This window comes from Syngnathus typhle, linkage group LG6 (genome assembly GCF_033458585.1).
Source record: "Syngnathus typhle isolate RoL2023-S1 ecotype Sweden linkage group LG6, RoL_Styp_1.0, whole genome shotgun sequence".
Lineage (NCBI taxonomy): Eukaryota > Metazoa > Chordata > Actinopteri > Syngnathiformes > Syngnathidae > Syngnathus > Syngnathus typhle.
Window position 1 is genome coordinate 12,362,345 of NC_083743.1, and position 103,379 is coordinate 12,465,723.

At 40.9% G+C, this 103,379-nt stretch overlaps 8 protein-coding genes across 19 annotated transcripts; 5 read left to right on the forward strand and 3 right to left on the reverse strand.

Moving 5' to 3' along the window:
* Nucleotides 1–11,129: 11,129 nt before the first annotated feature.
* Nucleotides 11,130–19,061, forward strand: ccnl1a (cyclin L1a). 5 transcript variants are annotated; one of them, XM_061281376.1, is made up of 10 exons: nucleotides 11,133–11,470; nucleotides 11,658–11,732; nucleotides 12,017–12,126; nucleotides 13,640–13,760; nucleotides 13,869–13,933; nucleotides 16,353–16,452; nucleotides 17,026–17,130; nucleotides 17,284–17,537; nucleotides 17,727–17,825; nucleotides 17,904–19,061. In XM_061281376.1, exons 1-10 carry the CDS (start codon nucleotides 11,225–11,227, stop codon nucleotides 18,376–18,378), a joined length of 1,650 nt encoding a protein of 549 aa, XP_061137360.1. In that variant the 5' UTR covers nucleotides 11,133–11,224; the 3' UTR covers nucleotides 18,379–19,061. The 5 variants fall into 5 exon arrangements, 4 of the variants coding, with proteins under 4 accessions (XP_061137363.1, XP_061137361.1, XP_061137364.1 ...); XM_061281379.1 differs by lacking the exons at nucleotides 17,026–17,130; nucleotides 17,284–17,537; nucleotides 17,727–17,825; nucleotides 17,904–19,061 and adding exons at nucleotides 16,669–16,714; nucleotides 16,881–17,016 and having other exon boundaries at nucleotides 11,130–11,470; XR_009714735.1 differs by lacking the exons at nucleotides 17,284–17,537; nucleotides 17,727–17,825; nucleotides 17,904–19,061 and adding an exon at nucleotides 14,299–14,312 and having other exon boundaries at nucleotides 17,026–17,057.
* A 1,405-nt stretch (nucleotides 19,062–20,466) lies between these two features.
* Nucleotides 20,467–60,677, reverse strand: veph1 (ventricular zone expressed PH domain-containing 1). The gene is made up of 15 exons (XM_061281364.1): nucleotides 60,528–60,677; nucleotides 54,995–55,555; nucleotides 54,536–54,754; nucleotides 52,771–52,945; nucleotides 41,797–41,960; nucleotides 40,943–41,152; nucleotides 37,790–38,010; nucleotides 36,066–36,260; nucleotides 35,054–35,430; nucleotides 33,614–33,753; nucleotides 33,267–33,401; nucleotides 30,580–30,697; nucleotides 25,031–25,167; nucleotides 23,237–23,290; nucleotides 20,467–23,173 (listed from the first exon to the last, which is right to left on the reverse strand). Exons 2-15 carry the CDS (start codon nucleotides 55,130–55,132, stop codon nucleotides 22,991–22,993), a joined length of 2,466 nt encoding a protein of 821 aa, XP_061137348.1. The 5' UTR covers nucleotides 55,133–55,555; nucleotides 60,528–60,677; the 3' UTR covers nucleotides 20,467–22,990.
* Nucleotides 46,306–51,040, forward strand: ptx3a (pentraxin 3, long a). The gene is made up of 4 exons (XM_061281382.1): nucleotides 46,306–46,700; nucleotides 48,464–48,623; nucleotides 48,772–49,187; nucleotides 49,317–51,040. The coding sequence occupies exons 1-4, from the start codon at nucleotides 46,562–46,564 to the stop codon at nucleotides 49,982–49,984; spliced, it is 1,383 nt and encodes a 460-aa protein (XP_061137366.1). The 5' UTR covers nucleotides 46,306–46,561; the 3' UTR covers nucleotides 49,985–51,040.
* Nucleotides 60,678–61,294: 617 nt separating the features above from the next.
* LOC133155820 (lysosomal amino acid transporter 1 homolog) lies at nucleotides 61,295–65,935 on the forward strand. Of its 2 annotated transcripts, none has more exons than XM_061281398.1 (8): nucleotides 61,295–61,762; nucleotides 61,839–62,049; nucleotides 62,381–62,510; nucleotides 62,677–62,764; nucleotides 63,016–63,125; nucleotides 64,001–64,102; nucleotides 64,438–64,623; nucleotides 64,831–65,935. In XM_061281398.1, exons 2-8 carry the CDS (start codon nucleotides 61,856–61,858, stop codon nucleotides 64,945–64,947), a joined length of 927 nt encoding a protein of 308 aa, XP_061137382.1. In that variant the 5' UTR covers nucleotides 61,295–61,762; nucleotides 61,839–61,855; the 3' UTR covers nucleotides 64,948–65,935. The 2 variants fall into 2 exon arrangements, with proteins under 2 accessions (XP_061137382.1, XP_061137380.1); XM_061281396.1 differs by having other exon boundaries at nucleotides 61,296–61,762; nucleotides 61,834–62,049.
* Nucleotides 65,936–66,286: 351 nt separating this feature from the next.
* On the forward strand, nucleotides 66,287–78,781 carry golim4a (golgi integral membrane protein 4a). 3 transcript variants are annotated; one of them, XM_061281370.1, is made up of 16 exons: nucleotides 66,287–66,887; nucleotides 73,396–73,470; nucleotides 73,628–73,677; nucleotides 73,881–73,934; nucleotides 74,018–74,168; nucleotides 74,747–74,829; nucleotides 75,030–75,113; nucleotides 75,405–75,587; nucleotides 75,665–75,907; nucleotides 76,140–76,384; nucleotides 76,543–76,616; nucleotides 76,699–76,748; nucleotides 76,925–77,137; nucleotides 77,261–77,329; nucleotides 77,677–77,766; nucleotides 77,955–78,781. In XM_061281370.1, the coding sequence occupies exons 1-16, from the start codon at nucleotides 66,701–66,703 to the stop codon at nucleotides 77,961–77,963; spliced, it is 1,860 nt and encodes a 619-aa protein (XP_061137354.1). In that variant the 5' UTR covers nucleotides 66,287–66,700; the 3' UTR covers nucleotides 77,964–78,781. The 3 variants fall into 3 exon arrangements, with proteins under 3 accessions (XP_061137354.1, XP_061137353.1, XP_061137355.1); XM_061281369.1 differs by having other exon boundaries at nucleotides 77,981–78,781; XM_061281371.1 differs by having other exon boundaries at nucleotides 78,134–78,781.
* A 549-nt stretch (nucleotides 78,782–79,330) lies between these two features.
* LOC133155355 (uncharacterized) lies at nucleotides 79,331–84,084 on the reverse strand. Its single transcript, XM_061280585.1, has 7 exons — nucleotides 84,073–84,084; nucleotides 82,981–83,151; nucleotides 81,094–81,187; nucleotides 80,583–80,707; nucleotides 80,358–80,500; nucleotides 80,073–80,270; nucleotides 79,331–79,806 (listed from the first exon to the last, which is right to left on the reverse strand). The coding sequence occupies exons 1-7, from the start codon at nucleotides 84,082–84,084 to the stop codon at nucleotides 79,689–79,691; spliced, it is 861 nt and encodes a 286-aa protein (XP_061136569.1). The 3' UTR covers nucleotides 79,331–79,688.
* Nucleotides 84,085–84,633: 549 nt separating this feature from the next.
* Nucleotides 84,634–94,752, reverse strand: serpini1 (serpin peptidase inhibitor, clade I (neuroserpin), member 1). 3 transcript variants are annotated; one of them, XM_061281383.1, is made up of 10 exons: nucleotides 94,634–94,752; nucleotides 89,063–89,347; nucleotides 88,500–88,730; nucleotides 88,231–88,425; nucleotides 86,752–86,956; nucleotides 86,407–86,504; nucleotides 85,917–86,003; nucleotides 85,495–85,584; nucleotides 85,345–85,405; nucleotides 84,634–84,794 (listed from the first exon to the last, which is right to left on the reverse strand). In XM_061281383.1, exons 2-10 carry the CDS (start codon nucleotides 89,331–89,333, stop codon nucleotides 84,740–84,742), a joined length of 1,293 nt encoding a protein of 430 aa, XP_061137367.1. In that variant the 5' UTR covers nucleotides 89,334–89,347; nucleotides 94,634–94,752; the 3' UTR covers nucleotides 84,634–84,739. The 3 variants fall into 3 exon arrangements, with proteins under 3 accessions (XP_061137367.1, XP_061137369.1, XP_061137368.1); XM_061281385.1 differs by having other exon boundaries at nucleotides 84,634–84,792; nucleotides 85,339–85,405; XM_061281384.1 differs by having other exon boundaries at nucleotides 84,634–85,405.
* A 723-nt stretch (nucleotides 94,753–95,475) lies between these two features.
* pdcd10a (programmed cell death 10a) lies at nucleotides 95,476–101,487 on the forward strand. 3 transcript variants are annotated; one of them, XM_061281408.1, is made up of 9 exons: nucleotides 95,476–95,710; nucleotides 96,886–96,984; nucleotides 97,461–97,608; nucleotides 97,947–98,000; nucleotides 98,096–98,213; nucleotides 98,640–98,766; nucleotides 100,163–100,241; nucleotides 100,334–100,416; nucleotides 100,787–101,487. In XM_061281408.1, exons 3-9 carry the CDS (start codon nucleotides 97,525–97,527, stop codon nucleotides 100,866–100,868), a joined length of 627 nt encoding a protein of 208 aa, XP_061137392.1. In that variant the 5' UTR covers nucleotides 95,476–95,710; nucleotides 96,886–96,984; nucleotides 97,461–97,524; the 3' UTR covers nucleotides 100,869–101,487. The 3 variants fall into 3 exon arrangements, with proteins under 3 accessions (XP_061137392.1, XP_061137393.1, XP_061137394.1); XM_061281409.1 differs by having other exon boundaries at nucleotides 95,476–95,648; XM_061281410.1 differs by having other exon boundaries at nucleotides 95,476–95,618.
* The last annotated feature ends 1,892 nt before the right edge of the window (nucleotides 101,488–103,379 follow it).

Below are 103,379 nucleotides of genomic sequence, written 5' to 3' on the forward strand. Positions count from 1 at the left end.
CCGCGGCCTAGTAAACAAAACGCCCTCACTCTGCCAGAATTCCTAGCATGGCACAGCATGGTATATTAAATTCTCTAACATGCTAAGCCAGGCTTGACATGAAAATCAAGATTTAGTCCAAGGAATGTGTTGTTGTAAATCACATTATATAATTCCAGCTAAAAATGGAAGCTGGTAAGAGAATTTTGACTCAAATCTTAATTATCTTCCTTGTCTGCATCACGTCTGAACGGCAAGCCTTTGAGATGAGTCACAGGGTGTGAGATGATGTCAGTGGTAATTCTTGTTAATTGTTGATTCATAACCAATTAAAGCTATTCAGATTTGGCCTTTGGAGTTTTGTGGTTAAAGCATGGACATCGTTTTCATTGCAGTCATACCTCTTTGTCTGGCCGCATAACACAAAGATTTAATCAGCATAAAGCAGTAAAAAGGATTGTGCCTCTTGATGAGGTGGCCACCACACACACACACACACACACTACACACTTGCCTGCCCTTAAAAGCAGCCTGTCGTGTGAGCAAATGAGTGCTCCTAGATTTTCCCATCCTTCCTCCCTGTAATCCCCCCAGACCTCCTTCTGAGGGCTGAATTTGCACGATCGCACTCCTCGGGGGTCAAGTACACGCATAGACCCACATGCGAACACAAACACATGCATGCTTGCAGGCTTAATAGTTTGTTTTGTATATTGCTCTTCCTAAGGTCTACTATAAAAAAGAAAAAAAACAGTTGTATCATTCTGTTTTATATCAATTCATGTTATGATGCTAACAAAAATACACAACCATGATGTGCAGCGCTCACTTATGAGGATTTAACAGCAAAGGGCCTGAAGTCTCGGCTGTGATTGTCTTAGTAATGTTGAAAAGAGTTTCTCATTTACAATGCTGACTTGGAAGCAATTTAAGGTTCGGTGCCTATGGAAACTCCAACAGCAGACAGTCAGGGCCAGGAATCGAACCACTCTACCGACTGAGCCACAGCTGCCTGTTATTTATTTTGTTTTTATCAAATGCTGTTTATGGCTGGTTTCACTAATCCAATGTAGCCACCAGAGACCATTTTGCCAATCAAATGGAGCCAGGGCAGTCGCGTGTCTATCTGTGTCTGTTTAAAAATGTTTACATCAGGGGTGTCAAACTAATTCTTGTCGCGGGCTGCATCGTAGTCATAGTTTCCTTCGGAGGGCCATGACGACTGTCAATCCAAATAAGTGTATGAACGTCTTATGTTATATATACACGTAAGTATAGGCTACACAACAAACTGATGACTAACTTTTTTTAAAATCAGAGACTAGTTTTTTTTAAAAGTGAAGACAATTTGCTGTTGTAGTATTGACACTAAGTTGTCTTATACTGCGGGGCAAATTTGGCCCACGAGCCAGAGTTTGACACCTGGTCTATATTTTAGGTCCGCCTGGACTTTGAGAGCGCCAGTAGTGGTTTTCTGTTATGTCTGCCTGGTGAGCCTTGTTGTGTTTTCTCGTGTATTTATATTTTTTTAAAAGTTAATTGAAAGATAAGTGTGCACACCACACCATTAGCTCTCAGACACATCAACATTTTGCATTTTGTGTCATCTATATAGATTCATTGGCTGCTCTTTTGAAAGAATCTTTTTTAACTGCCACTTTCTCCATCTCTCAGCAAGTCTGGAACACATTTAAATGAGCTTAAGGACTCAAAATTGCAACTCTTGCGAGTGCATTCATGCATATATCTTATACACACTTAATATAAGTGTGTGTGCGTGTGTGCGTGCGTGCATGTGTGTGTGTGCAGTGAGTAGGCTGATGTGATTAGCCAGAGCCAGTGGAGTGAATAATATGTCTGCCCCGACTTGGACGCATAGGAATGTTGCGCTTTGTTATGCTATGTTATGAAGTTTTCTACGAGATACACACACATAGTACACACACAATATCCAAATGGAATATAAACCTAATCAAGGCAATTGTATGATTATGACGCTGACATGCATTCACAGCACATGCCGACTTTACGCATCTCAAGTGAATTCAGATGCTCCTACCGTATAGTAAATTTTTCGTTCAGACGGTTATGTGAATCGATCAGATTTAACTTGATCTCCTCCTCATCTGTGACTTTGTTTTTGTTTTTCCCTCAGCTGTTTTGTTTTAAGATTCCACTTGTTTCCAAGACTAGAGTTGGCTTTATTTTCTTATTGTTTTGTGCAAAATTAACTTTCTGAAAAGATCATTGAAAATAGGAGTTGCGGTATGTTTGAAGATGCATGGAGCTACATGTTGTTTGGTCTCATGTGGGTTTCTTAAGGCATTTCGTGTGGATCAGTGATGGTTTGAAAAACAGATGGAAGTCGTATCAAGCGAGGGAATTGGTTATTTACTCCTGGGGCAGTTGCTGTTTGAGCTTGGTTTCAAATGTTGTTCACCGACCTGATGGCGCGTTCGTCCATCACAGCACAAATGACCTCGTAAGGTTTCTCTTAGTTCAGTTGTTATCTATGATTCATCAGTCAATTTTAAGTCAACAATTTACAAGGGACAATCTTTTAAGAGTAAGACATGTAAATTGAGTCATGCAGTTATTTTCAGGAAATTATTGACAGCATTGCCTTCCATTATTTGAACAGAGTAACCGCTTTTCTTTCACTGCCAAAAATGGTTTATACACCCATTATGAGTTAAAATTTAACCCACATCGAGAACGAGAATAAACCCGAGCAAATCTGCGAGTCATGGAACCATAATTAGCGTGCTTCTGCATAAAATAGCAAAGCGTGTGCTGCTCTCACTTGACTTCCAAATGACCTTGATTCGGCTGCACAAACACATTTCACTCTACAGACAGCTCTGTTATCAAATATTTCAAGATGACCAAAGGGAAACTAAACAGAGTTGTCAGATAAATAACATTGGCACAGTCCTATATTTCATCATCTCTAACATCAATAGCACATAAGGTGTATGCCAGGGCGGGCCATTTATTGTGTCAAGTTATTGTTCAATTTGGGATTCCTGACCTACACCCGTAGAACAGGAAGTGGGTACCCTGTTTAAACACACCCAGCAGCTGTGCACACACACACGCACGCACATGCACACACACACTCACAAGAGAGAGAGAGAGGGAGTGTATAAACACACACAGCCCAACTGTGCTGCTCACACGCACATTCTCCCTATAAAGAGGAAGTGTTGTTTTCTCATTTGATGCGACTCACGCGAACGAGCCGCTTTTAAGGGTGTCACAAAACCGCAAGCATAACACACGCATATGCGCGTGCGAATACTCACACGCTAATTTGTCTTTTACTTTCTTATTTGAAACCCACCCCTGCCATTCTTTTTGTCACACTTGCATGCATACTGGAAATGTGCAAACGCAGGTGAACAAATGCATCAAATATCCCCAGCTAAAACGAAAGCTTGGTTGCTTTTGACTCGCTTTTTAAGAAGAGTGCTGTATTCTGACAGAGATAATAATGCTCAATTTAGATTGGCACTGTCAAATGTCACCCAATAAGTATATGAAGATTGTTCCAAAGCATTTTACCAAGGCCAGTCCACTCACTGTTTTCTTTTTATAAGAGACCATAAAAGTTTGGCCTGTGTCCTGCCTTATTTATTTGTTGTTTTTGCTTTTGTGACATCCTGTTTATACTCCCACAAAGCCAAGAGGCACAGTTGTCGCTGTGTCAAAGCTTCTTTATTTTTTGCTACACGCAATGAAAACATCTAAGCAATGTGAATGGCCCTAATGTAACACACACTGCTGGCTTGCCATTCATGTGTGTGGACACACCAATGCCAGCAGTTATGCTTTTATGATTGTGTATTTGACTGCAGCCCTGGAAAGGAAGCTAGGCCAGAATGCACTACATCTGCAGGGAGATGGAGCAGCTTGACAAAGAGGCAGAGCTACAGCTGACAATTCACAAGGGGGAAAAACAAAACAGCTGTTATTTAGACAGGACCAGCAGGACAGCAAACAACTTCAGCGCAAGATTAAATTCAATCAATCAAAATCAATCTCATATCCCTGTAAATGAACGAATCGGAATCTAAAATGATCAGTTATTTTCTCATGTTAATCACCAATTACAACTTCATTTTGAGAGAGGAATCACTGTTATTTTTTTAACACATTTTGCAGTCAAATTACATTAAAACAGACAGTACTCGTGTTGTGTATCCGTTCACAGCTTCACTGATTGGTAATGTCCGCGTGTTGCACATTTCTGCAATAAATGTTCCACTACGTCAATAGAATGCCCACAATAAAGGCACACCGCTATTGTGTTTGCACCGAGGGAGTAACCTAGAAGAATGATCCAGGAAAAGACAGAAGGTTGAGCCACAAACACCCTGAACAGAAAACAAAATGAAACCTTGAACAGTGGAATGAAAGCTAAGAACAATGAAGCGAAACACGTAAAAAAAATTGCTGGCATATATCTGGCTTGTTGTACTACCCTGGCATTCGTTTGAAGTACATCGGAAATACTGTTGTGGGAAATACTGTCGTAAATTATTACACTGAATAGTCTCAACAGAGAAGGATGTCATTCATGAGACAGTCTCACACAAAACAGAATATATACGAGTCATTCTTTCTAGGGGACATTTTGACTCTGTGTATGATTTTGTCAACGCATAACATTCTTTCTATATCCAGCTCAATGAGGAAGAGGGGGAAGTGCGGGCGGTGCAGTTAGAGCTGCAGGAGGAGAAGTGCAAGGACACTTGGGGAGGAGAGGCGATGCATCAGGAGTTACATCTTGCTTTACAAACAGCAGGTGGCACTACAGATGCGTCACGCTCATACAGACTTGCGGCAGATGGCAGTGAGAAACGCCAAACTACTTGATGGGGTGTGTTAGAAAGTCACTTAAAACAGAAACGTTGACTCCGGTTGTCCAAAGTGTAGGCTGAGTGTCTGTAAATTGTCAATCACTCCCCTCCCCCATTGTCATATTACTCGGTCTGGCTGCCCCAAAAGGTCAGTCCGTCTACAGCAGGCGTTGGGAACCTATGGCTCGCAAGCCAGATATGGCACTTTTGGTGACGTTATTAAAAAGAACACATTAGTACACAGAAAAAATCGTTGGTCTTAATTAAAATACAAGCATTTAATTGTATCTAGTCTATCGTTATTTTAAAATGGTATGGCTCTCACGGGAAATTATTTGTATAAAATGGGCTGTGTCTACCAAAAAGGTTCCTGACCCCTGGTCTACAGAGACAATCCCTGACCTTTAACCTCATACTGACATCACTGAAGTCACATGACATGCTTTGGGTGTTCTGTGCGTGTATGATATTAACATCCGTACACGTGAGCTGATTAGGTTGTACGAAAGCGGTTTGACATGTGTTTGTGTGTTGCCACTGGAATGTGTTTTACAGCGTTGGATGAAAAACAGTTTGCGTGTGACTTCTATCCAATAGCCTTGTAATCCTGCTCTCACTGAGATGCCTATAATGATGGCTGTCTCTCCATACAGCTCGACTGGCGTGCACAAGATCACACGCACACAACACATGCATGGCTCCCTACTCAACTCAAGCGGGAAGAAGCCTACGCCCCGCAGCCAAGTGTGCGAAATGACGCATGTGCACCTTTGCAATAACTCCCTGGAATGGTTTAAAGAGTGACACGTGGCTTTTGTGGCACACAAGCTTCACATAGCAACACATGCACATATGTGGAGAATTACAGGCCTATTAAATAAACCACGCAAAGAGAATCAGAGTCATATATACTACCGTATAGTGTTACACCGCATCATTGGGATTCCCCATAAACCCAGGAGCAGATGTTGACGGACAAATCCATATGCTTTATACACACTAACATACACAAACTGACCGATTGACAAGTAAGCCACAGTGTCATGGGTGTATCATGTGAGGTCTGTGATTTATGTGAAAGTTTGTGTTTGGGGGAAAAAAAAAAAAGTAGTTCTGAATCAGTCGGTAAAATTAGTACAACATGACATACAGCAATGAGCACGACTCAAAATGATAGTGTTACCAAAATTATTGACCACTCAATATGTTAACGTGAGGTTGCCATAGCAATAAGACCCTCTTCACCATATTACAAGCCAAAGCTAATGTAAGGTACAATTATAAAGTCCTTGCCTTAAGCATGTGTACAGTACATTGTACTTATTGTCAAGAGCATTCAAAAGTCACGTGTTTGTAATTAAACAAGCTAGTGAGCGAGCAGTGTTCATGGCTATGATCCATACTGAAACACGAGGCATTGCCAGAAAAAACATGTGCCGTAAAACATTTTTATCTCTGACAAGCTGTCACATGATGAGTTTTAGTTTGTAATCACAGTTGATTTAGTGCGAGTGACTCCCACTTTTAAGATGTAAACAAAATGGTGTTTATTCCAACTTCATTCCTTGTTGCCAACCCACTGTAATTGTGGCAAGAGTTGGTTGTATACATAGACGCTTCGCTTGTGACCTTTTCAAAGGTTTCCACAAAATCATGGAGTGTGTTAACAGTATGTTTGACAAATATTTTTAAGTGCTGCACGTTGATGGTGTCTAATGTGCATAGTACATTTTTACAATAACTAGGCCAAAGTCTGTTTTTATCCAGTTAGATAATAACGCTCATTTTGAATTGATCGCAACTGGAAACTCGAGTGTAGTCTTGCTCTTCGGCACCCAGAAAACAAAAACATCCTCTTCTATCATGAATGACACATTTCTCTTACGATGAAGGCATTTCTTTTTTTTTGTGTCATTTGTGTAGTTTCTTACATCAAAACATACTAGGTTAAGTTTTGTCTGCTTCATGCTGACAAAACTTAATATGTATCCAGGTTCAGTTCAAGGTTACAAAGGGTTAGTTTTTGTGTCAGTGTATAATCTTTTGACACAAAAATCTAGATGCAATTTGTTTTTTGAGTTCTATCAAATCGCATCTGATTTCGTTTCTGAATCTTCTGAATCTTTTGGGCAGTGATGGATAACATCACTGCCCATTTTTTGACCCCCGGCACTCTCCATTAAACATTGTGCTGAAAGCACACTGACTTGCCATTTCTAAACCCCTTTCATTAAAACAATGGTGCCATACAGAGAAATCTCAAAAATACCATTGTTTCATGAAGCAACTCTGAATCATCATTTTCCCATCACTAATATTAGCATCCTCAAATGCCTCTTTTATTTTCCAAATGACAAATATTTTCTTTCTTCCTCCCACTGGGTGATCCTGCTCCAGGAAACACCCAGACGAGAATGTCAGGAGAGTGAAATTCTGACTGCTGCCTTGTCTCAAGCTCAGCAGGATCTTCTTGGGCTGCAGACCCTTGCACCTCAACTCTCCATCTGGGTCTACTCCGCCACAAACTGCTGCCCAGGCTGAAAGTGAGCAACACTTTAAGAGGCATCAAGCACAAGGTGCCTTTGGGGAAGGGCGGGTCAGAATGCAGCTCTTCACATTGCGACTGGTTGACATTTTCTTCGTGTTTCGCCCTTTCACTCACACACATCCACAGAAAACATCATTAGGGCTGGAGTGGAGGAGCATGATGTCCCTCACTGTCTATGGGCACAGACAATGTCTGTTGTTGACATAATTCACACTGAGAGACAGGCGTAAAGAAAGTGTGTGCGTCAAGGAACTAATTTCCCTTCTCGAGGGCACACATGGAAACCTTTTGGTTTTCACTCCCTGCAATCCCACTTTTCCACTCCAGCTGGGAGACAATGCATGGACGTACTGTCCCCACAGAGAGAAGGGGCCATCATGATTTTGTCCACTCACTGCCTCCTATGTGTGGTAGTGTATTGATCCACCTGCACCATATTGATGACAGGATGGGGGAGGTTTAGTTCCATTTAAAATGGTTTCAAAAGAAAGCGCAAACTGATGGTTTATAAGGTAGTAAAAAAAATCCAAGTATCAGTTTTTACACATGGAGAGAGCTTTACATTGACCACTCTTGATTTATTATTTTATTTTATTTTTTTACTTTGTACTATTTTGTTTATATTTTCAGGGTAGTCCAGCTCTCCTCCACAATCTAATAGTATGCTGCATCATTTTTGAAAAGCTAATAAGGGCTACTTGAATTTGTTTTGATGCAAAAGTGACAGTCATTAACCTTGTGCATGACTTACACTAGCTGTTGGCTGATAAAATTGTACTCAAGGTTTTACACAGTCACTTCTGAGTTAGTTTTTAAAATTGGGTTTATGTACCTTAATAGTAGATTCTTTATGTCGGCTGGGAATTTATAAAAGAGTGTTCAACTGTTTTAATGGGATTCTGCAGTGGCATAGGAGAGCACAGAGGCTTCTATCTAGAAAAAGAAAAAAACAAATGTTTTATTCTTCAATATGTTTTGAATATATTTGGTTCATCATCCCTCCTGTGCTGTTGTTAAAAGGCACATTATGATCTGTTCTCGCTTAGCACTGAGTGTCTGAGTTGAAATTGCGTAAATTGCTTCTCCTAGCAGAAATATTTTTCTGCACTGCACCAGGCACAGTTTTCAAGCATTTATTAAGATTAGAAAAACGTTTGCTCTTTGATAAAGAAGACTAGCAATTCCTAATCAATCTCATATGGCCTTTTCCTTTTGGAATGGCTTTTTTTTTTGTATAGCCCTTGAACAATGTATTTTGTATATATACACGCCACGTAAAGTTCCTCCTCTATTGCATGCAGTGTGTTTGCAATGCCTTGGCATTAATTTTTCTCAATTTGAAGAAATCCTAAACGTTGAATGTGATCTACTTGGTGTAATTACCATAGCAGGGCAAGCATGCACGTATGTCCCTGGAGAATTTGCGCAAGATGCTTGTAAACACACACACCACAGGGAGTGGTGTGCGTGTGTATGTATAACTAAGCTCTTGTTCGTCACTGGGTATCCCTGAACGCTTTCCTCCTGCGTCGCTATGGTCATGCCGGAATTCTGCCATCCCGTAAGTCCTCCCACACCCTATAATTAAAGTCACCCGGGCAACAGAAGAAAGAATGCCCAGTATTCTTGTTGTCGTGGTAACTGCTTGAGTGCGAGAGCGGGGAGGTGCTGGTCGTAGGTGTTGGTTAATGATGGAGACAATGAGGCCTCAGTCTGCCACCTCATGTGGTGTGCTAATGAAACAGATAAAACGTGTGCGGGTGTGAGTGTGTATTATTCCATGTTTTCTCTGCAGTGAGTGATCAGGGCTTATCTTACAATTGCCTCAAACAGACCGAATATTTTTCACATTACGATGAGGTCCAAATGGTACTTCTATTGAAGCTGCCCACTCTACTGTCTACTGGTTGTTTTAAGAGTACACAGTCACATCACTGTGATTATATTTGGCAACATGCAAATAATAGCTTCAACTAGATGGTGTGATGTTTTATCGAGATTGTTTTGTTTAACGAGAAATGTGCACTGAATGTTTGGATTCAACTCGACATGGGGGAAAAAAAGAATGTAACTGTATTTTCTATAGCATTTCTCCTCAATAGTGCCTTGGGTGGGATAAAACCAAACCCAGTTAGATTTTGGGCGAGGCAGTGCCCGACCCTGGACTGGTCGCCAGTCAATCACTTGGGGATGCATGTAGACATTTATGGACAAGATGGGGTCTATGAATAACCACACGTGGGAAAACTGACCGCAACAACGTAAGCACAAAAGAAATCGAGATTCGAACACACAACTGCGTGCTGACTGCCGAGCCGCGTCTGTCTTCAATGTTGTGAATTCAAAAGCTGCCCAATACACGCAATGTTGGGTCACTGGTTCCCTCTGCTGGCTGTCCAGAAGCACTGCAACGCCTCGGGCCACACATTGTTCAGTACATTTTGTACTGCATTGATCAGCTAAACTCATAATGGTTTAAAACGTTATTAGATAATTAGTCAATACTAGCAATAGTTATGACGAAGATGCAATAATACAGGTATTAAATAACGCATTAAGCATGAAGTTATGAAATTGATGACTATTGTCACGGAGTGGAGGAAAGTAACAGCGGATGGATATACACCAGAGGTGAGAGTAAAAAGTCTGAAACTTCCCGTAACATACGTCATCTGAGCAATTGGGACTTCCGCTTCCCTCAAGTTAGTTTGGTTGTCCGTTAACCTTTTCAAATTGCACAACTTCCAAATAAACATTTAAGGCAAACATTGTCATAGAACTTTTCTCGTGGAAACAAAGTGGAAACAGCAACAAGAAATTTAAAAAAAAAAAAAGAAAAAAGAGAAAATAATATTATAGAAACTAAATAAAGAATTATATTGTGAGGATCTCATACAAGAAGAGCATAAAGGACCATTAAAGAAAGTAGTCTCTGGGCATTTTTGTCAGTCATGTATTTTTATTTTATTTTATATAGCTTGAGATCATTCTTCCGGCTGTTCATGTGGAGTTTTGTTTTGAGGTATTTTGCATATGTGAATAAATTGTTTCACAAGAAATTAAATTGTTAACCAAAAAGTCAATTTTCTTTGACTTTAACTGAACTCCCACTTTAACAGACACCCGGGCAGTTCAAAGGGTGAAGAAGTGATTAGATGGATGGAAGTAATTTAATAATTTCAAAGTAGTTTAAACTGTTTTTTTAATGTTTGAATTGGCAAATAATGTTTAATGATTCATGCATCAATGGGACTAGGACTGAATGTAAGAGTACGGAGAATTCCCACTTTAAAGTCAGGATTCTGAGAAAAATAATCTGAATCCTGTTAACACCCCCCCCCCCCCTGTTAACCCCCCCCCCCCTTTTTTTTTTCTTCTTCACTGGCCCCCTCTTCCGTAGGACTGTAATCACGTAATATTTTATTTTTTGTCGGGAAGGACAGTATGATTTGATTAAAACCCTCCTAATAAATTTATTAAATAATTGATTACTATCAAAGTTGAATGCTTGCCCCACAGAAGTGACCTCATTTCGAAAATAGAACGCCCCACCAATTGTTGTCATTGCCAAACATACAGACTAAAAAACATCACAAATTATTTTTAGAAACTAAACACGTATACATTTACAAATTTTAGTCGCATTGGAAAATCCTTGATTCTATAATTAAAGCAAGCTGCGTTTTATACTAACGTTGCGAAACTACTTTTCGCCTCGGATGTACACCAACGTCTGCGCCCCAGCAGCTTTGTGACGTCACTCTTCTAGTTCGGCACCCTGTTCCGTCCTGTGGCTGCCTGATCACCCCCGCCGAAAACGTTTTTTTTCCCCCGAATGAACATGGCCGCAGGTCCACTTTCTGTGTCTTCAACCACGTCAACAAACAACGATGGCATCCTCATTGGTGATAAAGTTTATTCCGAAGTGTACCTTACGATTGACAACTCGCTCATCCCCGAGGAAAGGCTCTCTCCGACGCCGTCAATGCTTGACGGCCTCGACCTACACACGGAAACCGACCTTCGCATTTTGGGATGTGAGCTGATTCAATCGGCGGGCATTCTTCTCCGTTTACCACAGGTGAATCGCCTCAATTCTTTGGAAAGCCGTGTTATGTTTTGGACTCGCGGTGTCGAAAATAAGTCACGGCCTGTTAGCCGTTAGCCTGCTATGTCGCTGGCGTGGTGGAGTCAAAATGGCGTCGCTCCATTGTGCTATTTGGAAGGAACCCCCTAAAAAAACTTGTATGTATTTATGTTTTTAACAGGTGGCGATGGCAACTGGGCAAGTGCTGTTTCATCGATTCTTTTACTCCAAGTCTTTCGTCAAGCATAGTTTCGAGGTAAGTCGTGTTGTTAGGCTGTCGGGCCGCTGGTGCCGTCTCATGCTAGCGTATCGTTGTTGTAACGTTGGCGGGCGCCATGTTGGACACGTTCAAACGCGGCTTAATCTTTCCTTTGGCTGTTTTCGGATAATTTCCGCAATGCGCTTGAACCAAAATAACTAACTGTTGTTTTAAATCAACAACACTGTTGTGCTGTTTTTACACGTGGTTATTTTCCCGAAGTTATTGTCTGGTTTTCTACCACCCTTTTCTTGCAACCTTGTGCTTCATTTTGTATTTAGATTGTTGCAATGGCTTGTATTAACTTGGCCTCCAAGATTGAAGAAGCACCCAGGCGAATAAGAGACGTTATCAACGTTTTTCATCACTTGAAGCAGATTAGAGTAAAAAAGTAAGTATCAGATTTATTTTACTGTAGGCATCCTGTAAAGATATTTCTGTTCTTGTTGAAGATGTTTCATTGTATTAATTTTGCTGGGTTTTTGTTGTTGTTGTTAAAGTGCCCTTCTGTTTATCGTTGTACTCTTAATCTATGTTTATACTTTGCAGTATTTCACCCTACAAGTGTACATTTGCAGATGTAACACTTAAATTTTGACTACCACTTAAATTTGTGTCTCCCCAAAACTCAAGAGCATCTTATGACTACTGCTTTTGCAGTATGAATGATTAGTTTGAATAAGAAGTGTGTTCTTGGCAGTACTATAAGACCTCGGCATTAACTTGGCTTCTTTTTTCCCTTGCAACCAACTAACAGCGACCAGCTACATTTACCAAACCCTGGGTGATGTGGAATGGTACGTAAGATGAAGCAGTCGGCATGACAACCATGATCCAAGGGGGCCTATCTCCTCGCCCAGGCCCCTTCCTGTGGGAGACGCCCGTGGTCTGCGCCACCTCGGGGCACTGGGATTGGGGATGACAGGCTGGCCCAAGGTCCTTGTCCCCCTGGGCACCTTGAAGACTTCTGTGGTTCAGTCTTAAGCTTTGGGTATCAGTGCGTCAATCTCCAGACTGTTGGGTAATGTAGTTCTCTTTTGACTACTGCCTACCATGCATTTTTTTATGTGCAATTAGCTCAAAATCCCTTTCACTAGCTGTCATTTACGGCTATTCTTGGAATATCACCTTGTTCGTTGCCAAAACGAGCCGATTTCATACAGTTTAGTCACTAACTGATTGCATAAGTCATTGCGAATGTATTAGATTCAGTGCGTCAGCTTCATTGTGATGAGTTTGGTAGTCACATTTTTAGATGTGTAATTGTTGAATTTTAGCACGAGTTCTTTGAATGCCTGTAATTCTCGCATCTCTTTCAGTTCATTAAGTAGCTGAACCTATTTGTTGCAAGTCAATATTATTACTAATAGTTATTATATATTTTTTGCTTTAGTTGGAGTAGAAATACCAGTCTAATTGCGTGGTTACATACATACAGTATACTGTCTTGACTCAGTTTGCTTTTGAAATCACTTAGAAAACATTTCAATAGCTCATTGAATCATTTGTTTTCTACCTAAATAAGCATATGTCTTATGGTCATGCTCGCTCAAAACTTACTATATAACTTAAATGAGGTGATTTTAAGTTGTTAGCTATCAAGAGGACTGCATATTTTTAAGTGTTGTGTGCAACGACCATGGCTGATATTTCAATGCTGTGACAGGCTGTGATAGAGGTTGACAGCGACAGATCCTAAAAGCTTTCAGAACCACAGGAGTCATCAAACCCCAGCAGACTGTCAGGCATGCAGTTAAATAAACAAAACTGCTGAAAGTTGGTTGGAATTGAGAAAAAAAGAAAAGAACCGAGAGTACTTCTAAACAGAAGGGCTTTTTCTTTTGGGTGGGTTTGAGATTCTCAATGGAAGGGGAGGCTTTTATTTTGATTCCATTTCAAACCAGGACTCCAAGTTCATTGATTCTTGATCAGAACTACATAAACACCAAAAATCAAGTCATCAAAGCTGAGCGGCGTATTCTCAAGGAACTGGGCTTCTGTGTGCATGTCAAGCATCCGCACAAGGTGAGGTTACACCCAACACATGATAGCAAAACTTACCAGTCTAGTTTTGCAGGCATTTCCCCATGAGAGCAATTTATAAAATGTGTTTCTCCCCTTTCATCTGTCTAGATAATTGTCATGTACTTGCAAGTCCTGGAGTGTGAAAAGAACCAAACGCTGGTCCAGACCGCCTGGTAAGTTTCATTGTTGTTTTCCACCTCACCTTAAGCTACTTCCTCTCTTGTATCAGAGACAAGTTTCAGCAGACTGACACAGACCTGGGCTAAAGATGAACCGTTGAAACGTTTAAAAGGCCACCTGATTTTGTCCTAGGACATCATTGTAAGCCTATTTTGGTGGAAAGTGCCATTTAGGAATCCTTGATGTTTTTAGGCACATTGAAACCTTTTGCCCAGGTTTACTCCCATTTGCTCCAGTTCACGTATTGCTGCAATTTGTATTATTGCACCCCTGTGACGTCTCACACGTGCTGTAAATTGTTGATGGTGTCAGGGAGCGTGATTTAACTTTGTCCTTTCTCTCTACTCTTTGATTAAAGGGTAGTCCGTGCTGGTAAGTCACATAAAGAACCTCTGAACTCTGCCTCCTCCAACCACATGACCTCAGGAAGCCTCCCCCCTTTGGCTGGCTGCCCCTCTCCGCACAGCCAGTCCCAATGCTGAGACTCGTTGAAGGGGGCGCGGCGCGCTCGCTGGGGCCTTTCCCAACAGCCTACATCGTCTTATTTTCTCTTGGCTCCCCACAAGGATTTGTATTTTTCTTTGTGCCAAGGCTCTTAGGATCACATTGTTACCATATTTTAATTACATTCTAGTTTACTCTTACTGAGTATTGACCAAAGTTAGTTTTTGGAGCAGGTAAAAACTTAATAGTATAGCATGTCATGTTCCAAACTGACGTGTTGTCCAGACATGTCTGTTTTGCAGGCGGATCCAGTTCTCAGGTTTTGCCTTCCGGGACCCTTCTTGCTCTGCACCAGTCATAATTCAACACAGTTAGCATGTTGTTGGCATAGTTTTAATCCTGAGCCATTGAAGTATCTTATGGTTCCTTAATTAGACTGTAACAGCTGAGTGTGCTGAATATCAGCGTCTTCTAGATGAAGGAAAACATGTAGAATGGAGGAGGAACATAGCAAAGATTTTTTTTCTTTCATTTTTGCCTGGCCAATTAATTTTTTGTGAGGGTTGGTTTTCAGGTTTGTTCAGTTGCATTTTACCATTTTGCTCCTCATAGACTACGTTTGGTTTTAATCCTTTTTTGTCTGTCTTCCAATGACATTGATTACTCATGTTTTTGCCCGATATACACCCCATTTTTGAATGTCACCACTTTTCGTTTATCCTTTGAAATATCAAGTGTGCATTTTTTTTTTGGGCACAGCAATTTCATCCAAGACAGCAATCCTCTGATCATAGTCTTGTCTCCAAGTCTGATTTGGATAATGAATTACGATGACAAAGTTTGGCCTCGTAAGCTTGCACACCGCTGGCTTTCCCGGAACTAGCTTCTGTGCATGTTGACCGACTTTAAATGCTTTTGCTTCCTGGTCCCTTCAGATCTAACAATCTGAATGTGGCAACTGTGGCGTCGATACATTTGATACATCTAAAACGTGTGCATGTTCCCATGGCATGTGTCATCACCTCATCTGCTCATGGCAAGGTGTCGTGTAAGGCTGGCAGGTCTTCAGATGGAAATTATGTGACAAACACCACTGCCGTGAACACCCCAGAGAGAAATGGGCAAAGTTAAACATTACAGACCCCAAGTTTAACTTAACTAGCTATTCGGGGATCTTAGCAGCTCGACATTTCAGCTACTGCTATACAGTGGTACAGCAAATTTGAATTTCGAAGTTGTATTTCCGATCAAAATCTCATATGAAATCAGTTATTCCAGAGTTACCACCATTAAAACCTTAGCCAAAGTTACATTATTGTAACAAGTTAAAAGTTGACTGATCTGATTTTGATGTTTTGGCGAAAGTATAAAAAGTCACGGCATATGTTTTAATCACAAGTAACAAGTGTAGCTGCCATGAAAAAATGTAATATGGGTCATCCAAATCTGCAGTGGGCGCTTGTCACTAGTCATAATATCTAAATCAATTATTTTTGTTTGGTAAAGCTTGATGACTTTAGGGAGCCAGTGGAAGCAAAACTCGGAAGTAAAAAGGCATGAAAACAAGCAATCGTGCCAAACATTAACAACACTTATTTGTGATCAGTCGTCCATGGCTGATGGTGGTGGTCTCCAAATATGACACCTCACTACTAATTGACTTAATTTGAGTCTGCTGTAGATGTAGACAAATTAAGGGAAAATTCAGAAATTGACAACAAAAGTCCAGTTCCTTGCTGCAAATCTAGTCCTCGTTGATGCAAAAGTAATGCCCTTAATTTCTAGTATTAAAAGTAAATTTTGCAGGGGCATGTAAACTGGCTTTATTGTTCCCTTTTGCGGTACCACTGCATTCTGCAATAGCTGGATTTATGTCGAGGGAGTCTCCATCTAGAAAAATGACTAACATATAGTGGCTTTGTTTAGAGAAGATGCTATGTTTTTGTTTGCTCTTCTTTGTCTTTAAAGGAATTACATGAATGACAGTTTGAGGACCAACGTCTTTGTAAGGTTCCAGGCAGAGACCATTGCATGTGCCTGCATATTCCTTGCTGCCCGAGCTCTGCAGGTGAGGATAAAAAATATATATATATTGAGGTGCTTTGAAATCGTATGTGGCCCTTCTATGACATGTTATGAGAAAATATTCTTTGCTAATCTGTACTCTTGATTTACCTGTTCGTTCTGCGCAATCTCTACTGCGTTTATGTCAGTGAATGAAAAACCGTACGCATGAGGAAGATAATGTAACCTGATTGATGTCATGTTGGACTGGTTTCTCCAGGCAGTCGAGGCACAAAAGGAAGTTAGACTACTACACACTTTTGCAGGTCTGGCTGATTCTAAAGTACTACACTGTTTGCGTGCAATATACATTTGCAGCTGCCTTAAAATGGTCACTGTGTCCCGGTTACCTTGGGGCTTCTGGTTTGGTCGGTGTGGCATACTCAAGAATCTGCCTTTTGTTTTATTCACTTTATTGACATTTTACCACAGAGCTTAAACAGGGTCCAATCAGCATGGCATCACTCACCTTTTGGTCTTTGTTAGGAGTACAGATAAGCAAAAGTATTTTTCCCCTCATACGCTGGCATGCGGATGGCTTCTGTAGAATTTTGAGGTAGCTCCATTTTCTCCCCAGATCCCCCTGCCCAACAAACCTCAATGGTACATGCTGTTCGGAGCAAGTGACGATGACATTAAAGAGGTCTGCATCACCACCCTTAAACTCTACACAAGGAAGAAGGTAAAACATTTGTCTTGGTTTCATGCATTAACGTACCGATAACGGTACTAGGAAGAAAAGAAAGGTGACGCAATAAAACATTTAGTGGGTCCAAAATCTACTGGTCCTATTCAATGCTCAGTGTGTTGACTGACAGTGTAACTTGTTTCACAGCCCAACTATGAGCAGCTGGACAAAGAGGTGGACCGGAGGAAGGTTTGCTTGGCTGAAGCCAAGTTGAAGGCCAAAGGGTTGAATCCAGATGGCACCCCAGCATTGACCACTCTGGGGAGTTTCTCGCCCTCCTCAAAACCTTGTTCTCCAAATGTGGTCAAAGTGGAAGAGAAGTCCCCCAACAGCCAAACAGTTAAAGCTGTAAAGAAGGAGACAGACAACCGCACACAGATGACAAAAAGCCCACACAATGGGTAAGAAAAGCTGCTGTGACACAATAGTGATTTAACTTGATCAAATTCAAGATGAATGTCTCTACTTAAAACACTTGCTGTTCCTTTCGTTACAAATCTTCTGTGGTGTTTAGATTGGTACATTTGTCATAAATGAATGAAGTTCCCTGAATTCTTTCCTAACCATCTTTTTCACCATCTTCATATCAGGATGCGGAAGGAGGCAAAGATTGGGAGGAATAGTCGGAGTGGCAGCCGTTCGCGATCCAGAACGCGTTCACGTTCCAGATCGCATTCCCCTCGCAGGCAGTAAGTCAACACACACGCGTGTGTCTGCCACGTGTCACGTCTGTTGTGACACTCCATTCCCCTCCCGATTTTTTGCAGTTACAACAGCCGGCGCAGTCGCTCAGGGACGTACAGTTCTCGCTCACGCTCGCGATCCCACAGCCGGAGCCCCTCGCCTCGGAGACACCCCCCCTCGCCCTTCCTCCCCCATCTCAAAGCCAAGGCCGCCCACCATGGCAACAGTGACTCCAAGAGCGGCGGCGGCCGCCACAACGGCGGGGGCCACAAGAGGAAACGCTCGCGTTCTCGGTCCCGCTCCCGCACGCCCCTCAAAGCCGACAGGGAGCGGGATCGAGAGAGGGAAAGAGACCGGGACAGAGATCGCGGCGGGGCCTTCGACGCGACCTCAAAGAAACACAAACACGAGCGCAGTGGCGGACATCGAGGAGACAGGAGAGATGGGGAGAGATCGCGCTCTTACGACAGGGACAGGGAGCGCGAGCGTGGTCACAAAGGCAAACATCACAGCAGCAGTAGCGGCGGACATTCAGGACACGGACGACACAGACGCTGACACTCGCATCGGCAACAAAACTTTTCCAAATTGTAAATAATTTCAGGAGTGTCAAAGCCAGCGTTGACGTTTGGGGTTTCTCAAACGCATCCTTTATTTGACTCAAAAGATGTCTTTGTTTGAATGGAATGTTGATTTTGATACATTTGTGTTGACATGTAGAAAATGGTTCTCATGTCAAATTTGTTCCCAGAAGCCAACATGCTGTGTGTTGAGTCCTTTATTCATGTCACACACCAGCTAACATTTAGCTTCAATGTGGACTTTGTGCGACAACGCCTGACTGGCCAGACAAAATGTCCCACATAGCCCTGCCCTATCAGATTCACATGTACAGTAAGTAGCAAAGCATCTATTTACAGTGTAAAGTTGGAGTGATGTCCATGGGTGGAATGTCAATGCTTTAATTCTTTAAAGCGATCTGCACAGTGGATAGCAAGGATGAAAAATGTCAAATAAAACAATTCAGGAAGGCAAAATGCTGTAGGCAGGTCTTTGTCCCCAAAGTTTACATTTTTTTAATAGTCTCCAAAGAACAGTTTTGCTGTTGACCAGTTCTTCATATTCTTTACATTGTGATTCAATTTAATTTAAACGTTTTGGGCTGTCAACTGGTTACACTGGTTTTAGTCTACACATATTCATGTCCTATTTTTATTCAATAAATGAGCTACAGCACTGAATTGTGTTTGGACTCTTTTTCTCTACTACTGAAAGTCTGAGTGAACATGTCCCGCTACTGCGTGTCATTTTGTCACCTTGGAAAAATGCAGTTATGTAAATACCCGCCAGAGGGCACTGTCGCTACTTGTTTGTAGTGGGGTGTCCAGCTTGTTTCCTAAATGCTCAATTACTGGTTTAAGCAAAAAACAGAAATGTGACAAGGTCTGTTTCTCCTGCATTAGAACCACCTAGATTAAAAAGTGACCACGATTGGATTGCAGTTTCAAATTTATGTTTCAGGTTTGATGTAATGTGAGGGGGACCCTGACCACATTCTTGCATCCTGAGTGCATATTGTGCACTAAAAAAATGCTTCATGCATCATTGATTGCACCATCACAGATTTATTGATGAACTCTGCTGAGAAAAGGCAACGTGCACACAATCCATGATATTTCACAATCCTCAAGATTCAAATCAAAAGAAGAACTGGAAGACAATTTCATTCAGTAGTCTTTAAACACATGATTGAGTCGTTTATACAAAATAAATAGCACATTCTTTGACCTGTTAAAATAACGTGTACTAATTGTATCAAAAAATACATTTGATGTTAAAATGGCTAAGGTGGTTAGGAAGTTTCCCTCACAGCTAGGAAGTTTGGGGGTTTTAATCTCAGAACAGACCTTCCTGTGTGGACTTTTTGCACTTGTTTAGGTTTCTTCTAACATGCATGTTGGGTTAATTCAGTGCTTCTCAAATAGTGGGGCGCGCCCCCGGTGCTATTCCTGGGGGGGCGCGTGTGACCCTGGGGAACAGGCTTTTTTTTGGCAGTACTAGAATAAAGTGTAATTGCGCGTTTACTACAGCAGGGGGCAGTGGCGCTCTCATTGTTACTTCTGTCACGTTTGCGACAGTGCAACATTTTACGACTTACAAGACAAGTTAGGATAGTCACGGTGGGGAGGGGGGGCGCGAATAGTTTTCTTCTTGCTAGGGGGGGGCGTAACAGAAAATAATTGAGAAGCACTGGGTTAAATAAAGGTTAACCTAAAAAAAAAAAAAAAAAAAAAAAAAAAAAAAAGTGAACCCTGAACTTTGAACCCGCGGTGACCCCGCGGTGACCCCGTGGTGACCCCGTGGTGACCCCTGGGTGACCTTTGAACCCTGAACTTTCAACTCTAGTTAAAAATTGAAAATGTGCACATGACCCCGTGAACTTTGAACCGACCTTTGACCCCTGGGTGAACTTTGAACCGTAAACTTTGACCTTTGACCCCTAGCTAATTACGTTTTTTTTTTTTTTTTAAACCGGCATAGCAGAACGATCCATGGTCTTCAGATGCCACGCTGTCGCCATCTCCTGGTCAGCTAGTGAAATGCTTTTGCTGTTTTTTTTCCCTCTCAATTAAAACAAATCAATCAGCCAGTTGGCTTTCTTTATTTAATATCTGATATCAGACAAAACCAAATTGTGAATCAGTCACCTAGGCTATAGCAGAACAAACAATCCATGGTCTTCAGATGCCACGCTGTCGCCATCTCCTGGTCAGCTAGTGAAATGCTTTTGCTGTTTTTTTTCCCTCTCAATTAAAACAAATCAATCAGCCAGTTGGTTTTCTATATTTAATATCTGATATCAGACAAAACCAAATTGTGAATCAGTCACCTAGGCTATAGCAGAACAAACAAGCCATGGTCTTCAGATGCCACGCTGTCGCCATCTCCTGGTCAGCTAGTGAAATGCTTTTGCTGTTTTTTTTCCCTCTCAATTAAAACAAATCAATCAGCCAGTTGGTTTTCTTTATTTAATCTCTGATATCAGACAAAACCAAATTGTGAATCAGTCACCTAGGCCAGTGCTTCTCAAATAGTGGGGCGCAGTTAGTGACAAGTTAGGATAGTCACGGTGGGGAGGGGGGGCGCGAATAGTTTTCTTCTTGCTAGGGGGGGGGCGTAACAGAAAATAATTGAGAAGCACTGGGTTAATTGAACAGTTTGGTGATGGGAAAGTGAAGCTTCAAACTTTCTTTATGAAGCATCCATCCATCCATTTATGAAGCAATTGTATTTAAAAAAGATGGCACTGTTAGGGTAAAGAAAGAAATGGTAAATCAGTGATTTTAGCCCAACATCTGGATTTTGGTCTGTTTTCTTGACCCCCCTCCCCTCCCTGACAAACCTGCTCTATGGAAAATGGATCAATCAGCCTATCTAAAGTGTTCCACAAAGTCATCCTTGAATGAGTTTGGTTGTTGTGGAAAAACTTGATGAAGCCCTTGGGATGAACTACAAGAGAACTTTTCCAACATCAGTGGCATCTGACATTACAAAATGTTTTTCTGAACCAAAAATCACAGTCCATATATTTTTTCATCCCACCTCCCACCCCCACCAACATCTCACTGAACTTAGATTGCATCTAAATGGTGTAACGTTTCTACCAAAATGATGGTACTGACTGAACACTGATTTTGATTCTAGGAGGTGGTGAGGGGAAATGGGGAAATAGAATGCAACATAGGTAATCTGAGCCGATGTTATGTCTGCAGTTAGCTGGGTTCCAGCTGTTGCACTAAGATTTGAAGTGAAGATATTTAAGTGCAGTCGAACCTAAATGGTTGAATGCCCTAAAAGTGATCAAGTTCAATCTATTATGTAGGAGGTCATATTAACTCCACACAAAAAGGCCAGCGGCAAGAGTCGAACCCAGAACCTCAGATATGTGAGACTGACGCGCAAACCACTAGGCGCCTAACCTAAAAAATATAAAACACAGTTGATCGGTTTTATGAAGGTGACAGTTCGAGATGTGTGTTAAGTAAAAAAAAAAACACAAAAAAAAACCTCTCGTGTGCTACAAGACAGGCCTAAAGCTGGAAAATGTGAAGCAGGCACAATCTTAAAACAAGATTTTAACAGGACGTTAAGATCTTTGAAGGAGATTGTTGCAATCAATCAATAGCAACCAAACAGCAATTTTTCTTGCACAGTCACTCAACGATGAGGCAAGAGCGTTGACATCAAGATAGGTTTTGAGACGCCCCAAAATATCCCACTCCAGACAGCAAAGAAAAGCAACTTGACCACTGCACCGACCGACCCTTGTGGGAATTTTCAAAATAGATGAATATTCATGAGAAAGTAATATGAACTGCTCTTTTTGAAACAAATAGAAAGCAGAAGAAAAGAAAATATCAAATGTGTCACTTGCACACCTTGTATTACCTACACATTTAAGGCATATTTTGACATTTGAAATAATTGCTTTGCCTTCCAAGAATATGAAATAAAACTCTAACTATGGGGTTGAGTCCACATCAGGGGTTTGCAAAGTACAAAGTAGTTGGGCCACATACAGTCAGCTCTGCTTTGAATTTGGCTCATCTAGAATCCTGTAATATTTCATCCATTCATTTTGTCGTTTGTCCCTAACATTGGTTAGTTAAATGTAATCATTAATCATCTTATTAAATAATCCGTTAATTGGTTCATTGACAACTATTAAAATGTAAGGAATTTTACATGTAGGGTTCACACACAGACACACACACACACACACACACACACACTTGCACTTATTTTGGTTATTACTACAGGATGCAATATATCAGCTCATTTGGTTTGCTTCGTTCCAATCAAGATCTATTTGGAAATAGAGACATGATTCAAGTTGCTTACCACAGTTGTTCCATTGCTGGTATATTATCACTATCATTTCTAGAATGTAATACTGCATACTTAATGAAAGTGTCAGTTGGCTAGCCCTGTTTCCAAAATGAGTAATCCTGTTTTTTTTTATACTGCGCTTTGCTTACATGAACTATAGATTACCTCTGATGAGTTTGTGCTCTTAAACAACATGAACACATTTCAACATATTGATTAATATGTGTGCGCTCCCATAAAAGCTCAGGTGAGTTGTGAAGCTGAAGGTGGTGCGGTCAGGTCACAGGTAGGTGGTGGCCTCTCTGTTTTCTCGCTCTCTAGCCTGAGCCACGGCCACGTTGATGCACTGCAACCACTCCTCAGCGTGCTTCTCATCCTGGGCCTTCAGTACATACGTCTTATTGTCTGTGAAGATCTCAAAAGCTCGGGGTAGACCCCGATCCCGCCGCTTCTTGGCCACCGCCTGACAAACAAATGAGAACCGGATTGACGCGTGCCCTGATTTAACAGAAGAGCTGAGGTTTACCTTGACGCTTTGTACTTTGCTCAGTTCGATCGGAATGTCATCCAGCTCATCCTTCTGCAGGGAGTGGGAGTAAAAGAAAAAAAGTCTTTGTGTGTCACTGACAATGGCATGTTGGTCATTTCCTCCTAACGCTGATGCATCACCGACTGCTTCCAGTATGTTTAACCGCACACCAAATGATTTTACAGATTGAATGTTGAAATTTGTTGTTTTCCAGAGGCTCTGGGCTCTAAACACAATGTTACAAATGGTTGTCTGTAATTGTTGAGGGTGAGGCAGGGATATTGCGCACTGACTTTACTCGGCGGTAACCACATAACTAGAGAATGTGTTTGATGATTCGTGCTGTTGTTGCCACACTGGTGGTCTTGTTGCTGTTTACCAAAGGGTGCACTCATGTACCCATTTATTATTGACTTCATGGAACATACAGTACAGTGAATCATCAACAATTACTCATTGGCCACATCATTAGGTACATCAACTCAAGCAAAGTGGCCCCCATTAAGCTTCAATTATGCAAAATTGGTGGATTTTTAGATACACAAATGTCTTGAATGGTTAAAATGACATAATGACATAAAATGACGAGGGATATAATTTTGTCTGCTTTTGAAAGTAAATAAAATGTCAGAAGTGGGGTTTATATTTTCTGAGGTGAGCATGTTTCTTGCTGTAAAAATAAATCCTGACATTTAAAAAAAAAAAAAAAAAGTAACCAACGAGACCCCCCTGAGCCACTGTGGACCTTACTGTTGAGAGATGCCGATGGAAATGAAGCATCGTAAAATAACATTTTGTGGAATCTTATTCTCCGTGTGGGAATAGGTTTCTCAACATACCAGCAAGTGCTGACAACAAGAACAAAGACTGAAAACCTTTTCCCTTTTATGGCTGCTGAAAAACCAAGATGGTGTTGCTGATTTGGAATAAAAACAAAACAGCTTCACTCTTGGATATTTTTAGAAAATTCCGCTATGGGACAGAAATCCAAACTCAGCGTGAGGAACAAAGACATTCCCTCTCAACTAGGATAATAAATTGTGTTCTATTTAATTAATCTTAAAACACACAGGTATAATTAGTAAACAGAATGGGACAATGAAAAAGTAAAACAGTCAAGAACAGGCTGAAGGAACTTGCTCCTGGTGGTTTTCCATGCAAAATGATTACTTAAAACGTGACCTGTCCGATTTGGTAGTGATGGCAAAACAAAGCTTCAAATAAGCTTCATGAACCAGTTGTTGTATTTTTTGTTTCTGTTCAACATTGGGCTGAAAGCACAGTGACTTACCATTTCATAAATTAGTTTCTTTAACCAACAGTGCCACCTGGATGAGTACAAAATAAAATACACCAAGTGGTTTTAGAAACAAATTTGAAGCTTCATTTTCAAAGCACTGTTGAAATTCAGCTGACAATCCAGTAAGGCTCTGTACTAAATAAATCATGAGATTAAAAGGACGTTTGAGTTGCTTGGATACTTATTTTCCTTCCGATAAAAACTATTCTGGCTCTTTGCTACTTGGTCACGGTGATATCTGCTTGCAGTTACACTGGATGTGAGTGACTCATATTGTGTTGCATCATTGCCCATTGGCTGCTGAAGTTCCCCCAGGAGCGAGTCCCAAGGCCAAGATGTGCTACAGTTGACTTCAGCAGCTTCCCCATGGGGATCGCTAAGCTGATCACAAACTGAAATTTCCACTCTTGCATAAAGTTTGGCCATGAATAGATTGAGAACACAGAAGAGTGTGTGTTTGCATGCCCGTGTCATTTTCATCATGAGCGTACCGATTTGCCTCTCCGGAAGAGGAGCTGGTTCCCTGCCAAAGTGAAGTAGCGAGTCTTCCAGCGCTTGATAAACCTCCAGCGGACCTGCTTCTCCTTCAGCTTTCCTTCAATGAGAGGCTGACCTTCCTGGTTCACACCTGTGGAAGACACACAAAAAAAATGAGCATAATATAGTCATGACACCACGGTTGTTTGCTTTTTATTAGGATTTTTTTTCGCATTGTCAAAGAGCATGAAAAGAGAAGCATCATATACACAATTAAATACTACCGTAAACTATACTTGTAAGTAAGTGATGTGTTAATGATGAAGTAAAAATTTGTGGAAAAAAAACATATATAAGTCGCTCCTGAGTATAAGTCACCCCCACCCAAACTATGAAAAAAAACGCGATTTATAGTCCGAAAATTACGGTACATTCAAAGCTAAAGAAGTAAAAGCGATTTTCTTGAGAGCTTGTTTTCAATAGGGTCACACCTTTGTGCCCCCTGGACTCCCCCTCACCTTGGGTTGATACTCAGCATGAGACTTTGCCCTTGTTTGACTCTACTATTTATTTGAATTGGATTGTCGTATTGTTATTCTCTCAATTTTTTTCACAAGACTAATTGTTTCTTTTTATATGTTCACATTTTATTTACTTACAACACTGTGTTGAGGTGTTTTTTTTATGATGAGCTCTATAAATAAAGAAACCCAAATTGCATAAAATTGCATAAAAACAAGCAACAATTTACACTGATGAAGGATTTACTGTCTCCAATTAAACTAATGAGCGTGTTTTGGGGATGTGGGAGGAAGCCAGTGTACGCCGAGAAGATCCACACCCAAACCTAAGGAGGACATGCAGACCCCAAAGAAGAAGGCTGGAGCTGAAATTTAAACAGCAAACCTCAGAGCTCTGAGGCAGACTTATTAATCACTTCCTCTTCTTTTTCTCCTCAGGTTTTGAACTGCATCAATATTGTCTAGGGATTGGACATGCAACAAATTTGGGGCTCAGTGGTGCTTATGTGACAGAAAGTTTCTTTGTTCACATGGACGTGGCAAAATATACTAGATGACAATCATTCTTCCTGGCAGGCCCCTAGACAAGAACACCGTTTTGTATGACAGGACATGCTGCAACACTGCTTCGTCCGAGAAATATTCCAAGTTCTTGTGCACAGAAATAAACATGTCTGACGCATAAATCTTTGGTGCAGTGTCTATCTCTTGCTTTGAAGGAGACACCTGGAAAATGGTCCCAGGATTAGTTGTGAGCCTCAGGCCAGGACTACAGTTCACATCCTCTTGTATATGACACACTGACATCAAATGACGAGACGAAAAAGACAGGTTATCTTGAGTCACAAATGATGTGCGTTCAGTTCATCAGGTTATCTTATCACCATCAGTCAAATCCGGCAGGTCAGCAAATGAATCACTTCCAAAGGTGTCTAAATCAATCGGCAGGTAAGCAAGCTCATTTCCCTGCTGGCTCTGTTGGGTAGAAGCACTTAAAGCCAAACTATGGCCAGGTTTCTACTTTCTGGGCCTGAATTTGACATTTGTGATCACTTCACTATTGTAATTCATTACTAAAAACACATTTAACATGATAATATGATGTATATGTATGTGGTCACTATGTACCGTTATGTCATTATGTAAGTTTAGGGAGTTGATCATTATAAATTCTACTTTTACGATAAAAACCTACATATATGAAAAAAATGGTGAAAACAGAACTATAAAAAATGACAGTGATGACATTTTTTACTGTACTGTTCTTTCAATGTTAAAGCTGCTAAGATACACAAGAGACCTTGCCTGATTATATAACCTGCGGTGCAGCCTTAAATCTTGTCCATGACATGCAAAGGTCTCATTTTAACTCTGTCATGCTGTCATAAATTGCGTTGACTTAAGTTGTCACATCTATCCATCCATCTATCCATCCATCCATCTGTCATCCACCCATCCATCCTCTAGACTGGTAAGCCTGTTCAGGGTCACAGGGAGCGAGAGCCGAGCCCTTCTGACTTCATGAAAGGCAAAGAAAAATGAATGATTTCACTAACGTATCAGTTTTACAGTAGGGCTGTAGGGGGGAAAAAAAGGTAAGCATCAACACATTGTCATAATTGTCGTCGGAATGTAAAAAGTTGTGTGGTGGATAAAATTTGACAGCGAATCGGTATTTTCGACGGGCATGTGTAACTAATAATAAAGGCGTGACGAAAGTAGCCGACCCGAAGTAGCCTGCTGCAGTAAATTTAGCAGAATTTTGGATTTGTCAAGAAAACAATACAAAAAGAAATTATGATGATGCTTACTAGACATATTTTGGCACTTTTGTCTCCTGCTTTTTATTATTATAACATCTGTTGAGGCTTATGTGTTGCAAAAAAGCAAAACAAGTTAATCCTTTGAAGTTCATTGACAGCACTTAATAAGCAGGCGGTTTTTGCAACTGATTCATATTTTTCCATATTTTGTTTTTACTGTTGATAGGAACTTCATTTATGCTGCTTCATGTGTATTAATTAAAAATACATCAGAGAGAGAGAGAGACAGAGAGAGAGAGAGAGAGACAGAGAGAGAGACAGAGAGACAGAAAGAGTCAACACTGTTAATGAAAAAATTGAAAGGTCTATTTTACTGCAATATTTACTGCATGTGTCTCAATTGGAAGCCAGAAGACTCCACCAAACCACAGACTTGACCTCTCATTCTGGCTGGAGGAAGAACAATAAAAAAAAAAAACTGACCATAACATCAACAGAGACACCCCATTTCTCCTAAGCTGCCTAAAACCTTCTATTGAGAAGATGCTTTTAGCTGATGATCTACTTTTCCACTAAACTAAACTAAAGTCGGTCAATTAGTCATCAGCCGACCAATGAGCCTGGTTGCTAAGGTAAAATAGCAGTGCTGATGTGTTCTATTTTTTTTCAGAATTCATTTTGCATTGATCCTTTACCGAACAGTGTGTGTTTATATGCGTGTGTTGCTATCCAGGCAGATGAAAAGTTTTCCTTTTTAGGTAATGCACAACTCCCACTGTACAAACTACAATTTGAATACACAAATGAGTGAGAACTGTTGACAGAACCACCACTGCTTGGAACATGTTACAAATTTATACGGGAACACAAGAAATATGAAAAATCATCTCCAGTATAATCCTGGTAACAATGCTTCTCGGACATGAGTTGAGATATTTGAAAAGTGTCTATTCAGCAGGCCTTTCAACAAACCTACTGTGCCAGTTCCCATAAACAAGAAAATCACCCACCCACAGGAAGCATTTATTGCCAAATATTTCAAGAGTTAGAAATGTGACGTTTGTTCTCTAAATGAAAACACACAAGCCTTGTGCCCTGCACTCAACATTTCATCAAGATTGTCATTTCCAAATTTGATGGTGAAGTTCCACAGGAAGATTTTCCAATGGATTGGTAATTTACTGTGAAATGTCAAAGTAACCATTTCTTGATTGCATTTTATCAAACAGTAGATTTTTGCATTTGATTGACTTCAACAGTGGTCAACAGAGACAACTGTAATGTAGCGTGTCATTTTGTTTTATAGTATTATCGAAAATCATGCCAAAGCCGTTTGGGAGCAAAATGCCTAAAACAATCTTCATCATGCGCGCTGTCATGCAAGACTTAAACTTCGCTTCAAAAGTGTTGTCTTTATTTGTTATTGCAACATATAGCAAAGCGGTGCATATTTCCCAATGTAAGTTGGCAGCATTATACAAATACGTCAATGTTATTCTTAAAAGGTCGTCGCAGGGACACACAAATGATCTCCTTCTACATATTGCTATCCGTTTACGTAATTGTATTTTACTTTTTTTACTTGCTTGACACTCAATGATCTTAAAAGATGTCAAACGGTTTACTGCTAGATTGATTATTTGACTCTAGTTTGACAAAATGTTTTTAAAAATACATCATCAATCGAGGACTTTTATCAAATTGATTTGTGTCTTAGTGTTATGCTTATGTTTTTCTGTGATCCTCCAGATGGATTTCTGTGGAACAGAATGAGAAAGAAAGATGTTTTTAAATTTCCTTTTGAGTTATGGAGATTTGACATAAGTAAGCTCTGTCTTGCAATAATATTAATACGCCACTGTCACGTAGAAAGTTGGACACTGTTCACTTGGATCAATGTTTCCGCTTTTCCAGAACGACGAGGCTTATTTTATGGACATGTTGATGTTTCACATATTTATAAGATGGGTTTTTTGTTATGGTTAACTTGTGAATCGAGTCCAGTATCTTCTGGCATGAAAAGAGGTGCTTTAAGTTTGTATCAGCATTAAAAAAAAAATCATCATTATCATTAAATATATGTAACACTCGTTTTGGGGACAGAATGCCCAGCCTGAGGTTGGGGACAAATGTCATGGAGGGGCAACAAAACACTGACTGCATACTACGACTGCTGCTCCAAGTACTCACAAAATTCACCTTCCAAATGAAAACATGAATAAATCTCAGTGAAACTCAATTATCTCCTGCCTGCTTGCAACATTCCCCCAGCCAAGATCACATGGAGTACTTCCAGACTGGAAATATGACATGAATACAATCTGTATATGAGAAACATTTATGACTTTGACATTGCTTGCATGTGTACCATCTGCTCTCACTTTTCACACAAAGGCCTTTTGGTTAAACTGAGTCAATCGAGGACACTTTTTGTGCACGCATGCACACATGTGTACGCATATACCGGCAGATAAACTATTGCAGCAGGTCCTCTAAGCCCCACTAATGTAGAGATAGAAACACTAAAATATCAATGGGTCTTTAGATTTAGACAATGTTGCATAAGACCTGTATTTGCCCAGCAAGACTTAATTGCAACCCCACTTGCCGAGTTATTGTACTTCCCGCCAGCATCTGCCGGCTTCTTTTTATTTCAACCAAATGTTCTGATTTGGAAAAATAGCGCATATGGCACGCTACTGGAAAGCAATTCACAGCACTTGGATTTCTCCATTTCTACATTATTACCCATAAAATATTTTCACCGTCCTGTTCCAAAAATAAGGTCATCTCATTTGGAAAGAAAGTTTTAAATGACACGAAATCTAGGAGAAAAAAAAAATGTCATAAGATCTTAAGTACTAAAATACAAAATGTGAATATGTTACAAATTTGACTCTAACCTTGGTCTCTCTCACACACATATACACTCTCATACTTGCACCGATCCTAATGGGTTTCAGGGACAGAGACACTCATACAAACATGACATCATCGGGGCTAAGTGCTCTTCGAAAATGGGTCACCGGTCCACTGTCACCTAATCAGAGCTGATTGACCTACTATAAAGAACATTCCCAGTGAACGCTCCAAGCGGTTTTGTTACCTGGAGTAGTCAGGGAATACAATATTATCTCTCAAGGGATTCAGGGTCACCACCACATGGATCATTGGAATAGTTTCAACGATGCATTCCAAAGAAACTAACTGCAACTGAGATGGCGAGGAGAGATTGCTGCAGGAAATTACCTGTGTGTGTGTCTGTGTCTGTGTGTGTACCTGTGGCCTTCTCAGGGTTGTTGCACATGAAGCATAACCACCCTCCCTCTTCTTCACTGTAGCCAAACAGGTCAAAGAAGCGAACCTCCTCCAATTGCATCTGAAGACTCTCCAGATCCTGAAGAAACACGAAAGCGCAAATTGACATCTAAATTGATATTTAAATTCACACCAAGTCTGTTTTAATTCCAACATGCGATTCAGTGAAATATGTCATTTAAAGGAGGCAACCTTCTGAAATCTGAAAAAAAATATATTACTGGTGTGGAACCTTCTAAATACATTGAGTGTAATTTGAGGTAAGGATGTATTCTGAATGTCATTAGAAAATGCCCCCATGTCCAAAGACAATAAAAATTCAAGAAAACAAATACGGGAACCAAGAACCTACCTTGCATAATGAGAAATAGTCACCAATCAACCACATGTGTTTTTGTTTCAACATTGTATTGATGTCAACGTGTGTGTGCCACAAACAGTGGGATGGCCTTGAGGAAGGTCCTCTAAGCACACTTGAATGATGATTTCAGATGAGAGAACCATATTTACAAATCAGGATCTGGCCAAGAAGATTTTTTGGCTGCTGGATATTCCCACTTCACCCTATTTGGCATGTCAAGACCACTCCTGCTTTTTGCTGCACCCTCGCCCTGTTTTAATAGTTGTTGCTTTAGTGTTTTATATAGACTACACATGCGGAGCAAGACACTACTTGTGACATAATGCCATATAAGCAGTCACATTCACACGGGAAATTTAGAGTCTTCAATTAACCCGGCAATTTGGAATGCGGGTGGAAACCGGAGCGCGCGCAAGCACAGGGAAAACTTCATGCAGTAAGATGAGAGGCATGACTTGAACCTAGGACCTTTGGCTACAAGGCAGACATGCAAAGCACTCTGTTTTTTTTTCGACAAAACATTGTTATCTCAAGTGTGGCTCCATTCTTCCTTGTGTTCCATCCTGTCTCCTGTCTTCAGTCTTCCTCGCACCTCCTCCTCCTCCGTCAAACTTTATCAACCGAGCAGCTATATCAACAAAGGTTTCCACTCAGGACACAAGAGGGGGAAAGGTGAAACAATAATCATTAATTATCTCCTCCATCCCAGACTTCCACTCACTTTAACTGCCCTTCATATCGTCATGCCTCTTTTCTTCTTCTTCAACTCTCCCTTTGAAAAGTTTTAAGGGCCTGTTTTGGAAAATAACCTCCACTCGTTCCGACCGTTTCCTCATTTGGAATAACCGTTTATCCCCTTTTCCTTTCCCTGACAAGTTTCTATTTTTGTCATAAGTTATTCCTTTATTTGTCACACACTGGGAAACCTCTGAGCTGAGTCATAAAAGGTGGACATTTTTTAAACATCCCAACAGTCGCTGCTTTAAATCTTGCTGTCAGTAATAATATTATTCTGGCCTCACAGGATGCCGCTCCACCCCCTCCTCCCTCTCTCTCGTAATATGTTTATTTATTTATTTTATTTTTTAAAAACGTCTTAAGATCTATTTTTCACACTCTACACACAGATAGGAACACTTCCCACCACGCTTGCAACAAACATCCAAGTTCCCCACTGGTTTTTTTGGACACAGTACTTTCCTTGAGTACACGAGGAAAAACAATGTGCTGTATCATGAACATTTGGAAGGAAATTGGACAAAAAGTTCAGGAAAAATGAGCATCACAAATCGCATATGGGAAAATCACTGTGGCTCAGTCCAAAACAAATTCAAGTCTTCCTTTCATACACTTATGTTGCACTTGATATGCAAAAAAAAAAAAAATGTAAATAACAACATATCAAATGGGTGGAATAAAAACTCTATTCTCATTTTATCTGGATTTGCACTAAAATTGGAATTTCCCAAGCCCTTCAGTTTTGCATAAATTAGTTCTGTAACGTTTGTGCAATCATGGGAACGAACAAGCGAACCAACTGACCAAAAAAAAAAGAATACTCCCAGCACATGCTTCCTTAGGCATGCAAAAATAATTTTATGGTGTTCTGAGGGTCTTATCAAACTGAGAGCCTTAAATATAATCCATCCACCTAAATGGAAGATCTTCTTTGGTATAAAGAATAAAAGACTAGACACAAGTCAGTTGTTTCTATAAAGAGTTAAAATAAGAACCATAAAAAAGTCATATTTGTGCTGATCCGATTGAATTAAGGCAAATGCTAACTGAATACATCGTGATGTGTTAGAGGTATGTACTGTCCATGACTTGTTTACATCATACTATATATCTTGGCTCATATATGTGTTCATATGTGAGTGGATACATAGAATTGAATTTGTGCGGTAGTATACGAGCATGTTTAGGCTCCATATGGTCACCACAGCAGCCAAGAAGAAAATAACCGCTGTAATCTTTTCCGATGAACCGCTTGTCACTTCAGGAGGGCACAGCACGGCGCCTACACACTTGAAACTTGTGTCCACACTTGCAAGACACGTGTTGAATGATGAATGGGAATTTTGCAACTGACCTCATCGTCGCTGTTGGGACCACCAGAATTGAGCATCATTTGTCACAACGAAAAACTATAAATAGCATAAAACTGCCCCGCAAAAAAAGTGAGTTTTTATTGCAAAAAATACTTTCCAAAGAAGCATTTCTGCAAATTGGTCACTATTTGTGGTTTGTGTTGCAGCCAGACCTCCCATAAATCGTGCTGAATTACCTTTCTGTGTGGAGTGGCGTGTTGTGTCATTGCCATGTGGAAGCTGTGAGCTCCTTTAAGTTGAGTCTTCCCCCAAAGAGAAGCCAACCTCTGAACACACTCATCTCCAGAACATAGTGGAACTTTGGACTTACTCTACAAAAGAGAAAAATGACAACAAATAAAGTGGAGATTTGCGACTGAAGTGAGGACGCATGTTGAGATTTGTACCGTAATTCTCGGACTATAAGTCGTGTTTTTTTTCATAGTTTGGGTGGGGCGACTTATACTTAGGAGCGACTTATAGTCCGAAAATTACGGTAGTTTGAAGAACACGTTGTTATTGATAGCCAAGTGACTGTGTGTACCTGGAGATGGAGCAACATGATGTGTATCCAAAGATGAGGCCGGCGGCTGCTCAGGTTGAAAGTGGACTTTGTGTACAGGCAGTAATGACCCTTCAGGGGACACGAGAAGGACAGCTTGGCCACGCAGCCTCTGTTTGATTCTGTAATGGAATACGATGACATTATTTTGTCTTAGTGATAATTGTACATAAAAAGTACATTATTGTATTTACTGGTTTCATTCGTCCGGAGCGGCATATTTAAAGGGAATGAGAGGGGAGCTGAATCAAACTACCTTTAAAAGGCTTTTTTTATGCACGGAACTTTAGCTCAGAATATGAGTACTATTGCCATCTCTGCAACAACATTTTTTATTGAGTGATGGGATTATTTTTCAAGATTAGTATACGTACGGGTTATAATGCATTTCCTTTACGTGATAGAAATAAACATCACTATATTAACTTTGACTGGGGCATCTAAAAGAACAAAAACATGGATATGATTTAATGCTCAACAAGGTTGCCAAAAAGGCTGTGGAGCTAATACTGCTGAAAATTGCACTAAATCCCTTGAAAGAAAAAAAAAACAGACAAAGAAAAGACGTTGCATCTGACCTATCTGGAAGACAACAAAAGCGAATCAAGATAGTTTTTCATTTCAGCATTTTTTTCACATGAACTGTTGACCGCTTGCTTCTAAACAAATTAACGTGCCAGGACCAGTTTAAAGGTGCACTCACACAGCATCATCACACCTCTTTTTTATTGTAATATTGAGTCATGTCGATTTTTCTGCCTGTTTCTTATTACTTAACAGCAACAATTTGATATAACACAACATAGATAAACCTGTGAATTTAACTGTGAATTTACTATGAATTTAAGTCCCATTAGAATGAAATCCATGCTTCAAATAAAACTTTATTTTCCCACACATTTCTCATATGGGAGCTTGTCATTAAAAGCGGGCCATTAATCAGGCATGAAAACATGCCCTTTGCTAGTTCACTGCTTAGACTGGAGGCGAGTAATTTAATATTTACTGAGCGCTGGTGTCTCAGACCCCTAGTTAAATCCACACATGTTAAAATTAAATTAAATATAAAATGGGATGAAATCACGCATTTATGCCCTCTTGATGGGATTAACATTACTATGAAATGATTTACTTTTTGGATTAGTCTTAAATCCATGTCTGCTTGAATTCAATAATGGATTGCTGAGTCCTAAATACTGCTGTGTGTTTAAAGTTTTTAAAGTGTATTCCATTTTGGGAACAAATGCAGTAGGCAAACATGGTCAAACCAAAATAGAGACCTCTGCCAAATCTTAAAAAAGCAGTGAAGGGCTCTTAGTGAGTTATTATAATTTCCTGCATAGGTCTTAATGAGTGAAAGTCAATGAATGAACTCCAAAGTGATGCATGTGTATGCTAATGTTAACCGATTGATCATCTTACCTTCTATTACACATTGTTCCGGTATGGGGATGTGTTGTACCATGCCCTTACAAAATTCTCGGATCATTTCCAGATTGTCTCTTAAGTGGATGAAGAGTCTGTCTGCTACCTCAGCCTCCTCCTCCTCTTTGTTCTTGTGCTCGCTGTGTGCTCCCTCTGCCTTTTTGACCCCACTGTCTGGCGCAGGGGCAGCGGTGGATGTGGACGCATTGTCTGTCAGTTTTTTGGCTGGAGGTTTCTCTTCCTGGTGTTCTGCTGAATGTGGCAAAGTGCTGGTGAATGTGATGTTGTCTGGACTCAGCTCCACTCCTCCGTCATCCCCGCCGTCTGAGTTGATGGAACGCAAGCGCACGACGTGAAGACCCAGGCTCTTAGATCTAAGAGAGACACCACAGTGTCAGCATGGTAAAATGCAAGTTTGATCGTAAAACATCTATAAACAATCTTCCAGTTGATGCCTGCTGCAAATAAATAAAACACCACATTGGGTGGAATTTGCATATGAGACCTCTGGAACACCAACCAAAAGATAATACACTTTGGACATACCTGTTATGCTGTATTATTCTGCTCTTTTTCAATGGATGCTAACAATTTGTGGGTGCAAGACAGTCGCCGACTGCCTATGTACGTTATAAGCGCCACCAACTAGTACATCAAGACAACTTGAGGTTCCTTTCTCGAGTGAATTTAACTGCCTTAAGGAGTGGAGGAACTCCCATTGGTTGGGAGTCAACCCTTCCGCACAATTAAACTGCTGTGGGACAGGTAACTTTATTCCCTTTAAATGCAGCATTCTTGTCGGGCACCGACAGTCTTAATGTGGCAGATGATCAGGTTTTAACATGGGCAAGCACATGGGGTTCCGAAACATCTACACAGTGAGGTGGGCATTTGGAAACCATCTTCCGAACCTCCATTGTTCAAATTCCACATAGGAAGGCTTAATCACGGAACCATGTGGCCTAAACCACTTTCAAAGTCAATGTGTGCTGATAACAATTCCCCTTACCTGTTGAATCTCATCTCTCGTTGCTCCTCCCTCACTGCTTGGTTTAGGCTGTATCGCCGCTGGGGGGCGGGAGAGTCCTCTTGCACCTCCGGCTCACCCCCTGCCTTCACCAACTTCCTCGACTCAGAAATCTCACCTCCAACTCCTTCGCATTGAAGCGATGTGCTGGGAGATGGCGAACAATGCCCATTCTCACTGTAACACACGCACAAATTTAGGAAACAAGATGAAACTGTTTGCATGTTCTTCCTGTGCTTGCGGTGGTTTTCTCAGACCTCCCCGGCTTCCTTCCAAATCCTCAAATTGCAATGCATGTTAGGTCAATCAAAGACAAAATTGTCCACAGATGTACATGTGAGTGTGAATGGTAGCTAAAAACTCGACATGAGCCCTGCAATTGGTTGGCAACCAGTCTAGGTTGTGCCCTCTCTCTCACCTAACGTCAACGGTAATAATACATAAAATAATGCCAGTGCTTTCATATTTGACAGAGGTACGAATAACACGTTTTTCTTTGTCTGAAAGGTTTTTCTTACCACCCAGTTTCAGTATCGTGAGAGGAGAGGACCCCAAGCAAAGCCCTCGATCCTGCACAAAATGCTTCTCATCCTCCCACACGCACAAACACATGCTGACCTGTCATGCATGCATGATTTTATTATGTAACCCTGTGTGTGTGTTTGGGGCTGGGGGGTAACATTCAAATCTGAATGTTTTCAATAATTCCTCAATTTTCCCTCGATACAAATAAACATCTGATAAACACAAACACACAAAACAGATTGTCCTCAGTATTGTCAGGGAGGCGGCTTAACTATTTTGTCTAAACTACAGACAGAAATGTTTAGTCATCGCAAACAGATTAGTGACAAAAACCAGATCACTAGCATTAGAAAGTATCATGGAACAGATATCATTCAAGAGCTTATGTTTTTAGCTAAAATTACTAAAGAAAATTGCAATGGACAAACAGGTGACTAAGATTCCAGTATGACTTAATATGTCATCAGCAGATTATATGATTATTTGGCTGTAGAATAACTATCCAGCTCCCTTGTGCTTATCCTGTTAGGTGTGACGGGTGAGCTGGAGCCTATCCCAGCTGACTTTGGCCAAGAAGCAGCATATACGCTGAACTGACAATCAAATGCAGTACACATCTGCATACTGAAATTCTCACTCATTCTCACCTGCTGGCAATTTAAACATAGTCCACACAAACACTGATTTGTAACATATCAAATGATTTTTGAATCAAGACGATCAAAATTGCATATTACACACACAGTGATCCATCCACCATAAATGATGATTCCTCTCGCCAGACTAGTCTGTCGTAGTACCAAGACTGATCCGTGAGAGGCAACATGGTGCCACAGGGCTTTTAGAATGTGGTGAATGCAAATAATAAGAAAGAGTAGATAGAATAATAGAAGATAGAATAATAATGGTTCGGCCAGGCTAACTAAATTTCAAAAGTCATTTCTATTGTGATAAATGTAATAATGTCTTATTTGCACACCCCACACAAGAAGATAATTGCTCAGGGGAAGTCAAGTCAAAAATGTTCTTTTCATTTATTCGTTCTATGTTGTATGTCTTGTCTAAACACGGTATTCCAATTATTGCATTTGTAGAATATGAAAAAGAACATATTATTGCACAGAAAATGTTTGCACTTCTTCTCTAATCTGTTTAATGATGACGAGTATGCCTCCTCTGACCTGGAGCGTGCGGTGGCACTCTCTTCCAGCCGCCTCCCGAGCATTCTGGCTATGGCTGTGAATGAGTTGCTCAGCCTGTAGAGGTCTTTACCGTGGCCTCCCAGCACAGACGGGTAACGGTCTGTCAGGCCTCGGATCTCCAGCAGCAGCGTGTGGTGAAAAGTGTGCTCCATATCACCCAAAAGAGACACCAGGTAAACCAACGAATTACGTGCGTGCACCTGAGGAAAATAAAAATAAACATTGCCAATTATAGAATAGTTTTCTTCAAATTCAAATACATCATGAAACCTTTGAGCACAAACTCCATTTTTTCTCAGCAGATACAACGTCTGCATGGATGATCCTGGTGTTGAAGCAGAGGAGAATCTTTAATGGGGACTTTAGATTTGAACAATTTCATGTCTATGGTAATAAGTATTTGTAAATAAAAATTTGGATTGCATTATTTAAAACCGGCATATATATTCCTAACAAATAGTTTCATTTTTTTATCATTTTTTTAGGGGGGATATATTATTTCAGGGGTGTCAAGCATTTTTGTTATGGGTCACATTGTTGTTGTGCTTTCCCTCAGAGGGCCACTGTGCTGTATGATCACCTATTCTGGCAGTAGGAAAATCTCATGTGTGCTGGCAGTCATACTGCATGATTACCCCCCTGGGCTGGATCTAATAACATGGTGTGAGTAGAGCAGAGGTGATAGGATTGAATATTAGTCCTCTTGCAATTTTGAATCCAACCCAACCCCCCCCCCCCCTCATTTGTTGATAAAAAGCAAACCAAAGACCAAAAACCACAGACGTTTTTATGATTTCTCCCTGGGAGTATAAATTGTTTCATAAAGCATTGTCAGTCTTCACAAGAAAATATTTTAATATACTGACAATAAAAAATGTGACATCAATATTTCACAACAGTGGGGAAAATTGGTACTTGTACATTGCTGGCAAGATATACTGATATGATCTTTGAATCCAGCTGGTGCAAACATCTTGTGTTGGAAATCTTCAGCATGAGACCAAAAAAATGTGATTGATGGGGAAAATGCTCTTTCTGTATAGTTTGGGCATGTTTTACAAGCTCATTCTGTTGGATAATAACCTCTTGTGTGGATACTAAACGCAACTGTAAGACTAGAAGTCAGCGGGTTTCCACACAACAGGCCGAGGAGGTATTTAGCAGTCTCAAAGGTGCAGTTCAAGAATCAAACAGAAGCTTGTTGGGGTGCAGATTACAGCTGTGGTATGTTATTATTACACCTGAGTGCTGGCTTTATTGATTTAATATTTTGCATTTTAAAAGGCTAAGGCGCTTACAAGCATTATACTCAAAGCAGGTCTTATGATGTTCATTATAGAACAAGCATGTGAACCCTTTTCAGGTAATGCAAAAATCATGGGAATAGTTAAAAGGAAAAGTAACTGCTGAAGTTTCATCCATTGATTTTCTATACCGCTCTTTGGTCTTGCAGCAAAACTGGAGCTTATCCCAGATGACTTTGGCAAAAACTGTGGTTCACCCTGGGCTCTTTGCTAGCCACTATTAGTTTTATGTTCTCCCCCAAAATTATACTGAACTGATAAAAGATAAAGTTTAAATTCCATGGAGAGATTCAGACTGTACCTAAAAGCACAAAATAACATTGCAACTAATAAATAACACACAGTCACATAGTCAATAACAAACTCTTTTTTGTAACTAGTGCAACTACAGTGCTGCACTTATCATGAGGAGGCTGGTTAGTCCACATGTTAGCAATTTTGCAGACTTATGCAAGTAGGTGTATTTAAAAAAAGGTGGTTTGCACCATTGTAGGCATGATCAGAACCAACTTGATTCAAAACCAATCAGAAGGTCTTCTCTCATTTTCTTTATATGTGGTCGAATGACAGTGTCAGATTTAGATATATGATGACATGTCCTCACAGCTCAGAATATATTCCTCTATGCGTAGAGTGTAGTAACTTTCATCCACCACATTGTCAGCTGCAGCGACCGTATGTCAAACAACACACCCTCGCTATGCTAGAACACCCAGCATGGCCCAGAACGGTCTCCGTAATTTCGAAACTCACACAGCGAGACTTGCGTGTTCACGAAAACAGTAGATACGGGTATGCAATAAAAGGTTACGCCAGCATTTCCACATGCACAATCTAAAAAAAAAAAAATAGAGCCCCATGACACTTGTGCTTTCTTCTGTACAATGCAGTGTTTTATATTTTTTGAGGTCTCACTGAGATAATTGATTAATTTGATATGTTTGGACCAAACAAAACAAATAACAATCAATACAAATGAAGTCCTTCTGGAGCTAAAGGAAGCAAGAGAAAGTTGTGCAACCAGTAAGTGTGTGCGTGGGGGGCAACAGTAACTTACAGGAGGCACTGCCATCACTAGGAGGTCTCTGCTGCGTCATTTCCCAGAAAACCAGGCCTTGGTTTCCAAATAGTTCCAATGTGGAAAAAGTACAGGACACCAACAAATGATCACAAACTACGTGTTTGTGTGTGCTAAAGTTGGGTTTTGTTTTTCACATAGAGGACGTATAAAAAGTGGTGCTGCCATCTATCTTTATAAAGTGTCCATCATTTCCATTTGCTACAATGAGAATGAAAAGTGGTGCTGCCGATTATCTTTATAAAGTGTCAATAATTTCCATTTGCTATAGTGACATTAATAAAACAAAACAAATTAAAAACGCATATATTGTAATTTATTTATTTTGAGTCACTGATGGTGGAGTGGTACATTTGCCTGATTTTGGTGCAACCAGCATGGGTTTATTCTCCACTCAGTCACTGTTGAGGTGTGCAACTACTGGCGATCAGTCCAGAATGTAGTTTGCCTTTCAGTCAGTCTGTTGGGCTAGGCTCCAGCTTTTTGCGACCTCGGTATAAAAGATGGATGGACGGATGGACAGACGGATGGCGGGATGAACAGACAGACAGATGGGAATCTTTGTTGACTTATTTAGTCTAGTCACGATTTTTAATGAGTTGGTTAAACTGAATCATTGCAACTCAGTACGCAAGAATGCAGCCAGGCCTTCAACGCCGTTCACTAGTTGGTATCTCCAAACACTTTCCCCATGAGTCAGTTGTTTATTGTGTGTGCTACAAGTATAATTGCGTGTGTGTGTATGCGTACCTCATTGATGATGCCCACAGCACCGTGGATTTTGGCCACGTGCCCCAAAAGAGCAGGCCATTGTTGTCCCACAGTCCTGAGCTTTGGCAGAGAGCTGACCAACGAGGAGGGGCTGGCTTGAGCCACATCCACCAGAGTGCCTAGAATGGCCTCAATTAGAGACTGGTTGCCCAGGTAACTGACAAGGGTAGGCACCTGAGGGCTCAACATCTGAAAACAAAGTTGAATTCATACTTTTACCATGAGTCTAGCAACACAAGGTTTGGGTAGTGTGCAGATATGTCTCTCTCAGAGGTGAGCAGAATGAGATGAACAGTATGGTGACTGATGATAAACAAAGACATGACTGTAGGACCGTCTGGAAACATTCTGGCAGTGAACTGTTCCTCCTCATTATCCACAATGAGACAGCACTGGATCAGACGATTGCAGAACACGCCTGCTGCTTCAGTTTAAGTCACTTCAACTGAATAATCACATTTGCGTCACATTGAAACTCAGAACATTCTAAACGGTCGTTTTAAGATGGCAGTGATGAATGAGACATTCTTTAGGGACACTTCATTCATCAACCAAGCGGACACGGCTGGCATATGATTTTTTCTTTACTATTATTATCATAGTGACTTAGTTATGGTTGAGGACTGAACAATTAGTCACCTAAAAATATGACATGCCCAACTCTTTAACACTGCAGTGTCTGCTAGGAAGTAAACATTTTATTTTGATCGTAAAGTGTTGGGTGTTGTTGCTGTCTGTGCTTTAGAGCAATGTTGACATTTTGTTTTCCTTCCACACCCTCTTTAGTCCTGACATTGCGTCAAGCAACACGCACAAGATAAATACAACCTCACCAGCGGATGCTGCTCAGCCACTATTTGAAGCAGTCTGATTAGGTGTTGCTGTTCTGCAGAATCCAGCTGTGACATTATAGCAGTGAGCTTGCCAAGGTGACGGTGTATGACATTAGGTTGTCTGGGGTAGACTGAGAGGAGCACACGGAGGAGCATGTGGTTTCCTGCGGACAGACGGGAAAAGACACTGAACACAGGTCATATTTTCATTTGGATTATGTTCAGCAAAAAAAAATAAAAAGAAACCACAGGTCATATTTTTATTTGGGCTTCAGGTTTTACAACAAGATGATCCATAGTTATAACTCATCTTAACGAACTGCTTTTGTCGGATGTGTAAAAGCTGTGGCAAGGTCACCAATAAATACCGAAATCTTTCAATCTCATTACGTCCATTTCCTCTTCCAGCACACTTAAGACTTGGCTCTTCATAAAACTAGACACATACTGTAGAGGGCATGTACAAAAAAAAAAGCTTTTTAAAGATTGAAGCTGTGCTTTGATGGGATTCTTCTCAGGAATTTTAAAGGTCCGCATAGGAATACTCTGTGGGGGATTTAGGAGTTATACTATTGGACCCTCAGGCATGTGCATGTCTAAACACATGGAGAGCATGTGGGAAAATAATATATACAGTGCGAAAACTTCCAGCATTTCTTTTTAAGCTCTGCATACACTGGTTGATTTCTGCCATGTTGTTTTTAAATCCCAACTCACCCGAAAGACTAAATCTCCTGTGATGGGAAATCTTTAAGACCGCATTGTGTGCTGCACCTGGTGCTGGTCTATTTATTTCCTACATAAGACTCTAGTGTGCTGTTTCATGCAAGAATGATATCGGGGCTAACTTGGTATAGTCAAATCATATCTGCCGACAACAATAATCTAATATTTGCCTGCCGATGACAAAAGGGTGCCCAAGAGGCGAATGAAGGACAAATGTCGGACAGGGAAAATTTGCTGAATTGCTTACTTTTGATAAAAAGTAACAAAATGTTACTCTTATCATTTGCAGTGGAAATGAATAAAAACACAAATGTTCATCCTTCATGCCAATGCTGGATTGATTGGATGTTCATTTATTGAGCTCAAGTACACTGAAGGGAGATTTAATCATTAAACTCCATCTGGACAAGATCTTGGTTGAACACAATTTTGACACACTCAAAATTCACCTAATAATACTTCTAGTCACTTGTTCCTAATTTCTTCTTGCTCCTTTAGATATTGATCAGTTAACAATCACTCACAGCACCTGAAATCAGTACTGATTTACAAATGAGTCAACCCAAAGTGTGGAATCTGACCTTCACAACCCCAATTGACAACACAACCCAGCATCCCGAAAGACCAACATCACTTCTACATGGCTTGTTGTCATTAGGGTGCCTTGGGGACCCAGGTGAACTGGAGCCTATCCCAGTTGATTTTGGGTGAGATGTAGGATACACCCTAGGCTGGTTCCCGGCCAAACTCAAACAAAGGTGACATATTTAGGTAATTACATAATGGAAAGGAAAACACTGAAAATTACTGCGGTAACACAACTGCTAAAATGACAAAATCATTAAGTTAAAATTGTGCAAACAAACCATGACAGCTGCCTCAAAAGTTGGATTTATGAAGACATGTGCTGTACGTGAACACCACAGCTGTTCTTCTCTCCAACCACAGCTGTATTTACTGTCTGGCATTTAATATATGACCCCTTTTCCAGCGTGTCTCGAGATTGCTTGACATGGAGCATAAATTACGATTGTTTGCTCTTTCTCTGCCATTCCGCAGAAATGTCTTACGTGATATATCACCTTTGAATTTGACCCGTCCTCACTGGTTAGTTGTGCAAGACAAACCAAGTTGTATAACAAAGCTGTATTTGTTCCAATGTTTAGTACAGTGAAACGTTTGTAAACATCAACACCCCAAATTGAAGTGGAACTTCTTAGTCCAATGCACATTTCCAGCCAATAAGGATGTCTCCCCTAATAATCATACAATATCATATAACCTGTCATCTGCGTGCAGTTCATGTAGCACACAGAATTAAATGTTCAGTTTTCTTTCGAAATGTTCTTGGATTTATTCACTGTTTTCTACCGGGGGTCAATTAGCTCAATAAATCTTGGTGGCCAGTGTCACATGAGCACACAAAAGAGATCTGTGAGCAAGTGTTTGTTAAGTTGTATCCCACATAGGTTTGCTTTACTTGTCTGTTCCTAAAGTCCTATATGTATGTCACTTGAACATCTCAAATATGTGAAGGGGGGAGTGATGGTCACATTAAGGCACAGGAAAAAAAAACTTCTCTCAGGGAGACCATCATTTTTAAAATACTGGTCAAGAGTTCATTATATCCATTTAAATGTATTGCTCCATCAAAATAAGTGGACCCACAGTCATTATGGTCTAAACCACTGGCAACAAAAGTGAATGCACCCCAAAGTGAAAATGTGTCAACATTTTATGTGACCACCAATTTTTTTCCAGGAGAGTTTTTTGGTTTTAAACCAAGGATTCCCAGGTTGACACTGGAATCCTCTTCCATTCCAAGACAACATTACAGAGTTGGTGGGTTCGAGTTTAGGTCTGTGGTGGCTGTTTGTGGGGTCGTTAGATTTTTGGAAGAGCGCCTCGTGGTCCGGTTTTCCAAGGAAGGGGATCGTGCTCTGCATCAGTATCTCGCAGTAAATTCTGGCATTCATAATTACCTCTGTAGCTTCAATGCCAAGAGCTTCCACCCACTATGCTTGGCTATGGGCAATACTTCTTGTTTTTAAGTTATTGTTAAGTAGTAGTTAGTTACCTTTTACGAATGAAGTTATGGAACAATCTGCGATATTGCACAATGAGTCGGACAGGGTCAGCATTTCGTACTGCTGAGTCAGTAGTGACTGAACAGGAAAACTGTTTTTCTATTTGAATGCCACTTTACATTATTTCACTATGAGTCAGGGTTGTCAGGAAGTAAATGGTATTTCTCAAACTTGAGTTAGGTTACCAACATCTAATTTACACATTCATAAAAAAGATGACGTGCTGTGACTTGTTTCTATTACTGCTTATGAGGGCGCAACAGTGCTACTGCCACAAAATATGCACAACAAAAATAAGATCAAGAATCTCAACTTTCTGGCAGTATAAATTCAAGTCGTAAATTTTGGATCAACTTCATTTTCAATATTTCAAACTTACCCAAACTTGCCAATCATTGTTTCGAAAAAATGTTTTGGGATTGGATTATATTTTGTTGGATAATATACTAGATTACATTAGATTCAGTTTTTATGTCAATTCTAAGGTAACACAAAATTAAAATTGAACAGCAACAATTTCAACAACATTAAAATGTACCTCACGAAACCACACTTCTACCCATTTAAGGACCAGGTACAATACACAACTATGCAAAGAGACACACAAAAGACACACAAGAAGGCTGCAAAGAGTGGCCAAATCCTCAAATCCCATGAGGAAGTGATTAGGTCCATCGGCAACACCAAACAGACAAAAGCACATAGTCCCACGCAAGGAAACATACGTGTGATCTTCACACATAACCAACATCATCAAAAGATTTTCTGAGTCATGAATAATAGTGTAGAAAACAGTGAAGCAATTTAAAAATCATTTCGAAAACTGCCTCTTATTCACACAGGCACATGCAAACTCTGCATGGGGCAAAAATCAATCTCTCTGTTTCTTCTTCCATTACCTGTATCTCCCTCTCCCTGTGTGCAGCGGCAGTAAAGTCTGATTACGACATACAGGCTACCTCCAACGACGCATTACTCACTGCTTCGCCGTATTCGCTCTCAGGCTGAGGCTCGGCTCAAATTTCATTGGCACAAAGAGCGCTTTCAAAACGTTTGGAGGTCAGGACGATGGTCTGGTTTTATTTTAATGTGACCATTATAAAAAGCAGCATCACCATATAGTCACAGAAGAATATTTCTAAGCAGGCTAAACAAGAGGAGGTTAAAAGGAAGATTTATCTCAGATTTTGACACATCAGGGTAAAAAATACCACACATTAAAAACTTAACAGAAAATGACCTTTGACCCAGACTACACCATGCAAAACCTGCAGAACATTTAACTCGTGAATTCCAATATTGAATAATACATATTTGTAAAATGCTTACATCATGTTTTTTATATAAAATTTCTATGGCCATTGGAGGACTTTATAAAAAGTTCCCTAACCCTTCTAACGATCAGACGAGAGAACAAATAGCTAGTTCAAACATTGCTTTGTGGAACGCTGATTGACTTCCACTTTCTTTGTATTATGACCAATTTTCTAATGTGGACGTTAACAGTTTATATACAAATATAGTAAAAGTAAATGAGTGTCTCCCCTGAAAACATGTTAATTAATGGGAAACATAGACTTGTGCGTGAGTTTAATCCACTAAGCCCCCTCCTGTATCTCCGAATCTGGCTGGAGTAGAGGACACCGCTCGGCTTGCTGCCAAGGATTGCTCAGCATTAAACCAGAAAGAATGGGAGCGGTAGAGAGGAAGAAGGGGAGGATGTGGAGGGGGAGGAACAAATGTTGCATGAAGTATCAGGGAGGGAGAGCTTGAAAAAGAGAGCGGTGGACCGGAGAAAGTGAGAGACCGGAGGGGACCACGGTGACTGATAGAGAATTTCCTCACATGCACGCAAACACAGAGGAGGCCAGCCATTTTCCTCACACATTTGTTTGGTTCTGCCACCTGTGAACACTCACTCACACATAGGCAAACACACACAGAAGAACAGCATGTTGTACTGGAAGCTCCCCCTGGCAGTGGGTGCGTGGTCGATATGTGTATGTCTGACTCTGAACTACGAGGACGATATCGAAGTCAACTATGCCGACACCTACTACAACGAAATCACAGAAGATGAGACGCCAGAACGTAAGTGTTACACTTGACCAATTAACTCCAGATTTGAAGGCTTCACTTAACATTTTTCTTGGCAGTTAGGAGTGGTAAAAATTTCCCTTGAAAAAAAATGTCTATACATTTAAACAAACTAACAAGATAAAAACTAACAAAACGCAGGCTGTAAATAAGAACAACTTGGAAGTCAAACAAATATTTCACAACTTTGGGGCTTCCGCTGTATTCTGTCAGGCGTGACAAAGCTGCAAATTATATTTGTTGGAAACTTATGGATATTTCATCCTCTCAGGCCAAACTAAATGAACAAAGTGCACGCCTAACACCACACAGCTTGCATTTTACAAGTTTGTTGATTTAAACCTAGCAGGGGGTCTCTTTGCACCGTCAACAGTTAAACAGCAGCAAATGTCGCTCGGGCAACATTCCCAGTTTTGATAAAGCTGACTGAACATCCTTTAGATGACTAGTACTGTGTGTAATGACAACATTGGTCACACTAATAGAAAAGAGTGACATAAAGAAATGAAAGTGAAGAAAGTGAGGTAGCCCAAAAGAAGACACTGACAGTTTAACGCTTAACGGAATTTGAATGTGTCTATGAATATGAGAGAGGGGCCATGGCACAGTTCATTTAACTTGTCGTAGTCCTTCCAACATTTTTTTCCATAATAAATAGAGGTAATAAATCTTTTGAGGGTTAACTTGAATTTGATTATCACTGAATTGAGGTCACATAACAACGTTGCACTGTAAGAATATCCTTATATATTTTTGCCTGATTGGTTGGGGGAAGTTTTACTGTCACATCATGAGGGATGATTTCTATCAAAAAGAAAAAAGAATCAAACGTCTAATGTTGAAGTTACTCTAGTTTCTGATTTTTAAAATCAGTTTGCATTAAGCCTCCAGATTGTGTTTTTTGATTTGGAAATTCTAATCAAAAACACTAAAGCCACTCTGGGGAACTTGAAGTGTTCAAAACACACCCAGCAAGGTTTACTGTCTCATCCCCATGATTCAAAGTCACGTAATGAGGTGAAGATCAAAATTATGCAAGTTCATTTACAGACCCAGTGAAATCCCCTAGAAATGTTTCTCTGACCTACTTTTGTGAGTCATTGGCAGGGCAAAAGGCCTCACAGTATTTTTTCTTGTAGGAATTCACCAACCTGAACCTTTGTGTCAGGGACCAAATTCTTTCATGGTTGATCTGGCGCTAGTAATGAATGGTGCTTTTAGAGTGGGCCCCACCAAATGGCATTATGTTAATTAGCTGCAGCCCCCAAAAGGTTACCGTGGGGGTGTAGTTTTACACTTGACGGTTGGGCAGGCACCTCCGTAAATGTTACAGTTGTGTGGCTTCCAAATGCTTTCCGTAATCATGTTGACACTGGTCCATGTAGCGCTCATAGTTCTGCTCAATGGTCCTGAACCACACCAGAGTTTTGTTTGCAAGACCACGTCTTAAAGCTGCCTGGGTCCATTTGTTTGGTGTGCCCCAGGGTTTGGATGATCACCAGAATTGCTTTTATCCAAACAAATCAACGGTTAACACAACCTCAATGTCAGACAATGTACTTGTCATTCTCAACATTAGAGTGCTTGCTTTAGTACCCAGCGGTAGAAAAATGATTCACACTTTTATTCCACTTTACAAGCCATATTTGTACTTCACACTTGATGTTGCAGAAAGACAAAATAAACTTCAATTGAAAACTAGCAAGAAGAATTTGTCATGTTAACTAAGTTGTTTGTTCTCCTTTTCCCATCTGTAGCCACACCGAGTGCAACTCCCTGTAGTTCTCCAGACCTCACAAAGTGGGACAAAATTTTCTCAATGCTGGAGAATAGCCAGATGCGGGAGAACATGCTTCTGCAGTATGCCGATGACATTGTCAAAGTGGAGATGGGGTCTCTACGTGGGGAAATCCTCAGGTCAGTTGGACGACTGAATGGGATGTTTATGCAAAAATGACAAAAAGCATCTGGGTCCCGTTGAGTAACATCTAATATTTTACAATTTCGAGTCATAATAGATTGCAGTAACTCCGTTTTAATCATTGATGTTGGTTCCGCTGGCTAGGTTTGTGGCCCAGTATGGTGGTTCATGTGGGGTTGCAGTGGAGACAGCGGGAAAGAGGCTGGCCTTGCAGTTGGAAGGCCGACTAAGAGAATCCCTTGAACGATTCAAATTTGGTGATTACATTACCACCGCTGATGGAAATTCTGTTGGGAATTCAAACCACCTGGAGGCAATGCTGCAACAGCTTCTCTCTGCCACACGGAGCCAGGCAAGCCGACTTGGTAAGCTGGAAACCAGCTGCTTCAGCCACCGAAGAGGTGCGAAAGAAACATCGCAACTTTCGCAGGGTGTCCACAGAGAGCAGGAAGTTACAACACAGGAAGTAGCTTTGGAGGCAGCCTTGGCTATGCTGCAGCAGACGAGAATGGAGATCCAGGAGGTACTAAGTTCATCACGGCGCAGACACCTGCCTGCAGGTAAACTGTGGACTATTTTTGGATTAGACTTCATTTTTTCCAACGTGTCATCCTTTGTTAATTGTCAAAAAGTTCATGACTCATCAGATGATTGATTCAATTTCTCCAATACACTTTCTTTTCACACAGGTAATGAGATGGCCATCCTCTTCCCCATGCGTTCACGTCGCATCTACACTTCAGTTATCCCCGATGTCCCTCTTTCACTGTCCTCCTTCACTGTCTGCCTGTGGGTGAAACCAGTCACAGTTTCCAACAAGACTGTTCTGTTCTCTTATGGCAACCGTCGTAACCCATATGAGATCCAACTCTTGCTCAGCCACACATCAGCCCTATTCACCATTGGAGGAGAGACTCATCTGGTGGAGGCACGAGGTCTAGTCAAGGCAAATGGTCCTACAGAATGGCTTCACCTATGCGGGTCTTGGTCCTCTGAGCAGGGCCTGGCAACCTTGTGGGCAGGTGGGGAAAAAGTTGCTTCCACATCGGGAGTGGCAGAAGGACACATCCTGCCAGATGGAGGTTCACTCCAGTTGGGACAGGAAAGGAATGGTTGCTGCCCTCTGACCCCAAGCAGCAGTGGGAACGGGGTGCCAGGCTTTGAGGCAGGGTTTGATCCCAAGCTGGCATTTGCAGGCAAAATGACGGGAGTGAACATGTGGGACAAAGTGCTGTCAGAGGAGAAGATTTCCCAGATGGCTTTGAAAGAGGGCCAGGGTTGGGAGGAAAGAGGGAACATAGTGGCATGGGGTGTGACAGAAATGGTGCCACATGGAGGCGCTCTATTTATCAACTAAAATAGACTCCCTAATATTCATAAGCCTTGACCTTGCCTATCACAAACATTTAAATCACTTTAATGCTAAAACTGAGGAAATGTCATCTTTATGAAAATATGTCATGGTTTATTTTTGCACCCCAATCACTTTTACTGAGGCTACATGTCACACTCGTTCCTCATTGCAGCACACAAACATTGTCAAGCATTCATCTCGGAAAGTGTGTGTTGTAGCAGGAAGCGTGCTGCGAGCGATGTTTACCAAAGACCTAATTAGGGTGAAAGAAAGAGTCCATTGTGAAAGTGAGCAACTTCTGAGCCAATAAATAAAAACTCAGCAGACACAAAAGGGGAACCAGAGGACAAAAATAATAAAAATGTTTTAGTTGTAGCGCCATTTATTTACTTTTATAGATACATCTAAGTAATTATTAGAAACTCAGTTTTGTCATACATGGCTAAAATCCATCTTTTGGCATGTCAAACTTGGTCTTTGCTTTTCTAAACTAAAGGCCATCCACAGATTAGTCTCCTGTTGGACTAAATAAAAAAGGTACCATGTAAAAAAACTTTGTAACGTAATGAGCCATGCATCATGTGATCCAGGGAATACTTGTGACTAAACACTGCTGTGCAGACTTTCTGCTAAGCTCAGCCGACTTTAGAAATAACTTTTAACATTTCAGCTGTACGCAATGTTTTATTTTTTTCCACCTTTTGCCTCACCAAGTTAAGTTTGTTGCATTACTTTGTACTCATCAAGTTTACATTTACGTATATTAGTCTATGTCTGCGTAGTCAGCTGTTCAGTACTTTTTACACATAGTGTAATATATAATTTTTTGCAATACAGTTACATTGTAAATTTGTTATATTTGGATTTCATTGTTTTTATATCAGTGAGGGGAATGTTTACAAGGTCTGGTCTTTTGTGAGTTAAATTGTTTTGTAGAATACTGTACAGATATATTAACTGAATTTGGTTTCCCTGGTAATGTCAACGGGTGAAAATGAATGTATTTGCACATAAATATAATTTGACGGAGAATGTGGGATGAATAAACATATAATAGTATATTTGTTTGCCGAAGTTTTTGATTTCTGAGAGAACTATTTCCCATTGTGGCTAAAGGATGGTTATTTTTATTGTATACCTTACACAAAAATTCAATAACATAATATGCCAATAATTACTGAAAAAAATTCAAGCAGTAGGGTTGGGCAGTATTCAAATCCGCAATTTATGTTTGCTTACGTTTTCACCGAATGGAATGGGTTAAAAATTGCACTTTAAAAAAAAAAAAAAAAACGCATCATGGTCTGAAAAATATGAAACATCCAATTTTGTCATTATAGTAAATTTTCTCTACACCATATATTGTCCATTTTTTTAAAACATACCCATGTGCTAATGGCAAAGCAGCATCAACGTTTACAGTAGTTTGTACACTGTTGAACAGCAGAGTGTTCTTCCAACTATCCATTCATTCATTTTCTGAGCCGCTTATCCCTTTTGTGAATTGCTTCAATATTAGATAGCTCCCGATTCCAACTGTGTCCGTCAGGGTAATGTCAGTCCATTCATTTTGTGTTTCCTGTCTGCACAAGCAACCTACACGCACATGCACACACTGACTCACACTCCTCGCATATTTAAACTACAGTATGTATGCATACTAAAAGGAATGTTACTGTCAGTAATTTGCACAGAGCAAACGTCAAATACTGGATTAAACCACGCAAATAAAACCAAGTTAAAGGCAAGTATCTTTAGATAATTTAAGTGAAGACAGTATGAACATTTACCAAAGAAAAGAACATTGAAAAGTTAAATATATTAATATTAATAAGAATAATAATAAAGATGAGATGACCTAATAGAACAGTTTAAAGCAGAGTTGCTGAGTTGCTGCTCTCTGATCGTCAGGAAGACTAATCATAATAGTTTCATAAAAGCTATTCATTCAATTTTAATTTCAGTTTTAGGAATTAATAAAATACCTCGATCACAAGAGCTAAGAATTCTGGGTGATTCATAAGTTCAAAGCAAATAGGATGGATAAAGAGTATTAGGAGCTTTATAGCCAATAAAAAATACAATAAAATGAACGCTCAAATGGCTTTTGAGCTGCCTGCTCTCGGCTCCTCAAGACAAAGTAGAATAGATGCATGCTGCTCAGCTGAAGATGTACTGCTTGATAGATGACATTTTAAAATCTCGACAGAACCTGATTGTCAGTCATGCTCATATAACCACGATATCACAAACTCCATTATTCACCTCACCGATGCATTACATCAGCGTAGTTTCCTTCACACAGTGCTGCTGAGCGACACATGAGTGAAGAGGTCATCTGTTTTTGTTTATATGAGCTGCATGTGTTGGCGCATGTTTTCTGTGTTTACGTTGCACTGTTTACATTCAATTCCACCCGTGGTTGTCAGGGGTGAAATATCAGAGCTCGGGTTTATGTGCCGAAACACCGCAAAAAGAAAAATATAATTGGGAGTTGTTACTTTCAAGGGCTCAAAGTTCATCATCTGTCTACTGTTTGGTTGTGTCATCGTCTGGCTTTAAAAAGGACCACCAACAGTTTGTCATCCCCGGCGAGCTGCACCAGCGGGTTTTGTGCAATTGTAACGATAAGATCTTTTTGGCATCGTTATTGGTTTCCCCGCTTTCTCGCAGCTTGAAGCGGTGTTATCACGGAGTCAACAATTTCAGCACTGTCACATCGCAGCTGACAAAGCATTCAATTGATACATGCATGCTATATCAGTATAATTATGTGAGTATTATCCAACCTGTAAGCACGCTGAGCGTTATGGCCTCCGTATGCTCAGCCAGTAGATCGATCTCAACTATAGCAGCCAGCGAGAGATAACTGGACATGTTCCTGCTCAGCTCTCTGTTCCCTGTATCCAAGAAGCGCACCGCCACCGGGACAGCCAACACCATGACTGATGGACAACTGTAATTCTGTGAAAAAAGAAAGAGGAAGATAAGGGAACAAGCAACAAAATGATCACCACTTGAGAACAGTAGAAAACCTTTGAGTTTAGCCAAAATATTATTTCACTAGTGAAAAAATCTACAGGTATTTTTACAGGTATTATTTGTGAGCAAGATCTGTTTGACAGTAATGTAATGCACTAATTAACTAACTAAAGAATCTGAGAAAATAGTACAAATACAAGATATACAGACAGGGGGAGCACAACTCCCACGATAGCAAACAGCAGGTGGACAGAGACGCACTAGCGCCCTCAATTGGTGAAACGGATATGGCTATGATATGAGTGCATGGAGTATGTGAAGACCAGGACAGCAAAGGGAGATTTCTGCTAATCTGCCACTTGATGGCATGATGTAAAAAATTGCATATGTGACGACTATTCCTGCATGTTGGTGCGATGCTATTATTGCTTGACTAAATGTTCACTCTGCCTCTCAGTGGATTTAGGGCCATTTGAGCATCTGTGGATCAAACGACAGGAAGTCAAAGTGAGAACAGAAGCTCAAAGCAGACATATGGCTAGAGGGTAAAGGAAATGAAAGGGCAGCTGAAGTTGAAAAGACGGCTGGGAGTTTGGGCAACAAAACCAGGTGCTTTTGTCAAATGTGTGTGTGTATGCATGTGAGGCAGTGTGTGCATGCGTGCGCTAAGACACCACCTGATTACAGGGGTATTAAGCACATTCCTATTTCCACAGCGAGTACACGGAGGAAGAACAAAATCTGACAACATTACTTACATCATGTAGCTGTGGAGATCTGGTGTGGGAATACAAAGGCCCAGCGGTAACTCTACTTTGGTATGCCCCACAAGATGGCGCTATTTATTCTAACTCTCATTCTCTGAGTAGTTTCTCCAACCACTCCTCCATACCACTTTCCTGTTCAATACTGATTAAACCCTTGACTTATAGTTCTGGACTTAAAAATGATAACTGCAGAAAACGAAAATCCTCGCCGGTAGTGATTTTAGGCTTGTTTTCCGGTCTTTTTAGAACGATCTCTACAGGAATGCCCACTTTTAAATGCAAAATGTGTTGGCTTGATATTTACACCGGAGTTTGGAATGAAACTCTAACCAGGATGGATGGCAATCGCCCAAGGGACCAATGACGTCTTTTTACGTCGAATTAAATTGCGGCGCTACCTTGACAATCCGTGCGGCTCTTCGGGCTCGGCTATCGGACGACCAATAAAGCACCTGCAGAGAACTGTTTTAACTGAGCGCAGGTATAAAAAAGTCGAATATGACCTAATGTCCCCAAAACGTGACCAATCGTCCCCATAATTAATGTGCACATCACTACTAATGACAACTTCAACCTCTGAAGGTATCAAAACAATCTGTGGCTACTGCAGTTTTCTGTTAGGTATGCCTAAGGAGCAATGTACGATGCACGATTAATTTCAGATAATTACTGATGAAAGCCCATCATTTCAAACTGTCAGCAAGAATACGCTAAACTCACCTCAACAGATTTTGTTGAGCGAGCAAGAGAGAACACATTGCATAGTTAACTATGCAGGTGCATGACTCTGTGTGTGTGTGTGTACCTGCAGGATGCAGCTGGTAATGTCGGAGGCTATCTTGGTGTGCGGCGTGTCCTCGAAATTGTCACCTTGAGGCGTGAGGTTGTGTTCCAGACACGACTCCCAGAGCCCTACCAGGGCTGTGCTGTGCCTCTCGATGGAGCTCGTCTCCCTGATGGCAGTGGTGATGCGAGTGATACAAATCTCCACCACCGCCTGGTCATTGTCATTGGTCAAATAATCCTGCATAAAACACATACTGTATTTAAATTAAGGTGGCCTTTTTAAAGACAGGAATATATTAAAAACAGGCTACAAAAGTCACTATGAGGAGAGCTTTGTAATTAATACGTATCCATAATGTCACAGGACCAGAGACTATCAATAGATGTTCTTCTTTGGATCAGTGGATTTTACTTAGACTAGCAATATCTGAGAACTCTTTTGGTCATGTTCCCAAAGTCTATTATTTGGCCTACTAACTGGTGAGCAGGAGATGGACTTGATCTGGTTCAGAGCCTGTGACAAGCAGTCTTCGATCGCAGCATCCTCCAGCGAAAACAGATCGCCCGCTCTGGACAAATCCCTCTGGCCCAGCACCTGACTGAAGAGTTGGTGCATCCTAGTCCTGGTAAACAATGCTTTTGTGACCCAATGGTCAGCAAAATGTTATAATCCTCTACAATATAATGAGTATAGCTCCAACATAATGGTTGAGAGTTGACTCAATTCTGATGAAATTCCATTCTGCAGCTTTTTTCTACTCTTGGTTTCAAGGGACTATTGAAACAGTTCCAGCAAGATCCCTGGACAAAAGAGTACATGTACTTTGAAAAGTCATTTTTGTGTTTTTGCCATTATTCAGGCTAGTGGAAACCGCACCAATATTTAGTTGTTTCCATTCAAATTTTCATCCCCTGTGTCCCAGATCAAGGTATGTTGGAAAAAGGATCAACTTGGCCCGATGTTTTTCTGGGTCTGCATGAAGCCTGTTACCATGGAGACAGCATATTCCAGAGAATGTAGTCGTGTCACACCCGAATCCTGATAGACAGAGAGAGAGAGGAGGGGGCGGGGGGCAATCACTAGCTGCAAATTCTGGGACGTTAAGTTTGTATGTTTTCTTGTAGGCATTCATTTGCATAAAAAAAAAAAGCATGCTATAATAAGACAAACTGGGTCACTCACTTCAGTTAGGAGCAGAACAATACTGTATTAAATACCAACCACATCTAATGACATGCAGAAACTACAGTGATACGGCCCGCCACATCATTTTATGTGGCCCGCATCTTTTTTTGAAATATTTGACCAGTTTTTACTCGTCTGATTTGAAAACGAGTTATTTGTCAGTTTGTTTCGTAGCTTTTACAGTATATAATATGAGGTGCTCATACATTTATTTGGGTTGACAGTCATAATGGCCCTCCGAAAGAAGCTATGACTACAATGCGGCCCGTGGCAAAAAATGAGTTTGACACCCCTGGTATAATGGTATAATTTACAAGCAAACAATAACATGCCAACAGAAACACTATTTTCTTATTGCAGAAACTAAACCGACTACATTTAGCAGAGTCTTGTGCTGGATAGAAGGAATCGTGCTCGCACACAAACACTCACACACTTTGACTCTTTCTTAAAACAAGCAATCCAGTGCGTTTGCTGTTTTTTCATAAATTAGTTTGCTTAGAACACAACTCCACAGCCATAAGCATATGTATCTGTGTCACAGCCAGCAATCTTCACTCGGTTCCCTCTACAGCAGAACCGACACATACCCTTCATCTAGTCATGCTGGCAAAAGACCAAATAGACCAAAGAAAGGCACAAAGAAGAGCACTTTGGATAACTTGCTGCTGGGGTTGGCTGTGGAAACCCGCCCATGTTTCCTGGGTAACCACATCAGGAATCCTTGCTGGTCAGAACAGTTACACAGAAGTAGTCTAATTACAGATGTAAGGAGCGTTATCTATCACTAAAAGATACGTGAGTGAGTGAGTGAGTGAGTGAGTGAGTGAGTGAGTGAGTGAGTGAGTGAGTGAGTGAGTGAGTGAGTGAGTGAGTGAGTGAGTGAGTGAGTGAGTGAGTGAGTGAGTGAGTGAGTGAGTGAGTGAGTGAGTGAGTGAGTGAGTGAGTGAGTGAGTGAGTGAGTGAGTGAGTGAGTGAGTGAGTGAGTGAGTGGATGTGTATATAGTTTACTCGCTAGCTCATCACTTCCTGTCTCATCTGTGAGCTTTGATGGGTTCCAAGTTGGAAAGTAGTAATTAAAGTAAGAAAACTATATTATCTGGTACAAACTTGTAAATGGCTTAAGGATAGAATCTCATTTCAATTGTCCAAGTGAAGTGGTCAGTGAGTGCGCATTTAAAAAAAACAGGTGGAAAAATGTCCATTTTAAAACTATTTAACCTATCTGCTTGGTACTACTAATCACCCAGCTCCAGCTGAGTGAGCGCAAGAATGCAACCTTTAAACACACACTTAAATTCCAGTTAGACACTCACTATTTGAGTTTACAAATAACTTGACTACTACCTTAAATGTGTTATTATTTTCTGTGGTAGGTGGATGATACAAACTGGTCATGTTTTAGCATTGGATGAAGGAATGTTAAACTGAGAAGCAATGAATGGGGCACTAGTTGAGGGGTGACTGTGATGGGTGGTACACGCTGGGGGGGGGTTCTGCAAAAGTGCTGGGGTAGATGGGGACAATTCCACTTGAGGGTCTGCTCTCTTTCTGTTCATGTGGCCCACTGGCTTTCCTACTGTCTTCACTTAGCACACAGCGAGACGGAGAACACTGGCTCTTTTGTACCACCTATAAGACAGACCCCTCCCTCCTTCACCACTGCATGTCTGCACGTCTCTCTGTTCATTCAGCCTTATCCAACTGTATAATGTGCACCTGCGTTGCACGTTCCAGGTGTACACCGTTTCTTGTCTGCCCAATGTCAACTGGGATAGGCTCCAGCACACCCTTGACCTGCGTGGGGATAAGCCGTACAGAGAACGGATGGATATGGCACATTATTTTTTCACACTGGGGCTCTGCCAAATGTACATACTGAAGTATGGTCATCTGAAGAAGTCAAACATTGTAGCACTTGTTGTTGATTATTGGAAAGTTGGAGGCCAACTCCAGAAATATGCAGCCATCCTGGTTAATAAAAACATGAATCTGTTAAAGGGCCACTTCCTTTGCTTCTTGTGCAATTTTCCACAAAAGCATGTATTTTTAACACAAGTCACAACGTGAAAAAAAAACTATCTCTAACAGAAGTGTAAAGGCATAAGTAATGCTACAAATCCTATAAATTTCTGTTGAAACATTCAAATGTCAAGCATGTTTAACATTACACTCGCTTTTTCATTGCAAAGTCCACTTAAGGCCTTTATAATCAAAACATACAGTGTTTATTTTATTCCATGACTTCCCAAAGCTCTATAGCAAATAATATGACCATGGGCTAGTTCCCAAACTAAACTGCGACTGATGCAATAGATTACAAGAAGAGACGCAAGGAAAATTTGTACGCCTACAACAACTGCAAAAAAAACTACTTTAATAAAAATAGTCTGAGCATAAGGGATGTAAATTGGTGAATAGTTGTCTTTCTCGCCCAAAACCACAATAAAGACTTGTTCTAACAGTCCAACAATTAGTAACAGGATTAGTATTTGTAACAATAATACTATGTTCTGTACATGCATGCCTGACATTTTACATATGCAACAGCTCAATGTGAACGTTTCAAATTTTCAAAAGTAAAATAATAATAAAAATAAAAATACTGGCCACTAGGCTGACATTGTACCCCGAATTATTACAGTAGGCGTTTGCTGTTTTTGTTTTTCTCGTTAATGCAGTGTTTGTACTTATTATGCACATTTTTGGATGATTGTCCTTAAATTGGGCTAACCTAAGAAAATAATTACAGGGCAGTGTATGTGGCTGGCTATTGTCCAGTTTAGTTGCGTTCCCCACCTTCCGCCCAAAAGACTACTGGGATAGGCTCCAGCAAATTTGCGGCCCTCGTGAGGATAAAGCGGTTTGGAAAATGGATGGATGGATGGATGTAGAAGAGGCTGTACCAGAGAATGTCCCCTTGGTCCTTGGAGTCCATGGAGAACGCGTTATATCATTTCCTTGACATTTAATATACGTCACTAATCAAAAAGTCAAGTTTCATTAGCTGCACTTCTATTTTTAAGTTCTTACCTGCCTGCTATAACAAAGCGAGCCTAATCATCTAATGGATTTAAGTCATCTGACTTGCTCTGCACACTATATACAGTATATGGCCTTTGGCTTCATTGTCTTCATATTCGGTTTGATATCTGGCCTTTAATGCACCACTGGGCTCAATTCAATCATGCATATTTAATTCAAATGTGGCCGTGCATGAATCAAAGTGTGAGAATGGAGTTTCTCCTTGTACATTTCACACTGAGAGGATTTCCACAGTAGAGAGGGAAAGCTCTGGTGGAACAGTGTCTCACATTCACATGCATTTCTGAAACATTCATTATTCATCAGCTCCCAGCTTACTTTCACAGCCAAAACTCACAGTCTCGCACTGTGGAGCGCAACACAAGCATGCACAGTTCATCAAAGTTTGAGCAGGCAAAAGTAAAATAAAGCTCTTTTCAAGTATATAACAATATATATTTTATGTGTTTGTACGATAACAACATTTACATAATGTATGTATGAACATTCTTCTTTCTGTGATACTCTGATGGCTTATACCTCAAACTTGGTACGAGTTCTTCAGTGCATCGTAGCAAAATGACTGCAGGCATTCAGAAGAACTACATACGTATGTATTAAGGGCAGATCAGTTAAGCGGTAGAAAGGTTGTTTACACACATCGACCAAAACATCAGGGACAATTGTTAACACAAACAAATAACAATAACATCCAACACATGACACAGACAGAGCGGGATTTGAACAACCGACTCTTTAGTTAATGATCGACCCACTCTATCATCTGAACTATGTACGCCACAAGATATGCATACCCCAAAAAGTGCATGCCAAGGTGAGTGCAACGGAAAGCACGCAAACATGCGTGAGGAAATAACTCAAGCATAATCGTAGAATGCAGCAGAGATGTAATGCCCAGGTCAACTACATGTGATGTTAACATCATTTATGCACTATTGTTGACATTCGTATTGTCACTGACCACTGTTGTCGCTTGCGGATGGTGGATGTAAATAGACTATTTGAGCAAAATTAGCATTAAATCAGAATGGGGCTCCTGAAAGTGATAATAGGGAGAAATCTGTCATTTGCATTATAGTCGGGCCAATACTCCAGTCTCCAAATATAATTGTATCTTGATCCTACTCTTGTATTGCATCTTATTTGATCATGCTGGTGTATCTATATAAGGTGAATGGTGTGATAAGTCAATGATGGCTTTAACTCCAGATTGCAAGTTGAGGCTGAAAAAGGATTTGCAGTACAGGCATTGGAGTGGTGAATTACTCTTTGAGATAGAAAGGCAAAAAAACAAGTAAAGTTGTTTACAGGTGAAGGTGCTTGACAAGTCTTTGACCTTGAAAAGTGTCCCCCTTAATTCCTTGTTACACAATAGGAGCCTCATTATTAGCACAGGAGGCAAATCTGAAAAATGTGAGTAATGCCACTCAACTCGCCTCTAAACTCAAAACACATTCCAATGGATTTAGGCGCCAAGGGGGCGACAACTGGATGGAGGCAAAGCAGGTGTAGCACAGCAAAATACAGTCGTTTTTTTTTAATTTTTTTTTTTATATTAGCACAGATTAATTATTAAGTTACTCTCATTGCCTCTTGACTGTGCACGAATTCTTGAAATTGCATGATGAGTAGCTGTCTTTGGCCAACAAATGCCTCCGTCTGCGGTCAACTTTCAAGGAATGTAGGCGACGTTTACGCATTGGCACCGAATGACAGCAAGCTGCGTAACGTGACAACCCGATTCCCCCTTTACTAACCCCAACAGCGTCGTGTCGCTTACCTAAGAAGAAAACACAGCCCGTGGATGAATTAGCAATTGAGCCAAGCAGCTTCCAAGCGAGATAGAAAGCAACACACACCAAAAAAAAAAACATTTATATCCCGATGAGCCTCCGCACAAGCTTCAAGTTCCCCCATAGAGAAGCCCATTCTGTGCGTCTCCACCGGATACTACTGGAAAGTGCGCCATCATGCGGTGAAAATAAGTGCAGCCAGCAACAGGTAGGCCAATGGTGGTGGTTTTGGTTGCTGTCTTCGATGTCTCAGACATTGTCAACAGCCAACGTATACGTACTAGAAAACATGCGCATTTTTTTTCAACATCTATTTGAGATTCACACTTACATATAAGCCATTGTAGCATTTGTGACCACATATATTGCACGTATGCATATTTCTTAGATAAATAATTTATGCTCGACACCAGTGGATGGCAGTGTTCCCCCAAGTATTTTTTCATACTACTGACACTGATAGCATAGGTAGAGTCAGTTTCTGATTTCAAATTAAGACAATGAATGGCACTTTCTAAAAATTAAAAAATAAAATAAAAATAAATTTACTTGCACTAACGATAAATGGATACGTCAACCAAAACAGTATATCTTTAGATATACTGTATATTTATTGATATACTGTTTTGGTTGACGTATTGGTATAATTTACTATAGTTGGTCAAATAAACCTAATCCAAACACAGTTTATTTTAAGAATAGGCGTTATGACATCGTGTAAAAATGAGGAAAAACAGTACATTGATTTTCTCCAATATTATCATCATCAACCATCACCATCCGAATTTCGTTCACTTTGTTCTGAAACTGTAACCGGATGTTGTTATGCTATGTTGAATACCTTGACGCATTTTAGTACCCACCAATGATGGACGCCAACAGAGATGCTGCTACTGATGGGACGAGATGACCATTTCACTGTTTGTTCAACATTGGCGAATATTTCTTAGAAAATCGTGCAAGTATGTGGGGGAAGTTAGTAAATAACTGTAAACAATCTGTAGTCTCCATCGTGTTTATTTGGTTCTGGAGAGTGGAATTCTCTATCTTGGCTAGGAAGCGGTATTTAAGCAGTAAACAGTAAGCAGCTCAAAACAATGAGCATATGGCCAACCGGGATTCCAAATAGAATTTGCAAAAGCAGGTAGCTCCCCATGATTGACCTAAAAAGCGCACCAGTGGTGGAAACAAGAAGGTGCAAACCTTCACAAATCAAGGTCAAGTAAGTTACACCTTTAATTTCCTCTCTTTTCAACAATTTGTTGCATATATGATTTCATTTTGCGGGCAAAGGACAGCAGGTTGTGGGCATCTCATGGCCACTGCACGTTTTCCCGGCAAGAGCGTAAACGCTAGCTGGAACTCCCCGACGCTGGACAGACTTGTGTGTGTAAACGGAACACCGTGGATCCTTTACCTGCTGGAGGAGTGTGTGGATAACATGTGGCAGTACAGCAGCGTGGTGATCGGGCTTCTTTCCATGTTTTGCTTTCTGCTATCCACTTTGCCGTGAGTAGATTATCTATCCATCTCAGTCGTGCATGGTTCTTAAACACGCTATTTTACCTAGAAATGGATAAACGTTTCTTGTTGTTGCAAATATTATATTATAATATTGCCTGCAACACGTTACCTAAAAAGCTGTGGTGAGGGACAACCAACTTGGGAGTTGATGAATGTTAAAAATATATATATATACACAATTTAGCTGTACTCAGTTATTCTTTACACTCCACTAAACGGAGCCTGATCTACAGTATATTATCTATTTAGATCTACAATGCTAAAGTATTTGTCTACCTATCCTGGTTTCCATATCAGCCTGTCTCTTTACTACTAGTCAGGTCCATGAATCCTATAAGAATGCTAAAGTGGATGAGGCCATGTCTTTTGGCTTCCTCTTCTTCCTGTTCAGCGGTGATGTCACCAGCTTTGTGGGCTGCTACCTCACCAGACAGTTGCCAATTCAGGTCAACACGCACACGCTCACACACACGGTGCATCCCTCGTTTTTCATTTTCCATACTTTTGTTCAAACCACAATTTAAGTGGCGCAGGTGACAAGTTGGATCGAAGCAGCTTTTCCTTTCAATTTCCATATTTGACTGAGCACAGTTTCTTATGGTGTCTTCACAGGTGGTCACAGTGGTTTTCTACATCTTTACAGACCTTATTCTCATCTCACAATTTATTTACTACAAGATAAAGAACAACTTGAGCAGAAGTAAGTGCACTGTTGGATATTATTTGAGTATTTGCGCGTAACTGTACTGTACTTCGCCTTTCCACAAGCATTTGCAGGTTTACTGCTGATGGCATCTGCCTCAATCTTATTCAAATGTGACAGAAAATGACTTTGCTGATTAAGTCTTTATTAATAGCAATGTACTGTTTACGGTTTGTTCCTCATTTAACCTTTATGTGTTTTTCTACTCTCTGATATGTGCATTGTATTTTTGTGTGTCTATGTTGTAGAGAGCCCTGTGTTAAAATGGCTGTGCTTCCTCTGGTGTTTCACTGCAACACTTCTCCTGTTGGTTTTACCTAAACTCATCATAGAGAATTTAAAAAACAAAGAATCTCTCGTAAGGTCATTGTTCTGGAAATGGTTTAAAATTGTTGCTGTCCAATAAAACTCTTTGATTAATGCAGAACCAATAGTTGCATCTGTTTATAGTGATCATCAGCTAAAAACCATTGTTGGCACTTTATTAGAACAGGTATAGGGCCATTATTTTAAATCTTGGCTATTTTGTTTTTGCTAGTCCTTAAAACAAAGTAACCGATAATAGGGAGATCTGTAGAAAAAAAAGGTGTTTGATTAACACTTCTAGCAACTAAATTAAAATAATGGAAAATGTTATATTAGTTGAGATTTGATGATACATGGATGAGAACACAAATTCCACAAAGAAGAGCTGCAACTCATGATTATTTTGATAATTGTTCAATTAATTGATTAACTGGATTATAAAACCAATATTTTCCATCTGTTTATTCAAAAAATGTGATTATTTCAAATTGGCAGTGCACTGAAACAAATTGATGAAGGTTCAGTTACTGTTTTAGACTTCAACGTGTCAGCAAAAGGGCAAAAACAATGTTTTTCTCAAAGTAAAAGCAGATGTTAGTTTTTTTTGTTTGTTTTTAAACACAAAGGTAAACTACTTTCATTAAGGACTACAAATATCCATTTAGGGGAAGAAATGAATAGGTCAAATTTAATGTATCTAAAAGATTAATCAATTCACAAAATAGTTGGCAATGAAATTGGAAATAGATTTTTTTGCCAATTAATTGTTGCACTTCATGTCCAGTTAAACATCATCAAACCTGTCATAGTGGACTGACAGAGTTTTCATTGGACAGTATTATTATGCTGTTTTTGTCAACTAATATCAGTGACAGGTAGAGTTCAGGGTTTGGACAATAAATTCCCCCCTTTTCTGTTTCATCTCAGGGACCAAGTTCATCTAAAACATCGGAAGTTTCTGGCTATGTTTGTGGATACCTGGCCACCGTCTTTTACCTCTCATCCCGCTTCCCACAGCTCTATAAAAATGTAAGTGACATTTTCTTGGCATCAGCAATCTGGGTGTGTTTTCTACGAGAGACCTTGGTTTGGCCAACTCTCCCCAGATGTATTCTCCAGACTTGCCTATTCATACATGCGACCAATGAGTAAGAATTTGTGTCCAATTGAGAAGCAGTCATTGGGAGACAATACTGTTGTTGTTCTGAAGAATTATGTTGACTTAACTCAGTCCGTCTGTTAATCATTTTAGTCATCATCGTGTAATTCCAGAATAACCCTGACCCCTGCAAGTTAATTTATACTTTATGGACAAAGGTATCGGGTCACGCTGAATTTCTTTGCATAAACCACTTCTGTTCTAGTTCCAAAGGAAGTCGACCGAGGGCACCTCTTACCTGCTGTTTGCGCTGGCCATGATGGGCAATGGGACGTATGGATTGAGCATCATAATGGTGCTACCAACGCTAAAGGACTCCAAACAGAAGTTCATCATAAAACATCTGGCCTGGCTCATCGGCAGTCAGGGAGTCCTAGTTCTAGACTTTTTCGTATCCTTAAAATCCCAAATTGCACTTCCTGTCATCTGTTGACATTCTAATCTTGTTAAGCCCATATTCCATCTGTCAGGCAGTCATTGACACAGCATGATGTCGGAATGATTAACTCAGAGAAGGGCAAATGCGTTGTTTGTTCCTAAATTGAACATTGAATGCATCTTAATAAATTACCGAAAGGACCTTGACCTTGTTGACCAGGTAACGATCCAGTTTGTTTTGTACAGGAAGAATAAATCAGCCAAAAGGTATACAACACTTGTTTCACTGGAAGTGGAGCCTCTCCTGTGTGAGGAAGAAGAACTTTCAATCTTATAGCACACCTGAGCTTACCCACCACCTATTGTCTGCACTTTTCTTGTAGTATCTTGTTAGCCACAATTCTAATAGTACAGTACTATACAAATCTTGAGTTCTGGCTGCACATCAATATTGGAAGACAACAGTTTGATTTTCAACCAGCCTTGTCATTTCTCAATTGAGTTTAACGTCAGTATTATTATTATTATTATTATTATTGAAAGCGGCTCCTTATGTTCACAGCCTGCCAAATCATGAGCAGAGGAAATGACAACAATCTGTTATTATTCAAATTTCATCATTCACAGACGCATTTTCGGCAGATCGCAGATTTACTTGGTTGATTAATTTCAAATTTAAAGCAGGGGCTCTACAGACCCAGCTATACAAGCAATTTTCTATATGTCCCCTTTAATTGTCCAATCACAGCCCTACAGAGGCAATGTTTTATAATGAGGTGATGTTACTCTCAATGTATTTTAGCATCAACTTTTAGGAGAAGTGAAATACCTATTTTCTATTATTATTATTATTACAGTGCAGTGTTCCTTCAGTGAAATTATACCTAATATCTCTTTATAGTTTTTAAGTTGTGTCCTGAAATACAAGACTGCTTTACAAACACAAGTTGACCAGGACGTCATGCTGCCCCATCATGGATATTTCATATAAGTGCTACTTATATACTTATTGCTATTAAAAACTAATGGACATCTTGTCAATGGTAATAGGATTATGATGCTACTGGGTAGAGTTAATTTAGATGGGAAATATATTTAGACTTATTAATAATACATAATTTTCAATATGTTTATTTTCCATGTGCACAGTACATACAATTACAGCCCCGTGTAATGAAATTCTTACTTTGGTCATTTATGCAATCAGAATAAATGTAATTTTAACTTTGTACAAGTGTTTACATAAGTTTTTAATGCTTTTAGCATTTTATTTTTAAATTGTAAAACTTAAGTGCGTCTGGCTGATATTGTCTGAATAAGCAATAAACTCATCTGTTAAAATATTTGCTTTAGCTGCTCCTCGTGACTTTACCAAAACAAACAAAACAAGGTCATGTGCAACATTTTATACAGATCGTGCATGTACACTGTGTAATTTGGTCAGTCATAAGTAAGCATGTTTTTTTTTTTTTGATATACCTACATATTCATACAATACGAAAGACCATGTATCCTTTTTTTAATGTCCCTTCCGTAGAAATAGAACTAGTGAAGTAGTCCAATTTGTGTACGTTGTTTTATGCACGATTGAATCGACATCTCTTGCTACCAATAGGTGAACAGTATTCTTTAGGGGCGGGAGTATGTAAATCTAGTCTCCTTGGGGGGGGCGGGACTTCCTTTTGATTTGCGGTTGGATGGCAGGGATCTATCGAGTTGACACGTAACGCAAGTTAAAGGTGCTATGCAGGCCCCTTTAGCCATTTCGGTCCAAACTTTTTCGCACAACTTCTGTAGGATTGCATCGGAGAAAAACACGGCGTAACGAAGAGGAGGGGGTGACTTTTCGTTCCTCCGCAAACTCAGAACCTCGAGTTGTTTGGTGAAAATCTGTGCGACCACTTTTGAAGCAAAAACGATTGCGGCTGGTGTTAGCGTACGGAAGTAATGTTTACGTCAACCCGTCTGACCTGCGTGGAAATGTCTCCTGACTTGGAGTGACGGGTGAGGTTGGAAGTCGAGTCTGGAAGTTTCCAGCAGTAAAGACGGCGCTTACCCGCTCAAGCAGCGGGGAGGGGCGCGGGTCCAACATGGGAAACGGTGTGTGCTCGCGGAGGCAACGGAGGATTTTTCAGGTTCTCCTACTCGTCACCGTGGTTTGCGGAATGATGTACGGCGGCATGGTGTCGTACGAGATGCACAAGGAGCTGAAGCGAACGCAAGGCATGGCACTAAAGTACCAGCAGCACCAAGAGTCTCTGTCGGCTCAGCTCCAAGGTAAACACAGTGACTATTTCCTGATTGATTCCCCTTTGCGCGTGACATGTTGCACACTTTGCGATTTTGTTGTCTCTCATCTGTTTGGAACTTTGTAAGACCAAACTCCAGTTCAATTCGGCGTAAAGGATGACAAACCTCCAAAAGCAGTAGTGGGCGTTGGGAAGTTGTAGCAACTCAATTGTGAGGACAGTAAACCGATCGTCGTTCTCTGAAAGACAGGTCATGACCTTTATCCCAGGGTGCTGTTTAATCTTCTGACCAGGTTACGTTTTAGCAAAGAGCTCAACTCCCAGCTAAGTGGATTCTCTGGGTTTTTTTCCCCCTCAGAGGTGGTGGGGTTTAATGCTTAATACAGGACCCCCCTACACACGCACACACCCAAACATACTTTGGGTGTAGTCTGTAGTTCTCAGCCTACAGTTGCTACCAAAACAATTATCACTATTTGCCTTCAAGCACTAGGAGAGCATGGTGACATTGTGCATTTTTCTTCACATTTTAAAACAGTTCCCAGGCGTCTTACATACATGTCTATCATATGCCTTTGTTAATAGATTGCAAATATCAAGAATTATTGTAAACTTTGTCTACAACATAACTTGTCTTGATGTAATCAACTCGTTTTAGAGACCTTCTTTTTCACAGAAATCGGCCAATCACGATTGGTGACCATCAATTGATGTATCACTTGTGCAGGCACTCAGACTACTATTTCCCTTAATGTGTATGCAATGAAAACATTACTACTTTGTTTTTGTTTTCTTCTTTATTTCTTTAAAACAACAGCCTTGTTTGTTTCAGTTTCCATTTCAAGACAAAAGCCCATTTCATAGACTATGTTCTGGTACTGTGCCACAAGTTCTCCAAGTCAGGAAAGGCCTAATAGAATGCTATGCCCATTAAACCAACTCCAACGTCAGAGCCATTTCATTGATGGTGTGTGTGTGTGTTTGTGTGTGCTTGTGCGTGTGCTTGTGTGTATGTGTGTGTGTACGTGTGTGGGTGTTTGTGGGTGTGTGTTCCATCAGCGCACAGGGCGTGTGATGCGTCAGTGCAGTAGTGTTGGAGTAGTAGTGCCTGTAGTTTGTGCATGCTGCATGCTGCCTCTGCTTGCCACTTTTCTGCTTTCAGCTACCGCCACCGGCTAGCCCTCTGTTTCCGGGGGTGAAAAGAGGAGCCGAGTGTGTAAGTCTCCTCAGCCGGTACACAGCCTCTCCATTGCCAAGACTTGCACACGCCTCCTCGTGGCCACACACGGTAACTGGCACCTTGCGGTCCCAGGCTAAGTTGTGCAGGATCTCGGAGCAGCAGTGGGCCCCAGAGATGTGGCATGTAGGCCCACCGGTGTGTGGACACGCCCTACTGCCCATCAACCACTGTCCCGGCTGTGGGTAAACAGCTCCAGCTATGGGTAAATAGTGAAGACCTCAACGGTGGACCAGGCGGAGGATGATGGCTGACCTGAGGGGTGGCGTCACAACGGCTGGGAAGGCGGATGAAGGCTGCAGCAGAAAAGGGTCACCAGTCGTCTTGGTCTCCTTGCCACTGGACTCTGACCCCGATCTGTCAAGGACAGTGTGGTGACTGTCTGTGCACCAGTCTCCCCACTTTAAACAAAGTCACGCACAGGCGTCTTTTTCAGGGAATCCACCTTACATCCCGGATTAAAGTCCTGTGGCGACCAGTAAGTGGCAACGGGGGCAGGATTGTGAAGTCTGGAAGCCCCTAGTCACAAGCTGGCACATCAGGCGGTGGATGTTAGATGATCGTTGGGCTCCTGGACCGAGGCAGATAGAGCTCTTCGGTAGCTGCATCCACGACTGAGCAGCCCTTTTTAGGATCCACTCTGCTCACCCCTGATGGGGAAGGGGCTAGAAAAGGTGCCCTAAACATAGCCTGCCTCAAACCTCCCGACTGGATTACCGCGTTCAGAGGGATCACCAATATGCGGTCGAAACCACAAAAACATGAATTTTGGAGCATGGAATGTGCGCACACTAATGGACAGTGTAACCAGTGATAGGCCGGAGAGGAGAACCGCCATCATTGCCAGGGAACTGAGAAGATGCCGGATTGACATAGCTGCTCTTTCAGAAACCCGGCGGGCAGAGGAAGGTCATCTGAAGGAGGAAAAGGGTGGATACACTTTCTTTTGGAAAGGAAAGGCCACAGATGAGCCTAGGATCCATGGGGTTGGTTTTGCCATCAAGAACCAACTGATCAGTCAGCTCTCTGAACTCCCTGTGGGAATCAGTGAGCGCCTGATGACCCTCCGTCTGGTGCTGGTCAACAACCAGACGGCAACAGTTCTTAGTGCTTATGCACCTACCCTTGCTTCCGATGAGGACAAAAAAGAGGCCTTCTATGCCTGTCTGGATGATGTATTGTCAAAAATCCCCAAAGAGGACAAGATTATTATACTGGGAGATTTCAATGCCAGAGTGGGCCGGGACCACCACCTCTGGAAGGGCACCATTGGAAAGGAAGGCATTGGAAACATCAACTCCAACGGGGTTTTGCTTCTTAGCAAATGTGCTCAATATGACCTTACCATCACAAATACCATCTTTCGCCAGAAGAACAAACTCAAGGGTTCATGGAGACACCCTCGCTCTAAACAATGGCATCTTATTGACTATGTCATTGTCAGAGCCAGGGATCAGCGCGACGTGACCATCACAAAAGCCATGATGGATTCAGAGGCCTGCTGGACAGATCACCGCCTGATACGATCCACGATGTCCATCAGACTCAAGAGGAAGAGGAGACTCCAAAAGAAGCTGAGCCGGCAGAGACTAAACCTCGAGGCCCTGAACAACACTGCCACCCTGCAGCTGTTTCAGGCCTCTCTTGGAGAAAGCCTCATTCAGGAATACCCTGAGGACATCGAAAAACACTGGAGCCTGCTCAAGTCTTCCATCCTCGACACCTGCCGTGCCACTCTCGGGTACAAGGCCAGAAAGCATCAGGACTGGTTTGATGAGAACGACACAGAGATAGAACAGCTCATCTCCAAGAAAAGGGAAACCTTTCGTGTCTGGCAAAATGACATCACCTGCACAGCAAAGAGACAGGCCCACTCCAAAGCCAAGGCTGACGTCCAGAGCCGGGTGAGACAGATTAAAAACTCCTGGTGGACAGAAAGGGCACTGGAAATCCAGAGTTTGGCAGACTCTGGTGACACCAGAGGCTTTTTCAGCGCTACTAAGGCTGTCTACGGCCCAAGCCATCGCGGCCAAAACCCCCTACGCTCTAAAGACGGGCAGGAGCTGTTGAAGGACAATGAGTCCATAAACAACCGGTGGAGAGAGCACTTTCAGGAACTCCTCAACCGTGACAGCACAACTCAGTCAGATTTCCTCAGTCACATCCCTCAGAGTCCCATCAGGGAAGACATGGGTGAACCTCCCACTTTAGTAGAGGTCCAAGATGCCATCAGGAGCCTGAAGAACAACAAGGCCTCTGGGCCAGATGGGATCCCAGCTGAGGTCCTAAAGGAAGGTGGACTAGAGCTCCAGCGCCACCTCCATTCCCTCTTTCTGAAGGTCTGGGAAAAAGAAGTACTCCCCTCGGAGCACAGGGATGCTCTGATAGTGACCATTTTCAAGAAAGGGGACAAAGCGGATTGCGGAAACTATAGGGGCATCTCGCTCCTTTCAACAGTTGGCAAAGTACTTGCTCGTGTTCTTGCCAATCGCCTACTGCCACTGTCTGAGGAAATTCTCCCAGAATCGCAGTGCGGTTTTCGCCCATCTAGAGGCACTGCAGACATGATTTTTACAGCACGCCAACTCCAGGAGAAATGCCGTGAGCATAAACAGCCTTTGTTCATGGCTTTCATAGACCTTACAAAAGCCTTTGACACGGTGGATCGCCAGGCCCTATGGAGCATCCTCCTGAGGTATGGTTGCCCGGACAAATACGTCAGAATACTGCGTTTATTACATGACGGAATGACAGCCACAGTGCTCAATAACAGCTCCTTGACTGAGCCTTTCACTGTAGAGACAGGGGTCAAACAGGGATGCATTATTGCACCCACCCTGTTCTCTGTCTTCATTGCCGCCATACTCCACCTCATCAACAAAGAACTACCACACGGAATCCCAATATGGTACAGGACTGATGGCAGGCTCTTCAACCTTAACAGGTTCAAAGCCAAAACCAAGATCAGAACCACCACGGTCGTGGAGCTCCAGTATGCAGACGATAATGTCATAGCAGCACACTCTGCAGAAGACCTCCAGGGCATCCTGAACTCCTTTGCTAAGGCATACAGAGCCCTGGGTCTGACCGTGAACATCAAGAAGACCCAGGTGCTACATCAACCCCCACCCAACCAGCCATCTACTCCGCCCATCATAAATGTGGACAACACTGCACTTGATTATGTTCACCATTTCCCCTACCTCGGCTGTTTTCTCTCCTCCAAAGCGGACATTGACTCCGAGGTCAACCATCGCCTGAGCTGTGCCAGTGGAGCGTATGCCAGACTCCGGAAAAGAGTCTTCGAAGACCGAGACCTCCGGGTTGACACCAAGCTCCTGGTTTACAAAGCTGTGGTTCTCCCCACCTTACTTTACGGGGCAGAGTCATGGACAACCTACAGCAGGCACCTAAGAGCTCTTGAACAACACCACCAGAGAACCTTGAGGAAAATACTCCGGATCAAATGGGAGGACAGACGCACAAACATCAGCGTTCTGGAGGAAGCCAGGATACCGAGCATCACCACCTTAATAATGCAGCACCAACTCCGATGGACAGGACATCTCATCCGCATGGCTGACACCCGCCTCCCCAAACAGATGTTATACTCCCAGCTGGAGAGAGGTCCGCGAGCCCCGGGCGGGCAAAAGAAACGTTTTAAGGACAACCTCAAGACCAATCTCAAGAAATTCCAAATAACATCTCGGGACTGGGAGCGCATCGCCTTGAACAGGAACTGCTGGAGGGCAGCGGTGCAAGAAGGTGCAGCACATCACGAAAAGGAACTCCGCCGTGTCGCAGAAACCAAACGACAACTCCGAAAGGAAAGACAAAAACTGGCTCCAGCACGACCACAACCCACCGCCACTTTCCCCTGCCCACACTGCACAAAAATATGTGGATCCCGGATCGGCCTCTACGCCCACCTGCGGACCCACAAGTAGACGACCCTGAAAAGAAGACCGTCATACTCGTTCCGAGTGACTGCCGATGATGGTACGTGTGTGTAAATGGGGCCGCTGGAGCTAAGGGCCAGCGCGTTCACTGGTATTGACACACTTCTGTTCCATTACAGAATACTGAAGGGCTTTAAAGAAAACGTGCAAGTGATTTTAAAATGTTGGCATGATGACAAACCTATTTTGCAAAGATGTGTTTCGAAGTGACGAAATGAGACTTGGACTTCATTGTCCAAATATTTAACAAGATACTTCATACCTGTGTTTCATGTTTGCTTCCTTAGTACACATCAGTACAAGATGACACTTTAAAAGGGCTCTTATCCTGTGTAACTAGTTTGACTACTAGGAATTCACTGGGGAGCCAAGGGGGCGCCAGCCTGCAAAAGTTTGGGAACCATTGGTATAGACAATAGGAGGAGTTTCAAAACATTACAAAAATGTGCTTATGAACATGCTAATTTCAAATTATACTTACGCAATTAACCAGTGCTTCACTTCTCGTGCTGTGATTGACAGTATTTGGGCTGTAAGCCACCAGCCCTTTTTTTCTTTTTGATGGCGCTGCCGTTATGTTTTTTAGACATCTTCCCAGCAGGCATGCATTTATTTATTTATTTTTTCCTTTGTTTTGGTGTTGTGTCTTATTGGTTGGATGACGTATAGCGTGTCGCACTTACTGGTTTCCTGTGATGGCGCAATATTGAGTGGCAGCGTTTTCTTGGAGCCTATTAAGTTTGCGCTCATGTCATCTGTGTGTCTTTATATACCCACTCTGCGGCATGAATGCTGCTGGACCAGAATTTCCCAAGGGAGCAATCCAAGGGATGAATAAAGTTAAGTCTATGTCATCAGGCTGTATTGGAAATTGGCCTGAAACCGAGACATTGGTGGCTTATTCTTCCACAACAGAGAAATAGACTGCTGTGTACGTGCACGTTTTAGAAGACATTTTATAATAGCAATGTGGCACTCAATATCAAAATCTTATGATATATCTTAACGGTGTTAAGGGCACAGTACGCATGGTAATATTGTAATGCGATTGAGAGAAACAAAAAAAGAATTTTGGAACAATGCTACACTGCAAAAAATTAAGTGCCAGGAATGATAACTTTTAAAAAGAGGTCATCGCAACTACTGCGTAAAAAAGGCAAATGTACACAGTCATGACATGACACATGATTGGTTTATCCAAATTATGGATAAGATTATCTCTTTAACACTTTTAGTTTGTACTGACAATTGATCAGTCAAAAATTCCTATTTAAAATTAAACTCCTGTTTTGTCGCCATCTCACAATGTTTTCTTCCTCTTTTCACCTTCACATTTGCAGTGGTGTATGAGCATCGATCAAGACTGGAGAAGTCGCTTCAGAAGGAGAGGTTAGACCACAAAAAGGCCAAAGAAGGTGAGATGACAAATGGGAACATTTGTTTCTATCTCATTCAGATGCTTCATGCAAAATTACCAATGCTGATGTTAAAATGTACACATTTTAAACAAGTTTGGTGTTATTATTATTATTTTTTTTTTTTTTAAACAAACCTTTTTTTTTTCGTTTCCAGATTACCTGGTGTATAAACTGGAATCCCAACAGTCACTGAATAAAGAAAAGGTACTTTATTCCCCATTAAGCATCTTAACCTTATCTTTTATTTGAAATTATCATTCAAATATTCAATTTTATTTCAAGTTTGTCTTTGTCAGCTTCCCATTGTTCAATGTGTGTGGTGTGTCTCCCACGAGCGGTTTGACTAGTAAGACTGAACATTAAAGGGAAGTGTGTTTTTACAACATTTTGTTTGTGCTCTCACACAGCAAGAGTCCAGCAGCAAACTGAGCTCGCTACACGTGCAACATCAGATGCTCAAGGTTCGGAGTCGCTTTGTCCCAGCAAATATAAATACTGTAATGTCCGTCATGACGACCGCAATGACCTCTGAGTTGTCTCTCAGAACCAGCACGAGGATCTGAAGAAGCAGCTTTATGATATGCAAGAGCAGCATCAGATGCAGGGAAATGATCACAACCGGCTGCTAGAAGAGCACAGAGAGCGCTATGAAAAAATGCAGCAAGTCAAAGAAAGCGAGGTGGCCCAGCTGAAAGGTGCTGATTTCATTTTATTGAATAATTATGAGTATGTCTAGTTCTATTTGCCACATGCTGTTGTTGAGCCACAACCATCACACTTTCAATACTCCTGCTTTGTCTCCACCTTGTGACATAACTAGTAACTGCATGTTACCAGGTACTCAACTGTGGTTAGCATATCTGTCTCACAGTTTGACAATCCGGGTCAGAACATTTCCATGTGTCTTTTGGGTTTTCTCTCCATATTTGTGTGTGTTTACACCTGGTACGCTGGTTTCCTCCCTCACGCCCAAAGCATGCATGTTGAGTTAATCAGATAATTGACATCTCTTGACCTTAGATAAGGGTGTGTGCTTGTGTATGATTGTTTGCGTCTGTGCTCTGCTATTGACTGCACAGTGCAGACCAGTCCAAATTTGAAGAGGCCTCTCACGCAAAGTCAGCTATGATACAGTTCATTTACCCACAATCCTAGTGAGCGATACTGTGTAGATGGAAGGTATTACTTATTTTTTTCAGGATAAGATTGTAATGTAGATAATGCAATTCAGGGGTCAGGTCTCTTGCGTCAAGCCTCCCTTTTCTACCTGCAGACAACGTATTTAACCTCCGAGAAGAAAATAAGCAGCTAAGAAAAGCCCATCATGACATTCACATCCAACTGCAGGATGCTCAGGTGAGACTTTTTAATCTACTTATCAGACTTGTTGCTTCCTTCTTTGTAATCAGTTGCTGGCCTGTTAAGGTGTATGTTCTCTTGTGTAATAGATTTTAGGCACTGGGATCTCAAAAGAATTGAGTGGAAAATGCAGAGAATGAGTCCTATTTCATCAAGTTAAATGTTGCTTTGAATAATGTTGTTACCTTTGTGTTCAGGTGAGACATCAAGACCTGAAGAAGGCACACGATCAGATCACGCTGTCACTAGAAGACCACAAGAATGCGCTAGCGGCAGCTCAGGTAGGCAAACAGTTAAATGGGTTCATAAAAACAGTATGGTATGAAAATAAGACTTCAGATCTAGCCACTGTGTCGGTATTAATATAACACTAATATAACAATATAACACAATTGTTAATGTCAAATACTAGTCTAAGTCAAGTCTGCGATGTACTGAAGCCGCGATAATCGAACCGCGATGTAGCGAGGGATTACTGTAATGCATTTCACAGTTCAGAGACATTTCTAAGATCACATCAATCTCGTCTCTCGTGACATGTCTGTTTAAACCCTGTGCTGCTGCTATTGTAGGTACAAGTTAATGAATACAACGAGCTGAAGGAGTCCCTTAACAAGGCACCAAACATGAGACAGCTTGAGCAAAACTCTGTGCTCCAGCAACCAGATCGAAAGTCCCAGCAGGCCTTTGTATTGAAGCAGCCAAATGAGGAGGTGCCTGTACTGAAAGAGGATCACCATGATACTGCGTCCAGGGTAATTTGATAGTATTTTTTCCCCCCTCTAGGCTTACCCAACAATAAATGTGTGTTCACATCAAAATTTTGTTTCAGTTAGATCAGCAAGAGCCCAAAGTCCAGTCTCACCCCACCACGTCAGAGAAAGATGAGGAGGGAGATGCAGAGAGGAAGAGGGAGCTGGCTGAGGAAGAAATGGCCCAAGCAGGACAGCCTCAAAAGCTAGAGGAGGAGGACCCCGATCAACAACGGGAGGAGCAACAGGAAGAGGATGAAAGCGAACAAGAACTGGAACAGCTAGACGAAAACGCCTTGGACAGCCAGAAACATCAGCTACTGGTCAGAATCAGTATACTCATCTGAACGTCATATTTCTGAGCATGTTTCACAGTCAATAACTGCAATATTTTTTTAAGACAAACCTACCACGCAACTCAATTAGCTTCTATCCCAAAAAAAAGTTGTTAAAGGGATTTCTTCCACTTCTTGTTTCATTTTTAAATTTCCCCTAAGAGGTGTGATGCACCTGTGTCTTACATAATTCTAAGATGAAAATAAATATGTATTTCAGAGGCCACAACAAGGGGTGGAGGTTGCCAAATCCGCTTATGAGCAGCAGCAGGAGCAGCAGCGCCTGGAAGCTCAGAAGGCCGAAGAGCGCCGCTTGATCCAAATGCGACAGGACTCCCTGCAGGCCCAGAGAGAGAAGGTGCTGAGGGAGAGGGAGGCAAAGCTGAAGGTAGAACAGGAGAGGGAGAAGCAGCAGCATCAGGAGGCTGACCGACGGGAGCAGCTGCTAAGAGAGGAGCAACAAAGGTCAGACTAACTCACAGACAGGTGCATGCAGCCAGTGACAATGTGATCACGACAGGCATGTTTGGACCGCAAACTAACACATTTTAAGTCGGAAAGTGGCATTCCTAAGACATTTTAGGAGTTCTGGGATGAGCTGTGTATTATGTCTTTGTTCTCAGGAAGAGGGCCGAGTATGAAGACATGGACCATGATCTAGACCAACGAGAAATGCATCACACTGACAGTAAAGAAGGTAAAACGTAATATTCACATCTAGTATGTTTTTGAAACCTTGTCAGAGTAGTTAATTTGTTTCTTTTTTTTTTTCCCCACAGAGAAACATTCTGTCTTGTTACACGGTGGCATGAAGATGCCACATCAGCAGGTGATTTCTTTGTCCTTGTTGTATCAAGCTCGTCTGGCCTAACTTTGTTTTGCATGCACACACCAGTTTGAAAGTTTCCAACAGGAAATTGGGTAAAAAAAACAGATTTCAACAGCAAAGGTGAAACAATTGTGTTTTGTGTGTTTAGTTCCACTCTGCCTTTTACTCTACCACAGGGTGCCATCGGTGGCGGCGAACTGGACCCCGAGGATGATCCTAACAACCAGGGAGAGGACGAGTTTGAAGAAGCAGAGGAAGACCAGTCACATCATCGTGTTAAGAAGGATGAAGTTCTGGAGGAAGAAGAAGAGGAGGAGGAGCCGGCAAAAGCCAAGCACGTAGACTCACACGAAGGCCCCGAAAATCCTGCTATGGTGGACGAGCTTGTGGTGAGTTGATGCACTGAGAAGAATTGGAATATAGCCAAAAGGGAGATGGTATTGCTTGAAAGGGTAACAATCCAAGTGGACATATGACATCATGTGAGCCCACGTGTGTGCGTCTCTCGCCAGATTGCTGGAAACCCAGATCAGCAGGAGGACAATCCAGATGACCAGTATCAGGAGGACGCTGAGGAGGAGGTGATAACAGCACCATTTGTTAGTAATGGTTATATGAGACTGGCATAATAGGATTTTTTTTCTTCCTCTAAAGAACATTACTATTTACTTGTTTAATGAGTGGTGGGCTGTCAGTTAATTAAACAATGAAACTTTAATTGTACTTGATCCGATAGTTTGAATGCTCATATGAACCTGACCAAATGTGCACGCCATTTATCTGATCGTTCATATTCTGTTTAGGCAAATGTCAAGAAAGACATCTCATGTCTTACTTCCCATGTATTTTTTGTAAAATGGTTTATCTTTTTTTAATTGCCTAATGCCACTACATGAGTCACTTATGTCATCCGTCTCTGATCTAAAAGCCTCAGGAGGACATTGCTGGTGAGAAGGAGAGGGAGGACAAACTGGAGGAGGATGAGGAGGAGACATACATTGAGGAGAACACAGAACAGGTCGGTTACTTGGTATACCATTTTTCTATGTTGTTGGGTGGGTAGTCGCATTTTAACATCACAGCCTGCAAAAGGTTATGTAGTATTTGCTCCGTACATCCAAATACACCACGGTCGTATGTTGACATTGTCAGCCTCAGTTTCGTGCCAAATGGTTTTAAAATGTCATTTGCTTGTTATGACGTAAGTGGCAGTGAGATGCACTCGTATGCAGGGACCACACAAGAGAGAGCCTCACGGCAAAGACCCTGAGGAAGAGAATTACGAGGAAGAGGAAGAGGGGCCCGGTCGAGACAAAGGAACCGTTCGACGGGCGGAAATGTAAATCTGAAAGAAACACTGAGAAGTTCGTCGTCTTCATTCCCAGAAATGAAGCCAACAGCCATCCACTCAAGACTCCAAGAAGGACGAACTCCTGGGGATGGCGAAGGCTTTTGTTGGAACCGATCCGCTTTGACTGTGCAATTGAACCGAATGTAATTGGTGAGGATGGTTTTACATGCTGTACAATGTTTTTTTTATTTTTTTTATATTCATACCTTCTACACGTGCAAAGAATGTACTTTCAGCAAGATGGCTGTAAAGTCAAAAAGATAAGTTAATATTCTTTGTTTAAAAAGGTCAGTAAGATGTTCATGTGGTATTCCAATCAATCACTTGTTCTTTTATTTATTATTGATTGATTGTGACGCCTTTGACAATCAAGCCAGGTGCAATTTCAAGCCAAGTTTGTCACACGGACATGTGCCTTTCCATACAGATTTCTCATTTTGCATTTTCAAACGTAGAGCATATGGAAAGATGGCATGTAACAAGAAATTTCTGCCTTATCATACACTGTCCACTTTTTTAAAGTTTTCCGTCAACAAATCTGATGCAATTTTCATTACAATGTACAATAAAATGATGCTGTCTTTTTGTATATTTTTCAACTGTATTTGAAGCAAAAGTGGGATTTTAATGACTCATATTTTGTCAACTGAATGTTTTGTGTGGAATAAAGATTTCAGTTGTATTTTGTTTGCCCCAGTAATTGATTTCACTACTTATTTTGTCTGACAATATATTAATTTTGTCATATAACACTATTCACAACATAATGTATACAAGACAGTGTCGTGACATTTCAAAGGGTCAGAGGATGAGGTTTATGATATATTGCTTAATGTAAGAGTTAAGCTCTGCAAAACATGCCAATTTCCTTTTTATTATTAACTACAAAATATAAATTCTGCTGTGACGAGACTGCAGCTTTAAGTGGTGATCTTTTGCCTGCCCATAATATTAGGGGGGAAATTATCATACAACAACTTCCGATGATTCCATTTTTAACAGTAGTCCCTGGTGGTTGCAAATCCCCTGACTTAAACCTTGTCTTTTGCATTTAATTTCACCACTGCAGTGTTAATGAGCTCTCCCATACCACATGAAGACTTCATTGATTAAATTACAGTACAGGTTTGGATGAAAATTTCATACTGAACCGCAAAGTTGGGTCGACCATGACCCTAAATAGGATGAGCAGTGGAAAACTGAGGTTCGGATGAAACAATTCCAAAACACATTTTTATCAAATCACTTTTTTTTTTTTTAAAACATGTTTATTCCAGTCACTATCCTAAAAGGTTTACATATCGATGTAAAAACAACCATGTAAACAGGCGAAACTAATGACAGGTAATGTAGTCGATTAGCCTTGTTATCTCCTGAAGGCCTTCTCAACGTGTTTCTTTTTACCAAATTTCATTATTGTCAGGCAGACGTGACCATAATTGCTCAACCTCCAACAAAAATGCCTGCTCATGTATTCTAGGTTGGTTTTGGCAGCAGTTGTGGCATACTTAAGGTAAAAAAAAAAGAGTTTTTTTCCCCTCCTCTGAGTAAATGCAGTCTGCAGAGCACATATCCATCTCTGGAAAATGTCACAAAATGTTGCACATCCTCGTGATTTGTGGGAATTGAAACCCAGTGTGCAGCTGGTCTTCTGGCAGCATCGGAACTCCATCCAGGATTTCAAGATTTGGCAAGAAAGAGAACACTCTGTGTAGGCAGAAAACAGAGTCGGAGAGGGCCTAACCTAATTGGAGCATGCAGCCTTTAAATAAAAAATCATTAGGACGCCAGACTGTTACTATAATAAATACGCCCACATTTTGTGTACTAGTGCACTTATTGAAGGAATATAATGAAATTTTGGGGGCATTTATTACATTAACTTCTGCTACAAACGTGTTTAACGGGCTGTCCTACAGTATTTGATTTGCAATTGACTGGCAACCAATTTTGTTTTGTTTTGAGTTCCTCACCGTGCACGGTAGTCCTGAAAGAAGGTCACTGGATTGAGGGTCAAGTTTAGAGATCGCAGAGAACTGTTCCTCAATGCATTCAATCCTTCCAGGGAGCTGATGGCATTCTCGGACAAGCAAAGTTGCTCCACGACCGGAAGCTTTGGCAACTGGTGTAGAGACACCAGATGGTTCCGGTGCAGATTTAGTATCCTGCACCTGAAAATAGCCGAAAGGAAAGGGTATTTGTTTTATTTAGCACGAGGCTGTTACTGAGGAAGGAAGTGATGCTCCTATTTGCTGTACCTTGGCAGACAGACAGAACTCAGGTTACTGAGAGAGTTGTTGACCAGCTGGAGTTGCTCCACGCGTATCAACCTGCGTAGAATGCGGAGGAAGTTTTGTTCCTGGAAATCGTCGCCCAAATCTTGGTAGGAGAGATTCAGCTCCTTTGGAGACGAGGCAGCAGTTAGAGGGGTAGAACTTATCTTTCGTCATGTCGCACAGTACACAAAAAGTGTCATGACTCACTAGAGAGTTTTCCCAGTTCTCTTGTCTTCTTTCTTCCCAACTCTGCCCTTCCTCCTCTCTCCTCCGCTTCCTTCTCCTTCTACCCACACGGGCCTCTCTTTGGATGAGCTCGTCATCGGATGGCCCTTTGGGTGACAGCAAGATAACTTTTTATATGCCAACCTAATTTTAAAACGGTGATGCCATGTCAGCGCCTATCCAAGCTAACTTTGATGATATTTAACGAGTTGAATTGCGTTAGATGACAAAACATAACCCTCCCTCTGTGCATGTATGCAAAACATTTGAAGTATTTTTATTTGATAAAGACACATACGAACCATTACACGGCAATTGCATATTTATATTGTCTTATCTTTTTTTTGGGGGCACTGTTCAAAAGGGGACTGTGACAAAAACATTCACTCGCCATAAATGATACACCTTTAAAATAATAATGATTTCAATATAATGCAATGCAGGTATACTCCACTGTAAAGTACAACCACAATTATGTCATATTGAGGCGCACCTTCTCGAACCCTGGGGCAGGTCAGCTGATCTCCGGTGAGGTCACACTGTGGCAAGTGATGCCACGAGGCAAACCGGAAGCGGCTGGCTGGAAGCTGTGTGCAAAAAAAAAGAAACTCGTGTTGGGGTTGAGGCATGAAATCACTCAACATAACTGTCCTCAAATTGCGGATTGTGATTCCTCATCAAACTGTATATTTTTTCATGTGTGTTTTAATGCAGCCTTATTATATATAAAGCTTCCACCTAAAACATACATGTACTGTATGCTAATAGAATAATGAAGCAAATAATGAACAAAGCGTAAAAGGAATGAAAAACTGCCAAGTATCAGAAGTATGTAGTATGTCATTTCAGCTAGGACGTATTGGTGGAAAGAAGGACGAGCAGTAGAAAATGGCAGAAGATGGCACAAAGCACTTTAATGAACCATAAATGCCCATTAGAGCAGCAATGTGCTTGTTACCTGATGTTACCTCAGTAGAAATGTTCACTCAGAGTGACTTTATGCACAAGACTACCAATTTAAGTGCATAATAGGGTATTTAGACCCTTTTTAGGCATTCTCAACTGGGCAGCACATGTGCCTCACAGCGGAGCGATCCTAAGTTTACATATCAACTACCTCAGTACCCCTGAAATATAACTAGCCCTCATGATGAATATATATATTTTTTTTATTAACAACGGGAGTCGAATAAAATGTTATTCCCTCAATGTCAACATTGGCCAGTGAGTGTGAACAGCTGCATGTTTTAGAATTTGTTGGTTCCCACAAAGGTACTCCACTCTCGTCATTTGCAATCTAAATGAGTTTAGGTTAAGAGTCCCAGAGGCCCTAGAGTAAGGAGAAAAAAAAACCACTTTAGACCAAACTCTTTCTTGTAAAAGTTCTTATGAGGCTGTAAATTCTCAGTAATTGTGCTATCATGTCTAGTAAATATTAATATAGTAGTTCTATTCATGCAGTGCTATAAAATGTGGGAGTATTTGGCTTAGTAGTTAATGGAGTGCTTTGTCACTCCCTCGCTGACCTTTTCAACCTCCTCATGTAACTCTAGACTATCCTCTATTGCAGCCCACACAAGAATAGGACTGGTCCCTTTTGACGCTGTTTCACACTGAGATGAAGCATGACAAAATATTGCAAATGTAGAATAAACACACACCATTTTTAAAACACAGCATACAAAATCCATGATTCATTTTTATATGTCTCCCTAAAGGAGTCAGACTGTAATGCATTTTCCCGCAATTTGAAACAGTTCTTGGGTGTTCTAACATGTCTGCGACACTCTTATCAAAATACCCCAATGTTCAAGAAGCATAAACATTCATTAAGATTATTTAGTATATCTCGCCATGATGAAATTAGAGCAAGTTGGTGCCTGCTCCAGACTCTTTCTGCTAGTCATATCACATATTTTCAACAAGGGTCGGGAGTATATTTATTTATTTATTTATTTATTTATTTATTTATTTATTTATTTATTTATTTATTTATTTATTTATTTATTTATTTATTTATTTATTTATTTATTTATTTATTTATTTATTTATTTATTTATTTATTTATTTATTTATTTATTTATTTATTTATTCTAATTACATTTTATTTGAACAAAATTAACAATTATCTATTTTTGAGCTTCATCAAAATGAAATAAAGCAGTGGTGAGAAGTGGACCAGTCTTCATGAAAAAAAAAAAATCAAACAAAACAAACTATTGCACTGAGAATACTTTTTAGGATGAAACAGCAAACAGAAGGCTGGAAGAAAAGGGGATCTGTAAATAGTAAATATCGTAAAATAAATATCGTATATGGGAAGGAAGTATATCAGAAGATATTAACAATTCCCATATCTGTGTTTCTGTCAGTGACTTACAGGTGTCGATCCAAGTCCAGAATCAGGACTCCGGTGCACGGAGGCGGGCAAGTGTGCCACACCGAGCTCAGAGTAATGGGACAAGTGGGATTTGGGGAGGCTGTCGCTGAGAGTGTTCACACCAGAAGAACTGAAAGGAGAAGGAGAAGTGCATGTGCTGTCACGGAAGCTCTGGAGTCAGAACCTGACCACCAGGCGAGTGGTTGAGTTACAGCCTGCGTTACCTGAGGAGGTCTGTCACTGGTTTATAATAGTCTGTGTGCCCTTTTATAATTTATTACATTGATTTCAAAGTGCAAAATAAACTATTTTGAGCCTTAGTTATCTATTAACTTTATGCCCACTTCAAATATTAGATAAGGCTTAATTAATCAGGCAGATTTACGCAATTAAATAAATCAATACTTTAAAATGTGTATGTTTTTTAAGAAATAAACAAAACCGGTATTGTTATAAACTTGAAAATCTACATTGCAAACTACATTACAAATTCCAAACTTAATTTGTGCTTTAACTGGGCTGTTTAAATGCCTGGTCCCAATCTTAATGCCAAATGCCAAAATATAAAATAATGACTTTCCTATTGTGCAGACTTATAGGGAATTATATAAAAATAAAACGATTAAAAGTTTAAGCGTTAACTGATGTTTGGCATCAAACAATATTAGCGTGGGCTCACCTTTCCGACATGTCCCAATCGTGTGCTGGTGAACTCTGCCAGCCTTTAACAACACATTGCGAGTCGTACCATTGGGCCGTGCAAAGGTGCAGTCGTGACCCATGAAGGCAAAATCTTGTGTTGGCGTTCTCTGCCACTAACTTTCCTGCTGCTCCCGTAGTGCCTCAGTCAGGTGAGACGCCACTCCTAATGCTACAGGACTGGTGCTCCTGTGTTGCCTAGCAACCGTGCTCAAGTGAGGAAGGTGGAAAATATTACAAGGTTGGTATAACAGATTGTCAAAGTGAAAAATAATCGAATTTGACATTTTGACTATCTTAACTAGGAAGAGATGAGAGGAAGTTAATAGAGATGAGAGATGTTTTCTTTGCCCTGAGTTGCCTTCTTTGTTATATAATGGCTGCTGCTGCTACCTCATATCTCATGTTACTGGAGACTTCCTCAGCTCTGAATTCGTGTCATCAATACTGTTTCAACATTTTAATATGTTTTAAGATCCTCATTTATTGGGCATTCGCATAATGATTAAAATGTATAACAAGATCTTCATCCACCCTTTTTGGTCATGTCTGCGTCACACCTACCATCCTTCATGTGTGGAGTTTGTATGTTTGTTCCCGTGTGGGTTTCTCCGGATACACCAGCTTATAACACATTCCAAAAACATAAAAGTTAGATAAACTGAAGACATGAACTGTCCATCGGTGCCAATGTAAGTGTGAATGGTTCCTTGTCCATATCATATGTGACTGTTGAGCAGTCCAAGGTCCAGCCAGCCGACATAGGACCCTTTTGGGGAAAAGTGGATTGTCACAAGGTAAGAAAGATAAAATAGGAAATATTATATCAGATTATCATTTTGCATTTCCACTACACTACTTAGAGCGTGTACTTGAGCAGTGAAAATGGATCACGAAAGGTGTTTTGTATCATACATAAAACCGTATATCACAAAAAAACAAGGTTAAGCATAATATCATTCATCTTTTTATTGATTATAAGAGTGTATACAGCTGGTGTTATTGTCTCCTTAAATATGTACAGCCCAAGATTGGTGCAGTGGACTTTTTTTGCAGTGTGCTAAGCAAGCCGCGGTTGGTCTCTATGGCAACTCTGCAGTCTCCTCAGCTCACCTGTGAGATGCCCAGCAAGGCTTGATTAACCACTTGCATGTGATAAGGCATATTATAGGCAATTTAATCGTGTGCCTACAGCGTATAAAACAATACGATCATGGTCCGCTGGATGTTCATTACTAAGACTGAAGATTGCGTGTTTTGGCCACAATTATTACGGAGCATATTCAAATACATTAAAGTGCAACACAAGGTACAGATGTTATCGTGTTAATATGTTTGAAAAGAAGAGAATCAAACGTTCTTGTGGATTGTGCGTGCGTGAGAATAAAGCGGATAAACCAAAACGTGGTTCTGCATGAATATCATGTGTGCTCGCATACGATACTCTCCATTACTTAACTAGAGAATATTTACAATTTAACCCTCTGTGTGTCTACATCCATAGAGCGTTCTGTATCAAAACACACTCATGTCTTTTACCAATATACGAATAGCATAATCAATACTTGATACATCTTGATAAAATACAGGTGATGCAGGTGTTGCTAAAAGAGGTGGGATTAATCTGATTGGCTGAGAATGAGTGACATCAGAGATTACTCAAAGTCATGGTCATTAGGCTCGATGACTTCAGGGGTCAGGACCCTGCCCATGAAGAGGATAGACCCTGAAGGGACACAAACGCGTTTTTACACAAAGTTATATGATCTGTCGAGTTACAAACTCACACAGGCGCACGCACGCGTACTCAAGTACCTGTTCTCCGATTTCTGATGATGAAAAAGAATGGGTGATCAGCCATGACTTGGGGGTACAGCACCAGAGTCCTGGTCTGGGCAATTATTCCTGTGTGATAGACAATGAGAAGACCCTGAAGCGAAAACATCATTTACCACAGTGTTTACGGTTCAACATTTTGGAAAACCAGCAACTGTTTGTTTCATTTAAAATCTCAGACTGGATTACGTATGCAGAGTATGCATACTGATGAACAATTTGATGAACCGATGAATAGAAAAACATGAACAATCCAAAAGGATTAGACTTTAGAATCCGGGGTCCCACTCATCATACAATTTATGCTTAGGTGACGCACCTTGCTCATAAATACAAACCAGATCAGCATGTACCATTCTTAATCGTACAAGTGTCGGCTGGACTGGAATATCAAAATCTACCTGATCCGACAGCTCCCTCGGCTCCTTCCTCAGTCACCTCCAGGTAGGCTTTCTGCACTGCCCTGTCAATATAAAGCTCCTTCCTGCCTGAAACAATCGTACAGAGACAAAGCGAAGATCGTTACTTGGATTTGCATCCATCAGAGACTTTAAAATAATGTGTGCTACGGGTGAGTGGCACTACAGGGATCTACCCCCTCACCCAATTTACATGTGATCATTTCCCCATATACAGCTACATATGCTGTACTTGTGTTTCTCTCACTGAATCTATTTTTGCAAGGGCATGCGACAGTTTCAACCTGCCCACTCAATGGCAGTTACCTTGGTTACCTCAGCAAGTACTGGAGGCTACTTCAGTGCAGCAAATCAACACAAATAATAAACCAACTTTGAATACAGACTTCCTTTGCAGTTATAGCAACCAAACCGATTTGATTTAAAGATCATTTTATTGGTCCTATATGTCTGATGAGTCATAAAGCCTCACCAGTCATTGCAGAGAGATCAGCATCCTTAGTGAAGATGCTCTTTATTCCGAGCTCCTGCAGAGTTTCTTTCAGGTCCATTTTCTGCTCAACTTTGAACCTAGATGTAGTTAGTCACAAAGTAAGGAAAAGGGAACCCCTCAGTCCAATGCATTGCAGTTATACTACGTAACTGTAAACTACCACTAGCACAGGAATGTATGCATTTAAAATATGATTGGTTAAAGAAACATTCCAATAGCGTGAATTCCAGCTGCTACCTTTTTCACACGTTTTGAACGCTGGATTTTTTTTAAAAGCATTTTTAAACAATAACCAGTTACATGTTTGGTAAAACAGCTTCTCACCGGGGCAAATAGACTTCCACCATCTGTCGTTTAACATTATTGGCCCACTCCTCCAGCAGTGGTGCCTTAATGATAGGCTCCAGAGAAGCCAATGGCACTTCCTGCCGAGGCAGGACGATCATCATGGACATGTTCTCCCCCTCGTACGGCATCTCTAAGACCTGATAAACACCGCCGGCTTCCTGGGAGCCATCGCTGAACTCACCTGGGAGGAGAATAGGTGTTTAAACAAACAAGCTTAGACACACACACTTAGACTGATGCGCACTGTGTGTCCCGCTTTACTCGGCTTGCGAGTTCCCTGAGGAGGAACTCGTGCAGATGAACACCTCTCTGGGCACATTGAATGCACTATTGATTAAAGCTTGTGAGGCTGCTTAAACCCTAATTAAAAACCATTCATGCTGCACTTTGAGGAGTCAAACTGAATTTGCTCTTAAAAAGTGCTTCCATTCAACATGAGTCGGTTACCTTCAGAGAAAGAGTAAACAGATGCACCCATGTGTGATTATATAAGTTTGTATCCTGTAAAGTCAATCTGTTTAACTTTAACAAACAAACGTAACTCATACACAAATAAATACCAAATTAACATCATGCTTAGATTTGTCACATTAAAAGACATTATGGCATCTTACTGGGGAGATAAGATTTCACCAGCGGGAGAAAGAAATAAAAAAGTATAAAAACTAAAATGAAATTTTGTCTTTGACTTTGAATACCTACGCTTCATTCAACTCACTGAGATGAGGCAACATCGCTGGAGAGATTGGGAGGGGTGGTGATTGCCACACCACAATCTTGCTACAAAATATGAAAATGAAAACACAGCCTTTTCTCCGTGGACCTGTCCCTCTATTCTTCAAAGCTCACACACATTCACAGTCAAGTCTCTACAAACAAACAGGCACGCATACATCAGTATGTGAGCAGCCTGCGAACGTTGGCGTTCGCAAGTGTGCAAGCTCACTGCACCAAAATAGCGCAGATGCGACAACTTTAGAAGCCATGCGGTGAAAGGTTGATGTAATTTCCTTTGGCAGCACATCAGATTACAAAATAATAGGATGGAGGCGCATACTCGCCGTTTCACTCAAACACATCTACCCAATAGAAGATTGGCAAATATCCTTTTAAAAAAGACCCAAAATACGTTGCACTTTCATAAATATTATTTATATAATTTATTTTGACTGCCTTGAGTCACAAACGTATTAAAAAATGTGCAGTACTATTTTTTATTCTGTGGTTCCGTGTAACAACATTTAAAACAAGAATAAATAAATCTTTGTTTTGTTAAATTATTTTAGATTATTTAAATTGGTTCTTTCTCCAAAAACTGTTGTCATTCCTTGTTCAGCTAACTAACAAAGCAAACACAAATCAAAACACTTTCTTTTGTGCTTGGCTGGAGGTGATGAGCACAACATGTATCTTCAGTCACATAAGTCAGGAGTGATGATCAGCTAATGTTCTTACCATAGGAGAAGTCACCCAGTTGGTACATCATCAGCGTCTGGACTTCGGAACCATCATCTCTGCTGAAGGAGAAGGTTCTGGTGTTTTCCGGTCTGAACTGATTTGTCCAGGAGCCTCTAAAGTAGATGGCGTTGACCATGGTCAGACGAGTCACCTCGCTAAAATCCTCGGCAGATAGAAGGTCTCGGATCTTACCTGCAAAAAAGTTGATTGTGGAACGCATGCTAAGTAAAGTGAAACAAGTCTAATGGTTCGTTTTTCTTACTCACTCTCGGTATGATTCTCCACCCAGCTGTTGATCTGTTCGGCGACAGCTGCTGATTCGCTGAAGTCAACGGTTTGAATATTGGCTCCCAAAAATTTCTTCATCAGGTGTAGGAACTCGGGGTTGAAGGCGATACCTTCTTGTACGAAGAGACCGTTGGCTAAGCGGACTGTGTACTGGTTGACGTCCTCGGATAACGCTGCTGTTAGGTTCTGGAGCAAAGAGAATTCCACACCTGGAGGGCACAAGCAAATTCATAACGCAAAGGAATGAAGATGCGGGAGAAAAACGTCAGTCTTGAGTGCATAAACTTTGCTGAGAAAAAAAAAAAGATCATCAGCACTGCTGGATTTGACTCAATTTTCCCAAATTTGTTAGAGAATCGTCGGTTTGTCTCGCTACGCCAGCACCGTATTGTGACAGGCAGGAAATGATTCAACGCTCCAATAGAGTTGGACTGCCTTATAGGAAGGACTTTCAATAAGCGGTGTAGAGAATGGATGGATGAGTTAAAGCAGCCTTGTCTGCTGACGTAAAACTGTCAAGTTGTATAAACGTGTTTGTTACCTGGCAGCAGGTTGTCAAATCCTATGGCCTGTCGGATTTTATGCAGCGACTCCCCCCTGGCTCCGAGCTCCACCATTCCCAAGGCGAAGGCTAGGCTCAAGGGGGAGAAAACAATGTTGTCTTGACCCCCTGTCGCCTGCAGCTGATGGTACAGTCTGACAGAGAATTCGGAGGTAGTGTCCTCTGGAATGTCCGCCGCTCGGCAACTGTAGCCCAGCAACAGGATGGAGAGGATCGGGAGGAGAGGGGATGAAGAGTCCGGGATCCACATTGCTGCAATGACAGCTGAAGGGGAAGAAGGATGCCATGTGAAATGAAGGTGCAGAAGAGAGAAAGGGATCGAAAAAAATAAAGACCAAACACCAAATGGGGAATGATAGGAGAACGATAACGGGATACATGACGAGTGGATTAGAGAGATAATGGGATTGGGGGGCCAAAGAGGTGGGCACAGAAGGATGGAGTGATGACAAGAGTATTCATAAAGAAAAGGTAGGAATTACAGTATTGTGAGATGGTGAGAGATAAACGTGGGAAGATGGATATTGTACATAACCATGAAGGCCAAGGAGAGGATGGGTGAGAGGAGACAGCAATGAAGAAAGAGAGTCAGCAAAAGAGGTTACACTAGACTTTTTATGGCCAATTTGGCAGTTAATCTCCCAGCATGTGTAGGACAACTACAGCCAATTTGTTGTAAGTAGCAGTAAACTAGCCCAAATTAAAACAGAGTTTATTGGAACAGATGCATTTTATCCGTAAAATCTTTGTAGGTCTTCTGCAGTGAGAAACCAAATAAAACCATAAAACAAATTGCTCAATGCTCATGAGTCATTAGCCCACATTACCCACGTCATGTTCGTCACATTTTAGGTCAGTAACACTCAATATGCATACAATAAAAACATCAATATACGGTTCACTGACCAAAATGCACTTCTGTGATAATTTGTGGTATGATTAACCAACAGTGCATAGATTTATAGCATCTCTAATAACACAAGACGTTGCCAGACATATTTATGACAATAGAAATGTGAAAGGTCCTTCCACACCATCCAGGCATTATTTTGGCCACTGAGGCACGGTCATGCTGCGCCAGAAAAAGTCTTTCCCACAAAGGTGGGCGCTAACCATTTGCCAGACTGGAATCTGATGGCTGTTACTATATGTGCAGGCGACAAACAAAGCATCAGCAACAACAATCGGCAGCATCTCCACGAGCGCCCCTGCCAGTTTTCTTCCTTACTTTACTTTCCTTTCATGCCCATTAGATGGTCAGAATTGGGCCAGCTCTTTTTGCATCCAATCACTGACAAAGAACTGTCGGACTAGAGAGTAGTGCTTGCCAAAGGCAAATATTTAATTTTCAATCTGGAATGATACCACAATCTTCAGAGATTCAAACAGGGTGGAGTTGGGGGCGTCACAAACTGTGGGCAGTGGGTGGATAGATTCATAACAGTAATTCATGCCAAGATTTAGTAGAGTTGACAGAGGAAACTAACCACAGATAATAATAGACCGCAATCTAGGGGAAAAAAAGCAACAAACTTCTTTGGATTACGTGCCACAATTTATCTGCAGTCAGCGGGGGCAGGACAAAATACCGACATTGTGATGTTTGGTTTCCTCTTACAGTACATATTAATACACAGGCATCAAATATCACTATCTCGCTTGTTTGATGTCCAAGTATGCACACTTTAATGATTTTGACCTTTCTTACTATGATGTAATCACAAATGTCCTAGCTAAAAGCTCATTAACATTTGGGTTTATCAAGGTGGTGAGCTCCAGGGGCAGATTGACCTTTAGGCAAAAACAAGCAATTTTCTGTGGTAGCCTAGAAATTGACAGTTACATTAGTGAAGATTATTAATCACAAAAGAAATGGTTAGCAATATTAAATGTTGATTAATGCAGTTACTGTACAGTAAAAGTATCCAGATGAGTCACCTGGATTTGATTGACCATCTTGAGAAATAACAGAATTTTCTCAAATTCACAATTGGCGTCAGATAAAAGATTTTAAAAGACCCTGGCATGTACTGAGGTGAAAATAAAACATGTCAGTGCTGTGCAGAGATGTGGAGGGGTGGCATATGACTCAACCAGACGGCTGCCAGAACAGGATTAGAGTCAAAAAGACAACCTTAAATTCTTGACCTTATGAGAGGAGAGATTAGTGATTGTGTTTGGCTCCTTTAGCACATTCTGACCTTTTGAGTTGCGCCACACTATCTTCAAAAAAATTCTTCCCAACAGTTAGTTGAGCTTTTTCTTTACGGGAGCTACTCGTGTAGGGTTCCCAGCAGATCTTTTAGGTAAAGAAGAAAACCAAACACCCCATCTGTTAAACGTATCTCACTCTGGTGAGTAACAAAATCACCATGAAAATCCCCTAATCTTGACCATTTGGTTCATGGCATGCAATTAAACTGACTGGCATTTAAAACTAGTTCCTAATCCCTCCTATGTAATCCGATGGTTGACATTTACGCAATTAAAAAGTGACGTCAGCCAGCAGCGTAATCCTTTCTGCCATTTAAACACTACACCTTGAGGGTGCATGATTGGGAGGCCATGGGACTTACTTTAAGGATGAACATGCTTACGGCTAGATCGCACCTGCAGATGCACACACGTTTACTATGACCTACACGTTTGCTTCAGGATCTAAGGTTACCAAGGCAACAGCGAGTGATGGATGGAGATGTACTGAGGTGTCAACTTCACCAGAACAAGACCTCTCTCTCCTTTCTAACACATCTCAGTTGCGCATCTTTTAAAAAATATAAAATGAACTCTATTATAGTTCACAACGATCCCCAGGCAAACGAGCTTTTTTTTCCTGCATTTATGTTCTTTTTTTTGTATCGACAGCAGCAAAATCAAGCCCCCTTACACTTTAGCCATGCAAGCCTTTTTTCTGCCGCTCTACTAGCTCACTAACCGATGTGCAAATTACTTATAGGAGATGGCAATTTGCATTGAAAGCATTTGTCGAGCTGAAGTCACCACACTATTACATGTGAAGACATGAAGGCAGAGCACACAGTTCCATGTAAAAGAATCAAGTGAATAAATCTGCTATTATGCCTCTCGTGTGCCGATTCACTGGGACGGCATTGCAAACATGCCATAAATTGCTTTAAATGCCTCGCGCTGTCTACTGGTTACTATCAAATACCTCTAAAGTGGAAAAGCAGTGTCAAACCATAGTTTGGGGAACATGGGCCATAATATATCCCAGTACTGTATGTTTGAACCACAGTCATGCATGACAATATGCAGTATTTGGGCATTAAAAAACAATTGTAACGATAGCAATGCTATGAATCATAGAAACACACACAAAATAAAAACAGTATTAAAACAGAAGTGAAACTGCGGACAGGTGTGGAAGAAAAACAGAACTGTTTTTATTGGCGGTGAACCTTTCCAGCAGTATGGTAGTGGTTAGCACATTTGTCTCACAACAAAGAGGTCCTTAACTTCAAAAACACAGCACCTCAGCTCCTTAAGCAGTTAGCAGTGTTTCATTAAAAAACTCAATTTCAGTCATGCTGTAGGATCGTCTACTTCAATTATCTCTGTACGTGGAGAAGGTGATTGCGGCTCCAACATCAGAGTAATTTCCCCATCTGCACCCCATCCTCGTTACAGTGACTTGACTGATTGCCTCCCTTGTTAGAAAATGACATAATGGCCGGCGGAATCTACCTTAAGTCCCGGGATACTCACTGTACGCTTAACAGAGGGTGAAGAAAGAGGTTAACAACCCTTTATTAATCCCCACTAACAGAAGCCAGCAGAGAGAGGAAAAGGCAGGATATTTGATAGAGCGACAATGATTTGGGGGAAGGATGAGCAAATTCATGGAAAAACAAAAAGCACAAACATTTTGACTGACAGGAGGAAAACACAGCAATAGAAGCTAAAGGAATGAAACATCAGTCAGGCAGATCTAAAGATTTTGGACGTCGTTCATAATTTGAAATGTCAAATTTAATTGAGCCTCAAAGGTCAAATGCAATCTGTTCTAAAACACTAATGGACTATGCATATTGCCTCGTCTCCGCCCAGAATATGTATGAAGTGGGGGTATATGATGAGCATGACGATGAGAAAGAAAAAAAGACAGCTTGATGCATGCTGATGAGGAAGAATTAACTGATGAAAAAGAATCTACCAAAGAGGACCCACTGAACGGAACACTTTCAATTAAAAGAACTGGTCTTCACAAATTGAGGAAGTTAAAAGAAAGTTTGTTTCCCAAGTAAACCCTCCATAGCACAGTAAAATGTATGGATGGATCTCTTAAATCTCAGTGCGTTTACTTCTGTCAGGGGCGGAGAAAGGGTGACTAAATGCGACTTGGACCAAAAAAAGGGGTTTATTGGAGGGAAAGGGGTAGTGAAGAACAGGGTGACAGCGGCGACAAGGATATCAACAGACAGGTAGAGTAACAAGCAGAGTAACGGGAAGAGTAACGGACCAGGCTACGAAGGCTACAGATTGGGATGAGCTGTCCAGAGTCCGGGTCCCGTAGATGCGTGACAACTTCGTTTTATGACACAAAAGAATATCGGTTTTATTGTGTTTGGATTCCATTGTGTTTTTCATGCAAATTCCCTTTTAATTATTGAAATGCAATTAGAGCAGTGCTTGGAAGAAATAGGCAGGACACACACGTACACACACGCATGCACGCACGCACACGCTTACACACGGGCAGACAACACACCATTGATTAACATTAGTTGCAATGCATTCCGGATTTTCTTTAAACTGAGATTATAGGAGAATTTTGTCAACATTAGACAACATATCAAAATATCACATGGTGTATTTCAAATGCAGACTATGAAGCAGACTGAATTAAAATACGTATCTTTTTTTAACAAACAATTTAAATAAATCACAAATAGATGTATGATTTTTAATTCCCTCTTAATGCTGGTTGGATTGTATGAATAACATTGAATCTAATGTTCATGTTTTGAGTTGTAAATCTTAAATTAGGGAGACAAGGAAATGTTAGATTTATATCTGCAGAAAGAATTAACACATATTATGCAAGTGTATCAGTGTGCGTGTGTGCGTGCGCGTGCGTGTGAGGGGTGGGGACAGGATAGGACTAGGCGATTCCAATCTGTTTCGTAAATTCACATTTACAACGTCTTTGCCATGTAATTCAAGGACAATAATCTTTGCGAATGCAATGACTAAAATATACATAAGGGAAAGCACGGTAGCAAATAAAGGCAATTGTAGCCCATAACAACAACTAACAAAGCAAACAGCTATATAAAATTAATTAATTTAAAAAAATATATCACTTTGTCTCCACCTGCTCCCTTATCAAACTTCCACATATGACCAATATAAAATCAACCCCTTCAGAAATTCCCATAATCACAGGAGCACAGTTACATCCTAACAGATTCAGATTGTATCGTAAAAGCAGCTTCCTAATGATTTGACGAGTTCATCTTTTATTCTAAGAAATTTCCCAGGTTGATCATTACTGAGATTGTTTGTTAATTAGTGTCTAAAACTGCTTACCGATGTACAGCGATCAAGGGAAATTGCTGAGATGATGCGTTGACTGTGCAAGATCTCTGCTACTCCTCTCCTCCTTTTCAACGCAGCAGTTCACGTCACGCTGCTCTGCCGCAGGCCCCGCCTTCCTGCACGCCAATTGGTCCAGAGAACAAGAACAAAGAGTATCAAATTGGAGAAAAAATAAATACATTATTGCAACATGTTGGTTTTGTATTTTTACCCGTTTCATTGAGAGGCATATTATTAATCTGTGCTCGATTGTGATTAGTAAAGGGGAGGGTGAGGGTGGGGCGAATTTAATTTTAATTTAATTGGAAACAAAAAGTCACAAATTATGTTACACCCTTGTACTTTACAGTGGATGACTGCTGGGATAGGTCCCAGCACCCCCGAGATTCATTCATTCATTCATTCATTCATTCATTCATTCATTCATTCATTCATTCATTCATTCATTCATTCATTCATTCATTCATTCATTCGTTTATTCATCCATTTGTTTATTTATTTATTTACTTTGGGAACGTAGATATTTTAGCTATAAAAGCACAGCCTGACAACAAAGATAGACGGTCACTACCGGCCAGGTTTTGGCGACAGCAACAGTTGGGAGGAGGGGGAACTGTCTTGACCTAATAGTGCGACCTACGAATATCTTCGGTGCTAATAAATAGCCTGTTATAACCGAAATTATTGTTACTTGTTTTCGTTATTTTCTTTTTTTACCATAAACCACAAAAAAAAACGTGTCTTTGCGTTTTTGTTCTTGAATATATATTTACCACTCTCACGCAGCAGTATAGCATTTCCGCTTTTAGCCACTATCTGGGACTTGTAGTCCTAATGACGGTTTTGTGAAAGAGGCGACACCGACCTAGAAAACTACACCCAGTCGCACTTTCGATTAGCACAACCTTAACTAACCCTCACCAGCTCCCCAGATTTCGGAACAAACAAACTTTCAGACCAAGAAGTCAGCAAGGAGGTGCGGTACAGTTGGTCAAGGCTTCCAAAGGTTCGAATCTTGTCTGATCGTCCCGGTTCCTGTCAAGTTTGCCTGTTACTCGTTGGTGGAGCGTAAGTCGTTATAGTACTGACTATAAATCACCTTCGAAATTGCTAATGTTTTGACAGCAGACCAAATGTTACACGACGTTGTTACGAATCCCCCTTTTGGTCTTCTAATCTTAAGTGTTAATTAAACATGTAGGGACGTGTAATACTTGATTTGAAAATGTACTGAATGTTTCTTGATGGACAAACCAGACGTCAAAGCGGGTTTTATGACAACATGAACGAGCAATTTTGACTTATTTTTGCGAACACTTTTCGTGTGATTTCACATCTTTGGCTGTGCTCCCAAGTCATGTGTCACTCTAGGTGTGCCGTTTTGTCCTCAACCACACCCAAGTGAAACGTTTCAAGCTATATACTTTGAACAAAATGTGTACCTTTTGAAGACGAAACAACCCACATTATAAAATTGTTGTTAATTTCAATCACTGCCAACTAGAGAGGCTTAATTCATTTTTTGGTCATTTTTGCACGAGAATGGTTTAAAATTTTATGGTTGCAATAATGTCTGGGTGGATTGATATCATGCTAATATACAAGGCAATGATTATTTCTTGTGGGTAATTGTTTTTACAGAAACGGTGGTTTTCACCATATTTCAGTTTACTCTAAACATCAGTAAAATCGAACAATAGTTTAAGAAAGATTTTAAGATTCACTTAGAGTAAGATGCACTGGCTTCCAATCTAAATCACTTTCTGAAATGTTTTTGTTTGCTTTCATGGAAATTAGAGTTGGTGCAGTTATTGCACTGATGAATCACAAGTGCTGAGTGGAATTATGGACTGCAACCAATAAGTTGAAACTGGAGCTAAACCTGGCTTTACACCCGTATTCATCTGAAAGATATGCCCTGTCTCTCTTCAGTTGTGCCATTAACTAAAAATGACCCAAAATATGTAGCACAGTCTGAGTCCGGCTGAGGCTTTCTGATTTGATCACACCCAGGGTGTAACTTGCTTCTTGCTCCAAGTCATCTGGAATACCAGCTCAGCTGCAATCTTTAGAACAGTCAATGCATAAAACTGCATTTTGTTTCTCATATTTTCTTTACATTATTTAGCAGCATGAGAGAGAAAATAATCTTAAAGACGTGTCATCATTTACTAATGTACAGCAGTTATACTTTCCCGCAGACTACTGTTCTAACATTCATCCATCCATTTTCTACTTTTCAGTGTTGCAACGATTTGGAACTACCTCAGCTGACATCAGGTTGAAAGGCTGATAATACACCCCAGACTGGCCAAGCTGTCAATTATGAGCCACATATAGAGGTAGAGAGTCATTCACATTCCACCACTACTTGACAGCTGAACCCACACCACCTGCACAGATGTCAGACGAGAACACTATTAAGCGTCAACACAAAATGTTTTCTTAAATTACCACTTCACATTAAGTCCCTCCACTTTGGGCTAAAGGTGTGAGCCTAGAGACTTAGGAGTGGTATGTCAAGAGGTAGTACGTAACTATTTTGAACAAAACAAACAAGCCTGGAAGCGCCAAGTATTCCAAAGTACAAAATATTTTTTTCCAGTCCAAAAAAAAAAAACCGGCATGTTTTGTATTGTTGAGCTTTGGCTGAAATCTCCCCTCCACTGAGTACCGTACAAGTCAAAACTATTGTAAGATAACTTTTCAAATTTGTCTTTTACTCTGAGACTATACAACTAACACAATCAATTGACAGCTCCCTTCTTGTTTTTTTACTTCTTGACTTTTGGATGTTTTTCTGTTCCCATGCTATCAGTCAGTGGGAGGGATTGAACACGTGGAAGGTGGCACGTACCTGAAGGTCCATTAATCAGTCCACAATGACCATGGAGGACTTCAGGAAAGAAACAAGCACCACTTCAGTCATGGCTTTGTACACAGTGATGTACCCTGTCTTTGACCAGGTATGGAGGGACAGAACCCCTTTTCATGATTGATAGAAAGTCTACATAGAAAAACTAAAGGAATAGAAAGTAAAAAACAAAAACAAAGGCAGAGATATGACCTTCCACTTGAGTCGGATAAAATTGTAAAACTACATAAGACCCAAATATTCAAATGTCTGGTTATAGAGGAATGACACCAAGTCCAGTATTTCCAAAAACAACCTGGACTTGAGTATTGTTAGAGCCTGAACTAGTGCTAAACCTAGTAGTGACCCTTTGATCTATTGTAATTTAGAAAATTAAATTTCAACTATAAATAGCAAAGTCAAATGTGCACTTTTTGTGATGTATTGCAGTTGGAGAAAGTCACCCTGTCAGCAGCGCAGATGCTGCGTGCAGCCTTTATAAAGGTGATTTTAAAACGTGTTGTTACAAGAGTCACATTTTATGGTCTTGATTGACATACCCAAGGTAAAATGCTTTTCTTTACAATCAACGTCTTAAGGCAGAGAAGGAGAACCCTGGCGTGACCGAGGAATTTGTGCTGAAACTACTTGAAAAGAAGAACTTGAAAATCAATTATAATGAGTGTCTACTTCGCATGGCCGCTGCCGATGTGAAAGGTAAGCGAAAGTGTGCGCATCACGAACACCACAAGCAGGGAATACTCGCTCAGCGTCCAAATTGCCTGTTGGAGAGTGCGGAGACTAGTACTTAAAATGTCCACTGGAGAGCGCTGTTTCTCCACAAATCAACCTCAACACACCTTCCTTCCCTTCTAGCCTGTAATTCAGTCCTTTGTGTAAATTCACAGTGATTGATTTTTGCAATGCATACACTCACAGACACACGCTTATCATTCATTTTAAAAAAGCTTCTCTTATTAGTCTTTTCAAGGTATATATGTTTTTATTATTTAACCACAATTTTTTTTTGTTTTTACTATTTTGTACATGCCATTACTGAAAACCTGAACATGTGCTACTGTGCCCATCATTGTGCAATCAAGGGGAGTAATTTGTTGTTTTTGTACCAATGTGTTTCGTCAGAGTTCCGAATTGAGAGGGAGGAGCTGGGGTTCCAGGAGCTAAATGAGAGGGCCCATGCTCTGAAACGCACCCTCAGCACCATACCTGATGAGATTAATGACAGAGTGGGCTTCCTGCAGATCATCAAGTGAGAGAGATAAATGCTTGTGTGATACTGTGTGATTAACTGTAAAACTTTTAAGTCCGCTTGTTTCTCTCTAGTTGCCCCCCCCCTATGAATTTGAAACTATGGTAAGTCCAGCTGACTGTATCAATAGTTTACCACAAAGCTTGATTCTAAAACTTTGGTTCATGGTTTTATACTCATCTTTCAATGGGACCACTACACTGGATCTCTAATGTACTACGTTCATGTTAGCTAGGCTGAAAGAGACAATTTGGAGCATCTTGGTACATTTCAGAAAGAGCACAAAACATGAACAGGTATTTTTTGTGGGGTTTTAAGTGTCATCTGACACAGTATTGTCAAAAACTAATATAGAGTGGAATAGCTAATATCCCTGTCCAAATTAGTTTTAAAGTAATTAATTTTTTTTCGGTCATAAACGCATCTGTGAAGTAGCACGAGATTTTGAGCTGCTTTCAGCCATGGCGAGCTCTCTTGTGATGCCCGTATGTGCCGCAGGAAATTACCCAGTTAGCTTAATTGTCAGAAAATTATCACGCGCAGTCACTTCTTGTCAAAGGATTCATCACAGTTTACTCTTAACTGTGGTTAACGTCTTTATCAACTGTACAGATACTACAGAGTCCATGAACATGACAGTTTGGAATGAATTAATTCTAATTATTTCCTATTGAATAAAAACATTTGAAGAAATAGGAGGTCTACCAGCATCATGAAAGAGATTTTTTCAAACCGTTCCTTCGCAGAGGTTTCCACTAGTAGTTGTATCTCTTGTTCTCTTATGCAAGAGGCAATATATTTTCAATTTGGTCAGATTACCTTTGTCCCTCCACAAAGTTTACAATTCATGTGTGCATGCAGCTTTGTTTCAACAAGTCAATGTGTATGTTTTTTATGCAAATTAGCTCATTGCACATTCTAATTCGAATTCCAAAAGCAACGTATCCAGAGGGCGTTTGTCACACAGCATCATTATTTCCCCTCCTGCAGGTTGGATGGTTGAGTAAAATTATTTATTTCAGAGTTTGACATTGAATGCAGACATTTTCCTGTTAATATGATCTATATTACACATGCAGGTTTACGGTGTTTTTCGGGCCTGTTATTTTGATGGAATTTAACACTTTTACAAATTTCTCAAGTGGCTTACCCATTGAAAGGCTTAAGAATAAAATCAATTCGAAGTTAGCGGTTGTTAAAAAAAAATCATAGTGGATGGGGGGGTATCAGGTTTGTGTGTGTGTGAGGGGGAGTGGGGTGGTGGGGGGGGGGGGGGTAGGCAAGAAAACCAAACAGTGATCTGGATGAAAGAAGAGTAATTTTGGCTCAAGAACAAAGAGATTTTTAAATGTATTGTTATCGCTTCTTTACATGCGGGCGTTTGTGTGTCCTCCAGAGACATTGCCAGTGCCATAAAAGAGTTGCTAGACATCGTTAATACCATCTTCAGAAGGTACCAGTATCAAAACAGACAGGTAAGTATAGATAAAATGATGGAGCATGGGTGGGGTGGGGTCCCAGTTGCCTCCTTTGAGACAAGCAGAACTGAACAGGTTGTGTGTGTTAGGTCCTGGAACAGCGGAAGAAAGACTTTGTGAAATACTCCAAGGGTTTCAGCGACGCTCTCAAAACCTTCTTCAAAGATGGAAAGTAAGACGGAGCTTTGTGTCTATTTGCTGTGTTAGGACTTTTAAAATTGGTCCTCCTCGATCCTCACCGTCCAAGTGTGTGTGTCCCGCGTCATTTAAGAGTTACTTCTGTCAGTACGTACACACAAGTTGTCGCCGCCGCGCAAAATACTTGTCGTTTGATCGCAGTCTCGCTTTCTATTCAACCCGCCTTTCCTGAATAATTCCTTTGACCCATTTCCAGTGGATTCACGCTGGCTTGTTTTCTCTGAAGCCTGACATTCTCCCTTCCAGGCAGATCAAAGTGTTTCTTGGATCAATATTGTTGCCACGGTTTCTTTGCACGTTGACAGACACGCGTGTCCTTGTCTTTCTGTCATGGTCGCTCTCAGAGTGCTCAACGTATTTGTCAGCGCCAACCGGCTCACCCACCAAACCAACATGATACTCGAGGCCTTCAAGACGGCATCATAGAAGACCGAGACAAAGGAGCCACAACATAGTCCGCGATTGCGAGGTAGTTTGAAGCAAACCATCGCTGATATCACAATTTTATTTAGCTCTTTTATTGTTATTGCTTAGCATTTTTTTTTACTTCCTGCAATCTTGAGGGCTCTTTTCTCTTGATGGGTTTCTTGCAAAAAATAATGATAGTCAATTGAGTTCGAGCCAAAAGAAAGTCAAGAACACATCCCTTGGATGTTATTCCCTCACACCTACATAAAAAAAGTGCTGGACACTGCTGGGCCTTGTCTTTCATCTATAATTCATAGCACCGTGGTAACTGGTTTTGACCACACAGACATTTCCTATTAAGGACCAAATCTCAAAGCTCCGCTCTCGTTGCCTGAAAGAGAAATTCTCTCGTCGCCTTTTTTGAAGGAAATTCTGCACACTGGATTCATTTCTCGAAGATGGTATATGATTTGTCTGCTTCCTCAGCTTTGTTATTGTGATTCACAGCCTTGTATTATATATATTTTTTTCATTCATTCACTGTCTGATCATGTTAAAAATACTCTATGATTGAATCTCTGTCAAAAGCACTTTGGTCATATTCTTTTCTTCAATGAATAAAATGACTTGACCTTGACCTTTGCTGTCACTTAAATGATGCCTGTGATACAATACTGAACAAGTCTATGGCCACTGTTGAATTAATTGTTTTCGTATTTCTATGGTCATAGTGTTACTGTCACACAAAAACAAAACATTTGTTTACAGTGATGCATTGCATGCCCTAACGGCTGCTGAATAAGAAGCAACATTAAACTTAATACTGGACTATACTCAACATATTATTTAGTCATGCTGGAGTCAATATCTGACATGGGGCACGATGATGTTTCTCTAGAATGGTAACTATGTACAGATAAAGAGCACAGACTAATGACAGAAAAAAAGTGCTTATTATTAGCTTTTAACCAGGGTGAATAAATGTATGCTAAAAATATTTCTTTAGGAACCTTCTATATTAGTTACACAAACCTTAGAAGCACAACTATTCTACAAACTGTCGATTAAGAGTTCAAAGAGTTGGAGAAAGATTTTCCAAAGTAAATCTTTGTGTGCCATGAAAGTACTCGACATCCTCTCCGTTGCCCTTCCGTCTCGTCCCACCGTACAGTAGCAGGATCTGAACGCATATTCCCCTATTGCTACACCTTCATTCTTCTCCCAGTATAATAGTGGATTTTCCATGGTGGATTTGTGCGGGGCTATTTTGAGCCATACGCTGGCTCCTACATGCAGTGCTGTAATCCAATTGTGATAGCGTTAATTTTGAAAGCTTTTTTTTTTATTGAAATTGCTGAGACCTAATTTTCTGATCCTGTCACCGTTGACGACCGCTGTAATCGGCTAATTCAAGTTATTCTAGGCCATTAAGTTGCACAGAGGAACTGATTGTGGTTACTGAGGCAGAAGGAAAGGAGGGACGAGATCATATCTGTGTTGAATGAGCCGTTACTGGTGTTCTGGAAATAAGTTTTTTCCTTTACCAGTTCCCAAGAAACGTTCTCGCTCTTGACCGTAGAAAGTCTCCACCAATAAAACTCTTTAACTATATGTGTGAGTGAGAGGCCCGCTGATGCCAATGTTCTTGCTATTATTGTCAATATTCTAAATACGTTGAGTTTTGTGCTGTAACTACTGTACACTTGGCGTGTTGATGTTGCTCTCTACTGCCTAATCCGTGAATGAACACTCATTGTCTTGAAACTAAACGATAGGGCCAGTACTAACAAATGCAATTCTTTTTGACTCCTTGGTTGCCAGGAAACTTGCATGTGTCTTTGGCAAGAAGGCCTAATAAAAGAACAGAGTTGTGTGTGTGTGTGTGTGTCACCATGTCTGCCCAGTTAACACTTTGTGAGTGTGTTTGTGCCACATTCTGGGTTGATGGTGTTGATTCTCGCTAGGGTCCAAGCGCTACTCCTGGAATCAGACAAAACATGGGATGCAAAGACTGAAGTAAAAGCCACTGGTGAAGATTTGTAATACATTTGAAAAACAAGAGTGTATTTTCCGTGAGACTGCTCACCATAGGAACTGAACTCTAAGGCGTTTGATGACTTGGTAAGTCCGAATTAGTCCCATCTTTTCCTTTTAAATGTAATGATTTAAAGCAACTCGGCTGACTTTGGTTTAGTCAGGTTACCGTTGACTTGGCAGGGCCTGTTCAAAGTTTTACAAACTAAACTGTGTTTCAAATTATTATGCAAATGAGGGGTTTCTCTAATTTTCATTATTTAAATGGAATGCTATAATTTTCGAGTCATCAACTGTTACTGAATAATTGGAATGTTTCAAACAACCTCTTTGTGATAACAGTTTTTTTTTTTGTTTCCTGAAAATAATATTTTTTGTTAATGCACTATTCCAAATGATTGTGCTCAACAGTGTTTTGAGACATTTTAAAGGTTGTAAAGAACCCTAAAGAATTCTTGTTGCATTTGCAGTCCAGTTTCCTTGATTCAATTTTTG

What these genes read in the sequence shown, in the direction of transcription:
- ccnl1a (XM_061281376.1), top strand. Translation starts at nt 11,225, where the DNA reads ATGAACATGGCCGCAGGTCCACTTTCTGTGTCTTCAACCACGTCAACA. An exon ending in TTGCTGCCCGAGCTCTGCAG is followed by an intron (nt 16,453 to 17,025) that starts GTGAGGATAAAA and finishes TTTTCTCCCCAG; the next exon opens with ATCCCCCTGCCCAACAAACC. An exon ending in AACTCTACACAAGGAAGAAG is followed by an intron (nt 17,131 to 17,283) that starts GTAAAACATTTG and finishes CTTGTTTCACAG; the next exon opens with CCCAACTATGAGCAGCTGGA.
- ptx3a (XM_061281382.1), top strand. Translation starts at nt 46,562, where the DNA reads ATGTTGTACTGGAAGCTCCCCCTGGCAGTGGGTGCGTGGTCGATATGT. An exon ending in AGAAGATGAGACGCCAGAAC is followed by an intron (nt 46,701 to 48,463) that starts GTAAGTGTTACA and finishes TCCCATCTGTAG; the next exon opens with CCACACCGAGTGCAACTCCC. An exon ending in GCGCAGACACCTGCCTGCAG is followed by an intron (nt 49,188 to 49,316) that starts GTAAACTGTGGA and finishes CTTTTCACACAG; the next exon opens with GTAATGAGATGGCCATCCTC.
- veph1 (XM_061281364.1), bottom strand. Translation starts at nt 55,132, where the DNA reads ATGCACCAACTCTTCAGTCAGGTGCTGGGCCAGAGGGATTTGTCCAGA. An exon ending in AACGCTCAGCGTGCTTACAG is followed by an intron (nt 41,961 to 52,770) that starts GTTGGATAATAC and finishes GTCTGTCCGCAG; the next exon opens with GAAACCACATGCTCCTCCGT. An exon ending in CTGTGGGCATCATCAATGAG is followed by an intron (nt 38,011 to 40,942) that starts GTACGCATACAC and finishes TATTTTCCTCAG; the next exon opens with GTGCACGCACGTAATTCGTT.
- LOC133155820 (XM_061281396.1), top strand. Translation starts at nt 61,695, where the DNA reads ATGATTGACCTAAAAAGCGCACCAGTGGTGGAAACAAGAAGGTGCAAA. An exon ending in CCTTCACAAATCAAGGTCAA is followed by an intron (nt 61,763 to 61,833) that starts GTAAGTTACACC and finishes TTGCGGGCAAAG; the next exon opens with GACAGCAGGTTGTGGGCATC. An exon ending in TCCCACAGCTCTATAAAAAT is followed by an intron (nt 64,103 to 64,437) that starts GTAAGTGACATT and finishes CTTCTGTTCTAG; the next exon opens with TTCCAAAGGAAGTCGACCGA.
- golim4a (XM_061281369.1), top strand. Translation starts at nt 66,701, where the DNA reads ATGGGAAACGGTGTGTGCTCGCGGAGGCAACGGAGGATTTTTCAGGTT. An exon ending in TGCAACATCAGATGCTCAAG is followed by an intron (nt 73,935 to 74,017) that starts GTTCGGAGTCGC and finishes GTTGTCTCTCAG; the next exon opens with AACCAGCACGAGGATCTGAA. An exon ending in ACCATGATACTGCGTCCAGG is followed by an intron (nt 75,588 to 75,664) that starts GTAATTTGATAG and finishes ATTTTGTTTCAG; the next exon opens with TTAGATCAGCAAGAGCCCAA.
- LOC133155355 (XM_061280585.1), bottom strand. An exon ending in CTGGACTTGGATCGACACCT is followed by an intron (nt 81,188 to 82,980) that starts GTAAGTCACTGA and finishes TTTTGCACACAG; the next exon opens with CTTCCAGCCAGCCGCTTCCG. An exon ending in CTGCCCCAGGGTTCGAGAAG is followed by an intron (nt 80,708 to 81,093) that starts GTGCGCCTCAAT and finishes TGTCACCCAAAG; the next exon opens with GGCCATCCGATGACGAGCTC.
- serpini1 (XM_061281383.1), bottom strand. Translation starts at nt 89,333, where the DNA reads ATGTGGATCCCGGACTCTTCATCCCCTCTCCTCCCGATCCTCTCCATC. An exon ending in CGAGGGAGCTGTCGGATCAG is followed by an intron (nt 85,585 to 85,916) that starts GTAGATTTTGAT and finishes TCTATCACACAG; the next exon opens with GAATAATTGCCCAGACCAGG. An exon ending in ATCGAGCCTAATGACCATGA is followed by an intron (nt 84,795 to 85,344) that starts CTTTGAGTAATC and finishes TGGGCATCTCAC; the next exon opens with AGGTGAGCTGAGGAGACTGC.
- pdcd10a (XM_061281408.1), top strand. Translation starts at nt 97,525, where the DNA reads ATGACCATGGAGGACTTCAGGAAAGAAACAAGCACCACTTCAGTCATG. An exon ending in TGTACCCTGTCTTTGACCAG is followed by an intron (nt 97,609 to 97,946) that starts GTATGGAGGGAC and finishes GATGTATTGCAG; the next exon opens with TTGGAGAAAGTCACCCTGTC. An exon ending in GGCCGCTGCCGATGTGAAAG is followed by an intron (nt 98,214 to 98,639) that starts GTAAGCGAAAGT and finishes GTGTTTCGTCAG; the next exon opens with AGTTCCGAATTGAGAGGGAG.